Genomic DNA, 122,611 nt, shown 5'->3' with positions numbered 1-122,611 from the left:
CACTTGCATCCTTTCAATTTCCTGTCAGCAAAAACTAAGCACATTTTCACAGCAAGGCAAGGTTATTTGACAAACAACCTAAGCAAACGTGCAGTTTCTCTTCAAGTCCATAATGTCCACTAGAGACTTCACCCCAGGTAGTTTTCCTGGCATAGTTTTCGGCAATACAGAAATGAGAGACCACTATCTCTTCTGGGATAGTATTGTATCTTTCCAGTATATGGTTTCAGACTCATAGTTGACACTCTGCAAAATACTACCTGGCTTTGTTAGCTTTGTCAAATCAGTCAAAATTCACCAAGTGTTGCTCTCTACTTGGTGATTAATACAAGAGCTCCTGTAGTAATAAATATCGTGTTTCCCTGAAAATAAGACAAGGTCTTATTTTCTTTTCACCCCAGAAATAAGGACTTGGTCTTATTTTTGGGGAGGTCTTACTTTTGAGGTGCAGGAGGCCCCTTAACCTCAGCCCGTGGATCAGCTGATCCAGAGAAGGCTGGAAGTTCTCTGTTTCTGGCACACTCTTGCCAGTCCTACAATCCCTGGGCCTGTCGCTCTGTATTTCTTCTACAGAAGCTCGAATCTTTGTCTTTTAACTTTAGGCATATGGCCTTCCATCTTAGAGTCTAAATGCAGCAATGTTTATATCCAAAGAACACATAGATCCAGAGGTTGGGAAAGGAAGGGGACGAGGAATCAGCTGCTATTCTAACCTAAATTTTTCCTTGCAACAATTGTAATGCTTTCCACATTTTCAGTTGGCAAAGGCAGAACGCTCTGCACATGCTCGGACTCTTCTTTCCAATCTGACCATTTTTGTGTGTGGATGGAGAACATGTAACAGTTGTATATGTAGACCTTATCCACAATTAAGGTAAAGGTTCCCCTTGCACATATGTGCTAGTCATTCCCGACTCTAGGGGGTGGTGTCATCTCTGTTTCAAAACGGAAGAGCCAGCGCTGTCTCTCTGGTCATGTGACCGGCATGACTAAATGCACTAAATAATAATAATAATAATAATAATAATAATAATAATAATAATAATAATAATAATAATAATAATAATATTTTATTTGTTAGCCGCACCCTCTCCAGAAGGACTCGGGGCGGCGTACAATAAAAACACATAAAATACAAATATAGACAGTACATACACATAAATATAGACATATACGTGGAGGAGGTAGACAGATAAATGGAAATAGAATTAAGATTGTAATTTAAAATCCCCTAAGTAAAATTACAAGATTAAAAACCCGTCAGGAGCGATATGATCAAACTATGGTTGAGCCAGGCCAGCTACTTGGAAAAGGTGGGTCTTGAGCTTTGCACGGAAGGAGCAGAGGTCAGAGGTAGTCCTGATATCCGGGGGGAGGTCATTCCACAGGGCTGGGCCCGCCACAGAGAAGGCTCTGCTCCTAGGCGCCGCCCCCCGACACTGTCTGGTGGACGGCACCTGGAGAAGTCCCTCTCTGTGCGAGCGAATTGGTCGCAGGGATGTATGGGGCAGGATACGATCCCGCAAGTAGCTAGGTCCTGTGCCATGGAGCGCTTTAAAGATCGTTATCAAAACCTTGAAACGCACCCGATAGACCACAGGAAGCCAGTGCAGCTCGCGCAGGAGAGGTGTCACATGGGAGTACCTTGTACTCCCCATAATCACCCGCGTGGCCGCATTCTGGACCAACTGTAGTCTCCGAGTGCATTTCAAGGGAAGCCCCAGGTAGAGAGCGTTGCAGTAGTCGAGGCAAGACGTCACCAGCGCATGAGTGACTGTGCGTAAGGCATCCCGGTCCAATAGGGGGCGCAATTGGCGCAACAGGCGAACCTGGTGGAACGCCCCCCTTGCCACGGCTGTCACATGGTCATCCATGGACAGCCGGGCATCCAGGAGGACGCCCAAATTGCGCGCCCGCTCCACGGGAGCCAGTTGTACGCCCCCGATGGCCAGAGATGGAATTAACTGGTTGAACTGGTGGGCCGGAACCCACAGCCACTCCGTCTTGGAGGGGTTGAGCTTGAGTCGGTTGTCATCCATCCAGACCCGTACGGCTTCCACACACCGGGACATCACTTCGACGGCCTCGTTGGGGTGGTTCGGGGTGGAAATGTACAGCTGAGTATCATCAGCGTACAGATGATATCCCACCCCGAAACCACGAATGATCTCACCCAGCGGCTTCATATATGTGTTGAACAGGAGTGGCGAGAGGACCGACCCCTGTGGCACCCCACAAGTAAGGGGGCTTAGGGTCGACCTCTGCTCGCCTGCCAACACACGTTGCGTCCGGCTGGAAAGGTAGGAGCCGAACCACCGCAAAACGATGCCCCGAACCCCCAACCCCTCCAGTCGGTGCAACAGGATACCATGGTCGATGGTATCAAAAGCCGCCGAGAGATCTAATAGGACCAGGATAGAGGAACAACCCCTATCTCTGGCCCTCCAGAAATCATCCACCAACGCGACCAAGGCCGTCTCCGTGCTGTGCCCGGGGCGAAAGCCGGACTGGCGCAGGTCTAGATAATCATTTTCCTCCAGATGTCGTGGAAACTGATAAGCCACCACACTCTCTACAACCTTCGCCAAAAAGGGAAGGTTGGAGACAGGACGATAATTGGCCAGCTCCGTAGGGTCCAGGGAAGGCTTCTTGAGCAAGGGTCTCACCACCGCCTCTTTCAAGGCGGTCGGAAGAGACCCCTCACCCAACGAAGCGTTCACTAGGCCCAGGAGCCAGTCACGTGTAACCTCCCAGGATGCCAGTACAAGCCAGGAGGGGCACGGGTCCAGTAAACATGTGGTAGGTCGCAGTCGTCCACGCATTCTGTCCAAATCCTCGATGGCAACCAAGTCAAACTCCTCCCAGACTGGTCTCTCAAGACTCGCCGTGGACGTCTCCACTAGACCACTGAAAGGGACCCAATCCTTCCGGATTTGAGCGATTTTATCCTGCAGATATTTCCCAAATTCCTCTGCCCTACCCTGTAAAAGGGCCTCCCGCGGCCTCTGAAACAGGAGGAAGCGGGACACCCGAAACAGGGCGGCAGGGCGTTTCTCTGCGGATGCAATGAGAGCAGCACAATATTGACGTTTGGCCGCTCTCAATGCCACAAGGTACGTCCTTAAATGGGTTCGTACCTGTGTTCGGTCAAATTCAGAACGGGAGGATCTCCAACGACTCTCTAGGCATCTCTTGCGGCGCTTCATCACCCTTAGCTCCTCGGTAAACCAAGGGGCCAGGGTGGATCGTTGCCGCCGGAGAGGCCGCAAAGGCGCCACCCGGTTCAAGGCCCTGGTAGTCGCATTATTCCACGCGACCACCAGGTCCTCTACCCGGGGGCGGGTCAGGGCTACAGGAGGTGGCCCAAGCTCCATCTGGAATCTATCTGGTTCCATCAGGCGCCTGGGGCGGAACCATCTAGTGTTTTCCGGTTCCGCCTCCCCGCAGCGGGGGGTAGCACCAGGGAAGTCAAGTCGGAGGAGTGAGTGATCTGACCATGACAGGGGAGTGATGGTTAAATTCCCTCCTCCCAGATCACTCAACCACTGGCCAGAGACAAAAACAAGGTCCAAGGTGTGGCCTCCCTCGTGTGTCGGGCCCTGAATCAATTGAGTCAGGTCCATGGCTGTCATGGAAGCCATGAACTCCCGAACCCCCTCGGATGCTTCTCCCACCGATGGCAGGTTAAAATCCCCCATCACTAAAAGTTTGGGGGTCTCAACCGCCACCGATGCACAGAACGCTGTTACCTTCCTGCCAAAGGTGGTTCCTACTTTTCTACTTGCATTTTTACATGCTTTTGAACTGCTAGGTTGGCAGAAGCCGGGACAAGTAACAGGAGCTCACTCCTTTATGCGGCACTAGCGATTCGAACGGCTGAACTGCCGACCTTTCTGATCGACAAGCTCAGTGCCTTAGCCACTGAACCACTGTGTCCCTTAACCACAATTACACAGAAGTAAATCTGACTGGTTTGAGTTGATAGGGCTTACTTCTAAGTAACCATACATAGAATTTCAGTATTAGATTCACACATACTATTCATACTGATAGGTACTCCTCTTTCTTGACTATTTCAGAGTAAAACAAACTGATTCTTTTTCCGGAGTGTGTGCGTGAAGTTTTTTATTTTATTGGAATATGTTCATAGTAAAATTCCTGAGTAAGCAGAACTAGTTGTAGTGTGGGAACTTGGGCTATAATTTTTATGATTACTCATAGAAATTATAAAAAGGGTACCCATCATACACTTACCTGGAAGGAAACCACGGGGTAACCTTGCCTCAAAAGGTATGCATAGGGCAAATATTTGCTCCAGTGAACACACATGTATGCATGCAGAAACCAAGTTCTGTGGGGAAATTATCACACTTGTGGTCTAACTAGTAGACAATTACCTGCAAATAACTGGTCTGTGGTTGGAAACAACCCCTTCAAAACACCAGTTATGTCTTTGGGATGTGAGAAAACGAAGATCCTCTCACCTTCTAACATATGAATACATTCCTTGTGGGAGATCTAACTTAAGGACATTTTACAAGACAATTGCACTAATTAACATTTTTAGGTGAATGGTCTAAGGAAACATAACCCAGTTCATGCAGAAAAGAAGATCTGCAACTATAGCGGAAAGATTTTCCAGGAAATAATTAGACTTCAAATCTAATTCTGAATATAAATGTATTACTTTGGAATAAATGCAACCACCTTCATTTTGTTGATCTGATCGAAGAGATTTTAGATGCCACATTATTGGATGAATGCCATTAAATTGGATAAATGTTAACAAAAGCAGTTTATTAAGAGCGTAAACAGAAAAGGTCGCTGGATCTAGATGGGAAGACTATCTTGGTATTCTCTTACCAGTCAGACATTCCTTCCAATAAACTGATAAAAGAGAGAACATTTCCCTTTGTCAAACACAAGAGTAATATGACAATATGATGATGCCTGGCATACATACTGTGAAACAGTTGAATGTTCCTTTCATGTTTACGTTGTTAGTTTTTTTGCTCATAATCTGTAAATTTGAAACTGAAAATAGGTTTGACTTGCCATGTAAGTCAGTGGCCAATGTATTTTTTTGCAGTAGGTTTAAAAATTAACTGCAACGGTTATTTTAGATTCAGTTTATTTGATAAGCCATTTTTTACTTCAGATCTTGATTCACAAATTTTTATTGGTTTGTAGATAAATGAAAGTTTCTGTTTTGCACTAGTTTGCACTAGTTGTTTGTTGGGAAATTAGGAGTTTATGGCTGCAATCCTAACTCTTTCCCAGAACCTTTTTTTTTTGTGTGTTTTCTCTCCAACATGAAACTCTTGCAAAAGTAAACCTAGTTTTCCATTCTAAAGGACTTTTTGAAAGAATCAATGTATCCTAAAGATATTTCTTGTTCAATGGCATAAAATAGAGATAGTCTTTGGCTTATGACCACAATTCAACCCAAACTTTCTGTTGCTAAGCGAGATAGTTAGGTGGATTTTACTACCTTTCCTGCCACAGTTGTTACATAAATTACTGCAATTGTTAAATTAGTAACCTGATTGTTAAGCGAATCTGTCTTCCCCATTTATTTTGCTTTCAGAAGTTTGCAAAAGGTGATTACATGACCCAGGAACACTGCAACGGTCATAAATATGAGCCAGTTGTAGGCATCTGAATTTGAGCACATGTCCATGGGGATGCTGCAACAGTCATAAGTATGAAAAGCAGTCCTAAATCACCTTTTTAGTGCCACTGTAACTTTGTAGTCACTAAATGAATGGTTGTAAGTACTACTTGTATGAAAAAAATACATATACACTGCATGTAAACATGAGCTCTTCACGTTTTACTTTTTCCTAAAATCTCATATTCCTGTTTTGGAATTGCAAACTGTTTCCAACATTTGAGTATTATGGTATTATAGAAAAAAAAATAGAGTTTCAATGTCTGAAGAAAGCTGTAGACATTTATTTCTTCTTGCAGCAACAGATAAATTCTGCTTCATTAAAAAACCGACAAGTAAATACTTCGCCTCACTAGGTATTAATATATAGACAAATCCTCACTCCTTTAATAACATTCTTTGCTATGATTTCCTTTCACAAACTGGTTACTCTAATTATATTTAGTCCGAACAGAAGGGGGAAAAATACTTTTTGTCTTTCTCATTATCTAGTGAGAGAATGCAATATTTCATCTGCCATCTGTCCAAGTACAGACTGTTATTTATAGGGCTGCGTAACTGAAGGGCTGTAAAGATATTCCAAAGGATAGTCCAGTCCAGTCCAGTTTAAATAGAAAGGACCATCAGGGGGGGAAAAAAGAGCAGGGTCCTTGAAGGAACTCATCTATGGTTGCCACCTGGACAGCAGATGGGATAAAATGCAAGTCATCTGCTTACAAGTCTCCCTGGAGCAGATGTATGTTATATTTCTGTTTCAATTTACCATATTTTCGTTTCTACATTTGTACCTGTGCCTGTAAATTAGTCTCTGCAGATTTTAAACAAATCTGTGCATTCTCTATTCATTCGTTCCATCCCAATAGAAATTTGGGGGAGAAATTATATGGAAAAGAGTTTTGGTCTCTGACTGTCTGTCAGCAAAGTAACTCTCCAGAGTTACTCTGAAGGGAGCTACACCAAATTGGGCGAGGGGTTGAAAATGGACCAAATCCAGTGATGTGGGGGACAAAGCAACAAGGAACAGTTTGCTCTAGCGATTATGATTTCGCTACAAACCAGGAGACTATGAGTTCTAGTCCCACCTTAGACATGAAAGTTGGCTGGGGGACCATGAGCCAGTCGCTCTCTCAACCCACCCCACCTCACAGGGTGGTTGTTCTGAGGAATATAGGCAGAAGAAAAGTATTAGGTATGTTCACCATGGTAAGTTATTTATCAAAATAATAATGGTGGCATATAAATAAATAATTTTTAAAAGGCTATGGGAGAGAGTCTTGGCCAGTGGCTTAAAATGCAGACAATGCCTTCATGCTAAGCCCCTCCCTCTTCTTTCCATTTAACCAGAGGTGGTATTCAGCTGGTTCTGATCAGTTCTGGAGAACCGGTAGCGACAAATTTTGAATAGTTCAGAGAACCGGTAAATACCACCTCTGACTGGCCCCACCCCCATCTATTCTCTGCCTCCTGAGTCCCAGCTGATTGGGAGGAAATGGGGATTTTACAGTATCCTTCCCCTGCCACGCCCACCAAACCACACCCACCAAGCCACGCCCACAGAAACGGTAGTAAAAAAAAAATTGAATCCCACCACTGTGGATGTAACATATAGCAGAGCTACTTCAAGGGACTCGAAATCCAAAACCTACAGTCTTCATAATTTTCCTTTTAGGCGATAGCATGCTCTTCTTTTTAGCAATCCTAATCGGCTGGCCTGACAGCTGACAAGTGTGTTTTGCCTCTTTCCTGTCAGTCCCCATGCCCAGCACTCCCAAAACCTTACCTCAGTAATCTGTTTCTAGAAGGTTCTGCTTCCAAGAAGGTTACATGAAAAGGAGAAATACAACAGTTTTCTTTTACAATTTGCCCCCTAGTGATGAGACTTTGGGTGATTTGTTAATAGGTGAATAAGATCCTGCCCCATATTCGTTGTAAAATTACCATCCCCTTTCCTTTATTGAAACTTCTGAGAATCTCCCATTTTTAATTCTCTCTCTGGTATAAGTCTATTTCTCTTTAAACAAAATATAGCTTAATTAGCCAGAGAGTCTGTCTGGAGTCCTGATCTTCATGAGTCATTTCTCAGTGTAGAGACATGCTGTTTCTTGTGCACAGAGAATGGGTGGTGAGAGAAGAAAGATGATGGAAAAGAACTTGGAGGTTTTGACAAAAAGCCTACGCGGTCAGCATTTCTAAGTGGACTTCCTCAGCATGGGCACGAAGAAAAATGGATGCACACATGTGCCAAGGCATGCTTTGGTTAACCATGAATTGGCTAGGTTAATAAACATGCTGAGCCAGGAGTCTGGATCAAAGAGGATATTTGAAATTTAGAAAACATAACTACCATGGGGAACACAATATTGCTGAAATTGCTTCTCAAGACCTATTCTTGCCTTTCAGAATGCTCTCAATTTTTATTTTTCATTTTTCTGGATTTCCAGATCACTTGACTGGTATATCTCTCCCCATCTTGATTTCCTTTGCTTTCCAACATGCTGGCTTCCAATTTATTTACTTACTTATTTATTTATACACACACACACACACACACACACACACACACACACACACACACACACAGAGGATATGGAGCTGGGAATGAACCAAGAAAGAGTTCCTATTTGTGACATTAGTGCCAAACCATAAACCAGGGGTGTCCAAACTTGGGAACTTTAAGACTTGTGGACTTCAACTTCAGCATAGCTGGCTGGGGAATTCTAGGAGTTGAAGTCCACAAGTCTTAAAGTTCCCAAGTTTGGACACCCCTGCCATAAACCATAATGGAAATTGGGTTCCCATAGGATGGAGTCAGAAGCAAATTTGGTTATTTTATTTTTATTTATTGTTCACATTTATAGGCTGCCCATCTCACTATCTCGCTGGGCAGCTTATAACATAAAACAAAAACATAAAACATTTAAACAATAAATATAACATGGTGTGAACCTAGTCATCATATAGTGCATAAATCTAGGATGAGAAATGGAAGGATAAAGGGAAATCCGTATTTGCGCAATCTGCTAAGAAAACCTAGATTGGGAGAGATTTCCAACCCTTTGCAGTCCGTGTTTTAGACTGGCCTGTCATTCAAACTCAGAACAGTTGCCATCTTAGAATGCTTTAAACTTTGATGTTATGCCTTTGGTTTGTTTCTTGTTGGTTACAGTCCCCGGGTATCCAAGATGACACCAATTTTTAAACTGAACAACACGAGTAGGATACTTTGAGTAAAATACGGCACTTGGTATCTAATATTTCTTCTTTAGCATGTCAGCTAAACACAGAAATTGCAAGGAGAAAAGGAGGCAGAGATAATGTGCGGGGTAAAGGAATGAAGAATTCCAGACCAGAGGTCAGATATGATATTAATCCTTCTGCTACTAAATATTAAGCAACATTTGTTGATGTTTCTTGCCCTTCCCATGGATACCACTTAGGAATCCTGACAAGAACCAGTCAGTCTTCTTGTTCTTAAGGTGTTGCAGAGCCTGAGGACCATGTAGTGAATTATGGTTGACGGAACAGTTTGGCAAGGAAGACCTCTTGGCAAACATTGCAGCCACTATGCTACAATCCAGCATTTCTTGCCTTAACCAAGGAATGGGATAAAGAAACAGTCTGGTAAGGTGTCACTAGCTCTCACAACATGAGAATGGTTGATATATGCTATCATATAACTGGTTTCTTGCTGACTGGTTGTGTGAATCTAGCCATTCTGGCTTAAAAACATGGTTTATAGCTTCATGTACTACGTGAAGCCAGGCAGCTTATGGATTAGACATATCAATACAATAGACTAATGTCTTATCAATATGTACCACCATCCCATACAGGCAACATTCAGGATCCTCGAGGTAGCTAAGAAGCTTCCTATGCAAATTATCAACCAGGTGGTTTTCCCTCCTATTTCTTTTTTAAACAAAGGGTGCAGTGGGCCCTACCCAGTCCACAAAGCCATCTAAATCAAGGACATAAGAGCCAGTATGATATAGTGCACTAGGCTAGAAAACAGGAGCCTTTGAGTTCTAGTTCAGTTGTAAACACAAAGCCAGCTAGGTGATTGAGCCAGCCCCTCTCTCTCAGCCCGAGGAAGGAGGCAAGGACAAATTGCTTCTGAAAAAAAGTTGCTAAGGCTGCCTTGGATTAGGACAACACCTTACATCAGGGATGTCCAAACTTGGAAACTTGAAGACTTGTGAACTTCAACTCCCATAATTCCTCAGCCAGAGAATTCTGGGAGTTGAAGTCTTCACGTTGCCCAGGTTGGACACCTCTTGCCTTAGATTTTTGCATAGCACCTTCTGTGCCGTTCGCTTTGTGATGCTGACCCAGATTATTTCTGCTCCATTTCTTAACCACTCCCTTGTTTTAAAAAAAATGATTTTGGCAGGAATTCTAGCATCACTTCCCCTTGCAACACGGTATTCCCCTGAATTAGTGTTCCTTCCCTACTGCAGTTTTATGTTTCCAGGCAGCATTATTAGAGGAGGAGGATGGGACGCGTCTGGAAACAGGTGCCTAACTGCAGCAATTAAGGCTTCCCTTGAACCTTCTCTAGGCGCTGGGGGTGGGGTGGTGTGAGCTGCTGATTTCATATCACTATGCATAAACACTTTTTGCCTTCTACGCTTTTCCTACAGCAACTTTTCTGGCTGTACAGGTTGAGTTAGAAAAAATGTGTGTCACCTTGGAGGTGCTGGAGAGATCCTGCACTGTAGCAAAAGAAAGAAAAAAGTACATATTGACATTGGTGTCTGCTGCTAGCTTGCAATCTGGAACTGATATTTCCTGCAATTTAATGTTGATCAGGATGTAAGCCAGATGTTTTGGACTACGTATCCCCAGCCAACAGGATCAATGGGCCAAGTGTCCGAGGGTGATAGAAAACGTATTGCAAGCATTTAGGGAGAGCTCCAGATTGGGGTGAGCCTAAATGAGGATTATGAGCCAGAATCTTAGTGCTGTTGCAAACTGAACCATCTTCCTGGATTTTTTTTTTATTGACATACCACTGTCGTGCTTCATTGTTTCTTGTAGCAGCTCTTGGAAAAACCTAGATGGGGTTGATACAGAGGTGGTATTCAGCAGGTTCTGACCGGTTCTGGAGAACTGGTAGTGGAAATTTTGAGTAGTTCGGAGAACTGGTAAATACCAAGTCTGACTGGCCCCATCTATTCTCTGCCTCCCGAGTCCCAGCTGATCAGGAGAGAATGGGGATTTGGCAGTATCCTTCCACTGGAGCAGACAGGGAATGCAGATTTTACAATATCTTTCCCCTGCCATACCCACCAAACCTCATCCACCAAGCCACACCACGCCCACCAAGCCAGTAGCAAAAAAAATTGAATCCCACTACTGGGTCGGTACTTCCTGTTTGCAAGAATTCCTGAGGATAATAATCATTTCTTCTCTCAGAGTGAAGATCACTCAAGTCAGTGGTGGGATACGACCACCAGTGCCTGCTGGGAGCACCAGGTATCATTCTGGTATGGCGCTCCGGAGGGCCCACCCGCCCTCCTTACCTGTATTTGAGCTGATCGGGCCTTACATGCATGAAGCATACGGCACCTGTGTGATGCTCCGCCAAGCAGCTGGAGAATCGTGGAGCATCGCGGGCGGTAAGTATGCATGCATGCATGCTGTGCGCTTGCATGTGGTGGATGGCCAGCCCTGTTGCACTGTACTGGTTACAACAGGATCCGGAACCCACCACTGGCTCAAGTCTATTATTCTTGAATAGGTGCCTGGATTGTTGTTTTCCCTCACTTCATGGCCCTTAGCATATCTACCGGAGGGGGGGGGGGATTCTGGCTTTTATCAATTCCAGACTTAATACCCCTGGTAGGAGCTTAGAATCAAAATAAGTCTCCCCGACATGGGACATTTTTAACCTCGCTGCACTTTTCGTAGGCTTGTGCACTGTGACTAATCTGATATCCATCACGTGCCCATTTTCTAGTCCTTAAATATTTACACTGTTCGTCTTTTTTCCTGTGGTGACAGTGTGACTGTCAAGGAGTTGCTGACAAAGGCCACATGCCATTGCAATCAGAACCAAGAATATCTGGCTCAAAAATCCAGATGGGCAATTTGTTTTAGGACAGCTGGTAACTCCAGTTCGGCACAGTAGAGCCTAGCTATTTTTTCCTTCCTAAAATCCTTCATTTCACACCTAGCTTTTTTCCTGCTTGTCAATACTGCTTCACACTTTTGCAGGAACATATATATATACTATAAGCCAACAAATTCATTTTGAATAATTCTTCCTTAAAGAGACGGGTATATGGTTCTGGTTAAGATCTCTGCTTAAGAAAGAAAACCAGAGTTTTGAGTGATTCTGACTCTGGGCACATCCTTGGTTGCCAGTTTTCTTTGTTTGACTTGATTTGTATTGCTTTTTGATGATTATTTTTTAGTTGTTTGTAAGCTGCCCGGAGTCGTGAGTTAGGTGGCCATAAGGGGAAGGCAGGAAGGCAGAAAAACTCTGCTAGCCAAGCAGCCATGATAGAGCAGGATCCTGATTTGTACCAAAGTCGTTGCAATAGGGAACAGGCAAATTTGGGGGAGAGGAGGCCTCACGTGTCAAAATTGGAGGACTAAAGATTGGAGGACTTTAAAGAGATTAATTCAGATCTGAAACAGATCAAGCATCCTTATCCTTATAGTTTAGCTTACAAGTACCCAGCTTGGTCAGAAATGATGGGAAATGTAGCTCAAAGTTCTGGAAGTTACTACTTTGAGTAAAAAGTACTTTACCACAAATGGGTCAACACAGTGCTATCTTTCCCCTGCTTGTTCTGTTTCAATAGGCTGGTCCTGTCTCCTTTCACCTCAAAAGACACCATTAGAATCAACTCAGCGGTGGAATGCTGCCGGTTTAACAACCAATTCGGTGAGCGTGCGCTTTACACGCACCTGAAGTGCTTGCACGCAGCACTGAAAATGGAGCCTTTAGAAGCTCAGCTGCTTACCTTCCAAGTCAGCAATGGTAAGTAGAACAGCATTGGGGGGGGGGGGGGGTTAGGGTTAGGGTGAGTATGTGTGGCCAACAGATATTATTTGAAGAATCACACTAACATTTCTTCATGTTCTCAGAATGTTGGACCAAACTATGAATTGATCTCCTGCACAAAACTCAATGCTTGGCGACAGGAAATTGGGCCAGGAAATTAGCGTTGACTTCTCCAAGCTACCCATGGCTTGTTTTTCAAGGTTGTGTGGGGAGCATCAGGTAATTTGCTTAATTATACTTATTTTACTGATTTATACTCATATTAACTAAAATATGTTTTGTCCTTCAGAACTGGTTTCCCAGGACGATTGTTTTATGAATCAAGTAGAATAACCACCAGAGTTTCGAAGTTCTGTGTAAGTGTATCTACCTTTGAATGTTGTTGAGAACATAATTAGGCAAGATATATAATGTATAATGATTTGGTGATGGCCATATCAATACCACTTTCATCAAGATTTCTGATTGAAGTCTTAAAATAGTGGTGTTAGAGATAGTCTGCTGTATGTATACCTGAACTAGGTTCCTTTACCCTCAATCTCTCTGCTTTTACAATGTAAATCTATAGGTATCTTTGTGAAAAATTGCCTCCAGAAAAATTCCACCAGCTTGTGGCATGTACCCTCAACTTAGTACGTGGTCTAAAACCGAAGCTAGACCAGCGATAGATAACTTGTCATGTATCAGAGGTTGCTGAACTACCCCATTCCTAGAATTCTCTACTATTAGCCATGCAAGCTGGGAATAACTAAGCATCGGGGTTACAATTCACAATCTTTGAAATGTCACAATATTTACCTCTCCCTTCTGGGACCAAAAGAAGCTGGCACTAAGGGAAAGCTTTATTTATTTAATTTTTAATTCACCTTTATTATTTTTATACATAAGTCAAGGCAGCAAACATACCTTATACTGCTTCCGCCTCCTATTTTCCTCATAACAACCATCCTGTGAGGTGATTTTGGCTGAGAGTGAGTGACTGGCCCAAAGTTACCCTGCTAGACTAGAACTCACAGAATCCTGGTTTCTTGCTTGGAGCCTTAACCACTTGACCAAACTGGCTCTCAGATTGGGCAACCATGACTTGCATTGCCTATTAAGAGCATCTCTGACCTCCAAACTGGTCCTCCCCAACTCCATGGCATACCCTGTTCTGATATCACCCCGTTGTGATTGAGCCCTCAGGTATAAACTACTTGATCAGCAGCTTCAAAGGGATTGTAACTGCTGCAGCAATTTGCGTTCCAGTTCACTCACCCTTTTGCATAAGTGCTGATTCAGACACCAGGAAACCCAACAGGAGAGTTGTCAGGGCTTTTGTCTGGACCTGCCTCTCCTGGTCCTTCCTGCACAGCAACTCAGGTGGGAGGAAGCCTCCGTTATCAACAGCTGGTCTTTCCTTGTCACGGAAAGGCCTTGCAACTTGTTCCTTTTCCCACCCTTCCCACCTGCGGAGGAGGAGAAGGGAGTGGAAAAGGAGAAGCTCTTCGCTGAATAATGGCCTCGTCCCCAGAGTGGGAGGTACCCTGGGAAGTTGGATGACAGGTCTTCTCTGTGCTGGGACAGGGTCTGGAGAAGCACGGCCTGGCAAAAAAGGCAGAAAGCAAGCTCTGAAGATGGTCTCCAAGATACCGACTGCTAAGGCCAATCAAAAAGATATATTGAGCTATGCAAGCTCATCGGATATGTAACCATAGGGTTAATTTTCCACTTAAGCCATTAATAACTCCTGGGCTGCCGCTTCTCATTTTCAAAAAGACAAGCAGAAATTCCGCAACAGAGTGGTCAATGCCTGGAATGCGCTACCTGACTCTGTGGTTTCAAACCCCAAACTCCCATAACTTTAACCTTAAACTTCCTAGCATGGACCTCATCCCATTCCTAAGAGGGGCATGCATAAGCACACCAGCGTGCCTATTGTCCCTGTCCTACTGTCCCCATTTCCTGTGTTCTTATTCATGTTTATTTGTATTCCTGTTATCTTGTACATGAGTGACTAAATAAATAGATAGATAAATAAATCAAAATCCAACAGGCTAAAATCACTCCCTTCCTTTTTCTCCAAACCTTTCCTCTATCCAGAAGTGACTGACATTGCCACAAGATTTATGAGTGCCACAGTCAATAACACATTGAAAGTTTGTGAACACACAGTCAATCTTATCACTCTTTTCAAACAACTATAAGCAGTGCTCTGGGTGTTTAGTCAGGCTTCAGCCATGCATCTCTATGTTGTTTCATGTGGCCAAAGCAGAAGACCTCAAAACTGTCACAGTTTTGCCACAAAACTGTCTTCCCAATTCCTTGCTGCTGCTGCTACTGCTGTTGTTTTGGTTCCTTCAGGGTAGTCTTGCAAACCCGAAAAAAGTTGCTGCTACTTTAAGAAATCCATTCATGTTATTGAAAGTACTGCTCAAGCAGCCATAATATTATTATTTGTCATGGTTGGTCACATAATCAATTGAGACTGGATTGGTGTTTTGGATTTTGTCCACCTACCAAGGATTTGAATTTCTGGATTTTGTCCACCTGCCAAGCCTTCCCAAGGAGTTGAATAAGCAGCTGTTGTTGTTTAATAATATTATAGGTATTGTCACAGGATGTAAGTTGTTACAAGTTGCTTTTTAAGTCTGAGGTATTTTGTGGCAGGTACTTATTTGTTTGAATTGCAGTCTCAGAGCATTTTAGCTTTACTTTTTATTATGTTGTCTATTTTGTGGTCCCACCAGTTCTTGCAGGCAAGTTGTATTTCTTGCAGGTATTCCAATATTCCAATAATGTTGCTACCTTGTCGTACCTTTATTTGCAATCTGTCTTACGTGATCTTGCAGCAGCTAACCAGGCGATCCACTGTTTCTTCAGTTTCTTTGCAAAGGCGGCATCTGCTGTCTGCTGCTGTCTTCCCAATTCAGGCTTTGTATGCATTTGTTCTTAAGACTTGGTATTGTGCAGCCAGAATTAACAACCCCCCCCCCATTTCTTTCTTCAAGTTTCCTGCTCTTAGCAACTGCTAGGTCTTCTTATCTGCTTTGCCTGCTTATTTTCTTTATGTACTGGACATGTATTATTTTGCCTTCCATTTATCTTTCCTGTTCTTTGTTTGGTCTTTCGTGTAGGCCAGTTTTTCCTTCTTCAGCCTCTCTTGCCACTTGCCATACACACCCATTTTCCTTGGTGAACTGAGTCTGTGACAGCATTGCGTGGATTGGCTTTTGGTTCTGCTTATGTCCAGTTCATTCTTCTACTGCCAAACGTGAGGCATTGTGTGACGTATCGCTACGTTTTCCCCCTTCGCGGAGCTGGGATGGGCGTGGCCTGCACGTGATGCTTCCGGCCCATGGGCCGCCAGTTTGGCACCCCTGTGAATGACTGGAATTGTTCAGGTGCTTGTTGCCTTGATATAGTATTTCATTAATTGACTTTGGACTTTAAAATCTTCTTCCTTCTCATGATATATATTCATTTCTGACCTTTCTTGACTTCATTGTGCTTGATGGTATCAGCCTGAAGGATGCCCAGGTATTTGTCCTGATTGTCTTCATCCAGACTCTTGATGTTATTTCCATAGGGCAGTGATGGCTAACCTTTTTGTCCTCCCGTGCTGAAAGTGCGACCCACCCGTGTCCCGTTTTTGTCTAGCAGGCCTCCTTGAAGCCTCCTGGGACCAAAAAAGGGGCACAGAGATGGTGCGGGCTCCCCTGTGCTCCCCCCCACCCCTTCTGCATGCCTACACTGTTACAGGTGTTATTTCAGACTTGTATGCAGCTTTATTCCTCTCTAGCATTCATCTCCATTGTTCAGTGATGCATTTCCTGCCTCTCTAGGATTTACCTCTATCTGTTCCCGTGAGGCACTTCCTGTTCCTGTTGGATATATATAGTTATATTCTTGATGGCTCGTATAGTGTTTTGTAGAGACCTGAAAATCAGCTGGCTGGCGGGAGGCGCTCGTGCACGCTTGGTGAAGCTCAGCTGGGCAATGGCTCATGTGCTGGCAAAGGTGCTCTACATGCCACCCGTGGCACGCGTGCCATAGGTTTGCATAGGGCATCTTGATTCCTTCCGTCTTCACTATTTTCCTCCTGCTGTTAGTAAGGGTGGTACATTTGTCCAGTCCTTCACAATATCTTGGCTGTACATTCAGACAGTGTTGAGCAACAGAAATTCCACTGGTGTCTTCCCATTCAGCATCAGACCATCCATGTTGGGTTTTCCTGAATCCTTTTAAGGCCTGTCCAGGGCCTTGTGTATCAGCTTGGGCCTTGCTTAGCATTTCAAGATCAACCAAGTACAGCTAGTTGCTGCCACCTGCTGACTGCAGCTTTCCCTAGTGAATGCAGGACATCCAATAATTTGCAGAGATAGAGCAAATTAGAGAGAGAAAACCTATAAATCTATGCCCCCAACCACCCAACCCATTCGAAGGTCTTGGTAGCAGAACCAATACTGTGCAGGGAATAGCTTTAAACTACCCTGAGCAAAAATGAATAAATAATCAACAAAACAAAAATGTTGTAGTATAAAAGAATCCAGGATGTAGTTAATGAATAATGGACTGATGGAAGAGATGGGAAAACAAAAATCTGGGATAAGTGTAAGTAAGAAAATATTAGATGTTCATTACTAATACGATAAGGTTAATCATTGTTCTATCATCCATGTAACTGCATCCGCCAGGGAGGAATTTTTCTGTTTGTCATCAGAGTTTCCTATCATCCCACGGGGGCGGGGAAGTAGGCTTTCTGATTCATAGGACAGCTGAATGACAGTTCCCCTAGTCAACTTTATGGGTAAACTTTTCATCATATAGTAGAGCTGGTTTTTGTGTACCAGGAGGTATAACCTGGGGTTGTACCTATGGGGTTGATTGTAACTCCCACCCAGGGGTGGGTTCCTGCCAGTTCTAACCTCTTCTATAGAAGAGGTTCCACAAATCTACAGTGCCGTTTAGAACCGGTTCCAGCTCCCTCCCCCTGTCCGTCCGCACATCATCAAGATGAAGAGCGAGAGGAGGAATTCTGGGAGTTGAAGTCCACAAGTCTTAAAGCTGTCATATTTGAACACCCCTGGGGTTTTTTTTCTAAAGGGTTAGGGGTGCAAGGGTCTTGTAACTTGACAGCTTTAAGACTTGCACACTTCAATGCCAGAGTTCCTGAGCCAACATTTTGGTTGTTAAGCAAGAGCGTTGATAAGTGAGTTTCACCACATTTTACAAGTTGGCCACTCCCACCCAGTCACATGGCCAGCAAGCCACTCCCACCCAGTCACATGTCCGGCAAATCACTCCCACAAAGCAGGCCACACCTACAGAAGAGGTTTTAAACATTTTTGAAACCCACCACTGCTCCCACCCATCAAGATGTGGACTATAGAGGTAGTCCTCGACTTGCAACAGTTCATTTAGTGAACGTTCAAAGTTACAACAGCACTGAAAAAAGTGACGTAGGACCGTTTTTCACACTTACGACCACTGCAGCCTCCCCATGGTCATGTAATCAAAACCCAGTCACTTGGCAACTGTCTCATATTTATGTCGGTTTCAGTGTCCCAGGATCATGTGATCACCTTTTGTGACCTTCTGACAAGCAAAGTCAATGGGGAAGCCAGATTCACTTAACAATAATAATAATAATAATTTATTAAATTTCTAGACCGCCCCCTCTCCCCGGAGGGACAACCATTTTGCTAACTTAACAAATGCAGTGATTCACTTTAACAACCATGGCAAGAATTGTCATAAAATGGGGCAAAATTCACTTAACAGATGGTTCACTTAGCAACAGAAATTTTAGCCTCAATTGTGATCGTGTGTCAAGGACTACCTGTAGTCACAGCCAAGTTATCTTTAACCATCGAAAAGTCTTAATTGCTTCTCTGAGATGTTGATCTTCTCTGCCGGGTGAAAGAGTCCCTCTGTGTGATCCAGAGGCCTGTGTGCAGACCTGGATTCATCCCCAGGTCTTAGAGGGGTTCAATGTATGCATGCTAATCTTGTGTTTTTCTTTTTCTAAACAATGGTAATTGGGATTGGCAACTCCATCACTAAAGTCGTAAAGCTCAACCAGAGGTGGGTTCCTACCGGTTCGGACCAGTTTGGCCGAGTAGGTAGTAACTCAGCCTGCCATGCCCCCAAACCGTGCCATCTTGATTTTGGATCCCCTTTCCTAACGTGCGCATGCACAGACCTTTTTAGGTGCAAATAAGGGCCACTGGTAATATGCCTCTGCAAGATTGGCACAGATGTAGTATTCAGCAGGTTCTGACCAGTTCTGGAGAACCGGTAGCGGAAATTTTGAGTAATTCAGAGAACCGGTAAATACCACCTCTCACTGGCCCCGTCCCCATTTATTCTCTGCCTCCCGAGTCCCAGCTGATTGGGAGGGAATTGGGATTTTACAGTATCCTTCCCCTGGAGAGAGGAGGGAATGGAGATTTTACAGTATCCTTCCCTTGCCACACCTACCAAGCCATGCCACACTCACCAAGCCACGCCCACAGAACTGGTAGTAAAAATATTTGAATCCCACCACTGATGGGCAGCATAGAAGTTTAATAAATAGACAAACAAACAAGCAAAACCTCTCAATCCAGGAGGCTCTGGATCAGTGTGATTGAATGATTGATTTAGAAGACTTGTATGGCTGCCTGTCTTATATGATGATGCCAGGCCTCTCAAAACAATCCATAAAATAAAACGGGGTCTAAAATATGAGAATAGCTGTTGTTATAGTGATCATTATAAACTTGCCTCCTTTCCCTCCGGGGAGTGTGTTAAGCTAAAAAGCTGACCACCATTTTATGTAATTGATTTATTACTTTATATGCATACATTATGATGGTTTCAGTATTTAACTTGCCTGAACAAGAAGTCCTTCAAATTATTACCAACACAATTTTCTATCATCTAAAAAGCTTAATGCAACCTCTCACAGGCATTGATCCTGCCTCTGATAACTATAAATCACGGAGTGATGACATATGAAATAGTATATATGCATAATATGAATCAGCTAAAATCAATATTCTTGGGAGGTACACACAGACTGATAGCATGCAGCCAATTCTTTGTGGGCGGCTCCTCTCAAAACATGAATTTCATGCAGTCATTTGGTAGCTTCCCACAGGCCCAGCGTCTCTCTGATTTCTTTTGTGGGATGCCTCCACATATAGGCAATGCATATCTTCAAAGCGTTGTGTGGTCTCTCCTAACATTAGTCATGCAGGCATAACCAACAGTGGCCTTACTTACAGGCAGACCTTGTCATAAAAAGGAGGGTTAAGGAGCAGAGGAAGAAGCTACACCGAAGAGCTCCTGGAACTGCAGAGAAAGAAGTATGTATCCCTTTGGGACCATGTGGAACAATTCTGGCAGACTTTTTTTTATGACATTCCTCTTATCACTGAAAAGTTACCTTCATTCCAAAAGGTTTTGTTTCTATCTCAATTGTTGCAGCAAAAATATGATAGGCCTAAGGGTATCCTATCACTTTCCTGCTTTTAAAGAGTTAAATTTTAACAGTGCTCCATTATTATTGTGATAACTGTTGGAAGAAATATATATTATTATTAAATGTCTGGGTGCAGTTCCAAGTGGGAAAAAAGACAATGGAAACATGGAGGCTGCTTGGAAAGGTGGTTTAATGGTGGACAGGATCACATATGGCTTGAGCTCCTGAACAGAAAAGGGGGGTTATATACTTCCAGATGTTAGGTGAAGAAAGAAAAGAAGAGGCTTGCTGGGTTTTTTATACTCTCTGTTCAGCCCCACCTCTCTGTTTCCTGTTCCTGTGTAAGAAATGTATTCTGATTGGTTGTCAGACTCACATGGGGCCTTGCAGGGGCAACTTTCTAGGCAGTGCTTTGAGTCCAAGTTTGGTTGAGTTCCCAGATGCTATGTGGTGAGTTTCTGTAGGCTAATCCTACCTTTATTATGTAAAGTAGACTAGCTCAGGCTTTAATGGTTCATTGACAAAGAGGGTGGGGTGGGCAGAGAGCTGCAGGAAGCTACTTTGTCTTTAAAAACATATTTCTCCCTTTTCACATCCAGGGAAACACAATATTCTGACTTTTTAATATTTCCCAGGATATTAAAGTTTTCTAGCAGAGGGTTGGGTTTTAACTTTCTACATAATGAAGCACACTTTCTCTTCTATCACTAGAACTTTTAACCAACTTTTCTGGATGTGGCAGAGCTACTTCCCATTCTTTTAGAGTACAGTGGAGAAATATTTACACATCATTTAGTATTTATACCAGATAATTGTTATTACTTTTAAGGTAAGATAAAAAAAATATTTAGTGACCAGTGGTACAAAATATAGAGCATGTATTTTCCTTTTGTAGGCATTTGTTGATCATGCAAGTATGCAAAACAAGCTCATTCTGACAATCAGCAAAAATTGGATGCTGTTCAGCTACATTATTCAGTTTAATCCAGGTCTGCAAGTAAACTAATAACTGGAAATGCAGTTTTCTAGATGAATAATGGCTGAAACCTGAGTGTGTTCCTCAAAAAGGAGAAAAGGGCCTCCACATTCTGATAATACCTTACAGAAGTCTTCTGAAAGGAGATAATCTTCAGGCTCATTGAAAGTAATTGATAGGTGGTGATCTCCTTTATTAGGTGTAGATTGTCTTTGTTTTTTTTCTATTTTTCTATTCTATTTATCTGTGCAATGAACCTCTGAAGACTAAGCTGAGACATGACAACTGGCCAAATCACAATTGAATGGGGTTAATCATAAGACTTTTTCTTTACCACATCCAACACTTTAACCAGAGTATCAGACAGATGACCTAATCCAGTATGAGTTTTCTTGCTTTCTTTAAAGAACTCTCTTAATTAAATTTATAAGGCCACCTTACACTATAAAAACTCTGGGAGGCATGATAAAAGCAAGTAAAACCCTAAATATCTGGGAAAGGAACAATGGTTTGACAACAATGAAATACCCAGGACTTGGCACTTGTGCTGACTTGAGGGGAAGCGCCAAGTTTTCAGAATTTTTGTAACCATGGCCAAAGTGTAGACCAGATGTTCTCAGGTGGCAGGATGTTCCAGAAGGCAGAGGCCGAGAAAGCAAAACACAAAGGGTTGGGCTCAGGGGTGGTGGTGTAATTTAAGAGTCAAGAAGAGGTGTTAAGTTCTTCGGCAAAATTTAAATAACTTTTACAGGCATAATGAGGAAGTGTATAAGCAGCTTATTGAGGTTGATCAATAATAATGAAATCAGAAGGAAATCAGGGAGCACATCACCTTATTTCTTAGTCATACTTCTTCTTTGTTTTCTAGCTAATAAGGAGAATGTGTTGGGAAGCAGCCAGTCTGGAGGAAGGCTCAAGCGCAGAGTTAACCTGGAGTCACTACTCAACTGCAAACTGACTGACCCAAAGTTCCTTAGAACCATATCGATTTGATCCCAAGAGAAGGCTGCTTCTGTGGGGAGATGCCTGTATAGTAGACAGAACATAATAAAGTAGTTCGCTTGAATTCTTTCATGTGTGCATCTGACAAGATAAAGAACCCCTCATTTATGTGAATTTTCTCTTGTTCTGAAGTTGGATTCAAAGAACTTTAGTCCTAACTTCACTTACACAAATAGGCTTTGGAATTGTATTATGGACTTTTTAAAAAACAAGTTTGTAATCTGGCACCCAGAACCTGTTGCTTACTGTTGTCCAGAAGTGAAAACTTTTCAGCAGCTAAAACAAGTTAAAGGGAATTTTGATGATTCAGTTTAAGTCACTGGGAAAATTGTTAATATGTTTAGTGGCCATAACTGAAAAATAACTGAACCATTATCTAAAGGTTGTCAAACTATTGTTGCCAGGAACATGGCAAGATTACCTGAGGCATTCCCCAAAGAAGCACATTCAGACTTCCTGTTTCAAATACTGTGAGTTTGGTAAAACATTAGCTAGCTGGAATTTAAAAACTGGAGAGTATTTCTGGGTTCATTTATTAAAAGATGGCCACCTTTAGGTCACGTTCAGTCTGTGGTAACTCTACAGGCACCCATGTTTTTCTGCTGATAGTAAAATAATTGGCCATTGCTGCCTAGAAAGGGTTTTTTAAAATAAATAAATAAAATCCAAGTGCAACTGAAAGTCCTACTTATTGTTACATAGTGGTTTCACATGCAAGTAATAGGCAGAATGGCCTCTACTAGACTTTTGCAATTATCAATTCCATTTGGAACAGTCAATCAAATAAATTATGACTACTTGTGTATCCATGGTAGAAAAGATTACTTAAGAAAAAGTAAAATGAGAACTGTTGTAAACACATCTAGCTGACAAATCTTTTGATTTTACGGTACTTTTTAAATGGTGAAGGAAGGAACTTATAGGAAAAACCATCACTTACTGAACCTGGGCTGATTGCTCCTGCCTCCATTTTTATTCCTAAGTGGACTTTTTTTGGGGGGGGGGCTGAACTTCAGGAGGTTGGGGATTTTATTCCAATGCCCACTTTTTAAGCAGGCCTCCGCTGCCATTACATTTTCTCAATCAGCAGTGCACAATGGTAAATGTATCCACATTTTAGAAATGAACACTTTGTCTCATAAACCCGTAACGTAAGATCCCAATGCCTGTAGCTTATCTGGTAATAGAATAAAGGTCAGGATAGATCCCTCTAACGCAGAGGGTGCAGTGAAACTGAAGAGCTACCATCACCATCAACTAGGACAAAGCTGGGAACGCAGACTGAAATATCAACCCTGGTTTAAAAAAATCACATATTATATCCCAATGTAATGGTCGGCCAACGTTCCAATTTTTGTTAGTGCAGAAGAGAATTTTGACATGTGACTGTTAGTGTGCTGGATAAGAGCACTGGTGCAATTCTTAGGCCTAATTAATTGAAATTCAGTGCTGTGGAATAAATTATACATTCCAGCTATATACAAAGTGCTAAGCCTTAGGCTGGAGAACCTTTTTTTACATTATACAACAAAGCCAATAAATTTATGATAGTTATGGACTAGAGCAGCACTAGTGAGCCGTATGGGATAGATATATTGCCATTTCATTTGGAAGGTATTATTTAAGACCTTTTCAAGTTCTTCCATTCATTTATTTTGACAGTATCCATTTGCAAGGGAGGCCTTAATGTGCTGGCTTAGAATAACAAAATGAATTTATTTCAAAATAAGTTAAACCAAAATAGATGTTATTGATGATATTCAAGAATGTGACCTAATTTAAGATTTATTAGGTCCTTGAGAAAAGGCAAAGCAGAAATAATAACTTGGCTGAAACAAGACAATTGGAAGTCCGAATAGTTACTTTCTCTGATAAGAAAATAGGGATCAATCTGCACAGATAACATACAACTTCTGACAAAATGAAGCCAACTTGAAGTTATAAGACAAAGCTATATGCAGAAATATGTATGGAAATAAGAAAAATGGAGGGGTGAGGAGACTATGGTAAGTAGAAGTGGAATTTACTGATACTGATAAAGCTACTTTCGTGCCTTATTTTGAGAAGTTGCCAAGAATAATACATTCCAGTTAAACTTAAGTAATTGCTATTTTCATTTTCTCATTCAGTTAAATAGGGGTAAACTGGAATCAATAGTAACAATTTTGAAAAATTAGGATGATGATGAAAATCCACAACTCAAACTGACTTGTGAAGAATAAAGGCAGGTGAACTCTATTTATCCAATATATTTTTCTGACTTGTTTACTGCTCCATGAGCCTTCCAAGTCACTTCTAAGTATTAAGGGGTTCTATGATTGGTGTAAAACGTAGTTTCTCAAATTTCCCAAGGATAACGTCTCTTGAATAGATTCACTCAGAAATATTTCTTCACCAATTTTATAGAGGAAAAGATGTTTCATGCATCCAGGTCAGATTTCAAAAAACAGATATCCTTCAGGTAAATTCTAATTTATAAAAAAGCACATTATTAATTTAAAAAGTGAACTCTTTTCTTACACATAGGTAAATAACTGGTTTAGATATGATATCTAATTATCATTAAGAACATTTTCATTTATACAACAGTAATTAGACAATGGGTGTTAAAATGTATTTTATCCAATATATACATAAATGTGACAGATATACAAATTTGGACATACAAAACAGTGGGATCTCAGGTGTCCTGTACTTTCCAGTGGAAACTTTACAAGGAGCATACATAGACGCTTCTATAGAAAAAACACGGATCAAATATTACTACAAAGGTTCATTTTAAACAACTCCCATTAGCTTCAGCTACCAAGGTCAATTGCAAGGGATTGTTTTATAAGTGGCCCAACAAGTGGGAAACTAACAGATAGTTGAAGCATAATTGGTACTTTATTTGATAGGTGGCATATAAATACTAAATAATAATATTAATATCAAGATCTGGAAAGTGAAGTGACATAAACCAGCCATGGTGGTCCTAGTGATTATCCCAGACAGCACTTAGAAAATCAGTGCATTGACAACATTCCCATTTATCAATTGCAAAAGGCCACACTGTGTGGATTGCAAGATATACTATGCTGATACATTTTGACATCCTAGGTTCTTGGGAAGAACTCTATGTGTATGAAGGCCAACAGCAGCTAAAGAACGGGCAGCTACGACTTCACATTGTTGTGAACAGGTAATTAAAAACTTGATAAGTGTATTAATAATGTCAAATCCAGTCTAACCATCTGGCTGGGTGACCAATCATAATAATGCAACAATACCTTTAATATTATCAAATAACAACATTTACTTATTCCAGTTCCTTAGGAAGGACTCAACAGGTGGACAAAGATGCCAAATCCAGTCTAAGCATCTGGCTGATTGCATAACCAATATTTTATAATAATAATATATAAAAATCCACAAAGAAAAAAAAAGATGATGCACCTTATTTCAGCTTAACATAGCTAAAGTTTCCAACCAAAGTAGAGTAATTATAGTCAGTGGACCACCACCTTTTGGAAAGAAGAACATAAACTTACACATTTTCATTTTTCTATACAGAATATTACAGGTGAACATTACATCATTCAATATGAACTAATAGTGGCCTAGATGCTGAGCAGACCTAAATAAATCTACATTAAAGGAGATATCAAAGAAGGGTGTCAGGGGGTGGGGGGTGATAGAGAATTTTTCAACATATGTAAGATTGATTCCAGCTACTAGTTGAGGAAAGCCATTCCTGTTGTTCCATACTTCTACTGTGTAAATATATTTCAATCAGATAGCAGAACAGTGTTTCCTGTATTATAAATATGACACTTCATTGAACCAATAGATTATAGGACAGACTTGCAATATATTGAGGAGCAGTAAATTATATTTGAATTAAGTTTTATACACATGTAGGCTATCTAACATATAGCAGAGTACAAAAGATCTATGTTTTTCCAACTCTTCAAATCATATATTCTTTGCATCAGGATAAATTTTACTAGAATTTCAGAATTCTATCGTTGCAACTACTATGAGAAAACTGTTCTATAACCAATATAATTATCACATATTTAACAATTATGTAAATGGGGAGAAAGCTATTATGAACAGAAATTACCATGCATTTTTATATATGTATTTTAGGTGGTATTACTATTATTTAAAAAACATCAACATTGGAATAAACTATTTTTATGGTATGCAGGTATTTGCATGTTTCTATTAAGAAGCTGCCCAAATAAGATGCACTGTTCTTTTCCATTTCCTGGAACCTCCACCCCAAAGCTTTTGCATATGCTGTATAACTGTCACTCCCTCCAACAATTCTGAGGCAAAGCACCTATATTATGTCACAAAAATGAAGAAGTGCTTATACAAAATGCCAGCTTGAACAAGATACAATGCATTTTATCTTTCAGAAACTGAATATACAAAGTAAATATCTTTCCAAAATATCTTCAAAGGCAAAGGATTAAAAAGGATTTTAATTATACACATATAGTCACAATTCTTGCCTTAAAAAGGAAACTGGGAAATGTACATAAGGCCGCTTGTAAATGTACACCTTTATCTTACTGTTACAGTGTTGTGTTTAAATTGACAGTATCATACATATTTGCTTTAGGATGAAACAAGCTGTTCAAAAATACAGCATTCTTCTATACAAAAACAAATCGTGCTACATTTAAGATGGAAGAAGCACTGGTTTCTGTCATCAGTATTTCTGTCCATTAATTATCTTTATTCTCATTAATGTTTAAACTGATTTAAAATTTCCAAAATGTCCATATTAACAGAATAGCTATGTAATAAACAAAAGATTTTTGTAACAGATCAAAGAAAGCTGATTCATATTTCTGAAACCATATAAAGATAGACTTTTTAAAAAACCAGTCTTGATTTGCCGAAATAAATTTACATTATACAACACTATGTCAGGGTAGAGGGGCAGGGATATGAATATACACTAAAATGCAAATTTTCTTCCCAAAAGGGGTAAAACAAATTACATTTACAGCATGAAGGTTTACAAATGTACATCTGTACAACCAAAGTAAGCATCACTACTTAATTAGCAAGGCTTTTAAAACATTGAAAACAAGGAATCTGTTTACAAACGGTAAACTTACATCTATTAACTATACTTATATAATGCTTATATTTATAAGGAAGCAAAAAATCTATCTGAATATTTAATCATGCTTTAGATGTTGCACTATCAAATTTAAGTAGGCTCTTTCCTCCATCAATTGCCTACAAATTCAACTACTACATCAAGCATATGCTCAATTTTCAAATCCCGTCTTACAATTGTATATGCAAAGCAAAACACACATCTTACACCAATTGTCTGCCTATTTATTTATTGAATTTACTCTTTCCCAGACAGTACATTGCTGGATCCAAGTACTATCTTGATTTTATACCCTATTCCTGCACCGTTAGTTAAATATTAAATTATATACATGGCTTCTGTACACTGCCGGAGAAAAGGGCACCGTTTTTTTAAAAAATTATTTCCAGAGTAAAAGGTGGAAACTACTCATCATTGTTCACATTTTATGACTTCTTTACTGGTTAATTGCAGTACCCTGATTGCTTTTGGGACTATAAAATTGTGAACCACCAAAATACAGAACTTAACTTTCTGTATCATGTTAAATAATAATTATGCAATTGCTTCATTTCCAACTGTTATAAAAAAGATTCCACACAAAGGGGGAAAATGAAAACTAATTCTATATACAATTATATAAACATGTTGTGCAATGATGGTGGATAGACCTACCAGACTGTAAGCCAGTATATTAAAAGAATACTGTACTTTTTCCCTTTAAAAACTATTTTATTCAGTGACTTTACAAGGTAAAAATTTACAAAATGGGAGAGCTATTCCGATAGTTACATCATTTACAGGCATTCTGTGCTTTGTAAGCCTTGCAATCTGATAGGTCTCTGTTAAGAAATGGCAATATGTTGCAATTCATTCCCCCAAAATATACACACGAATAAATTTTTTACAAATGGATGAAGTCAATAAATATATTTTTTTTAAAATCACAAAATTTTAGTTAAGTTGGGTGTTTTGATAATTCACAATACAATTCATATTTTGGACTGCTCCTTAAACTTATCTTCAGAGCATCCCATTTGGTGGTCCTCCAACTGGCCCCAGATCGGCATTGTTCTTCAGGTAATACTTTTCCAGTTTGGCAAGGATATGCTTTCCATAGGTGTATTTACGCAAGGTTGTAATATGGGGTCGAATCTGGAAGGAAGAAATTGAGACCATTAACACTCCTATCAGCAAAATTTCCATTTTGAAAAGTAGTTAGAAGGATAAAGACATATAGACAGGATATAACCTGTCTTTCAAGGTGTCTTTTCTTAATATTTGTAACCATGAATATTTGTGAACTACATTAAGACCCTGAAGAAGAAGCAAGGCTGAGTAAAAATGCTACATCAGTATGTATACAGATACAATAGACATTGTAATGCCTATTAACTAGAGTTTTCGCCTATTTCTGCATTGAATGGGAATAGGTTCAGTATGCTCAAGCAGGGATATTACATGTAAAATATAGAAGTGAAGAAAAAATAAAATGGATCAAGCTTTTCTGGATCAGAGAGAGATCCCAATGGCAATTTATTATATTAACAGATAGGAAGTTGTAAACTAGAACACAGTCAAACAGAAATACCACATTTTAGGTGGGTGACAATATATCTGACAAAAGAAATAATTTTAGTACAGACAAAAAAAGTTATGGATTTAAACTTTGAATTCAAGAACAGAACAGATTTGCAGTAGGGAATGGCAATTACTTTTATCCACCAATGACCCATGCTACCCCAAAGTTAGTTATTCATTCCAGTATATGGGGTACTCATTTATTTATTTTATTATTAAGCCGAGATATTTTAGGTTAAAGATTTGATAATGTACATTTAGACAGCACTTAAGCAGCTGAGGTGCGTACATCGGCTCTAATCTAATTCAAACCAATTCAATTCTTGATTTTACAGTTCAGTGTATGAAATTAGTTGTTTGATTTTCTGAATTGATTTGGCAGTTATTGGTAATTAAAGTTTGTTTCTGTCAACATTTATATAAAGAGAAAAGTTTTCAGAGAGATATTTGGAAGAATAAAATAAAAAAATAATAATCCTATTTTTCATAAAACTAATATAGGCTATTAATGTATATAAAATGAGAAATTAGAAATGGCATTATAGGAGATGATTGGTAGACATAATGGCATCAGTCTAATTGCAAATATTGGAAAGTATTTAATTTTATGTTAAGACTTTTTAAACTCTTACAATAAATTCACAGGAAAAAGCCAGCACCTGTGACAAGACATACTTCCTTTCTTCAAATCTATTTGTATGACAACATGGAAAAAGGGATGAGGAATTGTTCTTTCCTTGATCTGCTGATGGAAGCAATTCTTAAGCAGAGCAATGTAAGGATTTCATTCTTACTTTGTGCATTATAATCTTACGCTGAGCTGGTTCCGCCATGTCAATCATCTTCTGAACAACATAGTTTGCATATTGGTCCTTCATCATGGTGTATAAGGCACTGTGAGGACCATCGTTCTGGCAACATACTTCATCAATAAGCAAAGCTCTTTCAGCACGAGATGCATGAGTCACACATTTTTCCACCACATTGCTGTAAACGTTATGAGATTGGACAATAGAAATAAACATAGATTTTACCTGAATCTTCTGTCAACACAACAAAATTATTGCCCTCGTGCTAAATGCAATTCATGAGAGCTTCCTTTAACCTTTTCCTTGAGTAATTGCTGGGGTTCCATCTGATATCCAAAGACTATGCTGACGTACATATTACACAGTTTCTTTACTATGAAGTAAATTGAGATTTCCTTTCTACTTGCACAAAAGTAAAGAAATAACCGCCCACCGCCCCCAATTTTTATCCACAAAGCAAGCATCCTGCCCTTCATGAGGGATCTATTGGATTACAGAATGGAGCTCAAAAGCTCTAGTGGACTATTTTTGTATTTTTAATGACAGAAGAACTATCCTCAGCAAAATGAATAGATTTCCTCCACATCCTTGTATAGAGAAAAAAACTTCCTGATCAAAATTAATTAATTAAACAATCAATTAATTAATTTCCCACTTTATTTTTTTTTATACACAAGTCAAGGCAATGGGCATATCCAACACACCTTACTCCTACTATTTTCTCCACAACCACAACCCTGTGAGGTGAGCTGTGCTGAGAATGAGTGACTGGCCCAAATCATGCCTAAAGCAGGATTGGAACTCACAAGTCTCCTAATTTCTAGTTTGGTGCCTTAATCTCTACACCAAACTGTCAGCCCTCACACACACAAATCCATTTGCATTCTTTTTTCCATGTATATGAAAAAATGTGGGGCAGCTGAGAGAGCCAAGGTATTAAAATCAGCTGCATTCTACTTCCACATTATATTTATAAATACATTTATGAATATTACACTGCTGTACACGGATTAACTTGGGAAACTCAAAAACATCCTTCATGTACTTTAATTTCTGGTTTCAATCATGCTACTATCAACCAATATTCTTAGATATTATCTTGCTTCAACACTTATTGAGTTAAGTGCATTTCACTTATAATCTCCATCTTGTTGCTGACTTTTAACTAAAATATCTGGCAAAAAATTGGATTTTGGGGCTTCTTTCTATTCCTTTTTGGGTTTTTATTAATCATCTTTCTAGCAGAACAGGTATGGAGACTATAAAGGTTTGCAGTTTTTTGTATTCCATTTTGCTTTGGGCTGTTCCTAATTTTCTTCTTCTTCAAGGATTAACTCAGCTACCCCCTTTTTTTAAATATTCAACCAGCCAAGGCCAGTACAATTGTGAATTTGTTATTTACCATACCTGGCAAATTTATGCTGACTTAAAGTCAGAACTTTCCCTCTGATTTCAGTAACAATTTTACTCTTGTCTTCAGGGCGGCCATGTTCCAGAACATGCTGAATAACGTAGTTTCCATACTGGTCCTAAAATTAGTTAATAAAGTCATATCATTAGTTTTTAAAATGTTACAGTCAAAGAAGTGATTATTCACTGCATGAAAATGCTTCAGCATTTAAAAATGAAAGATATAGGAGTAAACGTCCATGTCCAAGACAAATACTAAGCCAAAATAAATAGAAAGAAAGCACAATATTTCATTGGACTGGGCATATCTGTCTAATATGCTAAGTGACAAAATCAACTAAGCATGGGTCACTCATGAGGCTACATTTAGACAATTATACAAATTGCTAAACTTCCTGTGTTCTCCGAATTCACATATTCCAGTCACTTTTGATGGAAAAAGATGCAATATGCCATTACATTGCTTCTGGGTTTTTTAAAAAAATGATCTTTGTATAAGCAGAGTGAGATATCTGGGGTCTAAAACTCAAATTGTCTTGGGGCTACATAGGTTTTGGAGGAAAACATTTATTCCTCTTCTACTTCTATAATGTGCATCAGTCAACATTCCAAGCCATTTGCCACTAGAGCTGTGATGGTGAACCTACGGCAGATGGCACACGGAGCCTGTTCTGTGAGCATGTGAGCTATTGCCCCAGCTCAGCTCAACCACGCATATGCGCGCACCTCCCACTGGCCAGCTGATTTTCAGATCTCTGCCGCACATGCACAGGGCGCATGTGGGAGATGTGGGGTGGATTGTACGCACATACGCGGGGGCAGGGGGAGCGTGGGGTGGGTGGTTGTTGCATTCTCATTGCATTATGAGTGTGGGCTTTTGGCACACAACGACAAAAAGGTTAGCCATCACTGCACTGGAGTCAACAGTTAAAAGGTGCAGGCTTTCCACCCATCCATCCATCTTTCAATTGCTATGCCAGTTGGAGCTGTTCTAGATCACTCTGTGCCCCAACAACAGTCCCAAACAAGCTCTTTCCCATTCTCATCTAGCAAAAACAACATGCTCTCCTGACTTGTTCCTCCCATGGAAAGCCTCCGAGATGCACCAGACACAGGCTGCCTGGCTCTGCTAATTTTGTCTATGGGCTCAGGTTGGAAAAAGGCAGATTGGAACAGTGCATTCTGGTTGTTGCTTTTTGGGGGGAAGAGGAGGAGGAAGGAACAGTTTCATATGATGGTTTTGTTCTTCTGAAGCCCAGGTATAAAACATAGAGAGAGGAATCCAAAAGTAGCATGCTTTGCCATTCCTTTTAGCTCTCCTCTGGCCAAGATCAGATGCAGGAGAAAGGCAATCACCCTGGCAAATCACATCTACCATAAATGGGAACCACTTGGAGATTAAGGATGTGCAATTAATCCAGATCCAAAATGGGAAATCTGCTTTAGTGGAATTGTAGTGCCTCGTCACTGCCTCCTTAAAGAATCTGCTTCTTTTCCTGTATTTACACACATAGTCCCCCCAAAATACATATCTAAGAAGATTCTGATAGTGCTTTCTTCATTGAAATATATATATCTCCTGGGATTGTTCCCTGGAAGCATTGACAGATTCAGTAAGCATTCCCAGCTTGCAAAGCGTCTTTTGTGCTTGGAATCCAAATAACTGCATATTCCTAGTGGAGAGGCCTTAAGTATTATTATGGAGCAATAAGGCATGGGCAGGTTGCAGCAAAGGCCCATATAAATCAGTAAAAAGCTGGGTCTTCACCTGACATTAAAAACAATGTTAGCATTTGTTTGGTCTTTAAGGAAAGGACATTCCAAAGCTGGAGTACCATAAGGGAGACTATAATTATCTTTTACAGCTATGAACCAGTAAAGAGAGCCCCTCACCCTTGTAAATCTTAATGTTTGTTCAGATGCACACTAGGAAAAATGCTCCTTTAAGTATTAATTAACATATAGAGTGTTAAATGTAATACAATCAGTAAAAGGTAGCTACTGGCAGTACAATTAATTTAGAACCAGTACAAAATGGTCTGAAAAATTATTTTTGCCCCAGCTGTTGCTTTTGAGTGTTCTTAAAGGTCGATGTAAAGCTCACTGCAGTAATCTAACTTGGAGGTTATTAGAGGGTAGAGAACTGTGGTCAAGCAATCTGGTCCAGGGAACTTTGCATATGGCTTCCTTGGAGGATTTGCTTTGTGGTGTGCACATTGCCTTTGTTTCTTAGTTGTCTCCATAGCTTGATCATGAAATGATAATACAGAATGTTTTTGTTTGCCTTAGAAACTTAGTTTTAGCTCTGATCACATTCTAGCCACATGCCTATATTCACAATCCTGTCTAATTAAATCATACAATATAATTAGTATAATTAAATTACCCAGCATAATCCAATATCCATTTTCCCCAATATTATCTGCCTATAATGATTTTGTAATTGTTTATGTTCATCGTGGCATTTTAGTACACACCAACCTGCACAAGCTGTTCTGTGTGTTGATGCAATTCTTCCAAAATGGGCAAGGTCTGTTCGGCAGTACAATGCTCAAGAATGCGTTGAATTACTCTGCAGCCATAAGGGTGAGTTGAAAGCACAAACACCTTGAAATAACAAGATTTTAATTATAAGAATATATTATTTCATACCTGTGTGAAATTTTTAGAATGGTTCCCATCCTTATGGGAATATTTTAATTTCACAGTTCCCAGGGAATGTATTTAATAACACTTGAGGCAGTCTATTTCACTTCAAGAAGAAAATAAGGAAGAGTGACTATTCTGAATATTTGTCTTATTCTCCAATGCATTTTGGATAGTTATTTTGCAGTTCATCTTGATAAAGCAATATACTAAAAAGGTAGATATTATTAAATGCACCTATCAAATAGTAATTAGAAATCTACTCAATCCAAGAATGGAACACTTCAGAAAACTCTGAAACATTCCATCTCCAGCCCTAATAGGAAGTTCTGCATAGTGTAGTACAGTGGTGGGCAACCTTTTTTTTCAACTGAGCCAAATCTCGCCAAAACCACGATTGAAATTTATTTTGAGAGTCACATTTTTAAAACCGAAAATACATAGGATGGTACACTGTTTTTAGTTTCAATAAACTCTGGCATTTGACGCACGCAAGTCTTAAAGCTGTCAAGTTACAAGATCCTTGCATCCCTAACCCTTTAGGAAAAAACCCCAAGGGGTCTTCAAACCTGACAGCTTTAAGACTTGTGGACTTCAACTCCCAGAATTCCTCCTCCAGTCATGTTGGCTCAGAAACTCTGGCATTGAAGCATGCAAGTCTTAAAGCTGTCAAGTTGCAAGACCCTTGCACCCCTAACCCTTTAGAGAAAAAAACCCCAGGGTCTTCAAACCTGACAGCTTGAAGACTTGTGGACTTCAACTCCCAGAATTCTGAGAATTGAAGTCCACCAAGGGCATCAATCATATTAGCCCAGGGATCTGCAAAATTGGCTCTTAAGACTGGTGGACTTCAACTCCCAGAATTCTGAGAGTTGAAGTCCACCAAGGGCATCAATCATATTAGCCCAGGCAGGGATCTGCAAAATTGGCTCTTAAGACTGGTGGACTTCAACTCCCAGAATTCTGAGAGTTGAAGTCCACCAAGGGCATCAATCATATTAGCCCAGGCAGGGATCTGCAAAATTGGCTCTTAAGATTGGTGGACTTCAACTCCCAGAATTCTGAGAATTGAAGTCCACCAGTCTTAAAACAGCCAACTTTGCAGACCTCTGTGTTAGCCCAAAGCCTGGCGCTGGGCGGGCCTTGCTCCCCCATTGGTGGAGCCCCAAGAAGCGAGGAGGGAGAAAAAGAGACGGAGGCAAGGAGCTTCTCCCCCCCCCGCAAAAATCTTATCAGGGAGCCAGCGGGCAGTAGCAAATTAGCTGATCACGCGGCGTGATCGGCTAATTTGCTACTGCCCGCCCGACTCCCTGGTTAGATTTTTGCTGGGAGGAGGCGGGGGGGAAGCTCCTTAGCCTCCGTTTCTTTTTCTGCCTCCTCGCTTCTCGTCCCCGCCCGACTTCAGGATCCTCCCTAATCACTGTGGGTCGAAAAGAAAAAAAGGGAAAGGGGCGCTTGTTTTGAAGTGCCCGAGAGGAGGGAGGGGAGCGGGCACCCGGCACACAGAAGAGCCACATTAAAGTGTGTAAAGAGCCGCATGTGGCTCGCGAGCCGTGGCTTGCTGACCACTGGTGTAGTACATATAAAGCTAAAGGATCAAATGGTTAGCACCTTCTAGAAAAATCTTTAAGTGTTAAGTCAAAAGCAACGGGAAGGTTGAAAGTTTTGAAATTTGTATTTCATAAATATTTGTAGCTGTAAATTGAATAAACTAAACTATTTTCAGTACATGCATGAAGAATTACAATATAGGCACCAAGGAAAAATCTCTTATGGAATAAAAGGCTACATGGTACAATACAAATCCAAAACTGAAGTTGAATGCTCGCAGTTATTATTTGCCTAAATATGAATTATGGAAGTCATTCCTCATTCACAAAATAATAAATGAAAAATTACCTGTCCTTTAAAAGCATCAATAATAAATTGGAGTGATTGTGGCTGAACACATTCAATACACTTTTGTACGACATGATTTCCGTTTTGATCCTTAACACATTTTAGGACATGACCATCTAGTTCCTTCACCATTTCATTCTACAAAGAAATAACATGAGAGATCAAGTTATGCATGTCCTTAATTGATGTTCCTCTCACAAAATATTTCAACAAATAATTGTCTAGATATGTAGTAACAGCAAGCTAATATTTGCTGGTATCAAAATGTGAAGTAGGTTACTCCTGGTTAGCATTCAGATGAGAGTCCCAAAGGTGCTTTTTCAGGAGGCAACTGAACTTTCTCATTTTTCTTTGAAGATGTTTCACTTTTCATCCAAGAAGCTTCTTCAGCTCTGAAGAAGAGCTGAAGAAGCTTTTTGTATAAGAGCAAAACATCTTCAAATAAAAACAAGAAAGTCCAGTTGCCTCCTGAAAAAGCATCTTTGGGACAACCATGACCTGGATGACTGAGAATCTCCATAGATTTAGATGAGACTAGAAAATCCCAGAGCTGAAGACTAGACTAAGAAGTCAAAATAGTAACTCAGAAAAAAGCAATAACAATCCACTTATTACTGGATTCAACCTATCAACCAATCAACCTATATGAAGTCACCAGAATTCAAAGAGTATTCTTAAACTAAAAATTAGATTAGCACTATAAGTATGTTTCAGAACTAATCAAAGGGATTATATTTTGATTATAAATATAAATACAAAAATATTGATCTAACTTACAATTACCTGCTGGTCAGGTGAAATAGACTCTAAAGCTTTCTGAATGACTCGACACCCATACATCTGTAAAGCTAATGGGAGAACATGTCCACGAATGCGCGTTGCAAGTGCTAACTTCTGGTCAATGCTTCCAAACTACAATGAAAGTGAAAGCACTGTTTAAAAAATTTAAACTTTACATGTTCATCTGCAGAAAATCACAAGTTTAAAAACTTAATGAACAGTACCTGCATTGTTAGCCACTTTATCATTTATTACTAGGATCTCCCTTATGTCTCTTCCAAGGATTTGTATTTCACCACTTGAGAATTAACTACACATGTAATTGCAATCTCAGAAATAAATCATCCAGTGAAGGAACTCCAAATTCAGTTTTCATCTATACAAGTTATTGTAGAACTATAACTTGCAGCAGCCCCAGGAAGTATGACCAAAGGAGGAAGATGCTAAGAGTTCAGGTTTCTTATGACTTAGGTAAGCAAAATGGTTTTAAAGCAATACAACTTGATTTTTATGAATTTTAAATAATCAGAGATAATGTCTTTTTAATATAGAACAAGTGAAATAAATCATTTGGCTTTCACATATAATACAAATAATACTGATCCTCTCAAAACACTTACAATTTAAATAAGCCTAATTCTTCAAAATTGCAGGACATACACAATTGATGCTTTCAGGATAATATTGATTAGGGTGGGGAAATTGTTCCATTTCTTCTAGGATTTTAAAATCCTTTGAAAGTGATGAAAGGGAGATTTCAGTTTGTGTTTCTTGCTTACAGAATAATGGAGGAAGGTTTCTGTAAGCAAGAAACACGACTGAAAACCACTATGGCCTGAAATTGTTGCCTTAGGTAAGAACAAGGGATCTTAATCTTTTTGTACCATCCATGCCATTCAGAATCTGGAGAAACACCTCCCAAGGGTTCCATGGATTGGAAGTTAAGCTTTCCTGGGTTTAGAGGTACAGTATGTTTAATTTTTTAATATTAATCTAGGAGCTACCATATTTTTCAGAATATAAGACGCAGCAAGATTTTGAAGAGGAAAATTAAAAGAAAAAGTTTTTGCACCCTGCAAACCTCCCCCAAAAGGCCTGTTTTTCCCCCCCAAAAAGGCATGAATAGCCCTTAGGCGGCTTGTAGTGTGTTCCTGGGGGGCACGCAAAAATGAGCAACAAACGGCCCATTTTTCGTCAAAAAAAGGGCATGGATAGCCTTTAGAAAGCTTATAGAATGCTCTTGGGAACTGGGGGGGGGGGGGAACGGGCCACTTTTTGCTCATTTCTGCCCTCCCCAGCCCCCAGGAGCTCTCTGAAAGCCTTCTAAAAGCTAGGCACAGCCATTATGGTGAAGGGGGCGGAGTTTTGGGAGGCAAAAAAAATGCTGTATTCAGTGTATAAGACGCACCCAGATTTACAGCCTCTTTTTTAGGGAAAAGGTGTGTCTTATACTCTGAAAAATACAGTACTCTAAAAATTGAGACTCAGAATGTAAGTTCTTCAAGCAAGGGATGTGCAAAAATTTGGAACAACCATGGAGTGTTTTTGAGTCTAGAACTTTGTCTTTGAGACAAAAATTAGTTTTGAACGACATCCTTAACTGTTCTAACATTAATCATTAACTTTAAAAAAAACTCCCTAAGTGAAGAAAAACTGTAGACTGCTTTAGTCAACAAGCAGCAGGCACAAGTTCCACTGCGGCTGCTATTGACTGGAGCTGGTGAGGGAAGGAAGAAAAAAGGCTGAGAAATAGTCAGTTGAGCACATGTTAAATAGTAATATCTATTTGTGTTTGTTGACTCATGGAGGCAATCTTGAGTTGGCAATCACAGATATAATCATAGAAATTAATTAGTGAAGAATGGTTATTTGCAGAGGTTATCATTTCTTTCCCATTCTATTCCTTATAGTTAATAATGTTTTCTCTTACTCAACTTTACTTACTAAGCAGTACAAGGGACAGTTCAGGAGGTGAAAGATAGGGAAACTCCTTCTAATTTACATCCTATCTACATCTCTACAGCTCTAATTCACACCCCAGACCTGCTTGTTTATTTAGAAGGAATTTGTTTATATTGAGTAGCATCTCTCATGCTGCAGGAATCAGGAACCAGGCAGATGCCTCCAAGGCGAGGATTTTCTCCCATGTAGCAAATGAGATGCAGTAGTCCATAACCTGAATGATGGTTGCAGTCAGATGTGCTAAATCATGGGTTCTAAGTCACCAAGGCAAAGGACATTTTTTTTCTCACTTGGCAGGAAGTCCTGGTCTTAAAATGGTCAGTTCCAAAGTTACCCTGTAGAAGTTGGTATTATAATTTGGAATCTTATGGGGTACAGTGAAATTACAAAGTAGTTCTATTGCTGTGTAAAAAAAGAGGAAGAGTAAAATCAGTATTCTGATTCCTGCTTTCTGTGCACATGCAATAGAAGTCTGCATACTTTGCTTAAATGGCTACCTGAGGTGGGGCTACATAACAGGGCTAAACAGAGGTAAGCTTTCTTAACAAACTATAATAAAAATTCATTTTCACATTTGTCTATCAACTCATCTAAATTAATACAGATCTTGCTCATATCAATCTCTTTGAACTTCAGTTGGGAGTCTGAAGAAGGCTGACTGGGAACTAATGTAATCTACTTTCTGAAGTAGCTATGTGATAGAGTAGTCAAATGAAGAAAATTATCATAAACAATAAAGTTCTACGTGTAGCCCATGCAGAGGTCAAGAGGTTAGGCTGTTGCCAGGAGGCAGAGCACAAATATTAAGGCATATTTCAACTCTGGCATCAGTAGCAATCAGGGGACCAGATCCAACAGCGGGGTTCCCTTGGCAAGCATAAGAATGTACCACATTGTGCGTGAGGAAAGAGGAGGGAATCTTGACTTATGGAAAAAGGCAAAAGAGTTAATCTCCCTAGGTATGTGTTGTAGTTTTTTTCATAAGCCAGAAAAAGTGAAATGACAAAACACTGTTTTAGTCATCATGGCTTGCATCTAGCCAGGTTCATCGATGATTACACATTGGCACACTGTGTTTTCCAAGGCAAGTGAAATTCCATGTCTCTTGTGTAAACACTGCCTTGGTGGAAAAGCTGGTTTCCCTGAAAAACAGTCTCCTACTACTGAACTTCCCAACATACCATTGGAAGGTAATTAAGAACTAAGCCTTTCTCTCACCTTCTGACAACCGGCAGTCACACACTAGCTTTTTTGCTCCTAACAAATATGGCTAAGCCCCACTGACCAACCAGTGAATGTTAAAGTATGCTGGTTCTGAGACTGTATGATGCTGCATCAAATGTGATAGCTAATTGCTCAGAAACAATATTTTTGCTTACCTGACCTGTAGGTGTACTACATATCTGTCAGTTTTGTGCTATGGAGAAGTTAAAGAGTTCCTGGATTGTAATACTGCTGCCTCTATGTATTTTATAAGTTGTATTTATTTTTTAGTCAATAAAGTTGTCCATTGTCCATATGGATTATATATAAAGAGTTACTATTCTGTTCAGCTTTCAAAATGTCAAACACAAAAATTATACAGTATGCATGTCTATTAGAAAGCCCCAAGCCAGCAGCCAGAAAAATCTATTTTTAATGTTACATTGTTTATGGGTTGTGTTACTGGTTAATCCATTGCGGCTGCTCATTTACTGAGCTCTGTCCTGTAGCTATTTACGCAAGACAGACAAAAATGTGCATATTTAACTTTTATTTTCATTGCTTGTTAAAGTAACTCTATCCCTAAGGTTTGTTAAGTTTTCCATCCCCGAATAATCTTCTATTTAAATACCTTCATATGATTAAAATTTTAAACAATATTCTTAACATATTTACCTCAAAGAATTTCTGTATTACATAGTTTCCAAACACATCTGTCATCAGCTGATACGCTGCTTGCAGAATTTCACTAAACAACATTTGGCGCTCAGCCGGAGTAGCTCTCTCTAATTTCTGTTGTATAAATCTGTAAATGTCAGAAATGTACATGCCAATATAAATAAATATAGCAAGAATTTTAAAGCTTTTCATGACTATAGTGACTATAACCAATCATGCCAATGAGATACTAAATTCCATATACAAATTTAAAATTCTATTTCAATTATTTTGTGAATTATTTTTATTATTTACAATCACATCAATTCTATTTCAGTGAGGTACAATTAATTTAAATGGGCTCTGATTCACTTTGAAAACAAAATTTGACTTCATATTGTGCATCCCATCTTATTATGGATGCCAACTGAATCCCCAAATTTAGGTCTCTGGGTACACAGTGTGATATATATTTAATCAGAATTATTCATCAATATTGAATATTAAATATTAATATATGCAACATTCAATATATTCCCCAAAGACATTACTAAAAGAAACATATATTCCCCTATTTATTCAGGAGAGCTATATATGCTTACCTAGAGCCATGTTGATCCCGTGAAAATTCAACTATATGCCCAACAAGGTCTCTTAGTTGCAGGTTAGGAAAGCGATTATTTCTGAAATCCTCCAATAACCTACTCCTCCCAGAGGGCATAATGTCAGATCTACTGTAACGTAGCCGTGAGGGAGGAAACAACTGGCTGCTTGAGCTGAAAAGACTGGAGGTATTTGCAGCACTGCGATACTTGGCTTCTGCTCCAGGAGCTGCTGAAATATAGCGACCACTACCATTGGTCAATCCCCCTACAATGAAGCAGCTTGGTTAGTACAATGTTTTAAGTATGTGCTACTCTAACTGTACTCAAACTAAGGAAAGTTAGTATTAGTTTCTATTTACATTTTCTTAACTACTACTAGTAACCAGTCAAGTAACCAGATATTACTTAAGAAGAAAGGAACAAAAGACATTCTGATTGTTCCTTTTTGTCCCAAGTATAATAATTTTAAAAGTTCAAGTCTAAAAAGCAACAGCTGAAACAACTCTGAAAAAACAACTCCAATAAATAACAAACAAGCTTCTGGATATTAATGTTTTTCCACAAAAGGATATATAATTTTTATTACTGATTGTTGTATGTATATTAAGTTAACAATATAAGTTACCCCTTTTAAACCTTCTAATATTGTGGAACACATTAAATAACTAAATCCCTTCTCCTGACAATACATTTTACTCCCTTCTAAGAAATTAGCATTAACAAATTGGCTAATTAAGTTAGAGATCTGGAATATTCTAAAACATATACACACGAACATATAAATGCTTTTTGTCATAACTCCAAAACCTGCTCAAACTAAATCCTGATTTTACCTACTTTATTACTAGATTAAAATAACTCAAGCATCCTTCCTAAATGTTACTTCCTAAACAACCCATTAAAATTATTCTTTTTACCAATATGCTCAAGGCAGTTAACATATACATAAAAGAGCAAAGGTAGTTAAAATACTAAAACTGACCAAAATAAAGCATTTCAATAAATAAATAGTAACAGGTACAACTGTGGAGTCTTTGGTGATATCTGGATACTTGCTTGCAGAGATTTCATTACCCAACTAGGTAACATCATCTGTACAAGTAAGTGGGGAGAGGATTGCTCCTTACTTATGTACAATAGTGTGTTCTGCCAGTTTTGGTGGGAGGTTAGTTCCTTTATCATCCCATACACATTCACACTGATATTACCATTTTGGGCAACAAAATGTCTGTAAGCAAACAGCCAAGCTCAAAGATCACCAAGGACTTCACAGTTCAGTCCTGAGCTACATATATTTTATCATGTCCTCAAACAAATAATTGTTTTTGATTAAATTTGAAATACTGGTGAACAAGATGTTTTCATCTACACTATGCGTAATAGCCAGCATTCAAAACATACTAATTCAATGCATATTTAAAATCTATGACAAACACCTTCCAACTGAACCACCATGGAAGCAACCCTGAGCATCAACAGATCAGATGTGGAAGTACAGAAAGTATCTATCTGGAATACAGGGGAATGAGCACATTTTGATGTAACTATTATAAAGAACATTTTGTGTGGGGGAAGAGTCAATTACGTAATACTAAAATATATAATTCTAAGTAATGTGGATGGGTTGTCCAATTGTCTAACTATAAGTTCATGAGGATGGCTCACAAGAATCCCTTACTATTTGAGGGGGAAGAAATCAGTTGCTCAATACATTTTCTGCTTGTTTAACCTTTTTCTCTAATTCATTTTTAAAAAAAATAGCCATACCAAGAGAAACATGTACATAACATAAAATTAGTAGAAGTTGACTTATTTACATCCTGCTTTTAAAAAGTCATTTTGAGGAGTGAAAGGCCTTCCTGAATAAGCATTGGAAATGGCATAGTTATTGAAAACTTCTGAAAATTCAATACAGGCAAGCTCCCAAGAAAAAGTTTTGGGAGAGAGGTGTAGGCAGCTCAGGAAAAGAGAGGATGAGTTAATTTTATCTAATTGAATGCAGTGCCAAACATCATGATATTAAGAGTTTAGAGAACACTCCTATAGTAATGGAGTTGAAACAACTCAAGTGTTTTGTAAAATTTGGAATATTGGCTTGTGATGGACTAGGAATTTCATCATGAAATGTATTATATTTATTGTCTTATAAAAACTATTCTGCTACAGAAAACAAATTCAAAACTAAAGATTAAATGTATTTACAAGGTTAAATTCCTGAAACCAAAGATTACATTAACATTTAATAACTTACAACCTAAAACTCTAGTTTCAAAGACTGGGATATAAAGAGTCTCCTGGATGAATAGAAGACCCTTCTACTTGCACCAAGAGAGTTGCTCAAAGTTGTTCCTTCTTTTTCCTCTATGCCATATCTCACACAGTTGCAGATCCATGACTCCAAATCCATGAAGATGTCTTTAGAACAGTGGTTCTCAACCTTCCCAATGCCGCGACCCTTTAATACAATTCCACATGTTGTGGTGACCCCCAACCATAAAATTGGTGTCTCGGTTACTAAGACCATCGAAAATATATGTTTTCCGATGGTCTTAGGCGACCCATGTGAAAGGGTCATTCGACCCCCAAAGGGATCCTGACCTACAGGCTGAGAACCACTGCTTTAGAAGGACCTATTCTCTTAGAAAATTCTATGAACCTGTTTTTTCTGAATCTGCCCAACTAGACTTCACCTAAACCATTCAAACTACTCAAACTTGCCCACTTATATTTTACAAAAATGCTCTGGTTTTTTTAAGAAACTTGACAGTAATGTCTATCTGATAAATTTAAAAAACCTGCCGTTGCAGTAATTATTTGAAAATAACTATATAGAAATAGCTTTGTATCTAAAACTAGATTCCAAAGATTGTTTTTGCTCCTTTTCTTAAAATACTGACAAACAAAATAATAGTTTCTTGTTCTGGAGAAAACCCTGAATAGAGATGAAATATATTATGTGCAAAAGTTATTAATACAAGCATAAGAAGATTACTAATTGAAATCTGGTCAAGTTAAGTGCATTCACAACGTAAAGCCCAAAAGTAAAGCATTATTTACCATTTTCATTATTTGAGATAACTACCTAAATCTGCATCTGCAGCAATAGATTTTTATGGGAATGAAATTCTTATGGATTTAATGATGTAAACAGCGCACACAATCAAGGCAAAATAAACAAATCAGGACTACCTTGCACACAATTTGCTTTGTTTTTAAGCAAAAGGTCAAGAACTAGATATTTGTAATTTTTTATAAAATGTATGCAATTATAAAATCTTATACCAGCGTTAAACAAGGTTACTAAAATCATATGCCATGTGACTGGATATGCATCTAGCACATGATAATTAGTATTATTAAAAATATCTTACTAAACTTATTCGGAAAATTGTCCCTGGAAACAATTTTTTCTATTAATATTTGGCAGTTTTTATTAAGTATGGAACAGATACAAGTGTACTTTCATTTTATTTTTTACAAAATATCCAGACCTATTTCTATAAAATAAGCCATGAATAAATCCATTTTATCATCATCTTCATAATTACACAAATAAACAGGTAAGTTTATGAGAAGAATTAAAATTCAGTAATACATAGAAAGATCATGATAATGGGAGGCATAACATTAGCAGAGGTGGCAACAGCTTATTGGTCCAAGTGGAAATGGAGCAAGGAAAGGCAAAAAAGCAGGGAGAGAGCAAAAATGCTGCAATAGCAATTAATTTAAACAGGTAGAACAAAGATTAATACACCAAGAAAAGAAATGAATTTTATTCTGAGGTACTTTTAATCAGATTAAAGCATTAGGAACCATGGTGGCCCAGTAGGTAGAATGCAGTATTGCAGACTAACTTTGCCCACAGCCTGGAGTTCAATCCTGACCAGCTCAAGACTGACCCATCCTTTTGAGGTCGGTAAAATGAGGACCTCATTTACCTCAAATGATGTAAAATTATTGGGGGCAATATGCTGACTCTGTAAACTGCTTAGACAGTGCTATAAAGCACTCTGAAGCATTTTATAAGTGCTATTTCTATTAGCTTATTCTCTTTAGCATAATGATAATGACAAATATGCAGTTAAAAACCTCTTTCTGTAGAAAGAGCAGTCATGGCAAGAAATTTCTCTCTACCTGTTTGTATGGCAATAATTAAAAAAAATTAACAGGCAATGATATTTGTCTTTAACCTATTCGGAACTTAGGGTTTATGACAACCATGCTATGAGCCTTGGAACATAGGATTCTGTCCCCTCAAATATCAAGGGAAACTTCCAATACCCACAAGGAAAATCCACCATTGAAACTCCTCTCTGTTACTAAGAATCTCTGAGGCTGCCCCAAAGTCTTTGGCACAAGATATATTAGTTTTAGGGGTGTAGAAGCATGAGCAAAGCATCTCTTTTTAAAGTGTTAAAGAAGCAATATTTTTCGCTATGATTCATGCAGCTGCTATAATAGTTTCCCTTCCTATTGCAAATCTCTGTCCATGCAAAGGTGTATTCCACAGGACTACAGGCTTTGCAGAAAAATATCAGACCTAGTATAGTAATAGAGGAGAGGTGGGGCGGGATTTTATTCTATTAGAAGAGCATCCTGAGCAGAATTCTGCTAAGGAGTATGCTTTCGTTGGAGAAAAAGAAAAGATGACGGGTCTATTTTGCAATTTTTTGCAATGTCTATTTTAGACATTATTTAATAAAAAAAATGTTTTCAATAAAAACTTACTTCTGAACTTTTAAGGATTTGAATAATACTTCCTTTCCACAAACTATAAATAAAAATGTGTATTAATTTTAAATATGCCATGTATTTTAATACTCATGGGAAATGTTTTAAAATGTTTAAATCAAACATTAAAATAGTTCTGGTTTACAATGCATCACCTAGTAAATTATAATGTGGCACATTTTGCAAAGTTATTAACAGATACACACATACAGTTCTTGTGAGAAGTCTTACAAATATTTTTCAGAATGTGTGCTTTATCTAAACTTTCTCAAGAAGATAAATTTTAGAACTACATGAATATAGAATAACATCAGTTGATGGCTAGCCAACATTTGAAATATGTATTTCTTATTTTTAAAGTCAGCTATTTTTCAAAGTTTACACAGAATCAAGCTTTTACACTTAAATGATGTTACTCCGTAGGTATTTTTATAACTTTGATCAAACACAAAATCCTATAGCAGATATAGTGAGTAAACAATTCTATTGCCATTTTAAATGATTTAAAAATGTTTGCTATAAATTAAATTGAGAACACAAAGTTAAAGCTGTTACTGGAACACCAGAATCCAGTGGAAGTTCCAAATTCAGCACTGAAATAAATAAGGCTGAAATGTTTGTGCATTTATCTTTTGCTCCTTTCTATGACTAGTCAGAAGCAGAATACGTGACATAGTGCAAATTATGTCCAATAAGTAATAGATAATTCACAAAAACATATTCTAGCATTTGTTGAAGAATGTATATAATTTATATATTAGACAAGTAAAATTGGTTATTTACTTTTGACGCTTGAAGTACATTAATGTTATTTATCTTGAAGTAATAAATCACCCTTTGAGCACTTAGGTGTTCGATTCTGAATAAAACCCAGAGAGCCATGTGCATAAATGACATTGGAAGGATGAATATTAAAACTAAAACTATTGTCTTCTTGCTCTGGAAGTCCATATTTTTAGGAACAGCCTTTCAGAAGGTATAAGGTTGAAGTTGCAGTGAGAAATGATGCATTATTTGATATGAGAATGGTATCGCAGAAAAATTAGGGATAGGTGAAAAAGTAAAATATAGCAGAGTCAAATATCGCATAGACCAAATCTAAGTAGCAGTGTACAAAGGGTCCTCATTTTGTTTTTGAAGTAGAGATTTTGTTGTGATCAATAATATCCAATTTGCCTTAGGATTCGAAGAGAACTTGGAAGACTTACAAAGATACTTTCAAGAACACTTTTCATTATAACAGAAATAAGTCTCTATTCATGACCATTTATAAGTAGAACTTCATCTTCTACCTATTCCATTTTGTTATTGGAATATTATTTAGTCCATTTTTTCCTCATTGTAGGCATGCACTTGAACTTTAGTATTTATTTGGACAATGTACCATAATTGAGCAAATTTAGTTTAAGAAAAGTTATATGATATGTGAATTTTGAAACTTTTTTAGTATTCAAGTTTGAGATGTCATTTATGATGAGAGACCTTTCGCTAATAAAATGCCTATACAATAAAGCATGTAAAGTGATTTATTCACAATTTACATTAAATACATAATTAATAATAGGGAATTATAAATACTGACTAAATACTGCAAAGCATGCCATAGAATAATGTAATTTTAACATATATTACTCAACAGTATCAATCTAGATACAAACCATGCCTATAAACATCCTTACTGGTTCCAGCATGAAATTACTACAGGTGTATGTATGGAAAGGACACATTACAGATTGAATGCCACTATTTCCCTAAAGCCTTTCATTTTTATTTTTATTTCTTTTGAAAGTGAATTTATAAAATTTACTGTGAATTCATTACTCTGTTTATTTAAAAGCAGTTTTCTTTACTGCATACTTTGCCAAGCTTTGTTTTTTTAAAAACCGAGATGCAAAACTTGTATCATTACCATGTACTAAACATTAGCCTAAAGCTGACTCCATTAAAAAAGATGCATGATTTACAATTATACGGAAAAAATATATATCTTTGCCTGTCATACAACAACAACACCACAACAACAACCCACTCTTAGTTTACTAAGTATCAGGATTTCATTTTTATGTGAAAAAATCTGTAGGGTGGCATGGGCCAACACTTAGCTCCCAAAGCTGATCGCTCTCAATGACCAATCAATTAGCAACATATTGGGACTAGGCCCCCTATACAATGTTTTACCAAAAAGGCAGATTGACATCTTTAACCAACATAAAATATTGATATACATATAAAAATACATATACACACAAACATATACAAACAAAAAAGGGCTTTGTTTTTTTTACCTAAATGCAAACTGGATGAGGATCCATGTGATGAAAGTGATGGCGGTGGCGTAAGTGAATGTCCTGGAGTTTGGCTTGGCAGAGGCATGCCTATTGGGCTTGGAGAGGAGGAAAATCCCAGACTATTGTAAAATGGCTGCCCTATGGGTGCTAGGCTGCTACTAGATCTTTTGTACAAGTCAGAACTAGTAGATAGAGACTCTCTCCTTGTGGCACTACTACTTGCAGAACTGCCAACTGAAGAAGAAATAAAAAGACCCTATTACATACAGTGTCAACCAAAGAAAACCTAGCCCCAACCTACAGCTGGGCAATACAAGATATGATCATATTCGTTATAACAATCAAGTTATGCTAGAGACAATTACTGTGATAACCACACATGATTTAATAAATCACAAATGAGTACAAGCATTCCTCAGATATGGAAAATTTTTGAGCAATCTCCAAGTCTTGATTCACTCAAGACTTAGTCACATTGTCATAGTATTTGGCATTCTGGAGTCAGGCTTTGGGACCAATAGTTAGGCATGTCTTAATGTGTTAATACAAACCAATGAAGTTGAATCTTAAGTGCAAATAATTTCTGAAAATGTCTTCATTTTTCTTTCAATTTAGATACTAGTCTGAGAGGAGGAACTACTCAAGTCATATTCTAGGCATGCAACAGAGGTTTTTGTATAGAGATAGCCTAAATAATAAATTCTTTCATCCTGTTTTACGCTGTTACTAAAATTACCCTTAGATTCTGCACTCTTCAGAAATAAGATATGGTGGCCACACTATACATTCTTGTCAATAAAAAGTCTAAAGATACTTTGAAGGAAAGCCTTAAAATGATTTGGATCACAGACAGATAATATAGGGATGGGTGAACAAATATAATAACAAAATTTGATGTGTTCATAAAAGTATGGTTTAGGAATTTAAATAAATACTTGTTGTATATTCATCTTACAGAAGGTTTTACCTGAGCAATTTAACTAATATAAATCTTGAAATACCACTTATTATGAACATTGAGCTGTTTAGCCATATTAACAATTTTGTATCCCTATTTAGTAAATGTATATTTTATTTAGAATTTGTTAATTTCAGTCTAATGCAGAAAAAGGAACTACAGTGATTTCTAAAGATTAAGACATTACAGTGAGCCAATTAATTTACTGAGCAATAAAATATGGGGGTGTGTGTTGACTTGTTCTTTCAAAATTAAAATGAAATGTGGATCGATATTTTAAAATCCTGATTCAGCTGTCAAGCTCACTAGATGACTCTGACAAATCACTTAATATTGTCTCCTTGAGATAATATTCTAAGAGTAGCAAGCAAAGGTATTCTTTTAAAAGTAGTATTTAAGAAATTTACATTTTAAGACTAGTTGAGAATAATTGTATTTAAAATGCAATGAAGAGAAAAATGAGTGATTGGTACACAAAGTCTATTTCTTATACAGTTAAAAAAAACTAATTATGGATTTGAATAAACGTATTTATATAAAAGCCAGGATTTGTTTGAGTGGAATACTCATATAGAGCATTAATTATTCTGAAAAACTGCAAATAAGACTGAAAGCCTACAATTTTTAAAAAATATATTAAGGATATTATTCTCCTTAAGTAAAAAAATCAGAGAAACGTCATCCTTGATTTTGCCATTAATAACTTTCAATTAAAAACATGTAATGAATGACTATGTATTTATTAGATCCTTTCTTTTTATAGTGTTTTCTTTCTACTTATTTATTTCAGTGGACATCAACCAAAATACAAATTCTACAAGACAAAAAAGTGATGAGGAATTGTTTATAACAATCAATAGGAAGAGCTTTAAGAAGTCCTCTAAATATTTTAAAAAATTGTTTCACATGGGACATTTTCCAAGATCAAGGTGTGCAAGCCCACTTTTATACAGTGCACAAAATTGTGTGTGCTTCTTCATGCCTTAGCCTATGCAAAATAAACAATTCATACATTATCCGATGAGAAAACAATTTTCACAATCTAAGAACTTTATGAATTCTAAAAGGGGGGGGGGCATGTACCATCACACTGTGAATAAAGTAGCAAAGATTATACAATAGAAACTATAGAAAATGACAAGATTTAGCATCTGTGAACTGAAACAATTAAAACAAAGTTTACCTACTGCAAGATGTTTGAAAAACAAGTGCTACATGAATTTCCAAGACAACTGCAAAAAAACATATCTTGCCTCCATATAGAAGCAAAGTGTCTTTAAGCAGGAAATGGAAGGTATTTGCTTCTATTCTTGCATATTATAAGATGCCTGGCTTAAAACAGTGAAGAATGCTCAACTCAGTCCTCCAGGTGTTCTTGAGAGCATCCTTGCAACACTGAGAAAGGAAACTATTGTTCACTTCCAGCAACAGTCCTCCTGATAATTGACCAAGCTGGAGAGAGGGGGAAGCAAAGCGAAAGGATATTTCTTGCCCACCTCTTGTGACAAAAGTAACCCTTTTAATACTTACGCAATGATCTTGAATATAAAATCACGGGAGCATAAAAATGTGAGTTATCTTTCATAGTCACTAATGCAAGTTGTTTCTCATATGCAAGATCTGCCTGGTCCAACTGACTTTCTTTCAAATCAAGAGATAGAAATGCAATGTATCCAAATAATTTAAAGAAAAATTATTTGAAACACATCAACCCATACAACCTCTTCCCCTGTTTTCTTTAAAAGTTAACAACTTACCGGTTGAGCCAAATCCACCAAGTGCAGACCCAATGGCAGCTCCCAAGGAGCTGTTACTTCCAAAGCCAAGAGATGTGTTTCCTGGTTGACCAGGACCATGTGAAAAGAGTGAACTGCTCTGAGAATTATTGGTTAAAGTATTGTTGCCATAAAATGAATTAGACTGTAGACTGTTGTTTGTCTGTTGTTGCTGCTGTTGAGGCTGAGGACCAAGGGGCCGAAAAAGCCCATTTGTGGTTCCTGTGATATTGTTTGCTGTTCCTCCAGCTGAAGCTGCAGCAGCTGAAAGACAACATGGTTTTCAATAATCAGTAGGGATGTAGAACATTTCAAGTTTTAGAAATAGGGCACTTAAAATTTTCCATACTGGCAAATTTTCAATACAAAGAGTTACGATGTCTAAGAAAAAATATTAGTATTCTTAGAACACTATCTTAAATAAATGGGGTTGTTTCACTCAAATGGCTTTGAGTGTCCCTAAAGACTCTCATCCTGTGATGGACAAATGCAAAGATCTGTGCTGGGCTCTGACAAATATTGCTAATATAGTATTGAGATTTTCCAATTCTAAATTGTTAAAATACAAATGCAATGGCCCTTTAGTTTGTTTGCGAGCTTTAATATGTCTAACTATATGCACTTAATGAAGTGAAAGTTCATGCTGTATGCTAAATATAAATACTGAATATAAATATAATGTATATAAGAAAAATTACAAATATTTAATTTAACTTTCAGTGTCATACTAATAATATGGTCAACAGCTGTTTTCCTGCATAAGCATTAAGAAATACTAAGACATAATCATGTAGTTTGAATTAAAATTATAATTAACAGTCAATATAGACTATAAAAATGTTTAAGTAAAAATGACAGGAGAGCCAGAAGGTTGATTTTTCTTTCCCCTCTGTTAGATAAGTGTTAGACAAACTGAAAGCAATGGGTGAAGAATATCCGTGGGCAGAGCAAATATAGATTTATCCCATGATTTTTCCCCTTCATAAAGACATCACAATTCTTGAGTTTGTTTAACTCCTTTTTTTTTGGGGGGGGGGGGGGGAATAGAAGAATATGGTTCTTTGAAAAGTAAAGTTTACCCCAAATCATATGAATTTCACACCAATATGGCAAAAGCAGCACATGCACAAACCACACAAATAAGCTTCAACCCCTGAAGTGCATCTCTAAAAATGAACAAAAAAATGCAGCATTTTCAATGCATCTTAAATGTATACTTTACTATCAATTTGGTACCTTTACACCTGTGCAATGCCCAATTATTTAATGCCCCCCAAAAGGAAAAGGAAAAAAGCCACTGAACCACTTCTCTATGTCCCAACAACAACATCCTAATCAAGATTTCTTAATGTAAAATGGCTACACAGACAACCTTTATAACAAATATACAGGTAGCCCTTGACCTAAAACCATTTGCTTAACAACAGTTTGTATTAACAATAGACTCAGAAAAGATATTTTACAGTGTAAAGAACTTCTGTCCATCACAAAGCATCATGGTCAAAGGACTAGGATCTGGGTGCTTCCCAATCTGTTTCTGCTTGTCCCTGCAATCACATGATTGTTATTTGCAACTGACTCTGCTGACTTTCCCAGAAAGTCAATTGACAAGGAAAGTTGAAAGATGCTGCTGCCTGCCAAGAGGACTTCCTCTAGATTCTGGGGGTGATGGTTTCTTCTTGTCTCTGACAGCTGACATCTTTCGGCAGGCAGCTCTTGCATTCTTAAAAGAGCTGCCAGTGGAAGAATTTTAGCTCTGTGCTGCTTGAACTTGAAATTTAACCACAGGCAGATTTTTCTTTCTGTTTTGCAGCTTCTGAGGTCAGAAACATTTATGTGTATCCTATACTAGACCTCCCAATCTGGGACTCCGTCCATTTAATGACCTGCAAAATTGGTTAATGACCACAAACGGGATTGCCTGTATTGCTGTCATTGAGTGGAACATCTTGCTTAATAACCGCTTCACTCAGTGACCAAGATTCTGGTCCCAATTGTGATTGCAAGTTGAGGACTGCCTGCATTCGTAATGGATGGAAAAAATATATTTTAACTATAGCACACTGGGACTATTGCTTCTTACTCTGTTCACTGTTGTTTCATCCAGACATTTTTTACACTATGCCACAAATAAAAAGAATGGGGAGTACTTCTGAATTAACCTAAGAAACAGTAACTGAAATCTTTTATGCCCTTGGGACAAATGACACAATAATTGTCAAGAGAAATATCCTAGATGAGAATGTTCCTGCATCTATGTGTGTGTGTGTGTGTGTGGCAATGAATAAATATTCTGAATAATATCTAGAAGATTGCAAAGCGGGAAAAGATCAGTGAGACCATTTAAAAAATAAAACTGCAAAAAAGCTACCATATTTTTCGGAGTATAAGACGCACCTTTCCCCCCCAAAAAAGAGGGTGAAAATCTGGGTGCATCTTATACACTGAATACAGCATTTTTGGCCTCCTGAAACCCCGCCATGTGCATTCCGTTTTTTACAAAAACTGACTTTTTTGTGAAAAACGAAGCATACAGAAGGTTTGGGAGGTCTGCAAAGTGCTCCTGGGGGCTGGGGGGGGGACAGAAATGAGTGAAAATGGGCCAGTTTTTCACAAAAACAGGGGTGTTTTTGCCCTCCCCAGCCCCCAGGAAGGAACACTCTGCAAACCTTCCAAACTCTCTGCACACCGCATTTTTTGTAAAAAACGGCCCCCATTTTCGTGAAAAGCACGCCTTTTACCTCCCAAACTCCCATGTCATATTTTTTCTCTCCCTGGCCCCCAGGAGCACTTTGCAGGCCTCCCAAACTCTCTGTATGCCCTGTTTTTCACAAAAAGAGGGCATGCAGAGTGTTTGGGAGGCCTGCAGAGTGCTCCTGGGGGCCAGGGAGGGCAAAAACCATTTAAAAAAAATTACCTCTTCAAAATCTTGGTGCGTCTTATACTCCGGTGTGTCTTATAGTTTGAAAAATACGGTACTTACCTGCTTGTGCAGCTGCAGAACTGATGATAACAGGTGCTGAAGCCACCAACCTGACAGGTGCTCCAAGTCCAGTTCTGGCCCCTGGACCTACCACCAAGGCACCCGTCTGATCATAATAGGCAGTGGGGGCTAGCACTTGATAGCCTAATCAATACAAAACACACAATCTATTAAGTTTTAGAGTGAAGATTTCTTTTTACAGCTAACTGCCTATTTTAACTTTGAACAAGTGGTGGGTGTCATCTGTTTTCTAGAACTGAAAACCCTAATTCTTTTTGTGCTTAAATATTACTGAGTACATATATGTTTTTGTTCAAGGCTAAATAGATTAATACCAGAATGAACAAATAAGGCCATGCACCTTTCCTTCCCTCCTGCCTTTATCTAGTTATTCACTCAGGTGCCATCACATCACACTCTCCTGGTCTTTCCATGCTAGGAGAAAAATGCAAAATGGATCCAGATCATTTTTCCTAGCCAGACAAAATGATGTTACAGAAGTGTTGATTAACCTTTTAAAGGAAGCATTAAGATAGTACTGTTTCAAAGCAGAATATGTAAAAGATGTGTGGTAAAACAATAACAAATGAACTACAAAAGGATTAGAAATGCTGGTCATCGTAGCAACATCTTTACTGGGCCAGCTGAAGCCTTTTTGCGTTTCAAACATTTCATCAAAGAAGTTGGTCAAGGAAAGTGGGGGAGTTTAGCTCTATCAGGTTATAATAGAAAAGCATATATTTAAGGTCAGAGTCAAACTATGGAGTTTTCAGTGTTTGCTGAGCTTGATTATTTGCCGATGTTTCATTATCCAATTAAGTAACATAATCACTATGAGAGTGGAGTTTGCTCCCTGTTTATGTATAGTAGCTTGCCTTGCCAATTTTGGTGTCTGTGAGGGTGTTTCATAGCCTAATCAAGGAACTATCAAGGAGAAAACTTCACCCCCATCAAAACTGGCAGGGCAAGCTTTTGTATATAAATAGGGAACAAAATTCACTATTGCACAAGTATTACCTTTTTGGATAATGAAACATCAGCAAAATAAACAACCAAGCTTAGAGAGCACCAAGGTCTTCTTATATCAGATTATATTATTGGATGGAATGTAAACTGCAGGTATATTAAATTTTATCAGGTACCAAGCAGTATAAGGTTGTGATAGCACTCTCCTAAAGCTTATTGCAAAGAAGCAGCAAGCACATGCTTTTAGATTCCACTTTATGAAATGTACTTTATATATTACAGCTATTAAAATAAAAATAACCTAGGCAACTCTTTTCTTATGGCCAATATTGTTTTATATAATACTCAAACAGATTCTAGCCACCCAACAAAGCAAACTACATTAGTAAGAATAAAACAGTATTGTAAAAACAGTTCCTGACAAATCCACAATAGAAGATCAAGTTGTTTCTTCTAATGAGTCCTTGGTAGCAACACATGCCAAGTAAAAGGGCTTTCTTGTTCAAAATGGGCACGCTAATAACTGTCTTTAAATTGAGCCCAAATAAGCTTTAAAAGTTAAAATCCTAACTTTAAATTGGATTGGAAAATGCATTGGAACAAATGCAGCTGGAGCAATATTGGTATCACATGACTAATCAGCAGGTTTCAACCATTATTTGTGTAGCCCTATTCTGCAACAGGTGAAATGTCTGAATTATCACTGAAGGCAGCCTCATGCAGAGCATATTCAAATTGTCCATTTCAGAAGTCACCAAAATATGCACAATCAGCCCTTTTCAGGTAGGACTGCACCAGGGGTACTATTCCCACTGTGTAAAAAAGCAATTGTCACAATTCCCATAAATTTCCCCAAAGTAGTGTCAAATTATATGGCACTACACTGATCATTTAGTTCTTCATTCAGGGCAAATAAAACCAATCTGCAGCCACAGTAATTTCTTTATCCAGATTGGTTATTTTATTTGAACACAGCACCTCAAAAGCTTCTAGAGTTCCCCAAGTCCCCAATGAAATATACATGTCTAATCTACATTTTTTTTGGCTTGCTATTCCAAAATCATGAATGTTTATTTCAGCAGATTAATGTGCATAATGAACATAAGGATAACACTGATTAGGGCATTTCTTAGGCTATGAGTACGGTACAGAGGAGTAACATGCAGGCAATACAGTCTAAGGTAATTTTTCCAAGGACTTTGGGCATCCTGTGCTCCTCCTGTTAAGTAATTCAGTAAAATACCATAATAAACAACATAATTCACAAATCTAATTTTTTCCAAGCTGTCAAAATTTCCAGGTTATTTCACCTACTTATGATCTGATAATTTACCAAAATAATGATAACTTGTGATTTTCTGAATATTGTTGTGCTAAAGGTTCTAACTCCTCCAGCTAGCATGGCCAATATAGTTACTAATATAGTAAATATAATGTAATAATATAGCATAGTAATTATAGTTAGTAATTTCTGAATGATTATAGATATGTAATTGTGGTGTACCAGGAGGTCTGAAGTTATTTCTGTCTCCAAACCAATAGTAAATCTGAATTAGAATGTATCTAAGTAGTCAACATAATTGAGAAAGTTCTGCAAATAGGGCAGAGGTGTTCTAACATTTGATGCTATTGCTTTGTTTGGCCTCTCCTAAAGCCTATTCTCACCCAAAAGGGATCTACAAAATTACGTTGGCGAAGTGATTACTTCATGCTCTTATCACCATTGCTAAATTAAGATCAAAGGCAGACTTAAAAATTTCCTGGCATTCATGCTTCAGCGAGAACCCTTGATACTTTTATTGCTCTGAGCCTTCCAAAATATTATGTGAATACTAGTATGAATATTCCTTAATTCCAAATAAAGAGCAGGAAATCTTAACAAGGCTATATTTTTTAGAAAATTCCCAATGCATTACAAACCCATATGATCTATCGTTCGTCTGGTCTCATGAGGTAAAATGCTATAACTAAGTTATAGTGGCAATTCTCTCTTAATTTTAGCAAAATGCTCCTCATGATACTGTACCTATCCTTATTAACAAGAATGCTAACATCCATCAAAGAAACTAAAGCAAGTAGAAACTTCAGCAACATGATCCAGCATCCCATCCTTGAAGAGCAGTGGTTAATCATGTTCTGAGTGACAACATTCTACAGACATAATCCTAGAAAAAACTGTTATCTGATGTCTGGCATACATCTTTCTTTAGCATGAAATAAGCAAATATATATAACAGGCAAAAAGATAACAAAACAGATAATGCAGAGTTAAGTCGTGACTACTCATGTATTGTCAGGAGAATATGCTTCTGAAAAATGGAATTACTGTGTTTCGTTTTATAGATGCATATACAAAACTAAACTGTGCTGTTCTGTTCTACTACCTTCGCTAATATTTTCACGTGCTAGCAAATGATCAGGTTTTCACTGCTTTCTGCTCACTGCTCCTCTGTAAAGAATGTAGAATAATCTGTTAGAGGATATTAAAAGTAAAATAACAATTTACTTAAAACTGAATGTGCATCATAAGCAGTATTATGTAAGAAATAAGTACGTTAGCATCATAAGGTGTTCTAATTAGTATGGTGACATTGGTCCTAACATTATGCATCTGTCCATTCCTGAAGTTTGATCTGGAGGTAAAGAAGAAAATTAGCGTGTCCCTCCCCCACCCCTAAAATAAGCAAGAATTCTAAGGTACAATGTCAAGTTTTTCTTATTTGGTTCCCCTATTAGCTGAAGCAGCTGTAGTAATCAGGATCTTACTAATACAAAGTTGGTTTACATCAGTCTTGTTACTATAGAAATTTCCGCTGGCAGAATGAAAGCTAAACTATGCCAATAAGAAGAGTACTTGTCAAGAGGGTAGCAGAGCAGAATAGCTACTCATTTAAAAAGGTGTATATGAATACATTCTCTTTGACTGCCATTCATGGCTGTGGCATAATTTCACAACATAATTGTTAACTATATGGAATATACAGGTAGTCCTTGACTTAAGGCCACAACTGAGCCCCACTTTTCCATTCCTAAGCAAGACAATTGTTAGGTTCTGCTCCATTTTACAACCTTTCTTGCCACAGTAGTTAAGTGACACTCTGCAGCTGTTAAGTTTGTAACACAGTTGTTAAATGAAAATCTAACTTCCCCATTGATTTTGCTTGTCAGGTTACAAAAGCTGATGAACATGACCCTAGAATACTGTAGCCATCATAAAAGCATGCCATTGATCAAGCATGTGATCATAGGGATGCTGCAAGGGTCATAAATATGAAAAATGATAATAAATCACTTTTTTCACTGCCACTGAAACTTTGAACAGTCATTAAATGAATGGCTATAAGTTGAGGACTATCTGTACTCCATATTGATTTGAGTTCTAAAAAGAAGGGATTACTTAATTATTCTACAAGTATGAGCATGCTAGTGATGTAGCACCGATCATTTTTTATGTCTATTCTGCTTACTAAAAGGTTCTCAAGTCAGGTAAAATACACTTGAAATATTCAAAATTGAGATTTACAGTGTTTTCCTGGAGTCTTTTCATAACACTGAATTTAATCTTTCCTTGATTTACCTAAGCCACTTCAATTATCGCTGGGCGAACTTAATCAATGTTAAATTGGTTAACCTTATCATTGACTTAATCATTATAGCATTTCTTTGACCTTGTATTTTAGCCAATTATGCGGATTTTTTTCTTTTAAACTCTTTTCGTGTTTTTTTTAAATGTACCTGTTTAAATTTACAAAAATATCTAACTGCAATTTACTGGACAAAATCTCTAGTATCTTTATTTTACTAGAATAATTTTAAAAGAGCAGAGGGTGAGGTGGAAATATGACAGGACTTTGTTCCAATTATACATGGATAAATACCCATTATCGTAATGAAGAACTATATGTGTTTACTTAGCAATAAATGCTATTATGTTCCCTTAGACTCTCTTTAATGCTTAAAATTATAAACAGTCTGGCTTTGTCAACTAAAATTGAATTCAATGCGAGTGAAACTACATGGCACTGATACATAATGAAGCTATATGCAGCATGATTTATATTTTAACACAATATGAGAATATTTGTACCTCTGAATACTAAGGGTTCCCATGCCTTCTATTTGTTAGTTTAACAGTTAAATGCAATTAAAAAAACATTCTAAAAAACTTCAAAAACCAACATTATGCAATGCCCAAGATCAAATTTCTCACTAGCAAATTTGTGCCAGAACAGCAGTATATGTAAATACCAACTGAATATAATATGCAAATCTCAACTGCAAATGCTTGTGGGGCAAAAATCATTCCTTTTTTTTGCATGTAAGGACTCTGTAACAAGTTAGATTACTATATTTAGAGAAAAGGGGACCTGGTGCTTGCAAGAAAATGCAAGGAAGGGAGAGAGGATGGATGGATGGACATAGATAGAAAACATTCACACAACAGACTTAATTAGATAAGAGAAGAGGCACTAATGTGTGATGAGAACAAGATAATCCAGTTAATAGTAGAGACAGGACCAATTAAAAATTCAAACTATCTCCACCAAGCGGTACTACAAAAATGATGCCCATCAAGCATCTTCTTTGTATTCTTGTTCTGTTTTACCTACTGCAAAAGAGTGCATGGTTAACCCACACCTATCCATGATCAAAGCACCCTGGATTTCTTATTTGCTCCAAAGGGCTGAAGGGGAGAGAGAAGGAACTGACAGGCTCTCAGACTTCTTTGCAGCAACTGACAGAAATCTGAAATGGTTGACTACATGATCATCCGAAACTGTAATCCTGGTGGAACAGGAATGATTCAACTGGCCAAGGGAACACCTGATTTGGTCAGCCATACTGCACAAAAAGTACCACAAAGTTTCACCTTCTATTCTGAATATCATCTAATGATTCATTTGCTAGGAAGATGTAATATTCCAAATGAAAAGTGCCCGAAGTTACCCTTTTGCACTCATAGGCAAAGCAACTATAGCTGTGGATTACCACTAACCTTAAACTGTTTTACAAAATCTTACAATTATGCAATAAAGAAACTCCATAGTAGCTAGTTGCAGCTTTGTGGTTTGCATAAAAGCAGAGAATGACCGTTGTCTTACCTGAACGGTCGTTCTCATGGCGCTGCGGAGAGTCCAAGGAAGGGTTAACACAGCCTGTTTGCCCATGGACTGAGTAGATTTTTCCCCTCTGGCCACGCCTCCTTTGCCTCTTCTGGCTCAGTTTTAAAAACGAGGTCTTGTCCGACGAAGACGTCCTCAGCTCACACCTGTGTAAAGATACAATCTCGGAGCTAAACAATTACCCTGGGTGGGTCTTGGACTCTCCGCAGCGCCATGAGAACGACCGTTCAGGTAAGACAACGGTCATTCTCCATAGCGCTGCTTGGAGAGTCCAAGGAAGGGACATGCCCAAGCTATGGTGTCCCAGGGCGGGAAGAGGTGACAATGTCCGGAGCCTCAATAACCTTCTGTAATACTCTACGTCCAAACGAGGCTTCGGCAGAGGCAAAGGAATCGATCTTGTAGTTTCTAATGAAAGCCGTGGGAGACGCCCACGTGGCCGCTCTGCAAATGTCCAGAATAGATGCTTGAGTCGCCCAGGCCGCGGTCGTGGCCGCACTTCTGGTGGAGTGTGCCATTACACGAGGTGGAACCAGCTTGCCCTGAAGGTCATATGTCATCTTAATGCAAGCCCGCAGCCACCGACCTATAGTTGAAGATGACACCTTGCGACCCAGCGAGCCTGGCTGAAAAGACACAAAGAAGGCCTCGGAGTGCCTGATGTCCTTAGTTCGTTTCAGGTAAATGCGGACTGCCCTTCGTACGTCCAATTTGTGCCACCTGCGCTCCTTGGAGTGTTGAGGGCTGGGACAGAAATTCGGGAGGATAACCTCCTGAGACCTGTGAAAATGAGAATTCACCTTCGGCATGAAGGCGGGGTCTAAACGTAGGATGACCCTGTCTGGGTGAATGATGCACAGTTCTTCCTTGGCCGAGAAGGCCGCAATCTCAGATACCCTTCTGGCTGAAATAATGGCTATGAGGAAGGCAGTCTTAAGAGTCAGATGTCGAAGAGAGACCTTCCTCAAAGGTTCGAAGGGAGCCGCTGTCAATGCCTGCAGGACAAAGGGTAGGTTCCAGGTCGGGTACCTGTGCACCACCTGGGGTCGAATGTTGTAGGCCCCCTTCAAAAAGCTCTTGACCTGAGGATGGTGACTCAGGGATTGAAGTTGGTGTCTGGCTAAGATGGTGGATAATGCAGCAACCTGGCGCCTGAGTGTGGCTGGCGCCACTCCTTTGTCCAAGCCCTCTTGTAGGAAGTCCAATAACTGAGGGATGGACGCTTCCACACTGTCAATGTCCCGTTGGCTGCACCAGGAAGAAAAGGCAGCCCAAGTCGCGTCATAAATGCGAGTAGTGGCCGGACGTCTGGAAGCTTGGATAGTTTTGATGACGTTGTCTGAGAGGCTCTGGTCTTTCAGAAGCTGCCCCTCAAGTGCCAGACGGCTAACTGCAACCATTGGGGCTCCGGATGGTTGATGGCCCCCTGACGCAAGGATACCTGGTCTGGAGGAATTTTCCACGGTTGTTCCACAGACAAATCGACCAAGTCCGCGAACCAGGATCTCCTGGGCCAATGTGGAGCCACCAGAATGAGCTCCGCCCCCTCCTTCAGCAGCTTGTAGATCACCTGCGGGATCAGAGGGAGGGGCGGAAACGCGTAAAGAAGACCTGGAGGCCAGCTGGACCTCAGGGCATCCGTCCCCTCCGCTTGTGCTGACTTGTAGCGGGAGAAGAACCGCTGGAGCTGTGTGTTTGCCGCCGTGGCAAACAGGTCGACCTGTGGGAGACCAAACCTCCTTACCACCTGTGCGAACAGGTCCGGATGAAGTTGCCACTCCGAGTTGTCGATGGTCTGACGGCTCAACCAATCCGCACTCACGTTGCTGGTTCCGGAGATGTGATCCGCCCTCAGCGACGCTAAGTGGATCTCTGCCCATCGTCCTATGGCCTCCGCCTCTGACATGAGTCTTTTGGAGTGGGTCCCGCCTTGCCGGTTCACGTGAGCCCTTGTGGCCACATTGTCGGTCAGTAGAACGTGGTGCCCCTTCAGCTGTTCTGCAAATCTCCTCAGCGCAAGCCGGGCTGCCCTGAGTTCTAGCCAATTGATGCTCCGGGCTGCCTCCGCGCTGGACCACCTGCCTTGCGCCAACTGACCCTGGCAATGCGCCCCCCAACTGTAGAGACTGGCGTCGGTCGTTACCACGATCCTGTCGGGTTCTCTGAATAGGCAACCCTTCTCCACTGCTCGAGACTGCCACCAACTCAGAGACCGAGTCACTCTTGGTGGGATGCGAACTTTCCTGGTGGAGTTGCTGATCTTTGCTCTTTGCATTGGAAGCAAGAACCATTGCAGTTCCCTTGCATGAAGACGTGCCCAGGGAACTATGTTGAGGCAAGAAATCATGATCCCTAACAGTTGGGATAGCTGCACTACCTGCCAGGACCTGTTCCTGCGACACAACCGGATTCTGCTCCTGAGGTTGCGGATTCTTTCCGGAGACAGGGACACCTGGCAAGATACTGAGTCTATTATGGCGCCCAGGTGTTGTATGCGTGTGGCAGGAGTCAAGTTGCTTTTTTCCATGTTTACGGAAAAACCGTGGTCCTGTAAGGTGTGAACTGTGATGTTTACATCTCTCACCGCTTGCTGATGAGTCCTTGAGTGGATGATGATGTCGTCCAGATAGCACTCCAGGCGGACTGGAAGCTTGCGCAGGTGGGCCGCCACAGCTGCAAGAAGCTTCGTGAACGTTCTGGGTGCAGAAGAAAGTCCGAACGGAAGCACCCTGTATTGGAAGTGCTTTCCGTTGTAACACAAGCGCAGGAACTTCCTGTGTGCGGGATGGATGGGCACATGCAGATACGCCTCCTTGAGATCGATGGAGGTGAGCAGATCTCCTTGTTGCATGCAGCTTAGGATCGACTGAAGAGACTGCATTTTGAAGCGCTTGTAGGCCAGATGTCTGTTCAGGCGCTTCAGATCTAAAATGGCCCTCCACCCCCCTGAACTCTTGGGGACCAGGAAGAGAATGGAATAGAACCCCCTCCCTTCCTGTTCTGGAGGAACTGACTCTATTGCGTTGATCTGCAGAAGATGATCTATTTCTGCCTGCATGAGAGCCCTCTTTACAGGGTTCTTGGATAGTGGGCAGCGAACAAAGGTTCGCGGAGGGAAGGATAGAAACTCCAAGGTTAGACCCCTCCTGATGGTGTTTAAGACCCACTTGTCCGAGGTTGTTTCCTCCCAACGGTCTGCATAGAATTGCAGGCGGCCCCCGATGGGAGGAGACCCCAGACGGTCACTTCCCACGTCTAAACTGACGGTTGTGGGAGCCCCCACGAAAGGGCTTCCGAAAGGACCCTTGATTGGATTGTCTGCCCCTGGAAGAAAAGTTGTTTCGTTCCTGGGACCTGTCAGAGGACTGGTTAAACTGTCTCTGAGAGGAATAGGAAGAGGTGGAGGCCTGGGCACCTTCCTGTGCCCGAAAGGCCTGTTTCCTGAACGAGCCCTGACCTTTCCTGTCATGCTTCCTGAAGGTGGAAGGGAGAATCTTCCTCTTATCCTTAGTGTCAATTAGGAATTTCTCTAGGGAATCCCCAAAGAGGTTGTCCCCTTTGAATGGAGCTGAAGCCAGCTTCCACTTCGCCTTCATGTCCGCCTGCCAGTGCCGGAGCCAAAGCAGGCGGCGAGAAGTGATGTTAGACGCTAGTGCCTTGGAGGCGAATTTCGCTGCATGCAGGGATGCATCAGAGGCATATTCCACAGCCGTAATGATCTTGTTAAGATCATGTCGCCAACGAGATGCTTCAGATGGGGGTTGAGATCTGAGTTGGCGCAGCCATAATAGGGATGCCCTCGTAAAGAACGAGGCAGAAGTGGATGTTTTGATCGCCCAGGCAGCCGCCTGGTGCGTTTTGAGACAAGCCTTTTCTGCCCTCTTATCCTCTGCCTTTAACCCTTCTAATAGCTCGGCCGGGAGATTAGAATTAGAGGTCAGAGAGACCACAGGGGCCTCCACCTCTGGAGGTTTCAATACATCCTCCAGTCTAGGTTCTAGGGGCCACATTGATTTGTCTGCGCCACTGGGGTTGGCCAGGGTACCTGGCTGCGCCCATTGGCGCTGAATAACCTCCATGAACATGTCAGGGACTGGTATCAGTTCTGGGTCAGGGGTTGTTTCGCTGAACAGCCCTGCCATGAGGTCCTGGGATGTAGAGGGGACTTCCTTGTCCTTAGGTTTGGCACCAAGCTCAGTAGAGGCTCTGGCCTTGTGTAAAATGGCCTTGAATAAGGATGGCTTAAAGAGGCCTGTGAAGGAGGGCTTGTCTGGAGGCATATCGTCATCCTCCGAGAGAGCAAATTCCTCAGCAGTCTCCTCCTCCCATGTAGACACCTCTGTGGTGATAGAAGTGCCTGGGGAATCGAGGACTCTGGTCCGCTTTTCCCCCAGGGGGCGAACAGGCCTAGAGGCCTTGCCACCCCTGCCTTCCTGTAGCCTCATGGCTTCTACCACACCCTGGGAAATAGCCTGCGTGATGAGATCCCTCATTTCTGCTGACATAGCTGGGCCCTTGTCCTCTACAGGCCTGGATTGGTCGTAGGCCTGTCCCCTGGCACCCCTAGGAGGATCTCTATGATCCTCTGCATGAAAACAGCATTGAAAGGAGGGGATATCCTCCCTGATTGAAGAGCTAGGAGAACCTGGGTAACCCAGAGAGGCTGCAGGGGATCCTGACATGGAATCCCTATCACAGAAGGATGGGGATCTATCTCCCATTTCCTCCCCCTGCTCTATCTCCCTCTGAATGGGTGGGGAAGGAACTGGCCCAGCCTCACTTGGTAAGGGTGCAGAAGGAACCTGGGGCCTAGCAGACTTGTCCTTTAGGGAGTCCTGCCCCTTGTCCCCCTGAATTTTGGGGGCCTTGCTCCCAGCTGAAGAGTGGGAAGCTTTCCCCCCAGCGCCCTTGTTTCCCTTTCTCCCTTGGCCTGAGGGATCTGGCCTACTGCGCTTTGCAGATGGCCCTGCCAGCTCCTCCCTTCGCTCCAAACCTTCATCAGCCATCCTTGGTTGATCTTGAGTCGAAGAGGTCGCTGCTGAGGGAAGGGCAGTGGACGCTGGCCCGACGGCTCCAGAAGCGTCTGCAGACTCAGATGGGAGGCTGGATCAGGCACCAGGACACTCCTTGCCGCTTCCCCTTGGGTGGCTGGGGAACTTCAGGCTTGCTGGAGACCCAGGCAAGCCCTCGCAATCCTCCGCGGCTATCTGCTTGAGGCGGAGAGGCTCTGCTGCTTGCTGCTTTCCAGTGGGTAAAATGCTCCCAAAAAATGGCCGCCGGCTCTTCTGTGCGCCAAAAGCCTCACTTAAGGTCCAGGCGCTTCCTATTGGCTGCAGCCGAAAAGCGCGCCAAAGCAGCGCTTTTCAAAATGGCCGGCGCTCTCCCGATCGGCAAAAGACGCTGTTTGGAGAAGCAAGGGCTTTTTTAAAAAGCCTCTCCTCCAAAGCGACCAGGGAAACACGGGGATTGCCGTCCTTCCCTGCGCTCGCCAGCAGACGCCGGACAAGCGGCCTCGCTTGTTCCCCCAGCTGCGACTAAGCAGCTGTGGAACCGATCGCTGCCTCAGCCTTACTTTTGGAAATCTTCTTCTTGGTAAAAAATAGAAAAGGAAAATAAAAAGTCAAAATAATAAAACCTGGGGAAAAATCCTAATAACAACTTATTATTGACACATAAAATACTCTAAAAATACTATTGGAGAACCCAGTCTATTTACTCAAAGCTGAGGGTTCCCCAAAACTAGTCCTATCGGGCGGACTGAGTTTTTAAAACTGAGCCAGAAGAGGCAAAGGAGGTGTGGCCAGAGGGGAAAAATCTACTCAGTCCATGGGCAAACAGGCTGTGTTAACCCTTCCTTGGACTCTCCAAGCAGCGCTATGGAGAAACAGCTGCATTATCAGCAGTGCAAAGCTTAATGCTATGCATGCAAATTCAGTTTCTAATTTAGAAATGCATACATTACAAATCTAAATTAGTGTTAACCAAAGGAAAGAATATATATAATGTTGATATTAAATAAATTAATATAGATTAAGGCAGAATACTTTAAAAATATATATAACATTTCTGAAATGTTGATGAACTGAGTTATAAATTATATATTACATATTATAACAAATACTACATACATGTTAAGATAAACACATTAAAATGGTGCTGGATACAATGCACATAGGAACTGTCTTTCATTTATGGTTCATTTTCTATTTCAGAGGGTTCCTGGCATGGATATTTTGGAAAGTACCCAATGCTGCAGCAGAAAACAAACTACAGAAATAAATTAAGGCCCATTTTTTACATGAACATTATTATCATTCCCTAGTTTTCCAACCCTATTAAGTGGGAGATTAGAACTAGGGAATTTTAATTTGGGGGGAGATAGTATAGATACAACACCCTAAGATAGAGGGCTGGAACTACGCTACTACATTAAATATCATTCCCAACTCTTTGCTTTTCTCCCAATGCATTCTTCTGTGCTGATCCTGACAGCTATAAACATGGCGAAAATCACATTTCAGAGTTTTATTCATTCATAACTAAATAACAGTTATAAAGAAATTACAGCTAAATAGGCTATTGAGATAACATCAAGATTTCAGGATGTTTAAACTGAGTTTGTTTTTAGTTTTCTGGACTCATCGTTATATACCTGGCATGCCGGTGGCAAGACCCTGACCAAAAGCCAAAGCTGGATTTGCTGCTGCAGCTGCTGCAAGTGACTCTGCCTGCTGCCCTTGCTGACTCTGGTTGGGAGTAAGGGGGCGCTGATTACCTCCAGTACGAAGAACCTACAAAAGACCAACAATGGCTTTCGTTGTATTTTTTTGCATGTATAAACAAAAGGAGCAAATTATTTTGGTAGAAAATATACAGCATAAGAGGTGCAAGTTCAAGACATGAAGTTTGGTAGAATCCAATACTGCTAAATATAATTCAAGAAATGGCAAAGAATTAAATTCCACACATTGCAGTAGGTAAGCATGGCAAACAGGTAAGAATTCCATCTTTATAGCCATCACCAGCCTTTATATTATGTTTCTTAACATTCTTAAAATTGCAATTATCAGAAAATTAGGATTACTAGGTTTAATGAAATATTTACTCTCTTGGATCATTGCAGATGTAATGCTTGTTGGCTCAAAATCATATAGAAAGATTTGTTAACAGATCATAATGATCTCTTACTTAGCACATCTTGTTTAAGTGAAAGTTACCTCAGTACTTTTAACCATGGTCAACAGTTTGTCAATCACAGTCAGTACAGATCAGACTGAACTCCCGAGGACTGTATTTTTACTCTACAAACATTTCAAATTATAGATAATAAGAATCTTTAACCTGTTATTCAGATGAAACTGGACAAACAATATGGTAAATCACAAAAAGGGCATTAGGTGTAAAAAGATTAATAAACTAATCTGACATGTGACCTCAATAACAATTCTGGAAAATGACAATTGGTCTTGCCTGTATATTCTCATAGGATGGGGAAGTGTCCATATACATTATTCATGATTTAATGTTCTGTCTTCTTTGTCAAAGTTATTTTTTTATAATTTTTTACTAGATAACTATTTTCAACTGCCATGTTTTTAATAATAGCATTTAGCAAATGCTATTTTTAGCATTTTTGTCTAAAGTTATATATATCCAATTATTATTATTAACTATCCTCATGAGAAATAAATAAATTTCTCAGTTTTGATGTGTTATAGGAAACAAGATGAAACAAGAAGTGTCGCTCATAAAATTCTGTCCTAAGGCCTAGTGCAACCAAAGTCTGATGCAGTCGTTTTGCCTCAAAATCATTATCATATGCACATTTCCTGTGTTTTTCCAATTAATCATGAAGTAAGTGAATAGGTTAATAGTAGTGATCATTAACAAAATTTAAAAATTAATTTTAAAGGCACATTCTAACTATCTTTCAATTACCGTATTTTTCAGACTATAAGACGCACCAAACGTTCGAAGAAGTAAGTAAGAAAAAAAAGTTTTTGCCTTCCCTCAGCCTCTAGCAGCATTCTGCAGGCTTCAGCAGGGCTGGGGCAAGGCAGACATGCCCCCGTTTTTGCCTTGTCCCAGTCCTGCTGAAGCCTGCAGAGTACTGCTGGGGGCTGAGGGAAGACAAAAAAAAGCCTCCATTTTTGTGAAAAACAGTCCATTTTTCTCAAAAATTGGATGCGGGGTTGAGGCTTCGGGAGGCCAAACATGGCTGTATTCGGTGTATAAGATGCACCAACATTTCCACACTCTTTTAGGAGGGGGGGAAGGTGCATCTTATACTCCAAAAAATACAGCAACTTATTACCTATATAACATTAAATCATTAAATTTGTATGGTAGTTGTAACTATGGAAATGAGAAATAGTGTGATCCACAAATATTTTGCAGGGCATGCTAATGGCATCAGATGTCTCTGTGATCCTTTCAGATATAAATTACAGTAGGGACCAGGTGAGAGAAATCAATAGCTTTCCAACTTATTTCCAAGGTAAAACTTAGAGCAAGTCATCCTTCAGGTTGGTTTATTTCTGGCTTTCTGCCATTTTCTGGATTTGATCTTTGTTGCTGTGGGGTATTGCATACACACACACAAAGCCAACATAATGCCTATATGAATTCAACTGGTGAACAGGGAAAAAAAAGCTTAAGTATCTCTGGTTCAAGAATCAAGTTTAGTCAACATCATGGTTTATAGAAACTAAAACTTGCAGACCAACCTAAAAATGAAATACACTTCAATCAAAGGTTTTGGATTGCTACATCTAAGAAATATATCAAGCCATATAGAAGTATTTCCCCAACACACCACACCACACCCACACACAGAATATATAGCTTGCTAGATGTCAAAATATACAAGCAAAGAAATATTTTGGCATGTCTGTCTGTCTGGTTTACCTGCTGCTGTCCTTGTTGTGCCTGTGATGCAGCCTGTTGATTGGCAGTGCTGTTTGCTGCGGCGGCTGCTTGCTGTTGAAACAAATTGGCTGGATACACGCCCCAAGGAACTCCATAATACTGAGGAGGAACAACTGCTGGCCCTGACAAAGAAAAGATTTTTATTAAAAAAAATTATTTTTACATTCTAATGATTTGGCAACAAAAATAACTTGGGCATACCTATTATCATAAATAAGCAAACAAATATGTGATATCAACATTTTCCCAAGAAAAACCTTAAGCCCCCTGGCAACCAAAAGATGGCTATCTTTTGTCCGTAACATTTGAAAGCAATATATGGGAGATTAGTATAGAGTCAATAAAAGAGTACGTCTGAAACACAAGCTGATCAAATCGAATCTTTTACAATTTGATTTTAGTTAGACAATTATGGTTTTTTCCTTTCTCCCATTAAAATTAATGTTTCATGTGTAATCTGATACATAATATAAGAAGAACAGTTCAAGTGAAGCTTTCCAAGAGTTTTATAAAGATCTTGCTCACTTTACACCAATGCATCATCTGAGGCACATAAGGCAGCAACATTTCCTAAGCAATCTTTTAAAACTGTAGTGTAGAAAACACACAGTGGAAAATAAAAAATCCATTTAATATTAATACTTATTTTTGTTTTAGACTGCAATGTTTCCCAAAGGAGACAAAATGGCATACAAAAAAGTAACACGATTAAACCATTAATCCAAGACAATAAAAATGCCACAAATTAAAGCAGTTTTAAAAAGCAACCAGGGCTGTCTGATTCTAAACATTTATTTTACAAATATTGATTGGATAGGTATATTTTAGTTGGTTAAAACACAATAACCCTGGGGGAAAGCCATATACTTAGAAGAAATTTCATAATTGGAGTTTCATTAGAGAAGGCTGTACTTTTGTCCACTGTACTGTGAACTGAAGCTACCAGTGGGACTATGAATAAATCCTCCCATATTTTCTTAATGCATAGACCAGATAATTACTAGGAAAGAAATTTGGATACTAAGCTGTTTTATAACAGTAATGATTCTCAAACTATGATTCCACAAAAGATTCCTTAATTTGCCTCTCCTTTTTAAAAACTTCATTTTACTGTAAAATACAAGTAGTAGCTATAGCACATGTAGTCTTCAACTTACAACCGGTCATTTACTGACTGTTACAAAGGCCTTGGAAGGGACACAATATAGCCTGTAAAACCCTTCTGGCAGTTGTGAAATGTTGTGCTACCTCCCCGCAGTAACAACCATATTTCAAGCAGTTGGCAACTGGCTCAGATTTACAACTGGTTTCAACATCCCACAGTCATGTGACCCCAATGTGTGATCCACAAAATGCCCAATTGGGAGAATAGATTCGGACCTAAAATGTGATTTGCTTAATGACCACCATAAAAACAATTATCAAAACAAGTCTGTTCATGTGGGAGTCTCAACTTACAACTGTCATGATTCACAACCAAAATTCTGGTCCCAATTGTAGTATTAAGTCAAGAACTACTTGTACTGTTTAAATAGTATTGATTGGAGATAATTAACTCTCTAATGTTTAGATAAATTATTTTTTTAAATAAACACGCCCATGTAATCCTTCTTCTTTGAGAGCTGCACTGATTCTGCTTGCCTCCAGGTACGATTCAAGTTGCTACAAACTTTTCTACAGCAGTGTTACCCTCTAGGACAGGGGTGTAAAACTTTCATTGAGGGCCCTATCAGGGTTGTGTTTGACCTCAAGAGGACCAGGAGGGAGGGAAGGAGGGCTGACCATGGTGGGCATTTGACAAACACTCAAGGTGCATTTTTTCCCCTTTTCTTTCTTTCCACAGTTCTTTACTATAACCATTTTCTTATTTCTTCTACCAGATATTACTGGCAAATATTGATTACCATATTTTTCAGAGTATAAGACACACCTTTTTTCCTCAAAAAAGAGGCTGAAAATCTGGGTGCGTCTTATACATCGAATACAGCATTTTTTGCCTCCCGAAGCCCCGCTCCTTCACCCAAATGGCCATGCATACTCTTATGGAGGCTTTCAGGGAGATCCTGGGGGCTGGGGAGGGCAGAAATGAGTGAAAAACGGGCCGTTTTTTGCCCCCTCCCGTCCCCAGCAGCACTCTATAAGCCTCCATAAGGCTATGCATGCAATTTTTTTGACAAAAAATGGGCCCGTTTTCATGAAAAACAGGTGGTTTTTTGCTCGTTTTTGCCCCCCTGAGCCTCGAGGAGCACTCTGCAAGCCCCCTAGCAATTCGTGCCTTTTAAAAAAAAACAGGCCCATTTTTGCGAAAAACGGGCCATTTTTGGGAGGTTTGCAGGGTGCAAAAACCTTCCCCCCCCCCCCGTTTTGGAAAGCTCTTTAACTGATTGATGAGAATTACATTGATCAAGTGCTGTGTCAGCAGAAACAAAGTCTTAGGTGCTGCAGATTGTCAGCGATTTCCTTCTCTAGCACATGGATAAATACACCTGGAAACATCTATCTACTTTCTCTCTCCCCCTACCTACCTACTGTATTTCTCTCTCTCTCTCTATCCCTCTATCTACCAACTTACCTATTCTCTCCCCTCCCCCTACCTATCTACTGTATTTCTCTCTCTCTCTCCATCTACCTACCTACCTAACTACTCTCTCCCTCTCCCTACCTATCTACTGCATTTCTCTCTCTCTCCCTCTACCTCTCTATCCCTCTATCTACCTACCTACGTTTTTTTAAAAAAATGCCTCTTCAAAACCTTGGTGCATCTTATACTCCGAAAAACACGGTACTTATTCTTCATACTCCACTAAACTTTTTATTTTTAAATTTATACCCTATTGTTTAATAGTAAATTGTTTTTCCAGTCAGAAAGGCTATTTATAATATTGTATTTTTATTATTCAACTAATAATAAAAATACAAAAGCATAAATAATATGATAATACAAGTTCTAACAGCAGAGGCAAATTTCCAGGATAGTAAATAGTAATGGCTGTCAATGATAGATTGTTGATTTTAAATTAAATGGAAAAACAGTATGTAAAATCTGGCATTAAACTGTAGTATTAACATAGGATGTTGCTTGTTTTCTATCCAGATCAGGCACTTACTGGAGGCCACATAATTGTAATCCAGTCTAATCCAGTCCTCCTGCAGCACTCTGCCAGCTAAAAACAGGCTGTGTGGAGGCCCTGTGTGGCCCGTTTTTGGCTTCCCCGGTCTTCAGCAGCACTCTGCCAGCCAAAAATGTTTGGGCCGGCAGAGGCAATGTGGGCTGGTCCTTTGACATTTCCAGTCTGGCCCTATGGGCCATATTTAAGCACCCCACAAGCCGGATCTGGCCTGCGCGCCTTGAATTTGACACCCCTGCTCTAGGAGAAATGAAGGTAGATTACACATTTTTTATAACAATATTACCTAATAGACTGAAGAAATGTGTACCAAATATAACACATATTGACTAAATTGATTGTATCCCAAAGAGAACTACAAAGAGCAACAGTAGGATTGTAGTCAATATAACAGAACCTAAAAACAAGAAAAGAAAGAAAGATGCACTGATTTGGGGGTATGCAGAAAAAGCTTTTGACAATTTTCAGTGGCAATTCCTGCTAGTAGTATTGAATAAAATAAATCCTGGAGAAAAAGTTCAAGCTTAGGTTAACAGTATACACTAACAGAAAAAAATGACAATTATGGCTAATGGAATGCTCTTTTCAGATTTCCAAATAAATAAAGGAAGAAAAAACTAGGGTGTTCGCTTTATTATTTAGCATTGCTTTAGAAATAGTGGCAGAAAAAGCCTCACAAACAAATAACAGTTCTCAAATTTGGTGGAAAGGCATTATCAGGATGATATGATATTACTACAGAACCAAAAATAATTACAAGATTTTTAACACAAGGAGAAATCAATCTTCTGCAGGAACCTCATTCTGTCAGATGGCTCATTTAATGAAAAACTTAGTTTTAATATCAAACTAACAACATGTGGTACTCATTTAGTGACAACTGGGATTGGCAACTTGGTTGTTAAGTGAAATGGTTGCTCAGGGAAACAACTATGCTTATGATTGTCTGCTTTCCTTCACTTTACAGACCTCAGAAGAGTTGTAAATGTAAGGACTCTCATAAAGTTACTTTTTCATCACCTTCATAACTGGGAAAAGTTTCTAAATGAGAACCATTTGTATGTTAAATTATGGCAAGAGATTAAAAGAGACCTTGAAAGGTAGAAAATTTCCTTAAAGCTGTTAGGAAATGTTACAATGACTAAAATAAATATAGTACCCAAAATAAACTATCTTTTCCTAATGGGGTCAATCAGAATTTCAAAGAGAACTCTACAAGAATGGTAAGAAACTGTTAGTAAGTTTATGTACAGTGAGGAAAAAACCAGTATCAAACAAACCAAAAAATCCTACATGATCCCACAGAGATGATCTTGTTCTTCCAAACAGCATCATAAAGCAAGCTGCCTGTAGTAGATAACAGAGTAGATAAAATCCTTTGATTGTAAAACAGCAATTTTGGAAGGAACCAGTTTAGCCAATAATTTGTACATAATTATAGTGTGGAGATATTAAAAAAAGTAAAGAAGTCCCTATGAATTTTATTCTGCTAGTCGTTGCCAACTACAAAGGATGTTAAAACTTTAAAAGGATGTATTATTAGACAAAGTGGGACAACAGCATGAAATTCAATGAAAGAAATAATAAGCTCATCTCTAGTGGTTTTCTGAACTGTTTTTCATGTTGGAGACAACTGTAGCAATAAAAATGTAATTACATATGCAAATATGGTTTACTCATACTCTAAACAGCAAGAATACTTGGGGAAGGCTAGAAGGTATCTTAGTTGATGTACTTACAAACTAATGGAAAGTAAAATCAAATGTCAAGAAGGAAGGACATTAAGAAAAAAGACAGAATTTTGAAACACTCATACAAAAACAGCACCATCTGTTAGGGAGTCTATATAAATTTTTGCTTAGATATTTTACACCAAGAGAGAGAAAACAAAAGCTGTATGATAAAATGATGCAACATTTTAAAGAAACAGTTACAACACTGCAATGGGAAGAATTACCAACTAAATCTATAAAATTCACACCAAGTTAAAATTTAAAAGAAAATCGGTATAAGATATTCTACAGTTGGTATACAACTCTATCAATATCTAAGATAGACAAGTCATATAGTAATAAATATTGGAACTATCATAAAACCATGAAGTGGATATGTAAAAACCCACAAATGTATTAGAAAGCTATATATAGCACAACACAGAAAATTTTGGAATTTTAAGTGGAAATGAATTTTTTTATTAGTTATAATGTCAGCAAAAATCAACAAGAAACATTAGAATTTAATGAAAGATATGTTTATAGCAGTGAGAATGAATTGTGTTTAACACTGGAAGAAAGATACAATTCTATCCGATTGTGAACTTAGACACGGAGTATTCAGCAATGGCAAAACTAACAGTATATACAGATATAGATATATGCAAGGAATTTTAACCAAATTTAAGCAAGATAGGTTCCCAAACAAACATCACGGCACAAGGTAAATATAATCACTTACCATCAGGCATCTAGGGGGCTTAAATGTCTACAATACTGTAAATCAGCAGATATACCAAAAAGGGAAAGTTAGAAACCCAATAGTTCTTTTCCTCTCCCCCATTTATTTATTTGGTATTTTAATAATTCTTGCTAAATCTGTATTCCTCCTCCCCCTCGTATTTACATTATATCCAGACTTTAATGCGATCTGTATGAATCTCTTTTTTAATGTTATTTCAGTTATGGAGGAAAAAAGTCAAATAATTTCATGCTTGCAATATCAATGTCCTAAATTGTAATGAATTCTGATAAGAGTATTTATCTTCCTCCATTTTTACTTCTAATGTTCTTAATTTATCTAAGCAATGTCAATATATATATTAATTAATGCTGTACAAGCATCATTGCCTTGAAATAATATAACAGATCCAGACTTCCAGAGTATAATAAAAAAAGAAAAAAATAATTTCACATTAAAAAAAATAGAGGATAATAATCATTATCTTAACCATTCAAATACGAGTTCCTTAGAGATCTAAATATAAGGAGGAGGATTTGTCCCATACTTTCCAAACATTTATTTAGTACCATACAATGGACAGAAAAGTAAAAAAAAAAGTATATTCTATTTATTTAACCTTTCCTTTCAAACCAACAGCTGCTTTTCTTTAGCAGCGCTAATAGATTTATGGTTGATGTGCCAACTTCTGATCGCCCACCTTCTCCTACTTATTTCTAGATAAGTGAAGCAATTCTAAACTGTAGAATGACTGAACTTTTCTCTCTTATTTAATATTATGTAACCTAAGATTTTTCTATGGATACAGTATGAATGCACTATAATCTTGTCTCTCTGACTCTATTCTATTTCTGCAACCTACCTACTTCCTTATTTAGAATTAAGGAAGGAATTATAAATTACTGACATCAATTTTCCCTCTGTTAATTAGGCTGGCAGCTGGCTTTTCTCCGAGTGGCAAACCTTTGATTTTCCACCCTCTTGAGAAGGACAAAGCACACACCACCACCTAATGTATCTTCCCAATCATTCAGTACTCTTTTCTGAATTGTGCCCAAAACTCTTCAGCTATCTTTTCCAGATCTGTCAATAAATTAATAAGCACTGTCAAACCCAACTGAGCTATATATCAGCCCACATTATACCCTATTAGTACCACTTTAATACCATAAATCTTCAACAACCAGAGCAGTCTAAGTTCATTTTAGTCGCCAGTCACTTTGTATCTTTCTTTCAAATTTTATCCCAATTCCACTCAATATTTTAGAGTTCTTTTGATAATATAAGATTCCACCACTAAGGCCAATGCAATAGCCCTTCCTCCTTTGATGAGAAAGTCTTCTTTATAGAAACTTTTGCCTTATTAGCAAAATTGTTACAAAGCATTTGTTTGAGTTACTGTATAGATAGTAAAAACTGCCAGTAGGAGTCAGGCTGAAAACAGGCTATCATAAACCAAAAAATGAGGCTGTAAAGACATATGTCAATTACACTGGGCTATAGTAATCCAAATAAGGTTGCAGACTAAATATTTATTAAGAATAAAATTAGATGAGACCAAATAATATGCATCAACAATAGTAGAACAAGAAATGGTGGCACTTATAAACAATTGGAGGGTAGGAGCTAATAGAATCTGTCTTTATCAGCCTTAAATAATATCTGCCTCCATCTAGATGTAGAGGACCCCTATGATAGCCTGGTTTGTACTTGTCATCATAGGTTTACCTGGAATTGGTATTTAGAAAACTTATTCTATGCCTACAAATCATATAGATTAATAAAACTGATAAATCATATTCATTTATTATTTGAATGAGCCTTCCAGTCAGGAGCTTCCTAAATAACAAACTCCCTTAGATAGCCATACAGAAATAATTTAAGCCCAATAAAAAGTAATTTAACTATGTACATAGTAAGGTAGTAAGTTAGATGATACTATCTATTTGATTAGGGATTTTAATCCAAGAATGATTTAATCTCTGTTCTCAAATGTCATGTTTGATTCATTTTATCTGATGGTGTCAATTTATAATTAAAATACTGAAAATAGTGATATGCTCCTCTTTTCTGCCCTGTCCCAATCTCGTGACATCATTCAAAAGAAAGGCAATAAATTCCTAACATTTGGTTTAGTTTTTCTGCTGCTGAGTGTTGAGTGAAGAGGACATGGGACTTGGCAGATTAAGAAAAATAGGAGTAGAAAAGTCAAATTAAAATCTTGGTTTGAATTCATTTCATAGACATGGATACAAAACGAACAGGATTGTATGCTATGATGTCCATAGTAAATTTGATATTTGAAAATCTAGGGGAACAATCTGACTAACCTGGATGATTAATACTTTTTAAAGCAAAGGTTCTTAAAATATGAAATACTAGAGTTATCTGAGAACAGTACTGCCTTACCTGCTAAGGTAGCTGCAGCAGCCAAACCTGCTGCTGTATATGGGTCAGCACCTGGGGGAGCAGCACTGATAATATAGGGATTTGGCACAAAAGCAGCTGGAGCCAAGCCTGCCGAAAATACACCTGTTACAGTAACAAAAGGTTCAATTTCACCAAAAACAAACACCGCACATAGTTGTACCATAATGCTAATGCTAGACGTTTGATGTGATTTCAGAGAATAGTGGTAGAAAATTGAAAAGGTTTTAATTGTAACTGACAATTTCATTTTCTCTGCTGATATTAAAAATTCAGTATGTAAAATATATAAGTAATATGCAATAGAGCATTTTGTAAGCTCATTCCACACTAGAATGTATATTCCAATAAAATATTTTTATTTTGCTATTACTATGACTCTACTTCGCATTTTCACAATCTTCATTGTCAAACACTGAGGTCCCAAGGCTGATATACAATGTAGTGCAGGTAGAAAGCAGTTCACACAGTGCCTGACCTGCATCCACTAAAGATCAAGTGGAAGAATCTGGCACTTCTCATTAAGATTCCCAAGTTTAGATAATTCCTTCCCTCCAACTGCAGCAGCTGAAGACACAACCAACCATGGCTTAACTATTCGGTAAGATCTACCAATCCTACTGATAGTCTTTTAAGGAGGAAACAAGAGCCATTTTGCAGTTGGGGAGAAAAATCAATTGTACATATTTCTGCTTATTACCACTGGCAAAAAAAACCCTAAACATTTCTACCAAATCTCTCTGTGTGTGTGTGTGCAGGCACGCACGCACACACACATATAAAATATCACAGTTTCCTATACCAGCCGAAATCCAGAAACTTTTGATTACCAACTTTAAAATGTCTCACCTATATGTGGTTGCTGAGCTGCTGCCAGTGCATACTGTTGCTGTTGTGCTGCTGTTAACTGCTGAACAGTAAGAGGATTAGTCCTCTGAAATATCTAAGACAAAAATGACAAGAAGCAAAAGGGATTTGATTTTTGAAGGAAACACGTATTATAATATTAACAAACACACTTTCTAATCTATTTAATTTATAAGACTGGCCCATTGTTATTCTATGGAGTGTTATGCACAAGACAGTTCAACACTGCGAATTTCAAATTTAAATAGAAACAATTCTTTAAGAATATTATGAAAGAGTTCTGCATTGTAATAAACTACTAGCAGAAATGCTACTTCTGCTTCTTCTTTCTCTTTAATATACTGTACAATCTAGCTAGTGATAGAATTAATTAAATTAGATTAAATTATCTTGAATAAGATACAACTCAGGCACCATGTATAATATTGAGCTATGAATTATGATTCATAAATGACAGTAGCTGAGTTTATTCAAAGTAAGGCATTATGACCGAGATTATATGAATCCAGACAGTGCCTTCCCTTGATATGGAACCGACATAGCGTAAACAATTTTTTTTTTACTACAGAATTTTTTTAAAAAAGAACAACAGTAAAGTAAAAAAGTAAAAAGAGATGGAGCTAAGCTCCCATTTTTAGTTGAAACCAGCATTATATAATGCTGTAATTCCAACCATTAATATGGCTGTAAAAAAAATACTAACTTGTTGTTGTGAATTGTAATCGAAGAGTCCCACAGTAGCTCCTGAAGAATCCATTTGTACCTGATTTCCAGGATAATCAAACTGCAGAGAATCAAGACCCACTTGTTCCATAGCATCCAAATTCTGAGATTCGGAGTTTGAAAATTCTTCCACCAGTGGCTTGTGAGTTGAAGGATTAGAAAGCGAAGACAAGCCTTCAGCAGTGTTAGGGTTTGGACCCAAACGCTCAGTTACTTCAGTTGGGGATGCTTGTCGGCTTCCAGGAGTACGACTGCTTAGAAAAAAAATGAAAAACAAAAATCAGCTTTTATTTAAAAAAAACTGGCTAAAAAGATGTTGAAAAACTTTATACATGTAAATTTTTTGCTCCTTGATTTATAAGAAAATGGCACACAACTGTTCTATATGATAGTTGAAATAGTTTGAAAATCAAATCCATCTATGACTTTACATTAACTGGTACCTAATTCAAATAATGACGTACAAAATAACTGTTATTTTATGTTATGTCAATAATTACGTTCAGGAGCAGTGGAATGCTAACAGCGAATGGGAAAATTAGCATGCTTGAATGATTTATGCCCCAAAACATATACATTAAAATATACATTCTCAACTTTTTGCTAAAAAATATAATTTTATAAAAATGCATTTCCTTTTTTTCTCAATAACCCTAACCCTAAAAAAAATGTTTTATTTTTATCTGTGATAAATATAGCTAAAATTAATGTTTGTGGTCAAAATTTGTAGTAAATATGCTATAGTAGAAAGCTCAGACTTTAAAAGAATAGATCTACAATTTGAGGGTACTGGTGGTGATGATGGTAGGAGAGCATGCTTGGCAGGATATGGAAAGCTCAGGCTCCAAAGCTAAGTTCATGTCTTCAAAGCCAACTTAATTGTGAATCTTAAAAGGCAGCATTAAGGAAATCATATTTTGAGTCAATTACACAGCAGGCCTATAATAGGAGCTATAACTATATTTCTTTTACACTGAAAAAGATACATAATCGAATACCATTTCTACTAAAACATTTCAGGCAAAACCATATTTTGAAGATAAAACGAAGAAACTAGTTTGTATTTTAAAAAACACTTGGATTTTGGCATAATATAGATTGAACAATATACAGCAGCTAGAAACAATGTACATTCTACATTGGGAAACATTTAAGAGCTATCAGACCACAAACAGTCAATTTGGGAAGTATTGACTCTCTGGCCACTTATAGGACAAAGAAGCAACCATGCTCCTCTTACAAGAGAGAGTGCCTTTATGATTAAAATATGAACATAATGCTTACTAGCTAGAACCATGGATTCCAAACTCTATTCAGTGAAAGAATCCAAATGAAAGTGTGCCACAAATCTGGCTTTCTAGGTCCTACCTACTGTTTTTCTAAAAATTTCTAAAAAGGTGGAGATTTTTAGCAGCCTTAGAGATCCCAAGACTGTAAGATGGTTGCATTATAAGTGATATTTCGGTGAATTCTCCTGTGTTTATATTTTGTTTGGTTTATGTAAGATTTATTTTTAATTGATTTATTATACAATGCCCAGAGTCATGATAGTGAGGTGGGCTGCTATATAAATATAATAAATAAAAAATCAAACAAATATCAAATGAAGAGTAGTCTTCTAGTAGATAATAGTCTACTATCTCCCTGGGAAATAGGTATCACGTCTAACTGCATTTATAGACAGATATTTTTTTCTTTAGATTCAGAGGCGACCTGCCTTCCTGTAACAATCTATTAACTGTTTCTTGTACCTGAGACACAGAAGAGTAGTCTTGAATTCCTTCTATGTGATTTGTTTTGGGGTATAGGTCCAAGATGGTGAACTTATGGCACACGTGTCACAGGTGGAATGCGGAGCCCTGAGGGTACGCGAGCCGGCGCCCAGGTCAGCATCACCACGCGTGTGCACACGCCTCCCGCCAGCCAGCTGATTTTCAGGTCTCTGCTGAGAGACGCGTGCGCATGTGCGGGGGTGGGGGAAGCATGGGGGGGGCACAGCACCCACCCCCAGCTCCATTTTTTGTGCCAGGAGGCTTCGAGGAGGGCCTCTGGAGCCTGGGGAAGTCCGTTTTCACCCTCCCAGAGGCTCAAGGGAAGCCTCCGGAGCTCAGGAAGGGTGACAAATGGGACTTCCTGAAGTTCTGGAAGTCCACAAACAAGCCTGTTTCCAGCCTCTGGAGGATCTCTGGAGCCCGTTTCGCTCTCCTAGAAGCTTGAGGAAAGCCTCCAGAGCCTGGGGTGGGTGAAAACTCCCCTCCCCCAGTGTGGTGCAGGAGGCTGAGTAGGCTGCACGGTGTGTGTGTGTGTGTGTTTCCGCACGCATATGCGCAGGGTATGAATCACATTGCATTGTGGGTGTGGGCACGCGCGCACACAATTTTAGCACATGGTATAGGTAGTCCTTCTTAATAATGATAATTACGACTGGAATTTCCATCACTAAGTGATGGAGTCATAAGCACATTATGTAACCCCATCATTTAGTGATGGCAATCCTGGCAGAATGTTTGTTCATAACTGAGGATCACCAATTATTAACTCGGGACCTCTTCCTGACTTCCTGCCAGCTTTTAAGCAACGTTAATGGGGAAGCTGACAGGAAATTGTAAGAACCAGCGGCTCATAAGCAAGCCAGTGGAAAGCCAAGTGGCTGTAGGTGCAAGCATGGCCATGTGGAAGATGGGAGGACACGCAGGGAAGTGGCTTGAGTGGGAATGATTTACAGGAACAGCTTACAATCTTACTTGCCAACTTCCCCAGTGACTTTGTGGGAAGCCAGCAGGCAAGGCTGCAAATGGCAATCATGTGATATGGGACGCTGCAACCTCCTGAGTGCAAGCCAATTGCCAAACCATGGATCGCAGTGCTAGGACAGCTAGAACTTTGAGAAACAGTCATAAGTACCACTTGTTCAGCATTGTTAATAAGAGTCTCCGAATGGTGGTCAGTAACCAAGGACTTTTGAAGTGTTTCTTCAAAAAGGACTGTTTGAAGTGTTACTGTCATATCATCCTTAGTCTTCTCCATTTTTTCAATCTCTTCTCACACAATCTGGCTTCTAGTCCTTTGATTAGCTTCATTCTTTTTACTAGAACTTGTTAGGATTTTTCTGACTCCTTATAACTCCCAGAACTCAAGATAGGATCTGACCAAAGCAGAACAGAGTGAAATAATTTATTTCCTTAACTAGGAAATAGTATTTCTGTTGCTGCAGTCTACAACTATATTTGCCTTTGGGGCAGTCGCATCACATGGCTAGCTCATATTTCATTTAGAATCAACTACAAAACATTATTCCACTTACAAACTTTCGAGCTATGAACTTTTACCAATATGGAAAAAACTGTCCACAACTCCAACAGAAAAGGTTCCAGAAATTGGGAGGTTAGTTTACAGCATGCCACATATATATGTTTGGACTTGTGAACAAAAAAGATTTATGAACAGCCTCTCAGAATGCAACCCATTTGTAAAAAGAGCATTGCTTATATTCCAATCTTTTCCACAACTATTGCCAAGCCACATTATTTACTATTAATACCAAGCCATCTACAGTTGTACATCTGATTCTTGATTCTCTTAAACTCATTTTACCCTTTTCAGCCCATTTCTCCAAACTATCAAGATTTTGAATTTAATTTATGTCTTCTGACAGCCTTAATACTGAATATTTTGTTAATTGTTTTGTTGAAGATATACAGCGCTCCCACAATCTATTATGGAAGTTACCCCATAGGGAAAAAAAATGAGGAAATGTATTTATTCAAGATAAACCCAATTAGCAATTATCACAATGCTTTGAAAGAGCCTACAGACCACCTCTTTATCTCCTACCCAGATACTGATGTCAGACTCATTGGCCTGTAGCACAAGGGATCTTCCTTTCCTCCTTTTATCTTCCTCAACTCATCTGGAACTTCATCTGTTCACCAGGATAATAGGCCAATCGACTAGTTCCTTCAGCACCCTATGATGCAATTCATCTAGCCCAAAAGATTAAATCCCATTCAAAGTAAAGAGCTTTCCCCGATCATGTTTCCATCAATCAGAAGCTTCAATCCTACTCTATTATTCTGGCTTCACAATGTCTTTGTTGTTGGAAGAATGAAACAAATTACGTGGCTTTAGTGGTTCTGCTTGTCACCTGTAAATACTTTTCTTTCTTTATTGATCAGCTGGTGTATTGATTCTTTTCATTTTGAATTTATCCAACAAGATTGTTTTTTGTTCTTCTTACATCTCCACTAACCTCTGTTCAGTTTGAGGTGTTTTTTTTTGATACTAGGCTAAACAATTCCAGGTTTATTGATTTGGCTTTATGGATAGGAATTGATTTTTTTTAACAGACAGTGCAACTGCTTGTCTTCTTAACAAAGAATGGTTTCCTCTTCATATGTCACACTGCAGTCAAAGGAGTCAGACCAGTCATTTCTGTATCTTTAAATCATATTTACGCTTCTGTCCAAAGAGGAGCAAGCTCATCTTATTTTATACATTCTGAACATTAACAAAGACAATGAAGACGACGAAAGCAAGCCTATTTTTTAACTAACTTAAAAGTTCATTTCAAGAACAGTTCTGTATAGTACATAAGACTTTAATGAAGAGTCTAATTTAGGAGTGTACACATACTGATTCAATTTAAAGCTCTTCTAATCAACCTTATCATGTGTGGCTCAGACACATTTTCCACTCCTCATGACATACAATGTATCTTATGTCAGTAGTTCTGAATGTGAATACTTTGGACCACAGGCCCCCGTCTCAGAAATTCTTTCTTATTAACCTAACTTGTATAGTTAGGTTAGATACTTGCAAATGATTGATTTGCAGTATTTTTCTTTTCCTTTCTATTCTTCTTCTATGGCGTGAAAGCCCCAGGATTTGTTTTGTGACTTTCAGCATCTATGATGAAACATTCCAGTTGTCCTCTGCATTATCATATGCAGTATTAATTCCCATATATATCAGCAGGAAGTAATTATTAGACTTGATATTTGTTCTATCGCATCCCTGATTTTTGCTCACAAATAGCACAATTCACAAGAAAAGCAGTGGTAGGTTTCCAATTTTTTTTACCACCGGTTCGCTCATGCATGCACGCTCATGTGTGCATGTGTGACACTTCTGTGCATGCGCAGAAACATCCAGGCAGGTGGGTGGAGCCTCCCGCTACTACCAGTTCATCCGATCCAAGCCAAACTGAGAGCAACCCACCTCTGAAACGAGGGGTTCTATGTGATATGTTTGTTTCAAAGCCTCATAGTAATGACTTACCAATTAGCATAACTCTTTTTTTTTTTACTTCTTCTGAATCTTCTCTTCCCTTCTGGGGTGTTTCTCTTTTGATACGCTTACATTGTCCATCTCCTTCTTGGCTCCACTCTCTCATTTCTGATATATAGTCTCTCTCTTGCTTTTCATGTTCATCAGCATGAGCTTGAAAGCTGCTTTGGAATTTCAGCAATGAAGCATATATTCTGTTACTCTTGCTTCTAGATGTTACTCTCATCCACCATGTTTATCATATGATGGACAACTTTTAGGGTCTCTTTCCATTGCAGTTTCCTTTCTTTAAACTAACAAATCCTTGTCTTTTCCCATCAACTGGAGTTTAGCTACTTGCGGCACCATTTTTTTGTCATTTTCTTCAGGCACTGCCCTAAATAGATATTTTTGGAAAATTTACCCCAGGGGGGAAAACAACAATCTGGTCCAGTGGTTAAGGCATCAGGCTATTGTAAGAAAACAGTGACTTTTAGTCCTACCTTAGGAATGAAAGCCAGCTGGGTGACTTTAGGGCAGTCATTCTCTCACAGCCCAACTCACCTCACAGGGTTGTTGTTGTTGGGAAAATAGGAGGAGGAATGAACATTGGGTATTTTTGCCCCATTAAGTTATTTATAAGAGCAATAATAGTGGGATAAAAAATAAATTAAACTCATCAGTAGCACTGGAGATCAGAATAATAGACAGACCCCCGATTTAAACTTACCTTGTTGGAATGAAGTTATCTTATATTCCTTGTACTCTCTGGTTATTCAACAGGAAGCAGTCATCCAATCATAGACACTCGCTTCAACTTTGAGCTACAAATATTCTTCTTTATCAGTCACCCAATCATATACAATGGGCAATAAGCCTTTCTGATCAGCAGTTAATTCAGGAAATGACCTTTTCATCCCTTACAGTTCTGTACACAATCATTCAAAACATACATTTGGGTGGGTGGGTGTCATTTTTCCCTCTTTGAACTTCCCAGGAAAACATTTGTTACCCCTTCCTGTTAACATACCCATGCACCAATGAAATACAATATACACATTCTTTGGGATTTCTGATAGTCATTAGTTGGCCTCCTTTCACACCAAGCTGCTAATATCTCTGTCAGAATTTAACAAAGTGGACACTGTTCGGCAGACTGTTTTCCATGATAATATACAACTATGCTAACCAGGACATTTGTTGTAGAGGGAGTCCTTGGTTAAACGGCACTTATTCAGTAACTTATAACATTGATCAAAGGGGTACACATGACTGATTCAAAGTTCTGATCATCTGACCCTTGCTGTCATATGATCGCAATATGGGCACTTGGCAACAGCTTCACCCTTACAACATCTGCAGCAACCCACAGTCACTTGAAGCCAGACGGAAGCTGCAAGGTCACTTAATGACTTGTAGTAAGATTGCTATTGCTAAACAATGAGGTCACCTGATATTGCACTTTATGACCACATCGCTTAGCAATAGAAATTCTAGTCCCAATTGCTGTTGCTAAGTAAAGAGACTGAATGATATAAAGGAAACATGAGCAGGGAGTTCAATATCCTATTTGCATGTATGTATGTATGTATGTATGTATGTATGTATGTATGTATGTATGTATGCAAATAGATCTGAACAACAAGTATTGATCAATGCAGAAAACCATGGCTCATCCATGGATGTAGCCAGGGGAAAAATATTTTGAAAAGAAAAAGTACGAATTATCATATCCTTTAATGTAACCTCAAAGATTGAGAATAGGTTCTCTACCTGAAGATGGATTTTGAAGACTGACCTACAATTTAAAAGAATGGAAACCTCTTGGAAGGGTGTACTTTCTTTTTAAGCAGAATAGACAACTTACGACCTCCCAGAAGTTGCTGTCGAACTCCAATTTCCATTAATTAAGTTTAGTGATAGCAACAGGACCCTTATCTGTATTACAGCCTGCACAGATCCCATAATTAAAACATAAAACTTAACAGGTATAAAGATGGCAACCAATATGCAAAATATCAGAAAACCTAAATGAAACTTTGAATCTGAACCCGTACATCCATAACTTTTATTTATTGAAAACAATTATATCTTCCTCCCCACCCCCCAAAAATCTAAGCCTTACTTAAAATCTTTGCTATCAGCATCCATTCCATTTGGCAAGCCTCTGCCATTTATTTTGGTAACATCGTCATCATCAACTTGTTTAAGATCTCTGTTCTTGTCCTCCTCAAATGGAGAAACCTTGCCTTTCTGGTCTGCTTTCTCAGGTCCATCTGTTTCAGCTTCTCTAGTGCCCTAAGTAAAAAAACATGTTTGGTCTGAATCTAGCAGAGAATAAATGTAGCACCCACAAGGTATCATTATCAAATCTAACTAATGTTGTAAGATACCTTGATTGTCAGATATCATTCTTAAATAAAATGTGTTGTACATACATAAAATAAAGCTAGCTTTCAGGATAAAACTGAAAAATCAACATTAGCTGAAGGTAAGTTTCTTACAAAGTGAGGGTGGCTTTTCCGGTTGTGAGAGGTTTTGATGATCCAGAGGAATCTAACCCTGTGCATAAGACAGTGAAGAGAGGCAGTTTTTGGTACTCCCTTCTTCCCTGTTACACTGTCTAGAGTGAAATACTATAAAACATATGAAATTAAGATGGTTTAAGCTCAAAGAAGCGGTTACAGACAGACAATCCAGGTAAAATTATCTTGATCAAATCATGATGAGTTGGAAGTCACTGAATGACTGAACAACATATAAACAAAATGCCATTTTATGCTTGGTGTGCCCTTTTGCAAGACATCTTGCTCTTTCTCATAATGGAAAGCGCCTTTGGAATAAATACAGCTATTCAAAAGGATGTATTATGAATAGAAAGCCTTTGAAAAATATTTGGAGGGCATATGGAAGATCTATATACAACACTTCATGTTACAAGTATGATTTTGAAGCCATTTTCCCAACAGTAGCATGAAACAGTTGAGTATAGACACATTAGATCTTGTTTAGCATAAAGCGCTGCTTTCTGGAGACCACAACAAAAACTTAAATAATTAATATACTTGCTGCTAAATTACATGGCAGCATGAGGGAAATCTAACAGATAGTAAATATTGTAGACTAGCCTACAATAACTTTTATTGACACAAATAAGTTACTTACAAAAGCTCCTTTCCTAAACCGGGAGTCCAATTTATCAGCTGGAGAAGAACTTAGCACATATTCGACCATGCTCACACCAAGGCCACCACTCTCTGATCGAGGAGATAAGACAGCGTTTACTTCACTTGTTCCATGAAAAACATGTCCAGGCTTTCTTTGAACCATAATAGGTTGTGACATGGAGTGGTCTATTTTAAATTTTAAAAAGAGATATTAAAATCAATATGCAAATTAATACAGCTTAAATTAATGTAGATTTTTCCATCACTGAACCTAGGAACAGTCTTTTCCCACACTAAATTGTATAGTTTACACAATGACTTAAACAAGGATCACTTACGAGGTGTTGCCCAAGCAGTTTCTCTCCACTCATCACCAAGAAATATCCCTTTTTGTCCATCCTTTGCTGGATCATCTGGTTCCCAAAATTTTTTGGCAGGTAGCAGCTGTTATAAAAAAACATTTCAAATTTAATGATCATTTATTAACAAACTAATGCCCAAATGTATATTCATAAATTATGTTTATAGAAAGGAATCTAGAGTTTCTGCATTTATTCCTTTTGATATAAATGTATTTATTAAACAAGAATGCATTTGACAAACCAATAATGTACTTTATTATGTGCATGATGATAGGCAGGTATAATAATGTTGGTGCAGTGGCTAGATTGACTGTTAGATATAAAAGTATTACCTCAGTTATGAATTTTGCTTTTACTTTTAATTGTTTTATAGTTCCTATTGCTTTTATCTTTAATTTTTTATCCTGCCTTATTACTTTATAGGAAGAAGGTAAACAAACCTAATACTCCTTCATCCTATTTTTCCTACAACCACTCTGTGATGTAGGCTTGGATGAGTGTGTATGACTGACTCAAAGTCACTCTTTTTTTGAACTGGTTTGCTATCTTTTTATTTATGAGCTGCCCAGAGTCTTGTATGGAGATTAACATCTATATAAGTTTTATAAATAAATATGAACTTGAAATACAATAGATCTAAATGTTCTCCAACCAAATGATGTGGTTACAGTTTCAAGGATAGTATACACTTCAACCAGGTCACATTCATATCAATTCCTTCTGGAAACTGGTTTTATTATAAAAATGTTTTTAGTATTAACAAGAGTTAACCTGTTATAAAATTGTAGAGTTGGAAGGGACCACAAGGATGATGTAGTCAAACTCTCTGTAGGCTACAGGAAAACAAATTAACCCATCTTCATGAGGGTTTACTCTAAATTTCTAAATATTGTTTGTATATTTTAACATTTTATTGTACCCCACTCAGAGTCCCTCTCTGACAGAGATGAGCAGGTCAAAACTGTGAATGAATGAATGAATGAACGTTTGGCCTCTTAAAATAATCTCCAGAGAAAATCCATAATCTCCTTAAGCAGACTATTCTTCTCCTGTGCAGACCTTATTGTCAAAAAGATTTTCTTTAAACATAATTTGGTAGTTGCAACTTGCACTTATATCTGATTTTGTCTTATGCAGTAATAGATAGAGTCTAATATCTTTTTCGTGATACTCTTTTAAGGACCTGAACACTTGCATATCTGCCTTCAGTGTTTGTTTCAAGCTGAACATCTCAGGTTCTTCTAGCCTTTTATCACATAACCTTTGTCAAAAAATCTTTGTCAGCCTCTTAAGGGACAATCAATATATTTATGGAAATGTTGAGTCTAGAACCATACACAGGTTTGCAGAAGTAGTTTCATCAATAGGGCAGAGAATAAGAGTTTTTATAACACAGTTCAGAGTTGCATTTGTGCTAGTAGTTACCTCACATTCAGCTATCAGTGCTTAGACCCTTTACTGACATAATGCTGTCAAGCTATAAATCCTGCAACTTATATATCTGCCATACACCTCTCTTTTCTAAATGTAATACTTTATTTATTCCTGCTGAAGAGCATTTTGTTACTCTCCGCTGAACATCTAATCTTTCCAGATTAAGTTATAGTCTCATTCAATCTTCCTGGATGTTGGCCACACCTTTTAATTTTGTACAAATTGGACAAACAACTCAACCTTAACATTAATAACATGTTGAATAATACTTGCCTTTTGATTCATCCCCGCTTGAGCCCAATACTTACTGCTCTCTAGCTCAATGAAGTGCCATTTATGCTGAGTGTAATTTTGTCATGGATCCACCTTAACATACTGTGATCTAAATCAGCTTGCCAATGAGAATGTCTTGTAAAAAGCTTGCTTTAAAAAGCTGACATTGAGGCACTCATATCCAAACCCCTTTCCGCTAGCTACCTTGTCAAAGGAGACATGGTTAATCTCAGATGATTGCTATAGACATTGACATAAACAAAATAGAATATGACTTCCTTTATATCCTCTTTGATATCTATGAAGATTTCTTCATTTGGAGTAAACAATGAGCCCAATGACTCATTTGTTTTTCTCCTTCTACTGTTATATTTGAACAAACCTTCCTTGCGGGTTTTGCCACTCATTAGATTTACCTAATTTTTCATTTTTCCTACGTTTATGAATTGAACCTTTGTAGGTTCTTAGTCCTTGGTCCTTAGTTTGTTTCTATTTTTAAGAAGCACGTAGTCTCAAGATGTAGATATAACGGACTTGAATAAAGATCAATTTGTAATTTAATAATTAAATGCCGAAGAAACCTTTGATAGTAAACATAAACAGTGCAAGTTCGCTCTAGTAAATAGATTCAGATTTCTTTTGGAATTCATAAAATGGACTATAATATGAATCATCCACAGGTGATGTAAAGGTTCATGGCATGTTATCTCCTAATTTTCCACTATTCAGAGGAATTCGAATAGGATGTCAACATTTACCTTTGCTTTTTGATTATATTCATGGAACAATCAGCTTATGCTATTTGACAATGTAGGGAGATTTATGTAGTAAATAATTCAACTGGACACATTGGTTTTATTTGCAGATAGCATTCTTTTGTTTATTACTAAAGCTCATGATACTATCCCAGTGTTGATGTAAGAGACAGATGCCTTTAGCAAAATAGCAGGATTATTCTATAAACTGGTCCAAATTGGAATTGATGCCAAAATTGGGTTACAAATTCATTTAAGGCACATTAATTCCATATTTGTACTAAATCCATTAAATATTTAGGCATGTGTATACCAAAGGATACAACTAAATGAGTAACATATCATATAAATAAAATATAGAGGTTTCTTCAGATATTGATACATGGGAGTTATTAAAATATACTCTCTTGGGAAACATGAATGCTTTCAAAATGAACATTATTCCCAAATTAATTCATATTTTGAGAGGAGTTTCCAATTTATATATCTGGAAAATATTTTCAAAAATTGCAGTAGTTACCGTATTTTTCAGAGTATAAGACACACCTTTTCCCCCAAAAAACGAAGCTGAAAAACTGGGTGTGTTTTATACACTGAATACAGCATTTTTCTGCCTCCTGAAACCCCGTCCCTTCACCAAAATGGCCGTGCATAGCTTGTAGGAGGCTTTCACAGAGCTCCTGGGGTTGGGGAGGGCAGAAATGAGCAAAAAATGAGCCATTTTTGCACAATTTTGCCCCTTCAGCCCCAAGGAGCACTCTATAAGCTTCCTAATGCCCTTTTTTTTTGACAAAAAGGCCATTTTTTGCTCCCCCCCCCCCCCCCCGGAACACTCTACAAGCATCCTAAGGGCTACTCATACCGGGCCATTTTTGGGAGGTTTGCAGAGTGCAAAAACTTTTTTTTATTATTTATTTGTTATCTTTTTATTTATTTATTATCTTCAAAACCTTGGTGCGTCTTATACTCCTGTGCGTCTTATACTCTGAAAAATACGGTAAGTTAGTAACCTGGTTGTTAAGTGAATCTGGCTACCCCATTGACTTTGTTTGTCGGAAGGACGTAAAAGGGGATCGCAAGACACAGGACACTGCAAATGTCATAAATATGAACCAAATGCCAAGCATCCGAATTTTGATCACATGACCATGGGAATGCTGTAATGGCTATAAATGATCATTTATACAAAATACAAAAGGTTAAATTTATCGTCACATAAATGTGTTAGAAACATATTGGTATATGTATTTAAATAGTTAGGTAAGTATTCATAGAAATATGGCTTTTTATGCTTTGCTTTATATTTTTTGCTTTGTATTTGTTCATTTACCATATTTGTTAAGGCACTTTTAATGTGTATTTATTTTTCTTCTTTGACAAGGCATACATACATCCCTATCAATATCATCTTTGCGTTTTGCTTTTTTTGTTATCAGATAATGGTTTATACTGTGTTAATTACCTGTGTTTCCTTTGTTTTTTGTGAAAATAAAAAAGTTCCAGAACGTTCATCACTTTCCCCCTTAATCACGTGATAGAATTTTTGGACACTCAGCAACCTGTCTGCATTAACAACTATTTCCAGTGTTCCAGTCACCTGACCCCAATTCATGACGTTTTTGCTGTAAGTGTTATTTACTTCTGGTTTCCAGCAAAACTTCCCATTGAAAACAATGGATTTGCTTAATGACCATGTTTGCTTAACTACTGCTACAAAAATTTCATTAGATCAGGCAAACATATGATGACCCGCTTAACAACTGGCAAGAATTACGACTGTAATTCTGGGCTCAATTACAGACATAAATTGAGGACTATGTGTTACGTAGCTCCCACTCTTTGTTGTTATCCCCTTATAGCTGTCTATTCCTACTCTAATCCAAATCTTGATTTTTAATCTCTCTATTGAGCTTTAGTTCTAGTGTCACTATCTATTCAGGTTCCAGAAACTACTAACTACCTCTTGCTTGGCTGTCTTTATTGTTTGTCTAATTCCTGTTGCCAGCTGTTGAATCTGGTCTTAACCACTCTGAAGCTGGGATTGCTAATGGTCCATCTGTCTGGACTGTTAGCTCTTCTTCTTTCAGTTTGGTCTATATCAGCTGCCAAGTCCCTCTGAAGTCTTTAGCTGCCAATTTCTTCTCTCCTGCCCTTCAGTGCTACAGAATAATTCTTCAATCACTCACTGTAATCCCTCCCAGGTAAACCAGACTGGCAACACAATTAGATGAGCTACCGTAATTCTACTTTATTGCAAGGTTACATTAATCATGCCAGTCCGAAGGTACAGACTTTCTGCCACACTTTTAACTGCTTAATCAATTAAATCAGATCTTAAGTTTCTTTTCCTGACCATAAGCCACTGGGAGGCTCCTCTTTCTCTTGTCCAATTGTTTGCTAGGCAGCATCTCTTTCCCTTGTCCCCCAGGTTCATTCTTATTCACAGAGTTTTCTTCTTTTCCCATCAACTTTTCAGCCTTCTGATACTCCGCATCCATCCCATTCCTCCCATAAACTAAGTGGGGTCCTTCTTAAGCCATGTTTGGGGGTTGAAATGGCCATTTTCACTTCTGCTTCCTCTCATACTATTTCCCAAATGCATAAGGAAAAATTAAATACATTTAACTATAAACAGAATTTACTAGTTCTGCTTATTTATGTAGTTTAGCAAACTCACACTATTCAAACTATTTAATGGCAACAGCAGGAAATTGTATTTTTCCTCCTTTTTTCCAGGCCACTTCCAACCATGTTGGTAAGTGGGTAATCAAGTCAGCCCCTCCTCCCCCATTGTGGGGGCTCTGGGAGCTCTGCTTTCTCCTTTTTGTTATTTAACATCTACTGGACACCACTGAAGGAGGTCATCCACTGGTATGGGGTAAAGTATAGTATAATCAGTATGTAGATGGCAACAAATATATATCTGTCCCATGCCAACCAAGTCATGTTATCAAAATTCCTCCGATGTCTAGAGGCTTTGGGTACCTGAATGGGAAAGAACAGGCTTAAGCAAAACCTAGTAAAAATAAGTGTCTATAGTTTTTGAGCCTTTTCTGTTAGCCCCATTAATTAGACCAGACCAGAAAATGAACTCCACAGGAAGACTAAAATTATATTTTATTGAGGTAGGCTATTATTGTGGTGATCTGCCTTATGCACCAAACATACTCATTTTTTTTACCGGGAGGCTCTACTTGTAGTAACTCAAGCCTTAGACCTCTCCTCCAGCCCCAGCTGGATTTTTGTAATGTGTTCTACTTAAAGAGCATTCAGAAGCTGTAACTGGTCCAGAATGCAGTGTAACAGGCAATGTAGGGTGCACTATTAAATATCCACATGACATCTCTGCTTTGTGAGTTGCAGTGGCTTTCAATGAGCTTCAGGATGCAACTCAAGATTCTGGTTGCCATTTACAAAGCTCTACATGATATAGAGTTATTTTGGGACCATCTATGTTTCTGTTCTCCTCACCACAGCCAGCAAAAATAGATGCTTCAGATCCTCTCTATTAGAAAATTTACTTAAGGACTTACTTAAGAAGTTATACCTTTTCTGTCCAGGACCTGTGCTATGGACTAGTGTCCTCCCAGATACACAGATGACATCTCCCCCAAAGCTTTTGATAAGGCATTAACAACATAGACGTTCCCTCAGACATTTGGGCTATGAATCAGTCCTATTGGTTGATTTATTTGTTTTGATCTATACTAATTGGAAATAGAATGTTTTCTAGACCGCAGGCATATATTACTATTATTTCAGATTATTTTTTTGGTTATTTACATTGTATATTGTGCTTCTTTTAAAAAATAATCCTTTCTATACCATCTAAAGTAACTGATGTAAGATGGGTGGCTATATAAGCAGCATGCATAAATAAAGTAATTCAAAGATAATATACATATATCGTAAAACTAATTTAGAAGCAAGACAATATAACCTATTTAACTAGACCTTTATAGAATTTCTTTCGAATCTTTTGCTTCATTCATTCTTTTTCTCAAATTAGTGTACCACATTTTAGAAAAAACAATAATAGGTTTGTATACAGTTTTTCAGTCCAAAATAATTTAACCCTACTTTAATAAATGTTATTTACAACAATTTGAATATTTTATTTAACTTATTTTACACAAGAGCTTCTCAAATTATCTCAGGAAGACAAAACATTTTCCAAGTTAGTCTTCTTACATTGAAAATAATTATTTTTATGGATGGGAGGGGCAGGGATTCATCCTGCTATTGGTATTTATTATCACATTTCTGGTAATAGTCACATATGCTTTTGATAGAAAGCTAACTGGTAGAAGAAGCAAGCAATGAAAGAGACTGAAACAAAAGCTGGAGAGAGAGAAATGGCAGATAGTGAACTGGGATGAATATGCTAGCCCTATCTTTCTCTTGCCACAGAGAACACGTTTTTAGAAGCAGCTTAAAACAAGCTCATGAAAAAGGAGTGCAAATAATGAATCTCATGACTGAAACTGAGGAGAGGACGAACAAGTGAGATAAACATACTAACCCTATTCTCCCCTTGTCCTCTTGCATGTGTAAACAATGCACAACTTTTTCAGCACTGAAATGCTTCTATTCTATAGAGACTCTCCATGTAAATGAGGAAACAAGAAGATCAGGATCTTTACTGAATGGGGACTCTATAAATAAAGAGGCTCTTCATTGAAGTTTCTTGGTCTCAATGTAAGACAGGAATGAGAGGGGAACCAGGCCAGCATCCCAGCTGATAATACTACAATACAATACAATGCAACAGCAGAGTTGGAAGGGACCTTGGAGGTCTTCTAGTCCAACCCCCTGCCTAGGCAGGAAACCCTATACCATTTCAGACAAATGGCTATCCAACATCTTCTTAAAGACTTCCAGTGTTGGGGCATTCACAACTTCTGGAGGCAAGCTGTTCCACTGATTAATTGTTCTAACTGTCAGGAAATTTCTCCTCAGTTCTAAGTTGCTTCTCTCCTTGATTAGTTTCCACCCATTGCTTCCTGTTCTACCCTCAGGTGCCTTGGAGAATAGTTTGACTCCCTCTTCCTTGTGGCAACCCCTGAGATATTGGAACACTGCTATCATGTCTCTCCTAGTCCTTCTTTCTCTTAAGCTAAACATACCCAGTTCCTGCAACTGTTCTTCATATGTTTTAGTCTCGTCCCCTAATCATCTTTGTTGCTCTTCTCTGCACTCTTTCTAGAGTCTCCACATCTTTTCTACACCGTGGCGACCAAAACTGAATGCAGTATTCCAAGTGTGGCCTTACCAAGGCATTATAAAGTGGTATTAACACTTCACGTGATCTTGATTCTATCCCTCTATTTAAGCAGCCTAGAACTGTGTTGGCTTTTTTGGCAGCTGCTGCACACTGATGGCTCATATTTAAATGGTTGTCCACTAGGATTCCCAAGATCCCTTTCACAGTTACTACTGTTGAGCAAGGTACCACCTATACTGTACCTGTGCATTTCGTTTTTGTTGCCTAAATGTAGAACCTTACTCTTTTCACCATTGAATTTCATTTTATTAGATAATGTCCAATGTTCAAGTTTGTCAAGATCCTTCTATATCTTAAGCCTGTCTTCTGGAGTGTTGGCTATTCCTGCCAGTTTGGTGTCATCTGCAAATTTGATGAGTTCCCCATTTATTCCCTCATCCAAATCACTGATAAAGATGTTGATGAGTGCTGGGCCCAAAACAGAGCCTTGGGGTACTCCACTGCATACCTCCCTGCATGTAGATGCAGTTCCATTGAGGAATACACGTTGAGTGCGGTTGGTCAGCCAGTTACAAATCCATCTGGTGGTGATGCTGTCTAACCCACATTCTTCTACTTTATCTAGTAGTAGGTTATAGTCTACCTTATCAAATGCCTTACTGAAGTCCAAGTAAACGATATCGACAGCATTCCTCTGGTCCACTAATTTTGTCACTTTGGTCTAGGTCTAGATGACCTCTGAACACATATTAAAGTTATTCTGCATGACTATACGTACTTGTGTGTTTGTGTAAGGAAGCATTATGTATTAGAGAATGGTTTGAATATGTGTATGCATGCCGAGTTTGCATGTACATGTGTATATTGTGAGTTTATCTATATATACAAGATACACACTCCCATAGATGGGGTTAATTTATGTAAATTAAATGAATTAAATTAAAGCACTTTTAAACAATAGTGTTTATTAATTCAATTAACATTTTGTTCTGTATTCTTTTTGGAGTGTACAAAACCATTTATGCATAAACCAAATGAATCACATATGCACTCATTGAAGAATTCACACCCAAGATTGGTTTCAGGGAGAGATGACAGGGAGAGATGACAATTCTAGCTGGCAGCACAGGAAAGATTGAAAGACTGTAGATTTTTTGGCGAATGTATACCTCATCTTATTTTATTTTTTAAAAGGGATTCTCTTAAATTCAAGCCAATGTTTCTTTTAGGTGAATATGTAATTTTTAAATGCCAGGAATAATTAACTGTCAACGCACTAAAATGTTTTAAAAAAACCTGTAACCCCATGCAGAATAAAAAATTTGCATGCAACAAATGTTTGTGTTATAATAAATACATCTATGATTTGCATACTCCAGGAAGCCTCTCTTCCTTGCACTTTTAAAGAATAAACATTAAGATCATTACTTTTCTGTATATTTAAAAACACAATTGAAAACTCTTGAGGAACTACCCTGCAATAATTAAACTTTTATTAACAAGCAAAAAGAGTTTTTTAAAATGAGAATTATATTATTTATTTATTATTATTTATTTCTTAGCACTTATAGACCGCCCCCTCTCCCGAAAGGGACTCGGGGCGGTGTACAGTCCATATCAAAATACATCATAAATGACTATAAAATTTAAACAATTAAAATATTAAGTGGATAAATACATAAATAAGAGGAGGATAAAAAGATATACAGAACTGTACTGCTAAGTAAATAATTTAAAATATACAGCATTTAAAACCCCAATATCCTATAAAATTAAGTTTAAAAGAGCAATCCCCCTAAAAAACCAGTAAGAAATATGTATGCCAGGAGGTAGACGTTAAAATTATGCCAGGCCAGCCAGTCGGAACAGGTGTGTCTTCAATTTCTGTCGGAAGGAGCGGAAGTCAGTGGTGGTTCTAATGTCGGGGGGGAGGTCATTCCAGAGGGTTGGGCCCATCACAGAGAAGGCCCTACTCCTTGGTGTCGCCCGTTGGCATTGCCTCGTGGACGGCACCAGGAGAAGCCCCTCCCTGTGAGAGCGAATTGGCCGCAGGGATGTGTGTGGGAGGATGCGATCCCGCAGGTAGCTAGGCCCTATGCCATGGAGCGCTTTAAAGATGGTGGTCAGAACCTTGAAACGCACCCGAAAGACCACAGGTAGCCAGTGCAGCTCGCGCAGGAGCGGTGTTACGTGGGAGTACCTGGTACTCCCCATGACTGCCCGCGCGGCTGCGTTCTGGACTAGCTGCAGTCTTCGGGCGCGTCCCAGGGGAAGCCCCATGTAGAGAGCGTTACAGTAGTCCAGGCGAGACGTCACCAGTGCATGAGTGACCGTGCGTAGGGCATCCCGGTCCAGAAGGGGGCGCAATTGGCGCACCAGGCGAACCTGGTGGAACGCCCCCCTTGCCACGGCTGCCACATGGTCGTCCATTGACAGCCGGGCATCTAGGAGGACGCCCAAATTGCGCGCCCGTTCCACAGGGGGCAGTTGTTCGCCCCCTATGGCCAGCGTTGGAGTCAGCTGACTGAACCAAGGTGCCGGTAGCCACAGCCACTCAGTCTTGGAGGGGTTGAGTTTGAGTCTGTTGTCCCCCATCCAGACCCCGACGGCTTCCAAACACCGGGACATCACTTCGACAGCCTCGCTGGGGTGGTTTGGGGTTGAAACGTACAGCTGAGTGTCATCAGCATACAGATGGTATTCAACCCCAAAACCACAGATGATCTCCCCCAGTGGCTTCACATATGCGTTGAACAGGAGGGGCGACAGGACCGACCCCTGCGGCACCCCGCAAGTGAGTGGCCTCAGGGTCGACCTCTGCCCCCGTCAACACACATTGTGACCGGTCGGAGATGTAGGAGCCGAACCACCGTAAAACGGTGCCTCCGACTCCCATCCGCTCCAGCCGGCGCAATAGGATACCATGGTCGATGGTATCAAAAGCCGCTGAGAGGTCTAATAGGACCAGGATAGAGGAACAACCTCTATCTCTGGCCCTCCAGAGATCATCAACCAGCGCGACCAAGGCTGTCTCTGTGCTGTGCCCGGGTCGGAAGCCGGACTGGCGTGGGTCTAAATATTCGGATTCGTCAAGGTGTCGTGGAAATTGCTGTGCCACCACATTCTCAACAACCTTCGCTAAACAGGGAAGGTTGGAGACTGGACGATAATTAGCCAGCTCCATTGGGTCCAGCGAAGGCCCCTTGAGTAAGGGCCTCACCACCGCCTCTTTCAAGGCAGTTGGTAAGGATCCCTCACCCAATGAGGCGTTCACCAGGCCCAGAAGCCAGCCTCGTGTCACCTCCCAGGATGCCAGTACCAGCCAGGAGGGACACGGGTCCATTGAACATGTGGTGGGTCGCAGCCGTCCACGCAACCTGTCCAAATCCTCGGGGGCAACAGAGTCAAACTCCTCCCAGAATGGTCTCACAAGACTCACTGCTGACGGCTCGTCCGGCCCACTGGAGGGGGCCCATCCGCTCTGGATCTGAGCGACTTTGTCCTGAAGATATTCCCCAAACTCCTCTGCTCTACCCTGCAAGGGTGCCCCCCGCGTCCCCTGTGACAGGAGAGCGGGTCACCCTAGACAGGGCGGCAGGGCGGTTATCCGCGGACGCAATAAGAGCGGCACAATGTCTACGTTTGGCCGCTCTCAATGCCACAAGGTAGGTCCGTAAATAGGCTCTTACCTGTGTTCGATGAGACTCGGAGCGTGAGGATCTCCATATTAAAATTGATCTCATTTGTGCATATATTATTAAAATAATTATGTTTTGGAAGAATGATTATATATTCTAAATAGAGTAACACTTCTAGGCCTTAGAATTTGCAATTAACAAATAAATATAAATATTCTCTAAATTGCATTTTTAAATATTTACCTCTCCCATTCCCCGAGATTCTAATGCAAGAGCTTGAAACTCATGATTCATTTCATCCACAGAACAAACCTAAAAAAGAGACAGGAAAAATAAATCAAAACAGAATACTGATTGATTGTATATGAAACGTTATGCAATATCAGATTGCACAGAATTGTAGTATAGGTGATACAACTAAATTATTTTATTTTCAAATAATTGTTTTAAAAAATAGTTTTTACTAATTGTTTCCATTACCACTTATTTTTATGAAAACATTTCCTATAAATTATATTATTTGTCCTCAAAAAATATTAAAACTTTGTGAATAAGTATTTGCCACATTCAAATGTTAAGGAATTTTTTAAAATACAAACTACTAACACAGAACATTAAATGAATTTATATTGAGAAACTTCTACATAAATAAATACAATTGAAATATGAATCAACCATTCTAACAATTAACATTTCAAGGATATATACTCATTTTGAGACAACACATGGAATTTCATTACATTTTGTATTTAAACTAAATATGAAATCCTTATGCAGAAGGACTTTCTCCTGCCCCATGTACACTCCCCAATTCTGTTCCAGATTTTTATCCAGTCCATATGTTCCCCAGACAGAAATAAAACTAGTCAAACAAGGAAGACACAGTTCTGTTCTTCAATGATTCCACCCATTCCTTACTAATTATTTCAGAGGGGGGGGGATCAGGAAGAGGCAATCCCAGTCTGGCGTGGATGTGCCTGGCACCTCTCTGATCTTTTTAGTAATGTAACCAGTAGCACTATACCAACTTTTTGACTTTCACATTGTAGGCATCTGACTTGAACAGCCTCTAGAACCTTTGTGCCAAAGTGTATTTCCATCTTCCTCCATCACAAAGCTATTCTTTTTCTGAGAAGCAGCCGTTGGCCCATTTGATTTCCTAGACCTCACACCCATGCACTATATCTGTGAGGAGCTTTTTTTTCCCATTTAAGGAATTCAAAGTTGAGTTTGGATAAGAGCTTCTTCTGTTGGTTCCTTTGCTATTTCTCTTATCTTTCCTAGAGGGACTCCTGTGAGTCATATTAAGACCACCCTAAAATCTTTAGATAAGAAAAGTGATGGTTGATGGCTCTTCAAACCTAAATGAGCTCTGAACTGCTTTGGAACAGTCCAATGAATGATTCAGCAATGAGAACTCTACTGTGTTGCTTGATATTTGGGAGACTACAGTTTGTATCCACCCAAGAGTCTGCCATTGACTCCATTAGAAACTGCTCTTTCCCATAATTCTCGGTCCATTAGACCTAACTAGCACCAGCTTTAGCCGAGCCCACATCCTCTGCAAGCATATCTCTAATTCAGTACTCTCAATACTTAAAGGGGATGAGGGGACAGGTACATGTCCTAATTTAGAAGCTGCAGAAGGCTTTGTGTTGCAGACAACTGGAATCTCTAACACCAGCCATTAGCCAGCACTGGATGGGAGATTACCTGGGAACTGGATTTACATCTTTATCTGCCAGCTCCTGTTGGAGAGGGGAGGGCCATCAAAGGGCACCACAACTGAAGCCAACTACGTTACTCAACTTCTCAAACTGCCTGTGCCTCTTTGCAATCAGTCCCAGGTGTATTAAGCCATATGAGTCTTTATTGCTTGTGACTGGAGGGAAAGTAAATCTTCTGCAATTAGTGCCAGTCAATATATTTGACTCTTGCAGGAAGTATACAGAGATGATAGCAGACTAAACACACAAAAACTGGGAGGAGATATGAGGGACTTCTTGGCCCATTGCTGAATTGGGGATCGGAGAACACCAAAACTCTCTGGGCCAGATTGCAGCTAACACAGCTATTTTCCATTAACTGGCTCTCCATGACTGGAGAAAAAGCAGCAGAGGGTACTGATGCTGGAGCTGTCTGTTTGTCACTTCTTGCACTGTGCTTCCAAAAAGAATTTTCCTTCCTCCATCTTTTTTTTTAAACCCCTAGGCCTGAAAATGGTACCAAAGAGCCTTTCTTGGTCTGCAAAAGGTAGAACTAAGATTGAGAAGCAGTTAGCTGTCACCAAATGCCAAAGAATATTAAGCACTGCCTTCTAACTAGAAAAGGTGAAGTTAAATCTTTCCTTTTGGCTCCTTCTTCTGGTAATCAAGAACAGCTTTATTTTCCTTAGAATTCTCTAATATAAGCCAGAACTCATGCTTCCCTCGAGCTGTTCAGATCCTAAGGCAGCAAAGCATTCCTAATCCATGACACTATCACCTTCAATCTTGAGAACTGATATGAAGTTCCCATCATATTATCTGTGCAAATGAATTCTTTAAAATAATTTTTCTCCATATTTAATTTGGAATGTACTTTTTGAAATAATTTGAATATAGGTAGTCCTCGACTTACAGCAGTTCATTCAATGATCGTTCAAAGTTACAATGGCACTGAAAAAGGTGACTTATAACCATTCTTCGCTTACGACCTTTGCAGCAGCTACATGATCACGTGATGAAAATTCAGATGCTTAGCAACTGGCTCATATTTATGACTGCTGCTGTGTCCCAAAGTAATGTGATCACCTTTTGTGACCTTCTGACAAGCAAAGTCAATGGGGAAGCCAGATTCACTGAACAACTGGGTCACCAACTTATCAGCTGCAGTGATTCACTTAACAACTGAGCCAAGAAAGATTGTAAAATGAGGCAAAACTCACTTAATAAATGCCTCACTTAACAACATGAATTTTGGGCTGAATTGTGATCATACGTTGAGGACTACCTGTATTGAATTGTAAATATTCTGTAGCATACTTATTATACAAGTAATAAGTGCTTCATTTGAAATTGTGTGATTCAACTCATACACATTCTTAAAAAGAGTGCAATGACAGCAGTGAAATAAAAAGGGGAGCATTATTTTTATATCATTCAACTATAGTTATCAGTTTGGAAAAAAATAACATGCAAGACTAAAATGGAAACTCAGAGTTGGGACCAGGTCTCTATAAACTACAGGGTAAAAACAATAAGATTAAGTTATAATTTATCCAAATTCCTTATCATGAAGATGGTGGAGAAATAATATTTCAGTTTAAAGTGAAAAACTCATAAATGAAAATCTTTAACAATGGTTTCCATTTATCACTATAACCTTGGTTAAGTGTTCTGCTATAACTAGTATGCCTCTCCAGCTATTCTTCTATTCATAATTAGCCTATCCAAAATAACTTAATGATTCAAATACTATGCTAAACAAATAGGCATAGAACTAAATAACATGTGGTGCATATAAATCTTGTTAATGTATTTCTATTGTAAAAGTGGTCAGCAACAAGATACTCACAACTTAACATTAAAAAAGTTCTCAAATTTTAAAACATTGGAATTGGTCATAACCTCATAAAATCACCGTCCTACAAAAATGTATGAGTGTGCAAGCTTAGGATAAAACAGTTCCAGTTTACAAAATTCTGTCAGAGCTGAATCCTTTCACAGTAGAATGAAAGATGAACCATTTAAAGTGTTCTGTCCTAAGGCATAATGAGAACTTGAAACAAACCTTTACTCCATCAATTTTTGTCAGAGGTTCACAAAAACATCACTTGGAACTCAGGCTCTCTGCACACTTCAGATATTTGGGCTCCTGTGAGATTGCACATGGTTCAATCTGCCTGTCCCCTATTTTAACAATATTCAATGAATTCTTAAAACTCTAGCATAGTCACCACATCTGAAAAATTCAAAGTATTCTTCACATTTATGAAATGTGGGAATAGATAAAAACAGCAGAGGTACGCCATAGATAGAATCTATGTTATATTACAGTATTAAACATAGAATAGAGGACAAAATACATCCTTAGAATTGATCTGCCAATAAAAAGCTGAAAGATGAACTACAGTACAGGTATTCGCAGTATATCATAGGTATGGTCCTATCTCTATTCTCCCAAAGTCTTCCATTTCAGTAGGATAATTTCAAACCAATGAATCTGCACAAGACAAATTCATGAATTTCATGGAAAAAATGATATGTTACTGTCCCAATAAAAACATACAAAATTCAGTAATTCAAGCATAGAGCAGCCTGAAACGTAACAGATTCTCCTCTAGACCAGGCTGTTCTTAAATATAGTTTGTTGATTTCTGAAAGTAAATTGTTTGAACCAGAAGTGAGTTGAAGTATCCCAAGGTTTCAGTTGAAGTATTTATTTAAACAATTGCTTCACCTAGAACAGGTGTTAAACTGGCAGCCGGCAGACCAGAGGAGTGACGCATAGGCCATTCCCCCCCCAGCTTCGCGAATGGAAAAAAAACACGAAGTGGCATGTGACAGGAACGTGATGCCGCGGGTTTGACACCCATGGGCTAGAATAAGCATCCAGAAGAAGGACAGAATATTTCAAAAAAATTTGAGTATTGAGTTTTCTTTTATTAATGAGTTTCACACAACCCTATGCCCCAAATAATCATGAATAATATAATTCAGCATCCAAGAACAATATACCATCAGTTCCTATTTAAAGCTAGACATGTAATCCACTATTCAGATAATATACAGACTGTTATTCTGGACTCAGTCACTTATATAAAAGAAAATTTCACTAATAGAACCAATGGAATATACTTTGCAATAGAAAAACCTAAATTCAAAACATATGAACTGAACTACTGTGAAGTATTTTGAGGCACTCTCTTCCTAAAATTCTAACCACCAATCTTTGAGATTCCCTATATAGTTAATCATCTACTTACGACCAAAACTGAGCCCAGATTTTTTTATTGCTGAACGAGACAGTTGTTAAGTAAGTTTTGCCCCATTTTATAACCTTTCTTGCCCCAGATATTGGCATTAACTGCATTACAATGCAGTTTTTAAGTGGGTAAAACAATTGTAAAGTGAATCTGGTTTTCCCATTGTCTTTGCTTGATAGAAGGTTACAAAAGGTGATCATATGACTCTGGGATACTGTACTGCCATAAGTAAGAGCCAGTTGTCAAGCATCTGAATTTTGATCATGTGACCATGGGGATGCTGCAATGGTTATAAAGTGTGAAAAACTGTCATAAGTCACTTTTTTCAGTGTTGTTATCACTTTGAACAGTCACTAAATGAACTGTTGTAAGTTGAGAACTACCTGTATATCCAACCAATAATCTACATCAGTGATGGCTAACCTTTTTTCCCTCGGGCACCAAAAGCATGCATGAGCTATCGCACACCCATGCCTACACCCATAATTTAATGCCTTCCCATGCTGTGCCCCCTGCGCATGCACGCATGATCCCCCTGCTGCCCTGTGCATGCGCACATGGCTTTTTGGGGGCCTGGGGATGGTGAAAATGGTTCACCATCATGGATCTACATTCTCTAATAAAGGATAGGATGGGGGTGAGAAAAGAATGTTCTGGTCAGGAAGTAAAAAAAAAATAGTGCTGTAAGTATTTTAAAAATGCTTTACAGATAGTCCTCAACTTACAACAGTTCGTTTAGTGATTGTTTGAGGTTACTAGCATTAAGAAAGTGACATCACCATTTTTCCCTCTGCAACCATTGCAGCATTCCCATGGTCATGTGATTTACATTTAGATGCTTGACAACTGACTCACATCTATGATGGTTGCAGTGTCCCAAAGTCATGTGATCCCTTTTGTGACCTTCTGACAAGCAAAATCAATGGGGAAGCCAGGTTCATTTAATAACCGGGTTACTAATTTAACAACTGCATTGATTCACTTAAGAACTGTGGCAAGAAAAGTCATAAAATGGGGAAAACTCACTTAACAAATGTCTCTCTTAGCAACATAAATGTTGAGCTCAATTGTGGTCCATGTATCTCACCCATGTATGAATATCACCTTTTCTCAAAACAACATCCTCATAAGAAGAAATCATTACTATTCAACTACAAAATATGCCTTTCAACATAGGTGGACTTTCGGGTGAAAAAAGTAATGTCTTCTGCTCTAATAATGATAGCTGCAGGCTCAACAGTCATTGCACTTGTTTGCCTTGCAGCACCAAAACCAGGCCTGTAAGAAACAGACCAATCTATAATTTAACTGCACACCACTATCAGCTCTGTAAACAGGAGTTCTTGATTTACGACCACAATTGAGCCCAAAATTTATATTGCTAAACAAGACCATTAAGTGAATTTTGCCCCATTTTATGACCCTTCTTGCTACAGTTGTTAATTGATTCACTGCAGTTATTTTAGTAACATGGTTGTTCAGCAAATCTAGCTTCCTCATTGACTCTGCTTGTCAGACTGTCACAAAAGGTGATCACATGACCCTGGGACACTGCAACTATCATGAATACATACCAATTGCCAAGTGTTCAAATTTTGATCACAAGGATACTGCAACGGTTGTTAATTGTGGTAAACAGTCATAGGTCATTTTTTTTCAGTACTATTGTAACTTCAAATGGCCACTAAGCACATGGTAGTAAATCAAAGACAGCCTTTACAGGATTTAAATACCATTGATGAATGTTGGTGACTTCATTCACTTCATTTACCTCTAATTTCTTGACCAAAAAATAATTCACTGTTCATCCAGGAACCATGCAACTGCTGAACACTGCTCTTTCCTCAGTTTATATTTTGCTCTTCATAGACTGCTCTCCACAGTAACATGATCTACAGCACACTTAATTGCATGCAGAATTGAAAGACTCACTCTGTGATTAAGAAATTTCCAGAATGGCTTCTTCTACAATTCATATGACTGTAGCACACATTAGATCTTTAGCCTGAGCAACATATGCCTGGCATTTATGTCTGTCATGTTCAACCACATGAAACTGTCTCCTGATATTTACAGTATGGATTTTAATCCATCAGTTCAATTATCTTTTGCCTCTAACATCAATGATCCTGATCAAGCAAATAAGATATTAAAGGTTGCTTGTCCTTATGCAGTGTTCTTTGCCTGTTTAAGTCCCCTATACCTCATAATTTTTTGTCTTCTGAACTGAGCAGTGACATGCATTTTCAACGTAGGAAATTCAACCAAAAAAAGCTATATGAGTCTTCGTTTTAACTTTTTTTTAAAAAAGCAAAACTATTAAGTGTATGTACAGTACAAGAAGAGATAATCTCATGTCCAATGTTTTTCTGGACTTTCTGGTAGGTTCAATCTTGGCTGAGTCACAGGCATTGTTATATCATTATGAGGGAAAAAGGACCCCACTGCCACTAGAACACTATCTCTTTCTAGGCCTTGAATAATATAGACACAATGACTGCAATGATGTGATTAATGTGAACTAAAAGGGCATTATAGGTTGTGAGTTGGGGTTTTTAAACATGCTTTCTCCCCTTAGACTTAGTACATAGAAAATATCACAGCTATTGAAGCTCTGCCATTTTTTATCCCCATGAGTTGTGTTAAGGAGTGTTTTTTGAAAATAGTTTGTCAACACAGGCTAGACTATAAAATTATTGTGAATGTAGGTAGCACCTCCCTAAATCTTCCTCCATTCTATCCCCAAGAAGTTGTTTTGAGTGAGACAACAGTCCATAAATTTGATACATAAATAAAATAAAAATAATAAGAGAATAGTGCCAGAACAGAATATTTGGGAGGAGGCATTAATTGGACATACCTTTTCGAATGTTATTCTACACAGAACTCTATGCAGAAAGTAGAGGAGACTGACTCTCAGTATATGTTATTTGTAGATATAATTCATGAAATGTTTTTGGATTGTTTTTCTTAATGAATATTCAATTATACTGGATCATGAAGAATCTCTTAAGGAGGAGGCGCCAACGTCGCGACGATACGGATGTGTGGTCTCGATGCTCTGAGACCGCAGCCGAAACTTTTGCCGCTGGGTGGTCCAATCGGACCTAAACCGTCCGGCAGAGACGGTGAACAGGAAAAATATGTCTTGCTGATCTCAGGAACATCGAAAAGTCCCTGATCGATACAAGAGAAGTTCTTCAAGCCGGCGACAAAAAATCCAGCCAAGGCTGATGAAGTCGGGGCGGCTACAAAACGGAAGGATATGGAAAGAGAAAGTGTTTCCAGCTGGTGAGGAATTTTTACCGTTTTAAAAGAGACTGTCTATAAAAAACTTAAAATTAATTTAAATTGGACAACAGAAGAAATAAGCAGCAGAATTAAGCTTTGAATGATTTTGGACAGTGGGTTATCTTACTTTTTAAATGCTATGTTCATGGATGGAATTTATGCAAGCCTTTTAAAACAAATGGATTAAGTTTTCTTCTATTTTTTTCTTTTATTATTCTTTGTAACCAATGGACTAAAATTCTCCTCTTTCATTACTGTGGGTGTTTTTCTAACTCATTCAAGAAGCGGACCTTTTTTTAACTTGGAATATAAAAAAGATACAAAAAGAAACAAAGAAAATTGAAACAATAACACTGCTACTCGGAGGCTGGAGGTTTGTGTATGGGAAACGAAACACTTTTACTTTCCTTACTGATTATCCTGGCTTGGCACTCCAAGGTCTCACTGCTTGTTTATAGAGAGTGATAAGAAGAAAAGCATACAGATGTCCCTTTGAAGTATATCTTCAACCAGAGAAAAGTGAAAATAAAACTTTATTGTGAATTTATGCTTAATCTTGTAAAAACCTTCCAAGCCAGAGCAGCAGTGCTTGTTAGTTTGGAGATAATGGCACAACTTCAACAGCAGAAAGAAACCTTAAGCCTGCAAAATATATTCTTAGAAATTCAAAAACTATCAAACACATCTGAGAGGATGGAGAAGAAGTTGGAAGACTTAGAGCATCTAACAATAAAATATGATGAAGAAGTTGGAGGTGTTTATCAAGTGGAAAAAGTGGAGGTTAGAATTCTAACAACCGAAGAGGAAAATGACCATAAAGAAATTAAATCTGCTGATAATTATGGTGATTGGTTTGTGTCTGGAAATGGAAAGAGTGGAATACAGAAAGAGGAATTAAATGGAGGGGAACTCTATCTCAGATGCCAAGACACAGAAGAAGAAAAAAACAAAAGAATTTATGGATTTAAAGAGAGAAATTTTATTAGCAGCATCATCGATAACACTACTGACAATTAAAGATAAGCTGATTAAGGAAACAGAAGAAGGGCATCGAAATTACATGAGAGATTTTATAAGCAATGAGTTGCTAAGAGGAGTCCATACAAATTTGATTAAGGAGATGACTAGAGGACTGATACCACAAATGGCAGAAGACATGAGACTGTTTTGCTACTGGAAAGATACAGGTTGATAGATGGAAGTGTATAATTTAAAATTAGTTAAACTTAAGTGAAATTTAGTGACAATATAGTTAAATAAATAGATAATGATAATAATGTATACATGTGTAGTCTTATAAGTAATAATTGGATATGAATATTGAATGGTACCCATGAAAGGAAGATTAGAAATCTTTTTGATTATATATAAAGGTTAATAAAAAAGAACTAAGTTAGATTCAGTTAAGTCTTGATTATTAGGGGGAAATGTTATGCTACAGGATATAGTCAAATAAAGGAGGGATAATGATAACAACATGTATGTATGTATGTATGTATGTATGTATGTGTCAACATAAGGAAACTGGATGTAAATTGTAAACAGTGATTTAGAAAGGAGGATTAGAAAATTTTGTTACTAAATATTAGGGATGTTTAGCTAGAATAGGACATAAGGATTCAGTGTTATTGGAGGAATTTAGAAATAGTAAATGAAATGCCAGTATGTGGTTATGTATTAAATCTTGGTATATTTTATGATGAAGGACGTTTAAACAATTATAGTCAAATGAAAATGGAGGTATGATGATGGTAACATGTATAAATATATCTGAGTTAAAATACTTGAGTTAATATGAATTATGGTTGATGACTGTGGAAGAGATGCACGAAAGCCTTTTGTAACCAACTGATACACTTTCTACAGTATGTAAAGAAGGAAGATTCTTTGTATTGTTTGTTTTAAAAATAAAAAAATATTTTAAAAAACCTCTTAAACTATGTTTTTTTTGTCAGAGACAAACCCTATAGGTTTTGTGTGTAAACAAATGTATCTTTATATATCCTGTCCTACTAGCTTGTACCTGCAACAATAATTTAGATTCTTCAATGAAGTGTACAATAACATGTACTATTTAAACTAACCATTTTTAAACAATCTGAATTGCATTATTCAATATATACTGAAAGGGACCTCAAGAATTCTGAAAAAAAGTTTTTTTTCTGGTTGCAACATTAATTAAAACCAAATTTATTGTCATCTATGCTATATATATCCTACAAAATATTTACTATTCTAAAAAACAAAAAAGGAAAATGATATTCAGAACTATATTTATTCCAACTTTTAAAACCAATTCTAGTTGCTTTATTCACACATCACTCAGATTTAAGTTACTTGAATTTAAAATTTCACAGTGAAACACATGCTTATCTGCCTTCCTTAAATCATGACTTTATGCTTCACAAATGTATTAGAATATCTTTTTTTAAACCAAGGCATAGTTCAAGGCCTTTTTTTAAACTGAGTATCTTGTTACACCCTAAAAACCATAGTACACAATTTCCCCACATTATTTCCTGTTTGTTGACCTTTGTTATATCATTCATAATATCTGATTGCACTTTCCAGAGATTCCCCCCACAGGCACCAAAACAAACTGTTCTTACATATTTCATTTAACATCAGCTTTTTAAAAATTCTGTAAGAATGGCATGTTCAACTACACCAAACACTACAATTAATATATTATAGTACAATATACTGAACTACAATCACCAGCCAATATTTTAGCCTAATACATTCTGCGAACCTAACTCATGAAGTCATCTTAGAATGGATCACGTCTAAATTAACAGCTAAATTGTCCCTTTGAACCTCTGTATTTTCTTCCCAAGGATCATTTATCCTATAAAGAAGCAGGTCCAAAGGAACGTTTATATTTCTAAGTGGCAAACAAACCACATTATCTATTTGCAACTAGGATTACTACAACAGACCTTTAAAATACTTTCACAAAATTTTCAAGAAAATTCTAATGATTATTGTCTCCACTTCCAGCACTGTTTAGACTTGTATGTTATATTCATACTTATACTTGTTCTCTCATACATGCTTGACAAACCAAAATAAATAACTGTTTCCTTTCCTTGCATTCATTCACCCTTTCTCAGATTAACAACAGACTACTTATTATACAATGAAAGCAAGTGATCAGTTACCATTCCTTGGTAAAAGACTCATGCTAAAGGTTTCTTGACATTTTAGCAACCAACGTTAACGCTTGTAGGGGGAGGGGGGGAACCCGCGAGTACGTAGAGACAAATCCCGTCTCGGAAACAAAGACAGTAAGTACTTCATTCGCCACCGATCCAGGGTATTTATCTTCAGAGAAGTCGTTCCTCCTCCCAGTCGTCGCTCGATTTCCCTCCAGCGAAGAATACCCCCCCCCCCCCAAGCACTCCTTTCTGCAAACGATGTCCGCTCGGTCAAACGCTGCCTCCTCTCCCCCGCCCTCCGTTTACCCCACACATCCTCCTCAAGATTTGGTGGGGAGGGGAAAACTCTACCGTTAAGCGCCGTGAAGCCCAACCCCCCCAACGAAAACAACCCCCAGTTCCCTCCCCAAATGGCCCTTCCATAAAAAAAAAGATCCGCCAGCCACTTCCATCATTCCTCCCCCCACTACCGTTTATACGCAAGCCGCGGTCCGAGGCACCCACCCACCCGTCTCTCCGACTCCTCCTCGCCCGAAACGCAGCCATAATAACAATGAGAGAGGGGGGGAGGAACGGAAACAAACCCACCCGGTCGAACGTTCCTACCACCACCATACTGGCTCCTTCCAACCACCACACCCACACGGACCGTCTCCTTTCTTCTCTCGGTTGCTGCACCCCCACCACCTTCCCCTTCACACAAGGCTTTCTCCTCCTCGCTTCGGCCAGCCCGGGCCTGCCTCACAGGCCTACCAATTCCCCGCAACACAAAGGAGGAGGGAGGGAAGGAAGGAAGAAAGGAGGGGAGGGGGAAGGTTGGAGGCGAGGCTGCGACGTGCGCGAAACCACCAGCCCAAGGCCCCGGGCAGCTGCTGCAGCTGCTGCTGTTGCAGCCGCTCTTTCCCCGGGAACGAAACAAAAGAACGTGGGTGAACCGCTGTGTGTGGGGAATGGGAAGGCGCGCGCGGGTTGGGGGGGGGTGTTTACCCTTTTGCTCCTCCCTCGCGCGCTGCCCCTCCGTTCCATCTCTCCCCCCCCCCTTTCCTCCTCCTCTGCCACGGCCGAATACTCACGAGCTGGGGTGAGCGGGCAGCGCTGTTTGTTGTAACGGACACGGAAAGGAGGGGGCTCCCTCTTTCTCCCGGAAGACTCTTGCCAACAACGATCCAATTGCCCCCTCCCTGCCACCCTTGCCTTCCTGCCACCGCCCCTCCCCCTCCTCCTCCACCACCACCACCTCCTCCACCTCTGCCGCCGCCACCGTCGTTGTCAACGGGAAGAAAGCTCACAACATGGCGAGTGAAAGACAGAAAGAGAGGGACGGACATACACGGCGGCGGCGGCGGCGGCGGCCCACTAGTGCGCATGCGCGCCGCCGACCCATCGGCGAACGCCGGCACAAGGGAGGTACGATAGGGTGGCTCGACTTGACAGCGCTCGCGCGTGCGGACGCGTGCGTACCGGCGCATTTTTCCGAAGCGTGCGGCGCTCGCTTGGCGTCCGCTTTTGCGCGTGCGTACGACGGACGGATGGACGCCTGCGGGGGGGTTGGTGGAAGAGGGGCGACATACACCCAAACAAAGCCCGTACCCCGTTCAAGCAAAGAGTGCGAGTCGTCGTAAGGTAGTAAGAAGACTTCCGGCCCTGGATTGCAGTCTTGTTTTAAAAGTGGGATGCCACTGCAAGGGAAAGGGCGTGCAAAGTCAAAGCTGCGCAAACGTAAAGGTGCCTTTTAATCGAGTGTTCTGGAATAATTGGACCTTTCCTCCGAATAGGCACGCAACATTGCTAAGTTATCTTGAACACCTGCGAAGAGCCACGCTTCATCAGCCGTCCACGATCAAGGTCACCTGCAGCACACTGAGTGTTCCCGCCCCCCTCCCACCCCATTTATTCCTGTGCCATGTTCATTTATTCCTCACTCCCGTTTTACAATCGTGGCATCTTAGCAATCATGTTCTCGATACACTTTTTGAAGACAAATGAAAATACAGGAGTAATTCAGAATCAGAATAGAGCCGGAAGGGATCTTGGAGTCTAGTCCCCATCAGTTCAGACAAGTGGCTGTCTAGCCCCTTCTTAATATCCCCCAGTGATGAAGCATCCTCAACTTCTGAAGTCAAACTGTTCCACTGGTCAGTTGTCCTCACTGTTAAGAAATGTCTCCTTAATCTCAGGTTGCTTCTCTCCTTGATTAGTTTCCATCCATTGTTTCTTGTCCTGCCCTCTGGTGCTTTGGAAAATAAATTGGCCCCCTCCTCTTTGTGGTATCCTGTCAAATACTGTAATACTACTATCATGTCATCTTTTTTCTAGACTAGCCAAACCCAAATCGTGCAACCGTTCTTCATATGTTTTTGTTTCCAGGCCTTTAACCATCTTAAATGCTCTTCTTTGCGCTTTTTCCAAAGTCTCAATGTCTTTTTTTGTAATGTGACCAAAACTGAATGTAGTATTCCAGGTGTGGTTTTACTAAGGCTTTATAATGCGGTACTAATACTTCACTTGATTTTGATTCTATGTCTCCGTTTATACAACCAAAGATTGCATTAGCTTTTTTGGCTGCTGCCACACATTCCTAGCTCATGTTTAAGTGATTGTCCATTAAGACTCCAAGGTCCCTTTCACAGTTACGGTTTTTTGAGCCAGGTTTCACCTAATCTGTACTTGTACCTTTGGTTTTTCCTGCCCAGGTGTAAAACCTTGCTTTTCTCTACATCAGGGGGGTCAAACTCGTGGCTCACTGGCCGGAGGAGTCACAAGCTGGCCACTCCCCACCCCCGTTTTAGCGACGGAAAAAAGTGATACATCACATGAGAACGTGATGCCACGAGTTTGACACTCCTACTCTACATTAAATTTCATTTTGTTGAATAGAGCCCATTGTTTACAGTCTGTCAGTCATTAACTGATTGATAGTTTTTGTGCTACCACTTATGTCAGGGGTGTCAAAATGGCTGCCCATGGGCCAAATGCATCATGCGCAGGCCACGTCCAGCCCAGTTCTGTGAAGGGGGCAATTGCAAAATGTCACGTGACGGCAACGTGACGCCGTGAGTTTGACACCCGTGACTTATGTATACAGGTAGTACTTGACTTAGCAGTTCATTGAGTAATTGTTCTAAATTACAACCGTAGTGAAAAAAGTGACTTATAACCGTATTCACACGTAACGACCATTGCCGCACCCCCCATGGTAACATGATAAAATTCAGACACTTGGCAACTGACTCACATTTATGACAGTTTCAGGATCCCGAGGTCATGTGATCCCTTTTACGACCTTCTGGCAAGCAAAGTCAATGGGAAAGTCAAGTTCACAACCGTATTACTAACTTAACAACTGTGGTGATTCATTTAACAACTGAGGCAAGAAAAGCCATAAAATGGGTCAAACGTCACTTAACAACTCTTACTTAAACAATAGAAATTTGGGGTTCAATAATGGTTATAAGTTGAGGACTACCTGTACCTTCTCCAGAATGATCTTGCCCTTCAGGACTTCCAACAATGCAACCATTGCTGTTGTAATGAAATCCATCCGCCTTGCTACAGGTCATCCTACCTTTTTTTTAGCATTCCACACTTCTCAAAAGAGCTAGATTCTTGCATGAGGTATACAGAATATGATCATTTGAGCTTGATCATTCGTTCCCCAGGTGAAAACTCTGGGTTGATTTGTTCAATGATCCATTTGTTTGTTTTCTTGGTATCCATGGTATTTTCATCATCTCCAACAACAAAGTTGTTGGCAATATTTTTTTTTTGTCCTGCTTCTTGAAAGTCTAATTTTCACCTCCAAGGAAAATGACTGCACAATTCTGATCTTTGTGTAGGCATGTCATGATACCTGAATATTTTTCCCAAGGCCTTCATTGCTGCTTTACCAAGTGCTACTCTGTGAGGCATTTTAAAAATTCTGGTTCCTTACAATTATGTGACATGAGTATAATAAGCAATTATTAGTAGTATTGATTAATAATCAATGGTAACTAATGATTATTATTATAATAATTTAATGGACAAAATTTCCATCTGTCGGTTGCAAAAGGCCATGCTGCTTGGCGCTGCATGTGTACTATGTCCGTGATGGTGAACCTATGGCACGCGTGGCACAGGTGACACACAGCGCCCTCTGTGGGCATGCAAGCCGTTGCCCTAGTTCAGCTCCACTGCGCATGCACGTGCTCCTCCTGCCGGCCAGCTGCTTGTCAGGTCTCTGACGTGCATGCATGGGGGAGCATCCGGGGGGCGTGCACATGCGTGGGGGGCGTGGAGGACATATGCAGGGTGTACATGCGCATGCATGGGGTGGGGCGCATGCAGGGAGACTATGCACACATTGCATTTTGTGGGTTCAAGTGCGCACATTTGCACCCACACGCACGCTTTGGGCACTCAGTCCAGAAATGTTTAGCCATCACTGTACTATGTCAATACATTACAACATCCTAGGACAGCGATGGCGAACCTTTTTGGACTCCCATGCCAAAAGCGGGGGGAGCGCAAGGGAGTCGTACACGGGTTTGCCATACCCATAATGCTATGTTCATGACCCCCCTTGCGCATGTGTGTGTGCACACCCTGCGCATGTGTGCACGACCCCCCTTTTGGCTTGCGATAGACCCATTTTTCACCCTCCCCAGGTCCCGAGAGGCTTTCAAGGAGCTTGGGGAGGGCGAAAACAGCCTCCCCTCCGCTCCCGAGGATCTTTGCTGTCTCCCGGACTGCACTGGGGGAGTCTGAACAGCCTGCTCTTGGAAATGGAGGCTGTGGCTGATGGGCTTGGCCCTGGGCTCTTGCTCTGCCTGCCTGGGAGACGGAGCCCAGGGAGGAATATAACGGCCGTTTTGAAGGGAATGGACCCAGCACCTTCCACTTACATCCAGAGCAGCCGCTCCTGCCGCGCCACGCCGCCTTCGGAGGCAACAAAGGAAACCGCTCCTCTTGCTGGGGTGCCGAGCTGGCCCGCGCCGGGTCCCAAGCCTCGCAATGACCCCGCCCAGCGCACAGACTTTGTCTCTATTGCTGCCTGTGAAGGCCTGCGTTTTGGCCAGCCGACGCCCTGGGAGACCATGTTCCCGACCTGGGCTTTGGGGTAAATCCTGGGCATTATCCTTCGCCCCCTACAATGCTGTTGCCGCTGCTGCCTCTGCTGGGCGTGTTGCCTATGTCCATGCCGCCACCACCTCAGGTCACAGTAGTCATTCTGCCTGTTCCATCAGATGCACCAGAAGCATTACAATTGGTGTCTTTCCCCACCACCTCCCCCATGGCACCTTCTCTTTCTTCTGGCTGCTCCATCATCCCAGCCAGAAGCAGCACAGTGACAGCCGCCAGGGGCGAGGGGGCAGTGGTGGCAAGGACGGGTGGTCCCAGTCTTCCCCCCCTCCTCCCCCCACCCAAGCAGGCTTCTTGCACAGCTCCAGCCCGTGGCTCTGATGAGGATCCACAGTCTGGAGTGCTGCCCCTTCCAGCCGGGATATATTCTGCCAGACCCTCGGTGGCATCTTTATATGGATAGCTCGCCTCCCCGCCAGCAGCTCCTCCGCCAGCATTCCGGCTGGAAGCGGAAGCACAACAGCCGCTGTTGGGAAAGGGACAAAAGGGCGGCGGTCGCCTGTTCTCGCCACCGCCACCCCTTTGCCCCTGGTAATGGCGACTGTTGCGCTGCTGCTTCCAGCTGGGACGCTGGAGGAGCTGCTGGCAGTGAGGCGTGCTACCCTCATAAAGACGGCACTGAGGGCCTGGCTCGCTGACGTGGGAGCAGCTGCGGTGGCTGCCCGGTTGCTCCTGCCCTTCCCCCTGTGGCTGTAGCTGCTGCTCTTCTGGGGCGCCCGAGCCAACCAGGCACTCCAGACAGTGGATCCTCATCAGAGCCACGGGCTGCAGCTGTGCAAGTAGCCCGCTCAGGTGGGGAGGGAGGAAAGCCTGTCCTTGCTGTTGCTGCCCCCTCACTCCCGGTGGCTGTCATAGTGCTGCTTCTGGCTGGGGTGGGAGTGGCTGCAGGGGCCGGCCACCCGCTCCTGCCCTTCTCTTTGTGGTGCCGCTGCTTTCTGGGGCACTCAAACCGGCCAGGCACTTCGGACCGCAGATGAGCCATGGGCTGGAGGGTGCTAGTCCGCTCAGGCGGGGAGGGAGGGAAGCCCTGACCACAGCTCTACTCCGCAAAGAAACAATAGCCGGGAACCCCTCTCTGTGTGTTTTGGCATGCGCAGCCGTTGCTCTTCCTATTTTTTGCATGTGCATGTGTGCCAGGAACCAGATCACCAAATGGCTGACGCGCATGTGCACCCTGGAAACAAAAAGATCACTTTCCTGGCGTGCGCATGTGCACTGGGTGGCTCCACTTCTGCTTTCTGGTACACCAATGCACGTGAAGACCAGCTGGCTGCTGCACTGGAACCCGGAAGAGGAACTGGTGATGGCTCCGTGTGCCAGGGGAAATGGCTCTGCGTGCCACTTCTGGCACGTGTGCCATAGGTTCACCATCACGGTCCTAGGACCTAGGTTTTTGGGAAGAACTCAATGTGCATGAAAGCCAATATCAGCTAAAGAACTGACAGCTGAGATCTCATGTTGTGAACAGATAATAATGATTATATGTTTTACATTTTTAATATATTTATATTTATAATAATTTTATAATGTGATATAATTTAAACATTTAATATATTTTATCATGTAATAATAATTATATGTTATATGTATAATAATAAACATAAGAAGTGGAATAAGAAGCCAGTTTGGTCTACTGGTTAAGGTACCAATCTTGAAAACAGAAGACTACCAGTTCTAGTCCTGCCATAGACAAAAAAGCAAGTCATTCTCAGCCCAACCCACCTCACCGGGTTGTTGTGGGAAAATAAGGAGAAGAAAGGAGTATTAGATAGGTTTGTCATTATAAAAAATAATAAAGAAAGGGTAATAATAAAGGAAATTGTAAAGGACCATAAGATATATATTTTCTCCAGGGGGATCTGTTCCCAATGTGGTCCTTCAGGTCTTTTAAAAGTGTATCCATTACTGGAGATCACTTGCAGTTCCCGGAGGCGACAGACATTGCTGTCCACTGCTCGTCTCTCTGGTGGGCTCCTTTAGGGAGCACAGGGTCTTGGAGGGACCACCTGCCGTAGGGCCGCTTGCTGGAGCCCCCAGAAGCGGCAGCAGCCATCGGGGGGGTTTCCAGTCTCGCCCCAGGATCCGGGGAGCGAAGGGGGGCGCATGGCGTAGCTGTTGGCTGCCTGTGCCTTCGCCGAATGGATTCCGGAAGGAAATAATCAATCAGAAGTTGCAGTGAAGTGCTGGAAGTGAGAAGTTTGCCCTAATCTCTTTTAACACCATTTAATGGATGAGCAACAGCTATTTGCAAGTTGTGCATTCAGTCTATTTGGTATGATTGGAGGTTTTTTTTTTTACCCCCCTCAGTTAAAGCGGCATTTGAACTATCTCTCGATCTCGGAATGGAGTGAGAGAGTAAAACGTTGAATTACCCACTTGTACTAACTATGAGAAAGATTTACATCACAATTGCAAGAAGTGATTCCTGAGCTGTTTTAAAAGCCTTATGGAAACTTTGAATGCTTTGCTCCCTGGTTCCCTGTGATAGGCGGAGCCAAGATGGCTCACTTCCTTCTTCTTCGCTCTAATAAATGAAACCAGCCTTTTGAAACTACCTTTGAAGAAATTTCTGGCTTTATATTACTATTACCTCCCGATGGACTTATGGAGCCTCCCCTGTTTTATGGTCTTTCAGGATTTGGATTATTTGACTCTCTTCTTCTGGCTTGGAACTATGACTGAGGATTAACATTCACTTCTGGGCTTGTCTGCCTCCTCTGTATTACCCAACTGTGCACTCCACAGACGCCATTTCTTCTGCATAAGGATTTATACTTATCCCTGAACTTAACAAATGGGGCCCAGAAAACCACCACCGGGGAAGGCAACCTCAGCGCCTGCCTCCTCTGCATCTAGCCCAACGACCCAACAGACAAAAACTTTATCATTCTTACAACAAGAAGTGGCTGGAGAGAGCACAAAGGACTTATCAGTTGCCCAAATGTTTCAGACTATTATGAAGGGACAGGAAGAACTGAAAAAAGAACTGACAGATTTTAAAGAGCAGCTCGGAGATGTACAGCAGCAAACAATAGAAAATAAGCAGAGGGTTGGAGTACTGGAGGAGGGCGTGGTTGGGCTGAGGGAGGAGGTGAAGGCAACTCAGAAGGGGAATAGAGAACTGGAAAACTTCATGGCAAAGATGGAACTTGAAAGAATGTCCCTTTTTCTCAGATTCCAGAACCTACCCGAGACAGAAGATGAAGACCTTAAGGATATTATGTGTACAATCTTAGCAGAATACATTAAGAGAGATAAAGAACAGTTGTGGTGGGATATGGACCTGGTTTATAGAATCAATTCAGAATATACCAGAACACATAATGTTCCAAGGGAAGTCCATGTTAAATTTCTTAGGAAGACCATGGGGGATGAGGTTTTGGGAGCCCAAAGGGGGGGGGGCATTAAAATATAAAGATAAAGAAATTGCCATTCTTAAACAAATTCCGAAAAAAATAAGAGAAAAGAGGAGGAAGTATTCCTCCTTATCAAAGAAATTATATAATAAAGAAATTTGGTTTAGATGGTTATTGCCAGAAGGAATGTTGATTTTCTGGGAGGGAAATAGAATTAGAATTAATTCAGTTGTGGAGGCAGACACCTTCATGAAAAAACACAGTTCCCTCCTAGAGGATGAAACTATAAGAGGTAGTGAAAAAGGTGATAATATACAAGATATGAGGGAGGGAGGGGCTGTGGCTCCACCAGGGGACAAGGGGGAGGGAGCAATACTGAAAAGACTCAGGTCACAAAAATGAATGTATTTGAAATATTATTGTAATTGTTGATATATTAGAAAGTGGTAAAAGAGATGATTGAACATATGGTTGATACAATGTATAATAAGATGCTGTTTTTGCTTATCTTTTATCTTTTGTTTTTCTTTCTGTAAAAGTTGTGAGATTTGGAGAGATTTCTATTTTCAGCACGATGTAGCTGCCAAAGTTTTTTGTATATCCACCTACCCTTCCCTATAAATGTTTAAAAACCAATAAAATTCTTTAAAAAAAATAAAAAAAATAAAAGTGTATCCATTACTGATGTAATTGAGTCCATCCATCTTGATGACAGTGGTCCTCTTCTTCTCTTTTCTTCCTATAGACTATTATAGAATTTGTCTATGGCAGGGGTGTCAAGCTCAAGGCCTGGGGGCCAAATCTGGCCCATGAGGTGCTTAGATCTGACCCGTGGGGCTGCCCTGAAAAGATCGAAAGACCGGCCCACAGTGCCTCTGCCGGCAAAATCAGAACTCAGAAGAGCTGCACCAAGGCCTCCTGCAGTGTTCTGCCAGCGAAAAGGAGCTTGGGAGCTCTGTTTTCGGCTGCAACCTCCTCAGGAAGGCCGCGTGTCACTTTCCTGAGCTCTGTTTCCGCTGGCAGACCACTGCAGGAACCGTCGCAGGCGAAAACGGAGCTTGGGACTGTGTGATCCTGGTGCCCTGGGAGCTTGAGGGCCAGGCTGGGCATTTCCCTTCTGCTGCCTAGGGCTCTGGACAGCCTGTGCCATTGTCCGGGGTCCTCAGCATGGCCTGAGAGGGAGAGGGAGGCTCCTCTGGAGGACAGGGGTTTGGTGCTCTCCCTGTTCTCACCTTCCTTCGCTGGAGACAGTGGATTTCCCCAGCCCCACCCAGGCCACCACAGGTACCCCCGACATGAGTGATGTTGAGCTGGCCACGCCCACCCTGGCCACGCCCATGCCGGCTTCTGAGGTGAAAAGCAACCCTTATGTGGCCTTCAGTGAAATCGAGTTTGACACCCCTGGTCTATAGAGTTAAGTGTTTGTATTTGTGCTGACATCCTCCTGTGTCATATTAAACGTTACCATTAACTCTTACCTGCTTAGTTAACTGTAAACTGTTTTTCATTTTTTTAAACTTGAAGTTGCATAGAATTTTTAAAAATAAATAAATAAAACAGCTAGCAACTTTTGGAGGGATACAGGAAGTGCAACGCAAAAATTGAGAGGCACAGTGCCCTATGTCAAAAATTATCCTGGTCACAGTCAACATAATAATTTATTTTTGTTAGCTTGGTGAAGTTATAGAGTTGCCATATGAAGCTCCCCTCAAAGCATGTGATTAACAATTTTTGGAAGTGTGTAACTCAAATTGTCATGTTTATAGCGGTAGGAAAAATCAGTTTATAAGTATTGCATTTTATTAGTTTAAAATCAAAATAAAGGGAAGGGAAGGGAGGAAGGAAAGGGAGGGAGGGAGGGAGGAAGGAAGGAGATGGATTATCCATTCATTTATTTCTAGATCACCCAACCCAAATGATTATGAACAAACAGCAGTGCAAAGAAGGATTGTATGAATACTATAGCAAGCAAACCAGGGGTGGTTTCACTTACTTTCCCTACCGGTTTGCAAATGTGAGCATGCCCCATCTGCTTGCCTTCCGCACATGCGCTTTGGCTTGAAAACAAAGGAATGAAGGAAGGAATGAAAGAAAGAAGGAAGTTTGGTTTGTCAGTTGGTTGGTTGTCTGGTTGTCTCCTGGTCTCCCATTGCTCTCTCCTGGTTATGCCCCCCAAAACATTCCAAAGCCCAGCTGTGCAGACCAGCTGTAGAGGAATTACTTTCAATTTATTCACAAGCAAAAGCAAAGTTGTCAGGGCATTGTATGCCGGTGTAAGGCCAGTGTTATGTCTAGTCTATCCGCGGATAACCGCCCTGCCGCCCTGTTTAGGGTGACTCGCTCCCTCTTATCGCAGGGGGCGCGGGAGACACCCTTACAGGGTAGAGCAGAGGAGTTTGGGGAATATCTTCAGGACAAAATCGATCAGATCCGGAGCGGGTGGACCTCCGTCAGTGGACCAGACGAGCCGCCAACAGCGAGTCTTGAGGGACCATTCTGGGAGGAGTTTGACTCTGTTGCCCCCGAGGATTTGGACAGGCTGCGTGGACGGCTGCGACCCACCACTTGTTTAACGGACCCGTGCCCCTCCTGGCTGGTACTGGCAGCCTGGGAGGTGACACAAGGCTGGCTCCTGGGCCTGGTGAGCGCCTCACTGAGTGAGGGATACTTACCAACCGCCTTGAAAGAGGCGGTGGTGAGACCCTTGCTCAAGAGGCCTGCGCTCGACCCAATGGAGCTAGCTAACTATCGTCCAGTCTCCAACCTCCCCTTTCTGGCGAAGGTTGTCGAGAATGTGGTGGCGCAGCAGCTCCCGCGACACCTAGACGAATCCGACTATCTAGACCCACGCCAGTCCGGCTTCCGACCCGGGCACAGCACTGAGACAGCCTTGGTCGCGTTGGTCGATGATCTCTGGAGGGCCAGAGATAGGGGTTGCTCCTCTATCCTGGTCCTATTAGACCTCTCGGCGGCTTTTGATACCATCGACCATGGTATCCTATTGCGCCGGTTGGAGGGGATGGGAGTCGGAGGCACCGTTTTGCGGTGGTTCGGCTCCTACCTCTCCGACCGGAAGCAATGTGTGTTGACAGGGGGGCAGAGATCGTCCCTGAGGCCTCTCACTTGTGGGGTGCCACAGGGGTCGGTCCTCTCGCCTCTCCTGTTCAACGCATATGTGAAGCCGCTGGGTGAGATCATCCGTGGTTTTGGGGTTGAGTACCATCTTTACGCTGATGATACTCAGCTGTATATTTCAACCCCAAACCACCCCAACGAGGCTGTCGAAGTGATGTCCCGGTGTTTGGAAGCCGTCGGGGTCTGGATGGGGGACAACAGACTTAAACTCAACCCCTCCAAGACCGAGTGGCTGTGGTTACCGGCGCCTCGGTTCAGCCAGCTGACTCCATCGCTGGCCATAGGGGGCGAACAATTGTCCCCTGTGGAGCGGGCGCGCAATTTGGGCGTCCTCCTTGATGCCCGGCTGTCAATGGAGGACCATGTGGCAGCCGTGGCAAGGGGGGCGTTCCACCAGGTTCGCCTGGTGCGCCAATTGCGCCCCCTACTGGACCGGAGTGCCCTGCGCATGGTCACTCATGCGCTGGTGACGTCTCGCCTGGACTACTGCAATGCTCTCTACATGGGGCTTCCCTTGGGACGCGTCCGGAGACTGCAGCTAGTTCAGAACGCAGCCGCGCGGGTTATTATGGGAAGTACATGTTACTCCCACGTAACACCTCTCCTGCGCGAGCTGCACTGGCTACCTGTGGCCTTTCGGGTGCGTTTCAAGGTATTGATCACCATCTTTAAAGCGCTCCATGGCAGTGGACCTAGTTACCTGCAGGATCGCATCCTACCACACACGTCCCTGCGACCTATCCGCTCACACAGAGAGGGGCTCCTCCTGGTGCCGTCTGCTAGTCAATGCCAGCGGGCGACACCTAGGAGTAGATCCTTCTCTGTGATGGGCCCAACCCTCTGGAATGACCTCCCCCCTGACATTCAAACTACCACCGACCTCCGTTCCTTCCGGCAAAAGTTAAAGACTCACCTATTTCAATCAGCTGGCCTGGCACTTTCTTAGTTCTACCTCCCGGGGATTTATTCATTTTAATTGGGTTTGGGGTTTTAAAAAGTTTTTAATACACTATATACTATATTTAATATTTATTATTCTATGTACAGTCTTGCAACCTCCTCCACCTACGTATTTAATTATTTAACTGTTTTGTATGTATTTTATAACGTATTTTAGTGACTGTACACCGCCCCGAGTCCCTTTCGGGAGAGGGGGCGGTCTATAAATATGAATAATAAATAAAAAATAAAAATAAATAGTCTGTGCATTATTGTGCAATTTTATACTCTAAATATAACAGCTAATTCTTTCCAGTCTAAACATGAATAATTATGTAGCAGAAGTGGCAAGATATGCAATACAAATAATATTATATTTTCCAGACCAACAGTCTTCCCACCTCATTAAAATTAA

At 39.8% G+C, this 122,611-nt stretch overlaps 1 protein-coding gene and 1 long non-coding RNA gene across 13 annotated transcripts; one reads left to right on the top strand and one right to left on the bottom strand.

Moving 5' to 3' along the window:
* The first annotated feature begins 24,130 nt into the window (after positions 1 to 24,130).
* LOC309387051 lies at positions 24,131 to 26,963 on the top strand. Of its 2 annotated transcripts, none has more exons than XR_014174529.1 (2): positions 24,131 to 24,332; positions 25,208 to 26,963. It is a non-coding gene; the product is annotated as an uncharacterized lncRNA (long non-coding RNA). The 2 variants fall into 2 exon arrangements; XR_014174530.1 differs by lacking the exon at positions 24,131 to 24,332 and adding an exon at positions 24,415 to 24,569.
* PUM2 (pumilio RNA binding family member 2) lies at positions 26,563 to 111,332 on the bottom strand. Of its 11 annotated transcripts, none has more exons than XM_081943156.1 (21): positions 111,236 to 111,332; positions 98,474 to 98,542; positions 86,883 to 86,988; positions 86,543 to 86,730; positions 85,503 to 85,675; positions 78,093 to 78,366; positions 77,372 to 77,465; positions 76,505 to 76,627; positions 68,493 to 68,635; positions 66,238 to 66,376; positions 53,497 to 53,640; positions 50,496 to 50,777; positions 47,778 to 48,014; positions 40,759 to 41,026; positions 40,175 to 40,304; positions 36,332 to 36,466; positions 35,555 to 35,692; positions 33,491 to 33,616; positions 31,007 to 31,128; positions 29,585 to 29,777; positions 26,563 to 28,364 (listed from the first exon to the last, which is right to left on the bottom strand). In XM_081943156.1, exons 2-21 carry the CDS (start codon positions 98,522 to 98,524, stop codon positions 28,233 to 28,235), a joined length of 3,198 nt encoding a protein of 1,065 aa, XP_081799282.1. In that variant the 5' UTR covers positions 98,525 to 98,542; positions 111,236 to 111,332; the 3' UTR covers positions 26,563 to 28,232. The 11 variants fall into 11 exon arrangements, with proteins under 11 accessions (XP_081799282.1, XP_081799281.1, XP_081799280.1 ...); XM_081943155.1 differs by lacking the exon at positions 111,236 to 111,332 and adding an exon at positions 110,719 to 110,851; XM_081943154.1 differs by lacking the exon at positions 111,236 to 111,332 and adding an exon at positions 110,234 to 110,452 and having other exon boundaries at positions 76,505 to 76,612.
* Between the last annotated feature and the right edge of the window lie 11,279 nt (positions 111,333 to 122,611).

Source organism: Natrix helvetica (genome assembly GCF_964273705.1).
Source record: "Natrix helvetica genome assembly, chromosome: 2".
Classification (NCBI taxonomy): Eukaryota; Metazoa; Chordata; class Lepidosauria; order Squamata; family Natricidae; genus Natrix; species Natrix helvetica.
Note: the sequence above shows the minus strand (reverse complement) of the source record. Positions and strands in the feature narration are given on the sequence as shown.

Bases quoted from the DNA above. Each gene is read 5' to 3' on its own strand.
- PUM2 (XM_081943148.1), bottom strand. From the start codon at position 110,260: ATGGTGGTGGTAGGAACGTTCGACCGG. The intron at 40,305-40,758 runs GTAAGCATATAT...TGACATTTACAG, and splicing joins CGGGATCAACATGGCTCTAG to ATTTATACAACAGAAATTAG. The intron at 36,467-40,174 runs GTAAATATGTTA...CTTTCATTGTAG, and splicing joins TAATACAGAAATTCTTTGAG to TTTGGAAGCATTGACCAGAA.